Source organism: Oncorhynchus nerka, linkage group LG8, assembly GCF_034236695.1.
Source record: "Oncorhynchus nerka isolate Pitt River linkage group LG8, Oner_Uvic_2.0, whole genome shotgun sequence".
NCBI classification, from domain to species: domain Eukaryota; kingdom Metazoa; phylum Chordata; class Actinopteri; order Salmoniformes; family Salmonidae; genus Oncorhynchus; species Oncorhynchus nerka.
Window position 1 is genome coordinate 48648428 of NC_088403.1, and position 134167 is coordinate 48782594.

At 42.8% G+C, this 134167-nt stretch overlaps 5 protein-coding genes and 4 pseudogenes across 10 annotated transcripts; 5 read left to right on the forward strand and 4 right to left on the reverse strand.

The window, feature by feature from the left end:
* Window positions 1-1654: 1654 nt before the first annotated feature.
* LOC115133850 (UDP-glucuronosyltransferase 2A1-like) lies at window positions 1655-3158 on the reverse strand (annotated as a pseudogene).
* Window positions 3159-4912: 1754 nt separating this feature from the next.
* LOC115133851 (UDP-glucuronosyltransferase 1-2-like) lies at window positions 4913-6695 on the forward strand (annotated as a pseudogene).
* A 6904-nt stretch (window positions 6696-13599) lies between these two features.
* On the forward strand, window positions 13600-16612 carry si:dkey-165a24.9 (probable G-protein coupled receptor 132). Its single transcript, XM_029666742.2, has 3 exons — window positions 13600-13783; window positions 13998-14956; window positions 15294-16612. The coding sequence occupies exons 2-3, from the start codon at window positions 14370-14372 to the stop codon at window positions 15688-15690; spliced, it is 984 nt and encodes a 327-aa protein (XP_029522602.1). The 5' UTR covers window positions 13600-13783; window positions 13998-14369; the 3' UTR covers window positions 15691-16612.
* Window positions 16561-20153, reverse strand: LOC115133480 (prostaglandin D2 receptor 2-like). The gene is made up of 2 exons (XM_029666741.2): window positions 19774-20153; window positions 16561-17980 (listed from the first exon to the last, which is right to left on the reverse strand). Exon 2 carries the CDS (start codon window positions 17931-17933, stop codon window positions 16875-16877), a length of 1059 nt encoding a protein of 352 aa, XP_029522601.1. The 5' UTR covers window positions 17934-17980; window positions 19774-20153; the 3' UTR covers window positions 16561-16874.
* A 12370-nt stretch (window positions 20154-32523) lies between these two features.
* On the reverse strand, window positions 32524-65646 carry fxr2 (FMR1 autosomal homolog 2). 4 transcript variants are annotated; one of them, XM_065021866.1, is made up of 17 exons: window positions 64977-65646; window positions 62238-62290; window positions 59091-59184; window positions 58069-58140; window positions 55842-55990; window positions 55367-55460; window positions 55003-55119; window positions 54713-54883; window positions 54512-54590; window positions 54179-54288; window positions 53678-53764; window positions 41413-41641; window positions 36584-36763; window positions 35678-35878; window positions 35461-35565; window positions 35190-35275; window positions 32524-35104 (listed from the first exon to the last, which is right to left on the reverse strand). In XM_065021866.1, exons 1-17 carry the CDS (start codon window positions 65025-65027, stop codon window positions 35000-35002), a joined length of 1983 nt encoding a protein of 660 aa, XP_064877938.1. In that variant the 5' UTR covers window positions 65028-65646; the 3' UTR covers window positions 32524-34999. The 4 variants fall into 4 exon arrangements, with proteins under 4 accessions (XP_064877938.1, XP_064877936.1, XP_064877937.1 ...); XM_065021864.1 differs by having other exon boundaries at window positions 54131-54288; XM_065021865.1 differs by having other exon boundaries at window positions 58054-58140.
* A 10692-nt stretch (window positions 65647-76338) lies between these two features.
* Window positions 76339-79023, forward strand: ponzr6 (plac8 onzin related protein 6). Of its 2 annotated transcripts, none has more exons than XM_029666745.2 (4): window positions 76339-76593; window positions 77647-77775; window positions 77859-78016; window positions 78313-79023. In XM_029666745.2, exons 2-4 carry the CDS (start codon window positions 77649-77651, stop codon window positions 78526-78528), a joined length of 501 nt encoding a protein of 166 aa, XP_029522605.1. In that variant the 5' UTR covers window positions 76339-76593; window positions 77647-77648; the 3' UTR covers window positions 78529-79023. The 2 variants fall into 2 exon arrangements, with proteins under 2 accessions (XP_029522605.1, XP_029522604.1); XM_029666744.2 differs by having other exon boundaries at window positions 76348-76589.
* Window positions 79024-79448: 425 nt separating this feature from the next.
* LOC115133484 (RNA-binding protein 4B-like) lies at window positions 79449-84813 on the forward strand (annotated as a pseudogene).
* A 2027-nt stretch (window positions 84814-86840) lies between these two features.
* Window positions 86841-90280, reverse strand: LOC115133485 (TRAF-interacting protein with FHA domain-containing protein A-like). 2 transcript variants are annotated; one of them, XM_065021867.1, is made up of 3 exons: window positions 90013-90280; window positions 89012-89084; window positions 86841-87884 (listed from the first exon to the last, which is right to left on the reverse strand). In XM_065021867.1, exon 3 carries the CDS (start codon window positions 87823-87825, stop codon window positions 87229-87231), a length of 597 nt encoding a protein of 198 aa, XP_064877939.1. In that variant the 5' UTR covers window positions 87826-87884; window positions 89012-89084; window positions 90013-90280; the 3' UTR covers window positions 86841-87228. The 2 variants fall into 2 exon arrangements, with proteins under 2 accessions (XP_064877939.1, XP_029522608.1); XM_029666748.2 differs by lacking the exon at window positions 89012-89084.
* Window positions 90281-114493: 24213 nt separating this feature from the next.
* Window positions 114494-120517, forward strand: LOC115133852 (uncharacterized; annotated as a pseudogene).
* The last annotated feature ends 13650 nt before the right edge of the window (window positions 120518-134167 follow it).

Here is a 134167-nt window from a genome sequence, read left to right on the forward strand (position 1 = left end):
CACATTTTACATGTATTTTTCTATTTTTATTATTGAATGTAATGTTATCAGTCAATATGGGGTGGGACAAACCCTGTGTGCTCTGCACCAGGATCTGGAAACTCCTATTGTATACGGGACACCACACAGGAAGGTATGACCCCTCTGACATGTTTGCCAAGGTCGCCCCAATTCCACTAGACCAAATGCAGATAATCACAGTATCTGCATCGGCTGGGAAGGACAATGAAAGGTGCACATTGTTATATTAGCAGAACCCTGATTCTATGGTATTATGTGAAGGGCTGTTTATTTTACATGGACCTGTTCATTCATTTGAAAGTTATCAAAACATTAGTTTAGAATATCAGCAATTGCATTCTTCTCATATTACTCTGTAGGCTACGGAACTATTCAAAGGTGGCAGGTAGAGCGTTGGACTAGTAACCGAAAGGTTGCAAGATCGAATCACCGAGCAGACAAGGTAAAAATCTGTCATTCTGCCCCTAAACAAGGCAGTTAACCCACTGTTTCTAGGCCACCATTGAAAATAAGAATTTGATCTTAACTGACTTGCCTAGTTAAATAAAGGTACACTTTTTTTTTTTAAAGCGTACTCTGTCATCTCTCCATACTGTAGCCTGTAGTTATTGGGCAAGGATCTGACTATCATTAATGTGATGACTGCTATTTATCAAATAATTACCCACTACGTTTAATGATTACTCTATTAAATGAATCATGTAACAGTGAACTCATTAGGAATTTGGGGCACCAGGGGAAAAGTTATTTACTGAGTTACTATCTCCCAACTTAAACTCTAAAGATCATCTCTTACATCCATAACAGTCAATTATTATTTATCAGTCTAATTCTGAACGTCGTTGACTTCGTAAATCTGCATGAACCCTAAGTGATGAATCAGCAATACACAAATTGGCTTACTTATTTATTTACTAACTAAGTAAATAATCACACAGATATACATAAACACACACACACACGGTATAGGTTATGATTTTCTAACATAATGCAATGAAAACAGGTCCCTAGTGGACTGGCATGATATGACGGCTTGTTACACAATGAAAAGGGGATGGGGAAAGATAAAGAGCGGGAGAGACTTAGTGTGGACTTATCTTACATACATTTGGAAACTACGATCAACGTAAATATGAATATTTAGCACCCTAACAACCGCTCTTTCGGATACGAAATGCAACATATATTTATTTACATGTAGATAGATGTCTTTCTCTGTCGTCTCTCTGTTGAAACCACTCGATCCGTCTATGTAAGTCTCTAGTTGTCCACCAGAGGTCACAATGTCCTTCTTAGATGTAGGCTTCTTTGTCTTGGAGTGTTCTTAGAATGGATAACTCCAGGTGTACCACACTGTCGTGAGAGGGATCTGTTCTTCCCTCCCTTCTTTGGTCAATTGTCCTAGACTACTTTACATACCAAGCTGCAGACTTTGAATGTTTGGTCTAGTCTTCACCTTCTTCACTCGTCGAGAGTTTCAGAGGGTCTTACCATTTTCTGGTCTTGTAGTTTTAACCATTTCAACATGTGGACCACGTCCTCACATTCTTTGGTCAAATGTAAATTTCGTTACAAAGGGTTTTATACTCGGGTAGAAAGGGGGTGGTCTATCGCGCCAACACAATGTCTGTGCTCACTTGGGTGTGGCCACTGACTGAGCATAGGTTTACATGGAAAACAATTATCTAATTTTAGAAGGCTGGAATCACATTATCTTCACAAAAGTATTCTTATACTTAATCATTTATTTTATACAACATTTAGATGCAAACCTGATAACTAGGATGTGTACACTTTCAGAGTTACCGTTATGTTGTTATCCAATCCTTAATGACATCACTATTGTTTAGATCCCCAACAACCATTCCAAACATTTGGATTTCAAAACTAATGTTCCAATGTCCAATCTTTTGACATTAGAGTTCTCTACAAATTCCTTTGTTGGATACTGAGAGGCAGAAAGTTAGAAACCATTTATGACCGGTTAAGTCAAAACTGGGCCAACTCCCTCAGGAGACGGGGGTCTGGCTATCTTCAAACCTTTGCCTAGCCGGCACCTTTGATCCTCAGCAAGGAGAGAGACTCATGACAGCTCTGACAGATGGGTGTGTCCTGGTGGTGGCGCTCAAGAAACACCCACATCAAACCACACCCCCCAAGCCAACTCATGTTTGGCTTCTGTCATGGCTGCCAGCATTTTTTGAGGAGCAAGCCAATTAATGAGTCCAACTCAGCGGGTGCAGTTCCCCTTTAAGGCGATATAGAAGTTTTACAAGACATTACATTGTTAAACAATCAAAATCTACAGAGTATTTCATCATATGGAAAAGAAGTAGCACATGTCCTCCACGCGTTGCCTCGCGCACCTGCAGCCGCAGGACGTTGTCAAACTGGTCGAAGAAGAGCAGCAGGTCCAGCACAGGGACCCCGTGGTAGATGGCCTCATACAGGCCTTTGGTGCCTCCGTGAGCCACGAAAGCGCGGGTCTTCGGGTGGCCCAGGAGGTCTTTCTGGGGGAGCCAGTACAGCAGCAGGGTGTTGTTCTCCAGGGAAAATGGTTGTTCTCCCAGGAACCTCAACACCACCTTATGGGGCAGCTGGGCGAATACTTGGGCCACTACCTCCTTAGGCAGGGCAGACACTATTATTCCCAGAGACATGACCACCACCCCGTGCTTCCCAGAGCTCTGCAAGTAGGCCTCTATATCAGCAGGGAGCGGCCAAGCTGGACAGCACTGGAAGCCCCCCACATAGACCACGTTGGGCATGGTGGGCCGCAGGAACTCAAAGTCCACCCTCATTAGCCACACGTTCGCCAAGCGCGGCATGGAGTCCAGGTCAGCACCAGGGGAGAAGTGATGTTGGATAAGGCTTGTATACGCAGGGTTATTTATTATATATTGCTCCACTAAACATAGACATAATGCAACCCATTCCTGGTTCTCTAAAGGAAGTCCATGTGGTTGGAGAGCTCTGGGCCCGACGCGGGGAAAGGGTGAAGGTGAAGTGGCCCTCTCAAGCAACCATAGCAGGTTGAAGAACAGAGGCAGACCGAGCACATTGGCCAGAATGACCCCTATGGGCAGAACAGGGTCAGTCAGCACCAGGTCAAACCGGGCGTTCCAGAGCAAAGCCATGAACACCGATCATCAAATATGGTGGTGGCCGCTCTGGCGCAGATCTCGTGGGGCCGTTGGCTGCGTGGAAGTGATCCAGTACTGCTTGCGGAAGGAGTGCAGGCAGGGTGGCAGGGACAGGACTCCCAGAATCCTTTGCATTATCTTATCATAGTAGCTCTTGCCCACCTCGTCTTCCAACATGTGGACGGTGACGGAGGTGTACGGAGGGGAATTCTGGGGGATGTACCAGCTCTTGGCGGAGTGCAGCACGGTGAGGTTGGGACCTCTGGAGTGGAGCTTCCGTCTACCATCCAAGATTTACCCACCGCAGGCACTACCGTGGCAACTGTTGCCAGGCGATAGGAGCAGGAAGTAAAGGGCAGCCACAAAAGGAGTAGTCACTCCTTTTGGTGGAACCAGCCGGATCGCTGCGAATGGCTCCACCAGGCTGGGAGAATCATACAACAGATATGGAATTGATAAAGGAGGAGCAAACCCACAAAACAAATACAAAATGAGTGTAAGCCAGAGCCAGCTCTGGTGTGAGCTAATGTGATTTACAGGTAACTTCCAAGATAAAGGAAATACCAAGGTTTAGCTTTAGAGCATTTATTAGTCACACGCACAGGGTTGCAGATGTAAATGCAGGGTAGAGTGTACATCTTAAGCGTTGAGCTCCTACAGTGCTGGTCAAAGGGATGTAAATTGAACAGAAAGAATAATAATTTGAATGGATGGAATGAATGTGTCTTAATAGGGTGTTGAACCACCACGAGCCAGAACAGCTTCAACGCGCCTTCGCAAAGATTCTACAAGTGTCTGGAACTCAAACAACATTCTTCGACGCATAATGTAATAATTTGGTGTTTTGTTGATGGTGGTGGAAAACGCTGTTTAGGGCGCCGCTCCAGAATCCCCTTAAGTCTTCAATTGGGTTGAGATCTGGTGACTGAGACGGCCATGGCATCATTTTCATGTTCCTCAAACCAGTCAGTGACCACTCGTACCTTGTGGATGGGGGCATTGCCACGATAGTCAAAAAATAATGGCCTGCCAAGCATTTTATACATGACCCTAAGCATGATGGGATGTTCATTTCTAACTTAACTCAGAACCACACCTGTGTAGAAGCACCTGCTTTCAATATACTTTGTATCCCTCATTTACTCAAGGGTTTCTTTTTATTTTGGCAGTTAACTGTGTTACCATGATAATGTTATTAAGGTTAATTCAACTGAAGTTCACAATGGACACAATGAAGTTGGGCTGAGACAGTACCTCAGTTGCTTTTGTACATATTGTAGTTTAATCTAGAAGTACTATAGCAATCTACAGGTAAGGCGATTACGGTGGAAATCCCTACAGACGGGCTATTGTAACCTATTGGTTTGGTAGAGAGGCAGGGGACTGGAATAATAAGGCCCATTGGATGCTAAAATGTGACATGGAAGGCTATAGCATATATAGATTTGTAAAGTTAAACTAACAGGAGGAACTATAAATTGATCAATCACCACACATACTTATCACCAAACATACATAAGCTCTGTTCTTTGCAGAGTGCCAGTGTCGCATTGTTATATTTGCATTGACTGAGGTTCAGTTGATTTGAATATAGAGTAGCAGACGTTTGGGAAAGAACGGAACGTTTCACCTATGTCATGTTGGGTCGAACAAAGTAATTAGAGTGATTGCACATAGATTTCGGATGCTGTAGGTAACGTATCACTCTTCTGTCCCTGGCTGAAGTGTCTTTGTGCAAAAGGCCTGCTATGAGGTCTGTTGCTGTGCGCAACGTAGTCCGCTATGACAGAACTAGTAAAGGTCCCGTGCATAACTTTAGTGAAAAAAAAGTTTTAAAAACTATTAAAAAGTATATTTTTAATATTTTTCAGCGGGTGCTGCAGCGGCTATGCCCGAGCCGACAAGGTGCTAAAACATGTCGATGTGCCCTTGATCAAGACACAACACTAATTGCTCCTGTAAGTCGCTTTGGATAAGAGTGTCTGCAAAATAACTAAAATGTAAATATATAACCAGGCCAGTACAGCTTGGCTCAGCAGTATGAAAATGTTATTTTTTGTATGCAATACCTTAGACATCTTGCTATTCTTAGACATGGGTGTTGTTCCTTAGACATCTTTATCTTCCCCGAGGATGACAGCCAATGGCTTAACATGGAGGTCATCTTCCAAGAGCTCCGCTCCACTCACTGCTGCCCTCCGCCATGAGCTGGTACATTCCCCACAATTCCCCTTTCTACACCTCAGTGACCCTGAACCCTGCTCCTCCTCCGGCTGGGCGGGGGACCTCGGTCCTGACTTCAACACCGTCCTGATCCAGTGCTCTCTGTAACTCTGCAGGGTGTTACCTGTCCACCGCCTCCTGGAGTAGCAGAAGGACACGGCGGCCATGTTGATTATGTTTCATGGTGGGGCGCTCAACATGATCTATGCCATCTTGGATGACTCGGCCCTTGTCGCCAAACTGAGGGAGTCTAGATTCGACCTGATGCTTACCGATCCTGCCTTCCCTGCTAGGGGGCTCCTGGCCCAATACCTGGGCCTGCCCCTGGTTTATAACATCCACTGGCTCAACGCTGGTGAGGCCCCCATGATCGTCACCCCCACACCGCCGTCCTATGTCCCCATGTACAATTAACTGTTCAGTGACACAATGGACTTCCTGCAGAGGACAGAGAACTTCCTGCGGTACCTGGTCATGCTCTTCGAGGAGTGCCTGGTCATCCTGCCTCTCTATGTCGACCTCCAACATCACTTCCCCCCGATGCTGAACTGATCTCCATGCAGCGCTTGGCGGACGAGTGGCTGATGAGGGTGGACTTTGTCTTTGAGTTACCAAGTCCCACCATGCCAAACGTGGTCTATGTGGGGGGCTTGGAGGCCTGCATGCAGAGCTCTTGGGAGCACGGGGTCGTGGTCATGTCTCTGGGAACGCTGGTGTCTGCCCTGCCTAAGGAGGTAGTGACCAAGGTAGTGGCCCAAGCCTTCGCCCAGGTGCCTCACAAGGTGGTGTGGAGTTTCTTGGGAGAAAGACCCTCTTTCCTGTGAAACAACACCCTGCTGCTGGACTGGCTCCCTCCGAGCAATGTCCTGGGCCACCCTAACACCTGCTTCTTCGTGGCTCACGGAGGCACCAGCGGCCTGTATGAGGTCATATACCACTGGATCCCTGTGCTGGGCCTGCCACTCCTCTTTGATCAGTTTGACAATGCCCTGCGGCTGCAGGTGCGCGGGGCGACCCAGATGCGAAGTGGTAGGCCATATAAGCTCACAGAACAGGATCGCAGAGTGCTGAAGTGTGTAAATATCGCCTGTCCTCGGTTGCAACACTCACTACCAAGTTCCAAACTGCCTTTGTAGGCAATGTCAGCACAATAACTGTTTGTCAGGAGCTTCATGAAATGGGTTTCCATGGCCGAGCAGCCGCACACAAGCCTAAGATCACCATGCGCAATGCCAAGCGTTGGCTTGAGTGGTGTAAAGCTCACTGTCGTTGGACTCAGGAGCAGTGGAAATGCGTTCTCTGGAGTGATGAATCACGATTCACCATCTGGCAGTCCGACGAACGAATCTGAGTTTGCCAGGAGAATGCTACCTGCCCAACTACATAGTGCCAACAGTAAAGTTTGGTTGAGGAGGAATAATGGTCTAGGGCTGTTTTTCATGGTTCGGGCTCAGCCCTTAGTTCCAGTGAAGGGAAATCTTAACGGTGCAGCATAAAATGACATTCGAGACGATTCTGTGCTTACAAATTTGTGGCAACAGTTTGGGGAAGGGCCTTTCCTGTTTCAGCATGATAATTCCACTGTGCACAAAGCGAGGTCCATACAGAAATGGATTGTTGAGATCGGTGTGGAAGAACTTGACTGGCCTGCATAGAGCCCCGACCTCAACCCCATCGAACACCTTTGGGATTAATTGGAACGCCGACTGCGAGCCAGGCCTAATTGCCCAACATCAGTGCCAGACCTCACTGATGCTCTCGTAGCTGAATGGAAGCAAGTCCCTGCAGCAATGTTCCAACATTTAGTGAAAAGCCTTCCCAGAAGAGTGGAGGCTGTTATAGCATCAAAGGGGGGACCGACGCCATATTAATGCCCATGATTTTGGAATGAGATGTTCGACCAGCAGGTGTCCACATACTTTTGGTCATAGAGTGTACTTAAGATTTTGTACATATGACTATCAATTGCCAATTTGCTGTCAACAATGACACAAATGGCTGAAACAAATCATAATGAGAAAGGACTTGAACATTTCCCAGGACATAGACATATCTGATATGGGTAGAAAGTTTAAATTCTTGTTAATCTAACTGCACTGTCCAATTTACAGTAGCTATTACAGTGAAAGAATACCATGCTATTGTTTGAGGAGTGCACAATTAGGAATTTGAAAATGTATTAATTAAACAATTAGGCACATTTGGGCAGGCTTGATACAATATTTTGAACAGAAATGCAATGGTTCATTGGATCAGTCCAAAACTGTACACATACACGGATGCCACCTAGTGGCCAAAATCTAAATTGCACCTGGGCTGGAATAATCAATATGGTCTTTCTCTTGCATTTCAAAGATGATGGTACAAAAACAAAATGCATGTTTTTTTCTTTGTATTATCTTTTACCAGAGCTAATGTGTTATATTCTCCTACATTCATTTCACATTTCCACAAACTTCAAAGTGTTTCCTTTAAAATGGTATCAAGGTTATGGTATCAAGGGTATGTCATTTTAGGCGAAAACTGAACTAAAGGGGCAGATCCTTATGAGGGTTTAAGTTTATTTTTAATTTTTTTTAAATGTAACAAATAATTAAACAGCAGCAGTAAAATAACAATAGCGAGGCTCTATACAGGGGGGAGTCAGGGAGGCTATATACAGGGGGGTACAGAGTCAATGTGGAGGTTATATACAGGGGGACAGGGCTCTATACAGGGGGACAGGGCTATATACAGGGGGGTACAGGGTCAATATACAGGGGGGACAGGGCTATATACAGGGGGACAGGGAGGCTATATACAGGGGGACAGGGCAGAGTCAGGGGGAGGTTATATACAGGGGGGTACAGAGTCAATGTGGAGGCTATACAGGGGGGTACAGGTCAATGTGGAGGCTATATACAGGGGGGACAGGGCTAGAGTCAGGGTGGAGGCTATATACAGGGGGGTACAGAGTCAATGTGGAGGCTATATACAGGGGGGACAGGGCAGAGTCAATGGGGACAGGGCTATATACAGGGGGACAGGGCTACAGAGTCAATGGGGAGGGCTATATACAGGGGTACCGGTACAGAGTCAATGTGGAGGCTATATACAGGGGGACAGGGCAGAGTCAGGGGGACAGGGCTATATACAGGGGGGTACAGAGTCAATGCTATATACAGGGGGACAGGGCTATAGAGTCAGGGGGACAGGCTATATACAGGGGGTACCGGTACAGAGGCTATATACAGGGGGACAGGGCTATATACAGGGGGACAGGGCTATATCAGGGGGGACAGGGGGTACCGGTACAGAGTCAGGGGGACAGGCTATATACAGGGGGTACAGGGCTATAGAGTCAGGGGGACAGGCTATATACAGGGGGTACCGGTACAGAGTCAATGTGGAGGCTATATACAGGGGGTACCGGTACAGAGTCAATGTGGAGGCTATATACAGGGGGTACCGGTACAGAGTCAATGTGGAGACTATATACAGGGGGTACCGGTACAGAGTCAATGTGCGGTGGCACAGGTTAGTCGAGGTAATTGAGGTAATATGTACATGTAGGTAGAGTTAAAGTGACCAGTCATAAATAATAAACAGCGTAATAGAGGGGTCTGGGTAGCCCTTTGATTAGCTGTTCAGGAGTCTTATGGCTTATGGCTTGGGGGTAGAAGCTGTTAAGAAGCCTTTTGGACTTAGAAGGGCAGTGATTGGTAGATGGGTAACAATAACAAATCAGACATTGATTATCTCTTTAAGCATGGTCAAGAAAATAATTATGCTGCGGAGGATGAATTAATCCACCCAGACACATCAAAGATACGGTTGTCCTTCTAAACTGAGCTACAGGACAGGAAGGAAACTGCTTAGGGATGTCACCATGATAAAACAGCTAAAGAGTTCAATGGCTGTGATCAACAAAATTGTAACAACTGGGCACAGACCACGTCATTTCAACAGAAACATAACATAATTGGGTAATATTTAGTTGAGACTCAAAAAGACAGCCAAAAGTTTCCAATGTGTTATCACTCTGCTTTCAACCATCTAAAAGCACATCCATATTCCAATGGAAAAACAATGTCAGATTTTAGGTTTAGTTGTCACTCAAATGTCTATCACAGCGCTTGCAACTATTTAAAAGCACAGCAAAGTTCAAATGGGAATACAATGTTAGATATTTTTTTTTAAACTTATACAACAAATTAATGTATTATCACTGTGCTTCATCTAATAGCAGAACCATATGACCTGGATTTCAGTTGAAATTACATTAAAAGTATATGATGCAAGTGATCAATGCTGTTCAAGATTCTGACAGATTATTCTAGCAATTGTGAAGATCTCCACAGACGTGCAACGACCTATGCATGCTATCTTGAACATGCAAACTTTATATAATTACATAAGATGAAATGTATAGTTACAGTAACCTCAAAATGTGTCCTTGGTTGTGTTACCCATTTTGAGGTTGAATGTTACATTCGTTTGGTATTTACTGTATTTCAAAAGTTATATTGAATTGTGTTTGGTTGGCAACACAACCAAATATCAACATTTAAAGGAGATGTACAGTGTCGACTGCTTGGATATTTCCATCGGAGTCACTGGCTTAATTCTATTCTTTAACTTGTATTTTTGGTTGAGTTGGAGATGTGAATCCAACATATCATTTGTTAACCTGTCAACAAAAGTGATATTGAATTGTGTTTCATTGTCAACGCAACCAGATATCAACATTCGAAGGAGATTTATCTTCTGCTTGGATAGTTCCATCTGTGCCTCTGACTAAATCTGTCTAATAATGAACGTCTCCACCTCAACCAAAAATCCAAGTTAAAAGAATAGGACTAAATCAAATCAAACTTGAAATGCACTTTCAATAATGTTTTATTGCGTTGACAACCAAACACAATTCAAAATAATTACATTTGAAATCAGCCAGAGCTTGTAACCCTAGGCCTTTTTATTGTCCCCCCCAAAACTGTTTTAATGTAAACAATAGCTGTTGACTACAAATGTTATATAGGCCTAAATAGTATCATTGATATGAGTGATAAAGTATGGTCGCATTTAATTTGCTCTGTTAAACCTACCCCTGGGAATGACTTCAATAGCAACAGTGAATCTATCTCATTTTTAAGTGGAGATCTCTCAACAATCACTCTCACAATTGCACATTGGCAATAGTAGTTACAAATATCAAAGCTGGGTTTAGTTTAAAAAAAACCTGTATGGGAGACCAAAAGGTTGCTGAAGATAGATCAACTCTCCAGTAGGAGGTGCTGCCCAGCCTATAGTTATTTTTTCTGATAGTGGATATAACGTTGAAGATCTGAAGTTGTTTCTAAGGTACAAATTCGACATATTTTATACAAGGTTTTTCAATGTTGAAAATTGGTTAACATGATGAATTACGTTGAAACAACTAGTTTGTCCCCAGTGGGTAGTAACCAATGTTCCCTCTTTGTTTGCCGCACTGAGCAAATTTCAGGTCTTCAACTTCAACTTTGTGAAACTTCTGTGCAACTTCCAGCGCGTTTACTGTGAACACTGAGGCTGTACTCGCTTTAAGTAACAGTTGTAACAGTGGCCAAGTAGGCTTCTGTGGGTATTTGATCATAATATAGGCCTACCAGAGTGGCCTACCATCAAAAGCAATGGAGAAAATGCATCACATCACATGGAAATGGCTGTTCTATCATTCAGTCTACAGTAGCAGCCAATGTGTGGTGGTCAATGTAGGCCTACATTCCATGAGACTTTTGAAAAAAACATGCAGGGCTTGAGATTATTAACCTGTTTATCTACTTGTCCTTCAGGCCTACTGCAGCTTTGATTGATTATGCCACACTGGTCTGTGTAGAGTGTGGGCTGAGTCGTGCTCAACAGAATCCTACTCTGATGCATCCTGTCTACAACAAAATCTCTTTCATAGTTTGTTTTGTTTCGACATGTTGCATTGAAAGTGGCTAATATTGCATTGATTCGATCATAATTGCCACAGTAAAGGGAAACGTTGATAGTGTTAACTTACATGGAAAACTCTAGAAAGTTGAGTGAAGTTCAACTTGGTACTTCTCTCCGTGGGCTACTGCGCGCCGGCACGCAGTTTAGAGTGAACATTGGTAGCTCAGCTTCGAGCCTCATAGCAAAGGTTCTAAATACTTATGTAAATACGGTATTTCTGTTTCTAAAAACCTGTTTTCGCTTTGTCATTATGGGGTATTGTGTGTAGATTGATGATCATTTTTTTCAATCCATTTTAGAATAAGGCGGTAACGTAACGAAATGTGGAAAAAAGTCAAGGAGTCTGAATACAGTCAAATATATTGTATGAGTGTTTTATTTTTCATTGATCTTTAAAAGTTACATTATAGAGTATTTAGTATAGATCCTTGACAAAAAAATGAAATTAATGTCACGCCCTGACCTTAGAGATCCTTTTTATGTCTCTATTTGGTTTGGTCAGGGTGTGATTTGGGGTGGGTATTCTATGTTCTATTATTTGTATTTCTATGTTTTGGTAGGGTTCTCAATCAGGGACAGCTGTCTATCGTTGTCTCTGAGAACCATACTTAGGTAGCCCTTTTCCCACCTGTCTTTGTGGGAAGTTGACTTTGTTTATGGCACATATCCTTTAGCTTCACGGTTTGTTTTGTAGTGTTTATTGTTTTGTTCGGCGTCTTTTCATTCTAATAAAGAAAATGTACGCTCACCACGCTGCACCTTGGTCCAGTTCTTCCAACGGCTGTGACAATTCAGCCAATTGTAATTCCACTTTGTAACACAATAACATTTTAAGAAATCCAAGGTTGGTTGAATATTAATGATATCCACTGTACATGATTCAATAAAAACTGATGAAAAGCTCTTTCTATTCAAACTGTCCTTAGGGAAGATGGTATCTTGGAACTGTCAGCACCTATTGGATTTCAGTCTGGTGACATACAGTATTTGAAGGAAAATACAAGATGAGAAAGATTACACTATGATATCATGTGTTAAAAATACAGCCTAGCCACCATTGTCTCACACTCCCATTCTCCTCAAACAATTTCAATTGTGCAGTCGGTGGCTTTTTTCCTGTGACTGAGCTACAAAGTTAATTTAGGGTGGGGGGGTCAATGTAAATTGTATGAATTGTTCAGCAGTCTAATGGCTTGGGGGTAGAAGCTGTTAAGGAGCCTTTTGGTCCTAGACTTGGCGCTCCGGTACTGCTTGCCATGTGGTTGCAGGGAGAATAGTCTATAACTTGGGTGACTGGAGTCTTTGACAATTTTATGGGCCTTCCTTGGCCCCAGTGATGTATTGGGCCGTACGCCCTACCCATCAAAGCAAAGGGTGGCTACTTTGGAGAATCTCAAATATATTTTGATTTGTTTGGTTACTACATGATTCCATATGTGTTGTTTCATAGTTTTGATGTCTTCACTATTATTCTACATTGTAGAATAATTAGTCAAAGTAAAGAAAAACCCTGGAATGAGGTGTGTCCAAACCTTTGACTGGTACTGTATATATATTTTAAAACTCCATTTCTTTTCTTTTCCACCTAAATGCCATAAAATAACGTTTTAGTAAAGATGCCTGTCATCTGAAAGGAGTCCATTAACTTGTGTTGAATGTTGAGATTACACTGCCTCTTTGGTCCACAGACTAGTGTTGAATGTTGAGTGTTGAGTTTATATTGGTCTCTTTGTTAAGCTCTTATCTCAGCCTGTCAATCACTTCCACATCTTCCGATGCAGAGGCTGATCCTCTCATCACAGAGCCTCTGTGGCATGTTATCTCTGACCCGGAAATACACCTCATGCACACACACACCTCTGAGGAATGCATTGTTTTAGAGAAGACAAAAAGGGAAATATGTCATGTTATAGAATCTAACCAAAAAATCTCAGTTGTTTCTCCAACCAACAATAAACTCACAGATTGTTAGAAGAAGAGAATCCATAACTGTTCATCAAATGACTGATTTCAGTTACACCTTTATTATGTAAGGACAAAGGGAGCCTGAGAACTACTCAATGACACATCACCCAAATGACCACCCTTGGCCCCCATAGACCTAATTTCTTAATTTCCTTTCCTACACTCATAACAACCCTCTCCTTCTCACTCACTTCCTCCTCCTCTAATGGTCAGAGAACGAGGGAAGAGGGAGGAAGAGGGAGGAGAGGAGTGAGTGTTTTTGTTCAGGAGGAGAAAGGCGTTCTCCTGTGTTCTCAGGATGTGGCTGTTAAAGCCTGGAGAAGTGGGCTTCCTGTCTAGGGAAACGATCAGAGAACAGACAAGGCCCTGAGGTTAAGACGCTGTGTTCCCTCAGAGGACGCAGACACTTTGTGCTGCACAGATCACCAAGCAGATTGAGCGAAGAAGGGGTTCTGTGGAACGGTATGGGAGAGGTGAGTGAAAAGACTCTCAAAATGTTTTCTTGTGGTAAATCTCTTTTTCATGCTTTAGTTGAGTGCGTTTTACCCTGAATATCATGCACCATTGCACCTGTTGACATGGTTGCATTGTACAATGCATGCGTAATGTTCTGATTGAACGTTGTAGAAATGTTGTAGTAATGTTGAAAAATGATCCTTTCATCATCATTATCATCACTCTCCTCAGGTTTTCCACAAGGACTAGAGACACCCAATCAATAGATCCTAAGCAGAGCAATATATTGGTGCTGGACACCTGACTCTGGGAGCTAATAGAAACAATATGGACAGATCACAAGCATATGCATTTATGGATGACTTCGATTAGAGACAACTTCATTGGTCAAACACATCTATTTTCACCTTTTCTACCATTCTACCATTGCATATGTGAATTAATTTAATGGATATAAAATGCAGAGACTCTCACACCACCGTCTCTCTCTGGGAATATAGATCTGTATCAGAGGGTGATATAAGCACCTGTGTACTGTAGCACCTGGTTTCTTCTAAAAGGACTTTGAGGGTTCCGGCCCTCACCCAGAGACTGTCAGAGACCATGTCCAACAACAGTGACAGCTGCAACCTCCCCCTGAACACTGACACACTTGGTCTCACCTACATCTACAGCCTGGCCTTCTCACTGGGTCTCCCTTGCAACCTGCTGTCCCTCTGGGGACTGTACCAACTGGGCCGCTCCGGTGGGGGTGGCTGCCAGCTGGTCTACATCCTCAACCTGCTGCTTTCTGACCTCCTCCAGCTGCTCACCCTTCCCCTATGGATCCTGTACCTCCAGGGGGCTCACCGCTGGCCCTATGGCCGCCCCGCCTGCGAGTTTGTGGGCTATGTCTTCTATGTCAATGTCTACGCTAGCGTGGTGTTCCTCTGTTTGATAGCGTTGGACCGTTGCCTGGCTATAGTACACCCGTTGAGTAGTCGTGGCGTGCGGACGGTGCGGGTGGCGGCAGTGTCTGGAGTGGCGGTCTGGACGCTGACCTTCCTGTTCTGTTTAGGCGGGTTGCTTCCATCGGTGTTCGACGCAGAGAGGCTGCTGTGTCTGGAGCAGTACCCCGTCAGCCTCAGATATGCCCACTTTAAGATTGCTACAGTCATCATGGGGTTCCTTCTGCCCTGTGGTATACTGGGGTGAGTGTGAAACTGAGTATGAGGAATGATTGGCTGCCTGAATGTATGGTTTCATGAGGAAAAGGAGGAATGTTGCCTGTACTCCACAAAATGTATGTCCCTTTAATGTTTTTTAATAACAATTTGTCTATATTTGTTGATATTAGACACCCAACATTAAGTTGCTTTTATATACATGTAGTAACTATAGAAACTAGAAACACCACCATAATAACATTTTCTTGCATGGAAAAGTTTGTATGGCTATCAGAAAAGTCTTGTCAAATGGTCAACATCTAACATATTTATCTGATACGGACATGACCCTTGACCTTTGTATTTTTCTCACTTTCTTCAGTTACACCTCCGCCCGCATTGGGGTGACCCTCCAACAGTCGCCCTCCGTCTCCAACCAGGACCGCCACAAAATCACAGGCATCCTTGTCGTTATCACCGTCATCTTCATTGTCGTCTTCGGACCCTACCATCTGGTTGGGGGGTACCGTTTTGTCTCCCTCCTCCTCATAGACAACCCCTGCGAGTTGGAACGGTCCATTTTCCTGTGCTACCGGCTGTGCTACGGTCTGACCAGCCTCAACACTCTGCTGGACCCTCTGTTCTACATCTTCCTGTGTCACAACGCCCGCCTGGAGCTCCGCAGGTCCCTAACGCCCTGTCTGGGACGGGGGCACACAGCCCCCAAACAGGTCAGACTCAGTCTCAGAGGGAATCCTGATCCTAGGGACAATGTGTAAAAACACTGGATTGGACAAACTGTTTTTGAATGAAGAAAACCTGGATAATCTGTATTGTTTCCTGTTTCCTGTTCTTTGATGAGTTTGAATTCAGCAGGAGGACACATTGTGTAGCGAGACTGGACATACAGACAGTATATTACAGTGTTTTCTTGGACTTGCTCAAGGAACTGACTCCACTGGTTTGACTGCTGAGCATTAGTGATGGAAAAAAGCAGCAATTGTGCCACCCAGTGGGGAGAGCATGCATGTTGCTAGCTGAAATTGGAAATAGCGTTCCATCTACTTCACTTTTCTGCCGTGCCTGGTGCCCGTCCTCTCTACCTGCTGATGCACTGCCATAGCTGCCTCAGTTACTACTGTCATATGAATGCACTATAATAATAATAATGTCATAATGTCTTGACTGTTTGCTTGTCATGATTTTTATACTTTCATTTGCTTATCGCAGTAAATAACGTCAGTTGAAATACATGATTTATTCATTATAGATATATCTTTCAAAAAAAAAGAAAAAGAAAAGAGTATACCATCCTCAGCTGCTGAAATATATACCAACACACATGTACAGAATCAAACCATTCCTCACAGCTGTTCTCTCTTAATCAGTACAGTAAAGGTTGTCCAGCTTCAGAGCAGAGGTTTCAATAACGGGATGCCAGTGTATTCTCAGTTCACTGGTAGAGCTGAAACCGAGTGACCGTCATGCAGCTTTGTGGATCATTTTAATGCTCCTGATTGTCTGTCAAGGATGTACTACAAGACCATCGAAAATATAGCAGATGTATTTAGCCTATTCGGAATGAGTACCATAAAAAAACATATCAGCAAGCAAATATAAAAGCATACTAGAGTACAGCTGAGCCTATACTTCACAGTTCACATTGCTCTACATATCAGTAGATTAAACACGCTATGAGAAGCGTTGCAAAAACACACAAAATATGTCCCTCAGTACTTCTGGGTGTATGTTGTACATGATACTGATTCAAAATTCCATGACATATCAATCAATCATTATGTATCCCACAGATGCAGAACCTGGACCGGAACCAAATTTGACAGACCTCTCAGTCAGCAGGGTGTGTCTTCTCCTACTTCGGCTCCAGCTCCTCCTCCGCCCTGGAGTCTTCTCCTCTCAGGCAGGGGGCGTTGTTGTGGGACCTCATCCCCCTCAGCAGCAGCTATGAAGCACCGATAGAGGAGTGCTGGGTGCTGCGTTGCCGTGAGAACTCACCTAGGTCTTCCGCCAGCACGCTCTCAAGCACAGCTCCCAGAGACTGTCTGATCTTACCACACAAATCCGGGCAGCTGAACACATAGAGGATGGGGTTTAGCACACTGTTGAGGAAGGCTAGACTGGCGGCAGGGGGCAGGCCGTGGGCCACGAGGCCCTGGAGGGAGGGTTGGTACTGGGCTACAGCCTCCAGTACGCTGAAGATGTGGTACGGAGCCCAGCAGACCACAAAACTCACTACCACAGCTACCACTAGCCGCACAAAGCGGAAAGAGCGCCTTCTGCGGCCACGCCGCGTGATACCAATGTTCACCAACACGTAGCTCCCCACAATGACCACCAGGGGAAGTATGAAGGCCAGGAGGAGCTTAGAGAAGGCCAGGGCATCCTGGCGAGCCTCACACAGCTCTCTTAGGTCAAACTCCCTCACTCCCAGGTACTGGGCGTAGTTATAGTAACACATGACCCGCCCGTCATGTCGGCGAATAGTATCCCGGAACAGATAGTACGGTAGTGTACAGAGTATTGCCAGGGCCCAGATGACCCCACACACTCTTCCGACCAGGCGTACATTCCTCCGGTTCTGGGCCCAGACGGGCTTCAGCACCACCAGACAGCGGTCGAGGGAGATGGCTGCCAGCAGGAAGGCGCTGACGAACATGTTGAGGAAGAAGACGGAGGAGTGGATCTTGCAGAAGGTGGTACCCAGGGTCCAAGTGCCTCCACGGGCCAGGAAGATGGTGAAGAAGGGGAGGGAGGCTGTGGAAAGGAGATCAGAAGCAGCCAGGTTGAGGATCCAAACACTGATGACTGTGCGGCGGACGCGGAAGCCCACCACCCCCAGGATGAGGAGGTTCTCTAGGATACTGAAGGCGGAGACCAGGCCGTGGAGACACACCGTAACCACGCTCAAAGCCCCCACCCTGGCCGAGGAGTTGGATGGCATGCTTACGTTCACCATGGCCTGGATGAGAGGGCAGTAGACAGGGCTGCTGGAAGTGGTCATCTTTCAGATTTTGGTTCTGACACCTTGTCCACTTTGGCTCTGAATTCCTGTGCCCAACATTGCAAAGAAAACACAAAGAGGCATTAATGATTGTAATGTTGTTGGTAGTCATGGCGATCACGAACTTGGCAGGTGACACTGTTGTGCAACTGTTGAACATATTATTAGTCATTGTGGTTTCTGTACAAAAAGTTAGCTTGAAAACATTTCCCTGCCATCTCAAACTAATAAGAGAGAGAGAGATGTGGTTTATCTCTCCATCTCACCCTCTCCACATCCTCTGTTCTCATTGTAAACACTTTGTAGGCTGGCTTTGCCTGTAAAGGTGAAAGCCATCGTACAAAATCACATTCTATCTTTCATGTGTTGATGAAAATGTAGTCTATAGTAGACCTTTTTCAATCTTTAATATCAAATTGAGAGCTTTTGTGTAAGCCTACATTTCAAGTTAAATGGATCCAAATCCAAAAATGAGTCTTTATTCTGGAATTCAGCTACACTGAACATAAATATAAATGTAATATGTAACATTTTATAAGATTTTACTGAGTTACAGTTCATATAAGGAAATCAGTCAATTGAAATAAATAAATTAGGCCCTAATCTATGTATTTCACATGACTGGGAATACAGATATGGATCTGTTGGTCACAGATACCTTTAAAAAAAAAAGGCAAGGGTGAGGTTAGGAAACCAGTCCGTATCTGGTATGACCACCATTTGCCTCATGCAGCGTGACACATCTACTTCGCATAGCGTTGATCAGGCTTGTAGTGTCCTAACACTTAGTACTTATTTATGTAATAAGAAAGACTCTGAATACAAGCAATTGAACTGGAGCTTCACATTTACTCAAACGAGTTAGTACCAGAATAACATAGAACAACCTGCGGATGACCAAGGGTGCTCCCGCCTTAAAGGGGACATCAGTAATTAACAGAACATAACAAGGCTGTTGATTGTGGCCGTGGTATGTTGTCCCACACCTCTTCAATGGCTGTGCGAAGTTGACGGATATTGGCGGGAACTGGAACACGCTGTCCTACAAGTTGATCCAGAGCATCCCAAATGTACTCAATGGGTGAGTATGCAGGTCATGGAAGAACTTGTGACATGGGTTTGTGCATTATCACGCTAAAACATGAGGTGATAGTGGTGGATGAATGGCCGGCCATCTCACAGTATCTCTGTGCATTCAAATTGCCATCGATAAAATGAAACTATGTTTATTGTCTGCAGTTTATGCCTGGCCATACCATAACCCCACCGCCACCATGGGGTACTCTGTTCACAACGTTGACATCAACAAACCGTTCACCCACATGATGACATAAATACTTCCTGCCATCTTCCCGGTACAGTTGAAACCGGGATTCACCCATGAAGATTACACTTCTCCACCATGCCAGTGGCCATCGAAGGCGAGCATTTGCCCACTGAATTCGGTTTACGACCTCGAACTGCAGTCAGGTTAAGACCCTGCTAAGGACGACGTGCATGCCAATTGCACGGTCCCTCAAAGCTTGAGACATCTGTGGCATTGTGTTGAGTGACAAAACTGCACATTTTAGAGTGGCCTTTTTATTGTCCCCAGCATAAGCTTCTTGATATACCACACCTGTCAGGTGGACGGGATTAACTTGGCAACGGAGAAATGCTTACCATCAGGGATGTAAAACAAATTTGTGCACATTTGAGAGAAATATTTGTCCGTATCTAACATTTCTATGATCTTTTATTTCAGCTCATATATCACTTTACATGTTGCGTTTATTTTTTCCCCAGTACATTTGAATTAAACATTTAAAATGGATGGATTACAAATAAAAGCACATGTTACCTGAGAATTTTGTCTCCACTGTGAGATGCAACAGTGTTTCTTGTGCTGAGTCCACGTTGGGAGACTTGTTGCGCTGGTTGTGATGAGTGTAGTTATGATGGGTGTGCATTCAAACGCACTGACGCACCTACAGTCACACCTGCTAGTCAGTTGAACAAGGGGATGATAAGCTTTTGACAGATTGAAGACAAAAATCTTAATTTCCTCATTCCTCACTGTAACCTTGTCGTTCTGATGCGCTCTATGAATCTTTTGATGCATTCAATCTCTCTCTCTCTCTCTCTCTCTCTCTCTCTCAAACACAAACACACACTCTCTTGGAAATGTTGATGAAGAGATTGCTGAAGACCACAGCAAGACAATGTACTGCAATAATCATGTTTTTCTGCTGGCTTTGTTGGTCGCTATGTTTGGTGTGGAAACTTTAAATGCCTTTCAGCAAAGCTCCAAACCCAACAATCCAGTAATCAAAATCAGCGTAGCACTAAAAATAACATAAGATAGAACAACAAAAAACCTCCATAGACTCCTATGGACCCTGGTCAATGGAAGTGCACTATGTAGAGCAGGACTATCCTACCCTGTTCCTGGAGAGCAACGGTCCTGTTGTTTTTCACTCCAACCCTAATCTAGCGCACCTGACTCTAATAATTAGCTGGTTGATAAACGAAATTGGGTTAGTTACAACTGGGGTTGGATTGAAAACCTACAGGAGGGTAGCTCTCCAGGAACAGGGTTGGAGAGCCCTGATATAGAGAATTGGGTGTCATTTGGTATGTAAGCCCCACAATGCACACTGTGATCTGAGGGTTGCACCTGTGCTCTTCTTCAAATAATCCTGCCAATCAGATCCCGTGCCACCCATTTGTAGCACAAATATGTGTGTACTCTGTTTTCTTATACAATTTATACATGTAAAGGATAATTAAAGGACAACTACTATCAAAAACGGCAAATCCTATCCAAGCAGTCAATGTGTTGTTTTTGTTAATCTTCGAGGTATAGGAGTTGCAAAATGTATGTTCTGGCACTGTGGTATACATCCTCCCCCAGTTCCACTCTAATCTTGAGAGGCATTTCTTTAAAACATGTATCCAATCCCCTTGATCCCTCACATAACTAGACCAATCATATGCTTCAATGTGCCGCGGTTGAAACAGATGTGGCAAGACAGGACAGTGATAGAGGTTCTGCTCGTGATGTTATATTGCAGGCGCAGATCCTCCGATTTCAAAACGATTTGGATCCTAGTTGAAAAGTTAACGCGCTAATGGACTAATTAGATAAATAAATGCATTAGTTTACGATGCGTGAGATATAAGAGGTGCTCTGTGGGAATAGGGTCAGATGCGTGTGTCTCACGGCCAATGCGTGAGACAACTGAACTGTTGGCAGCTCTGCATTCAGATGTTCCGAACTCACTTCAATCGCGCTAAAGAGGCCTCGCTCGGCTGGTGCTAGCAGACGAGCAGATCAAATACACCGCAGGAACGCCTTTTCCTAATAATTCGAAATATTGCGCAGAAAACCCATGTATTTTAATCGGTGGGAATTTATTTCGATTGCTTTTACGCCGATTTAAGATCAACAGGTAAAGTGGTTATATGACTGTTGCATAATCTGCCTACTGGCACAATCAATAATAATATTGTGCATGTAAACGTACTCATTGTCAATAACACACAGCACACTTGAGTGAAAGGTACTTGTAAATAGGGATGATGGCAAAAAAACAAGACATGCTGATCATATAAGGCAGAATGGCAGTCTCTAGTCTCGCTAGAGTCAGTGGCATTTATGACAAATACACCCCAGGTAATTGCAGAATGTGTTTCAACAGTAGTTTTTCTGGGGCTCACTCATGGAATGGAGAGACAATGTTCTCTGCTGATTTGATAAAACTTTAAAAAGAACAGCATGGTAGCGGTGTTTTATGTAAAATGTCAACTAAATTTGGTTGCTGTTACTCCCTTCCATAAATCTATTGCAGAATGCAGCCTTTTGACAGCATGTAGTAAAGCATATTTAATCCACACATTCATTAAATCAAATCAAACTTTATTTGCCACATGCACTGAATAAAACAAGTGTAGACTTTACTGTGAAATGCTTACTTACAAGCCCTTAACCAACAGTGTAGACTTTACCGTGAAATGCTTACTTACAAGCCCTTAACCAACAGTGTAGACTTTACCATGAAATGCTTACTTACAAGCCCTTAACCAACAGTGCAGTTCAAGAAGAAGAAAATATTGACCAAGTATGCTAAAATAAAAAGTAATGATAAAAAGTAACACAAGAATAACAATAACGAGGCCATATACAGGGGGCACCAGTACGAGTCAGTGTGCAGGGGTACAAGCTAGTTGAGGTAATCTGTACATGTAGGTGGGGGGGGTCAATGTAAATTGTCCGGAGGCAATTTGTATGAATTGTTCAGCAGTCTAATGGCTTGGGGGTAGAAGCTGTTGAGGAGCCTATTGGTCCGAGACTTGGCGCTCCGGTACCACTTGCCGTGCAGTAGCAGAGAAAACAGTCTATAATTTGGGTGACTGTAGTCTCTGGATGGCAGGAAGTTTGGCCCCAGTGATGTACTGGTCCATTCGCACTACCCTCTGTAGCGCCTTACGGTCAGAGGCCGAGCAGTTGCCATACCAGGTGGTGATGCAACCGGTCACGATGCTCTCGATGGTGCAGCTATAGAATCTTTTGAGGATCTGGGGGCTCATGCCAAATCTTTTCAGTCTCCTGAGGGGGAAAGGTTTAATCCCCTCGTTAGATCTAATGAGGGGACTAAAAGGTTTAGTCCTCTCATTAGTCCACTCGTTTGGTGATTGGGATTTAGGCGGTGACAACAAAAATGCAACAGACAGACCTACAGTATGTTTTAGCATGGAAGTTTGGTACTGTAGAGTGACCTAATTTGTAACTATGAAAATCATTTTTTAAAACAGATTGGGAATCCCAAAAGTGTGTGTTTACATTTACATTTACATTTAAGTCATTTAGCAGACGCTCTTATCCAGAGCGACTTACAAATTGGTGCGTTCACCTTAAGACATCCAGTGGAACAGCCACTTTACAATAGTGCATCTAAATCTTTCAAGGGGGGTGAGAAGGATTACTTTATCCTATCCTAGGTATTCCTGAAAGAGGTGGGGTTTCAGGTGTCTCCGGAAGGTGGTGATTGACTCCGCTGTCCTGGCGTCGTGAGGGAGTTTGTTCCACCATTGGGGGGCCAGAGCAGAGTGTTTGATTCTAGAGTGGGAAAACAAATAGAAAAATAATTTTGTTAGGGTGTAGGGGCAGATTTATGTCATCATGTCTACAGGAGATGTTATTGTCTATTTACTTTATTTAGTCTGATCAGTAGAACAATTCTCATTCTTAACAATGGTTTAAAATAGGGTAATTACTGTGCTTGTCAGCAAGAATAGTACTGTTATTCCCCAAACTTTTTTATTATTACTCCCCAATTTTGCCAGTGTAATCACATATTTTAAATCTGATATGCCTACTCGTGTATTTGAAAATGAATGATAGGAGGCTATATATTTTTGCAGCCATACAAATAAGCATTGGATATTAAATACTCCAGGAATTAAATATAATTTTTGACATTTTAGTATTGTGCACATGCTAGGCAGAGATGGTGACTCACAACTCATAAACACATCATATTGTGTCTATGTAGAGTAAAATGATGGAAAGGATCTTCAACTAGTAGGCGTAAACCACATTAATATATTCATTAGATTGTTCTTGAAGTTTGGGTGATTTTGAGAAATGAATTGCTAAACAAGAACATTTTCAAACACCCAGCACTTGGGAAACATAGATCAGGGGGGGCCAACCGTCCTGGAGAGCAAACAGGATTTTCTTCCAGATCTATTTTAAAGAGATAGTTCACCCAAATGACAAAATGTTTGTGTCCTAACCTTGAAAGCAGTCTATGGACAAGGAGATTGTGGTCTATGATTTGGTTCCCCTCTGCCATCAACCATGAATATAAAACATTCTTGTGCAGAGCCTTGATGTAGTGGCAACACTCCATGGTACGAGTCACATAAACGTCCTCTCACTGTCAACTGCGTTTATTTTCAGCAAACTTAAAACCTCTTGCCGCTCAGATCCCTTTAGCGGGATCATTTTTGTCTACATTCGGTGAATTGCAGAGCTCCAAATTCAAATTAAATTACAAAAAATATTTCATTTTCATGAAATCACAAGTGCAATACACCAAAACACAGTTTAACCTGTTGTTAATCCAGCCGGCGTGTCATTTCAAAAAGGCTTTATGTGGCAAACCATGTGATTATGTGAGGACAGCTCTCAGCAGACAAAAAATTACAAACAGCTAGCAGCAAAGTAGATTGGTCACAAAAGTCAGAAAAGCAATAAAATGAATCACTTACCTTTGATCTTCGTATGTTTGCACTCACGAGACTCCCAGTTACACAAATGTTTTTGTTCAATAAAGATTCTCTTTATGTCTGTGTCCCTGAACAAAGGGGGGAGGGTCAAAATCAGAAGTAACAGTCCGTATCTGGTGTCTCCTTATCTCAGTGGGAAGTGTGCAAAGGGGGGCTACTTTGAAGAATCTCAAATATAAAATATATTTTGATTTGTTTAACCCTTTTTTGGTTACTACATGATTCCATATGTGATATTTCATACTTTTGATGTCTTCACTATTAATCTACAATGTAGAAAATAGTCCAAATAAAGAAAAACCCTGGAATGAGTAGGTGTGTCCAAACTTTTAGCTGGTAATGTGTATATTTTTGTTGTTGTTGCTTGTTTTGCATGTTATTTTGGCATTAATATGTGTCACATATCAGTTTGCAAACAATGTCAAAAATATAATGGAGTTAATAAAGCTGCATACAAACATGGTCTCTTTTTTGTTTTCTTGAGTAAGGCAGCTCCAAAATGCAGGTGTTTCAGCCTAGCTCAGTGCTTTCTGTGGTGGTGGGTTTGGTAATGTTCTCTAGTTGCACCGTGATTGGCTCAGTGTTCTGTCACTCATGGGGACACTACATTACCGCAAAATCTACAGTTAGAGCTTGAAAATTCAAACCCCTTGGGTGCTGCCATAGAGGTACATTAGAAGTGCTCATCCAAGGAGGCTCAAGGTCATTGGCCATAGATAAAATTATGTCAAATCACGATATACATCTACATTGGACTGATCATGTCAACATCATACTTTCAAAATCTTTTAAAAAAGCTAGCAGTCATCATCACGAATTATGTCGACAATCTACTGGCAAATCCTTTTCCATACTTGTCAAATTATAGATAAAACATATCAGTGTTAATTGGTGCTCATTGGACACATTACACAACAAGTTGCAAATTCAACACTGAGTAGTTTGAAATGAATCAGTGGCTAACTGCAAGCATTGCAAAGCAATCACTAGCCTGCTATTCAGTGAAGTGGGTGTGTGGTCCAAGTCTGGGTTTAAGGGTCTCTTTTTACAAGCTTAAAAGGATAAACATTCAACATTGGCCATGCTGTCAATCCAGCATGATTTATGCTGAGCTCAGCCAAGCTGAAAACACCTGGAAACTCAGAACTGGGAAATCTCAGACTTCAGTGAGTTAAAAAAAACTTGGAACTCTGAAAAAAAAAGCTCCGACTAGGAAAATACGTTTTTGTAAGTCGGGAACTCGGGCCTCTTTCTAGAGCTCCAACCTGAAAATGACTGACGTCATCATGATTCAACTTATTTTTTTCCCCAAGTTCCAAGGTGTCTTGAAACCACCATAAATCCAGGGAATGCCAGACTTTGATGACAAAGTTTAATGACAAAGGTCCACCACGCCACCTTCCTGTTCAAGTGAGCACAGCACAACAAGGTGAGACCAAAAATGTATTTTGTGCTGTTGCATAAATTGTGTAATATGCCAGGGAGACATGTATACTGTAGCTAAGAAAGTAATACTAAGTGTATGTTGTGTAGTAAGCTGTTAGTAGCCCATGTGCCTCATCCTAATAATTTTGTCAATTTTCCCCTCATAATTTAGCCTACTGTTCTGACTTGGTGGTGCACATGTAGCCTATAGCATCCTATAACATCCTATGGCGTTCTGCATTAGCATCGAACAGCCCCCGTGATATGCAACTTTTCAGGGAAGCTAGAAACCATTATACACAGGCAGTTAGAAAAGCCAAGGCTAGCTTTTTCAAGCAGAAATTTGCATCCTGCAACACAAACTCAAAAAAGTTCTGGGACACTAAAGTCCATGGAGAATAAGAACACCTCCTCCCAGCTGCCCACTGCACTGAGGATAGGAAACACTTTCACCACCGATAAATCCACTATAATTGAGAATTTCAATAAGCATTTTTCTACGACTGGCCATGCTTTCCACCTGGTTACCCCTACCCCGGTCAACAGCACTGCAGCCCCCACAGCAACTCACCCAAGCCTTCCCCATTTCTCCTTCTCCCAAATCCAGTCAGCTGATGTTCTAGAAGAGCTGAAAAATCTGGACCCCTACAAATCAGCGGGGCTAGACAATCTGGACCCTTTCAAAAATTATCTGCCGAAATTGTTGCAACCCCTATTACTTGCCTGTTCAACCTCTCTTTCGTGTCGTCTGAGAATCCCAAAGATTGGAAAGCAGCTGCGGTCATCCCCCTCTTCAAAGGGGGGGATACTCTTGACCCAAACTGCTACAGACCTATATCTATCCTACCCTGCCTTTCTAAGGTCTTTGAAAGCCAAGTCAACAAACAGATTACAGACCATTTCGAATCCCACCATACCTTCTCCGCTATGCAATCTGGTTTCAGAGCTGGTCATGGGTGCACCTCAGCCATGCTCAAGGTCCTAAACGATATCTTAACCGCCATCGATAAGAAACAATACTGTTCAGCCGTATTCATTGACCTGGCCAAGGCGTTCGACTCTGTCAATCACCACATCCTCATCGGCAGACTCGATAGCCTTGGTTTCTCAAATGATTGCCTCGCCTGGTTCACCAACTACTTCTCTGATAGAGTTCAGTGTGTCAAATCGGAGGGCCTGTTGTCTCTATGGGGGTGCCACAGGGTTCAATTCTTGGACCAACTCTCTTCTCTGTATACATCAATGATGTCGCTCTTGCTGCTGGTGAGTCTCTGATCCACCTCTTCGTAGACAACACCATTCTGTATACTTCTGGCCTTTCTTTGGACACTGTGTTAACAACCCGCCAGACGAGCTTCAATGCCGTACAACTCTCCTTCCGTAGCCTCCAACTGCTATTAAATACAAGTAAAACTAAATGCATGCTCTTCAACCAATCTCTGCTTACACCTGCCCGCCCGCCCAGCATCACTACTCTGGACGGTTCTGACTTAGAATATGTGGATAACTACAAATACCTAGGTGTCTGGTTAGACTGTAAACTCTCCTTCCAGCCTCACATCAAACATCTCCAATCCAAAGTTAAATCTAGAATTGTCTTCCTATTTCGCAACAAAGTATCCTTCACTCATGCTGCCAAACATACCCTTGTAAAACTGACCATCCTACCGATCCTCGACTTTGGCGATGTCATTTACAAAATAGCCTTCAATACACTACTCAATAAATTGGATGCAGTCTATCACAATGCCATCTGTTTTGTCACCAAAGCCCCATATACTACCCACCATTGCGATCTGTATGCTCTTGTTGGCTGGCCCTCGCTTCATACTCGTCGCCAAACCCACTGGCTCCAGGTAATCTACAAGACCCTGCTAGGTAAAGTCCCCCCTTATCTCAGCTCGCTGGTCACCATAGCCACACCCACCTGTAGCACGCGTGCCAGCAGGTATATCTTTCTGGTCACCCCCAAAACCAATTCTGCCTCTCCTTCCAGTTCTCTGCTGCCAATGACTGGAACAAACTACAAAAATCCCTTACTAGCTTTAAGCACCAGCTGTCAGAGCAACTCACAGATTACTGCACCTGTACATAGCCCATCTATAATTTCGCCCAAACAACTACCTCTCCCCCTACTGTATTTATTTATTTTGCTCCTTTGCACCCCATTATATCTATCTCTACTTTGCACATTCTTCCACTGCAAATCTACCATTCCAGTGTTTAACTTGCTATATTGTATTTACTTCGCCACCATGGCCTTTTTTTGCCTTTAGCTCGCTTATCTCACCTCATTTGCTCACATTGTATATAGACTTATTTTTCTACTGGATTATTGACTGTATGTTGTTTTACTCCATGTGTAACTCTGTGTTGTTGTATGCGTCAAACTGCTTTGCTTTATCTTGGCCAGGTCGCAATTGTAAATGAGAACTTGTTCTCAACTTGCCTACCTGGTTAAACAAAGGTGAAATAAAAAATAAATAAAATAGCCTGTTTTAGAGAAATGTAATCATTGAATATTATAAGAGCATTCATTGTCTGCTTATATGCTCCCTTTTCTTATCCTACGGTTCTGACTTGGTGTACAGGGAGAATAATGTAAGAAGGGGCCATGTTTTGAATTTTGTTGCTGTACATTTCAAAAGTGCTGAATAAATAGTTATATTGACTATGTCCGTCCTAGCTCGCTCATTTATGTCTTAATCGAAATTACGGATTCCCTCTCCTCCGCTCGTCGACACCTTATGCCATATTTTGTACATCTCAATTGTCAGTAGAAGCCACATTTGTTTAAGCAAGTTAGCCATATCAGTTTTTTTTAAAGGCAGTAAATGTAGCTGAATGAACTGTTTCAATACCAGACAAGGCTCCACTGATTGCCAGGTGTGGAAGTGGTAAGGTGTTGGGACTGCTGTTGGGACTCTGCTGTTGGGACAGCTTTATGTAGGCCCTAACAGTTTGTGGGCACAGTTTGTCACCGTTATAGTGCAATTAATGTATTGTTTCATGTTGTGTTATGTAGTGACTTTGCTGGCATGCATCCCCCCAAAAATGTGGGCTAGTTTGCCCCACTAAGATTTACATGATAAAATTCCAACTGGCCATAAACCATGGCAAAATACATAGAATTGCTGGAAATGAGCTTGAAAACAGTAACATTTTCCAAGTTCCCCTTCTAGGGATTGTGCAAGGGGGGCAATGAAATTCACATAGCAAATCTCACTCCAAGTTTCTTCAAAAGTTGCCAGCCCTGCTGAATGTATGTACCTTAGAAATTGTTCACAAACACACATTTTATAGGTCCGAACTAAAAAATAGTTTGTTTTTTTCCCCGAGATCCCAGTTGTCTAGAATTCACTGAAGTCTGGGATTTCCCAGTTTCCAGGTGTTTTGAATGGGCAGAAGTCATGCTGGATTGACAGCATGGCCAATGTATTTAACCTTTTCCAGCCCATGGTGTTGCATGTGAATGTTTAACTTTTACGTTTGGAAAAGAGACCCTTAAACTCTTGGAATTTCCAAACCACTCATTGTTGAATTTGCGATTTCCAACTTGTGTAATATTTATGTCCAATGGCCAATGAGCACGGTTACATTTTATCTATCATTTCTCTTCATATGAAGAATTGAAAAGGATTTGCCAGTAGATTGTAGTCTTAATTCGTGATGATGAAAGCCTGTCTAGTTTGCTAGCTAAGATTTTTAAAGTATGATGTTGACATGATCAGCCATTTGTATTTTTTATTGTAGTCATTTATTAGACGCTCTTATCCATAGCGACTTACAGTAGTGATGCATACATTTTTACACTATTCGTTTTTTTGTACAGCCCAATCAAAGCTATGGTAGATATAACGTGTTTTGACGTCATTTTATTTACATTTACATTTAAGTCATTTAGCAGACGCTCAATGACCTTGAGCCTTCTTGGATGTGAACTTCTGATGTAAATCTATGGCAGCACCCAAGGTGCTGCACCAATCACGGTGCGCTGCACCAATCACGGTGCTGCTGCACCAATCACGGTGCTGCTGCACCAATCACGGTGCTGCACCACCAATCACGGTGCTGCACCACCAATCACGGTGCTGCACCACCAATCACGGTGCTGCACCACCAATCACGGTGCTGCACCACCAATCACGGTGCTGCACCAATCACGGTGCTGCACCAATCACGGTGCTGCACCAATCACGGTGCTGCACCAATCACGGTGCTGCACCAATCACGGTGCATCTAGAGAACATTACCAACCCCTACACTCTGTATTTTCCGCTGGCTGCCCCACCACAGGAAGCATTGAGCTGGGCTGAAACACCTGCATTTTGGCACTTGCTCAAAAAAATAAGCAAAAAAGAGACCATGTTTGTATGCGGCTTTATTAACTTTTTTGTTTTGTTTTTTTTGGTTGCAAACTGATGTGACACGTATTAATTCCAAAATAACATGCAAAAAATAATCTAGAGCACCACCTGCCCTGAATGACAGGTCACCACTGTGTCAGTGTGACTCCCAATTGTTGACAATACAATACATGCTCTAATTGCATATTATATGCCCCGCCCGACGCAGCTGCAGGAGGCTACATCCAATACTACCACACAGCCGGGCCAGTGGTATTAGAACTCTGTCACATTCATTAGTCGGATTCCATTTCAAAACGTCTGTTGCAAAACGTTCTGCAACAGAAACCGTTTACTCCAAACGCTCTTCAACGTGACGTAAAAGCTGAAGTTGTAGTTTCCACACGTTGCCATTCCAATCCGAATAGTCTGCAATGTGTTTGGGACAAGCTCAGCTGCACATCTATACATTATCGATTCTTCCACGCTCTAAAGTGGAGTGAAGTCCACAGGGTTCCTTCCAACTTCTCCCAGACGTTTTATTTTTTGGAAGACTCAATTGAACTACAATTTAAGTTTAAGAACATTTGGAGTAAACAGCCAAAAGTCTTGCAACAGAATCCGACTAATGAATACACCACCGATTCCCTCTTGGGCAGGTGTACACTGCTGCCCCTTGTTGGACTAATTCGGATCTGCCACCTAACTGCTGTAAAAAACTTGAGGCAGCCTACACAATTTACTTTACTCAAATCTGGGACATGATTAACATTGGGGAGTGACTATCGCTGGGTTTATTTTTTCCACTACTTGGTATTGGCATCAGATCTTTTTCAGAGCTGATCTGATTGACCAAAAGACCAATTAGTGGAAAAATATAAATTGGGCTTCATGTCTAAACGGAGCCTGTACTGGTTTCATAGTCACCTGGCCATTTATAAAATTCATCCGTCCCATTGCTGGCAGTCTTCTGGCTACAGCATCACATCCCTCCTGGGTTCCTTCAGGCACAGAACAGGCTGTTTAGACATTCTGCATCCTTAATGGAACGCTTTTCCCTATATAAACACTGAACAAAATATAAATGTGACATGTAGTGTTGGTTTCATGAGCTGAAATAAAACATCCCAGAAATGTTCCATACACACAAATCTTATTTCTCTCAAATTTTGCACACTTTTTTTTACATCCCTGTTAGTGAGCATTTCTCCTTTGCCAAGATGATCCATCTACCTGACAGGTGTGGCATAGTAAGAAGCTGATTAAACAGCATGTTTACACAGGTGCACCTTGTGCTGGGGACAAGGCAACTAAAATGTGCAGTTCTGCACAACCCAATGCCACGGTTGAGGGAGAGTGCACTTGGCATGCTGACTGCAGGAATGTCCACCAGAGCGATTGCCAGAGAATTTAATGTTAATTATCTACCATAAGCCAATTGCATTGATTTAGAGAATATGTCAGGTTGTTCAACCGGCCTCACAACCAGAGTTGTGTGGGTGAGCTGTTTGACGTCAAAATTGTTAAGAGTGCCCTGTGGTGGTAGGGTTATGGTATGGTCAGGCATAAACAATGAACACAATTGCATTTTATCGATGGCAATTTGAGTGCATAGGTACCTGACAAGCTCCTGAGGCCCATTGTCGTGCCGTTCATCCGCCGCCATCACCTTATGTTTCAGCATGATAATGCACATCCCTATGTCGCAAGGATCTGTACACAATTTCTGGAAGCTGAAAATGTCCCAGTTCCTCCATGGCCTGCATACTCACCAGACATGTCCCCCATTGAGCATGTTTGGGATGCTCTGGATCGATGTGTGCTCCAGTTCCCTTCAATATCCAGTAACTTCACACAGCCATTGAAATGGGACAAGATTCCACAGACCACAAATGAACATCCTAATCAACTCTGAAGATGTTGCACTGCATGAGGCAAATGGTCACACCAGATACCGACTGGTGTTCTGATCCACGCCCCTAAGTTCTGTATTCCAGTCATGTGAAATCCATAGATTAGGACTTACATTTATTTCAATTGACATTTCCTTAACTCAGAAATTGTTGCATGCTGCGCTTATTTTTGTTAAGTGTATATATAATGCCATAAGACTAACAAGATCCAGGGTGACGTGCTGCCTCAGCGATAACGGACCAGATCTAAATGGTCAGCGACTGCTTTTCCCCCCTTATTAACATAAAGCCCCTTTCTGTATGTAGACATTATCAATGTAAGCTGCTGTACAACAGGGTTTCCTAGGGCCCCCCGGGAGCACATTTAGGTTTTTGCCCTAACACGAAACAGCTGACTCAAAACCAACTCATCAAACTTGAATTCTTTTCAATCAGCTGTGTAGGTGCTAGGGAAAAAACCAACCCAGGACAGAGTTTAGCGAAATTCTGCTGAAGGCTATCAATTGTAAAGGTTGTCATTAGACTAACCTATTCAATTTTACATGTCATCAGGTGAGTGACAACGGGGATTTCAGTTATCAGTCCCAAGGTTTGTGTGTCAAATGTTCTTGATTTAGCCAAAGGGACAAATGCTTATCAAACAATGAAGTCCTTTATTGCCATCAGAACATGTGTGAAGACCAGCCTACCTGACACTGAGGAGTTGACAGTACCTGAACAGTACTACTAGCATACACACACACAGAAAGGTCAACATTCTCTCCACCCAGAAAGACATGGGGATAGTGAGCCACAAGCGGCAGATAGTATTAAAGACAACGGAGCGAGGTACACATTTCACACTATAACAAGACAAAAGTGATCCATCTTTCTCAATCCTACATGCAGGCATGCACACATGAACCAAATATAGAAATACTCAGTGCGCTGCTGACGCATTAACACGCAGACAGTTGAAAAGAAAAAAGGGGTCAATCAATCTGGGTGATTGTAATTCAGTAAACACAATCCCTAACTAGCCTCAATACTTGTGTGAACATCTATCATGCTCAATGTTACACTGAGTATTACAATAAGTATTTAATGAGGGTAAGAAAACAATTACACTAAGGAAATGGGGTTTCTTTTATTCTTAGTCATCCTTGTAAAAAGGCAGCCATATTGGGGGTGAATTCGAGTGGTGGAAAGGTATTCCGAAGCCACAACAGTACTTAAGTGTCTACGGCATGGATTCTAAAACACATTCAAGGTGGACATTAGCAGCAGTTCTAGTAGCGGATAAAATGGTGAAACTGAAACGTGAACCCTCTGCCTCGTGCAAAGCTACTGCTGAATGATCATGCAGTTGGTTTGTTGATCGTTTTAGAAAAATAGTGCAAACTCAGAAGAAATCAACCAGTTCATCTCAAAAGACAGTTGATTTCATTTCCATTTTATTTCATATTTTCTATGTGGAAAGAACAAAACGCAGTTGAGAGAGGTAACCAAGACAGTAACATGAGCCACCAAGGGTTTCTGAGTCACACCCCCCCCCGCCTGTCGACCGCCACCTTTAGGAACCGGACAACCATCTCGCTTATAGTTCCATCTCAAAACACTGTAATTTCTCCTTTGACCACAACGCACAGTCGACCACACTGACTGAAGCCCTCCGCCCGTGACTGAATTGCAACAGTGTCGTGGTGCGGTCGTGCATCTGTGTAAGCCCATGTGTGTATGGCTCTACTCATCCCTTTTGAAGCTGTGAGCATCAGTCAGTCTAGACTGCCTGTCTCCTCCCACAGCCACGACCACATGGACCATTCTAGAAGGGTGAAACAACGTGTCTCGCCTTCAACCCGTCTACCTCCCTTCCCTCGTGGTCGTCGTGGCATGTGCGTTCAGACCGCGATTCTGCAGTTCACCCAGGCATTAGTAAGTGTGGCTGGAAGCTAGAGCGCCGTGATACCCTACCTCTCTATTCCACACTGCTAGTGGGCCATGAGAAAAAGAGGCACTAAAATTCTCATTTGTTTAAAGTCTAAATCGATCCATATATCATCAAGTCCTTAACCTCTCATTGTTTGTCGGTCAGTCGGTCTGTCAGGATGTATAGGGACAGCCCTGGATACTAGTGTCGAGCATGGGAGACGGGAAGTGATGCAACACTTCCTCCTACCCCGCCCGGCCAAAAGAGCGGCCTCGCCTGCCTTTGTGACCTCACCACCGACCCAGGGCTATGTTCCAAGAATTCTGTGTTCTCCCCCCCCCCCCGATTTTAATCCTGTGGTTGCCAGCTCTCTCAACTGTGCACACGTACGTACAAACACAATCTCTCACACACACACACAGCCCAAACGCTGTCCAGTCCACTCTCACTGAGGACAAGCGCCTTGAATTTTTTTGTTTGGCACCAGACTTTCTGGCCAGTCACCCGTTCCCTTGTTTTCTGTCCTACCACAGTTAACACCTCTACACTCTTAACTCCCATTCCCTCACTACTGGTATGTTCTCTGAGCAAAAATAAAATAAAAACCTCTTTCCTGTGACACAAAACTCAACAATGAACTTTTTCAAATTCAAGGCACAATGTCTATCAATAATCACATCGGTCTGTCCGTCATCACCAACCGACATTTAGGCCAGGGTACGTAGCACTCCTGACAACTTGTTCTTCACCGCTTGGACTCATCCGCCTATCCCTCCCTTTCTCCAGCTGGCATCTATTCTCCTCTCCTCTCAAGAGACGCTTCTGTTTGAATGGGAGAGCGACCACAAGTCCAAACCAGTAATAACATTAAAAAAAAAATTGTCTCGTCCTGTTTTCTGAGATTCAGTTCTCTTTTAAATCAAGTCATATCCACCAGCCCTTTTGGCAACCTAGTTGTTTTTTAAAATAAGCACTAAGTACTGATAGATAGGATAACATACACCGTTACGTGTGTTTAAGTAAGATGCGACTGTCGTTTTTTTGTACTTTTTCTCTCCCCCCTCTCACTCAAAGTATGAATCCGGTATTTTGTTGTTTTTCACTCATCTGTTTTAAGGTTTAAGTAAATGCAAGCAGGGACAGAGTTTGCCATGAAGTCTTGCTCTAGACCTGGGTTTTTAGGGGGTGGGACCTAGTCCTCTACGAGACGCCGTTGACCAGGGTCTCGCTGGGCATGGCCATGCCGTTGCTAGGGGAACGCTTGGAGGGCACCATGCGCTCGTCCTTGGCGCTGCTTCCGTTCTCCTGGGGGAACAGCAGAGGAGGGGAAACTGTCAGTTTAACAAGTTGCTATAAGCCGGTATTTTCTACTGTGTGTGTGTGTTTGTACTTTAGGCTCGGAAGCAGCAAGTGTCTCCAGGGGAAGGCTCTGTCGGCTCTGCGACTCGGCGCGGGATATGTAGTCTGCCACGGTCACTACAGACAAGAAGCCAGAGAACAGTGATTTAAACAGGATATACTGTTTAATGACAAATCCAGCACAACACAGTGACGAATGAGACTAAGGAAGGATACGGTAGACTAGATCAGACTACCATTTTCCTCTAAGGTCTAGACTGACAACAGGGAGGGAGGTTTGGGACGTCTGACACACTGCTCACCCTCGGCTGGCTGTCTGTCATGGCTGGGCGATCCTCCCTCGGGGTGGTTACCGCGGTTACGACGGCGGCGGCTCCTGTTGCGGCGCTGGGGTCGGCCCTCCTCATCTGATAAAGGAGACAAAAAAAAAGAGGAAGTATGAGAGACATAACTTTAACACTTCCAACTTCAAACTAGTCATACAGCATAACTAACACTGGTACTCTCCAGACTTCCTACCCAGTCCGTTCTCGTTGGGTCCGACCTGGCTGTCTGACTCTGTGGCGGCGGCGTCCATCACGCTTGGCTCCTGGTCATTACGGCGACGGCGGGAGCGTCTCCTGCGGTCTACTCCTCCCACTCCCTCGCTGGTGTCCGTGTCGCCCTGCTCACTCTCACCCTCCAGCAGGGAGAACGGGTTGCTGTCCGGGTCCCTCAGCACTGGCCAGGAGAGAGGAGAGAAAGAAAGAGGCCTAGCATATCAAACTGTACCACCTTCCAGTCGTAATGAAGGAAAACTTGGCCAATAGGTTTGACCCGAAACATCCCAGTATCACCAAGGACAAATTTGATTCATTAGAGCACACCGGAACAAAACATTGTTACAGAACACTCAAAAGAGCATTTCTCATTGGACAAGGTCACAAAGTCCCTCCCAATTTCAGTTTGTTTCCCTCTATATTTGGTGCACAATGAATACAACCCTGTACCTCATTTGGACTATTAATAGGCCTGCTGTATTGCACCATTAATATGCCTGCTGTATTGCACCATTAATAAGCCTGCTGTATTGCACCATTAATAAGCCTGCTGTATTGCACCATTAATAAGCCTGCTGTATTGCACCATTAATAAGCCTGCTGTATTGCACCATTAATAGGTCTGCTGTATTGCACCATTAATAAGCCTGCTGTATTGCGCCATTAATAAGCCTGCTGTATTGCGCCATTAATAAGCCTGCTGTATTGCGCCATTAATAAGCCTGCTGTATTGCGCCATTAATAAGCCTGCTGTATTGCACCATTAATAAGCCTGCTGTATTGCACCATTAATAAGCCTGCTGTATTGCACCATTAATAAGCCTGCTGTATTGCACCATTAATAAGCCTGCTCTATTGCACCATTAATAAGCCTGCTGTATTGCACCTGAGCTGATAGAGTTGGTAGTCCTTGAGGCGGGTCCTCCGCGACCCCGTCCGGTGTTGGATCCACGGCCCCTGCCACCCCGACGGGAACCCCTCTCATCTCCGCCCACGCCTCGGGGCCGCTGGTCGCGCTCGTTGAGGTCCTCTGACTCAGAAGCGTTGGACTGCTCAGAGTTAGTACCTGGAAAACAGAGTAAGGGGCAGCTAGAGACTAAACTTCAACTGACAATAGTAGTCGTCGTTGTATCAAAGATAATTGCGTAATTATCGTATTTCGTCGTCTCCTATCTGTCGTCTCCTATCTGTCCAACACGTTCACCGTCTACCGTAGCACTATCACACTCAACTGAACGTCTTGATTAGTGTAGTGTTAGCTAGCTACATAGCTAGCTACATAGTTGTCTTTGCTGTCTTCGTATCCAAGATAATTGTGTAGTTTAGAGTGTGTAGTCTTAGAGTGATTATCTTAATTCACCGAGGTTAGCTAGCCAGCTATTTTGTCGTCCTTAACGTAGGAGACACTCCTAGCTAGCCAATAGCCAGCCAACGTCTACTGAATAGAACTTTCGCATTCCGGTCGCATTCCGCGTCGCTCCACAGGTAGTATCACTTTTTCACTTCATTTCATTACAGTCCCAACGGTGTGATTTGTTTGATCGTAGCTAGCTACATAGCTAGCTACATAGCAGTCTTTGTTTCAAAGATAATTGTGTAGTCTAGAGCGATTTTCTAGGTTAGCTAGCCAGCTATTGTCGTTCTCCTAACGCAACGTAACCAACACTGCTAGCTAGCCAGCTAGCTCCCGATAAGCAGCATTGTAGAAACTTCACACTCAACGGTACGACTTGATTAGGGTAGTGTCAACAACGCAGCTAGCCTACCCCAGCAGTACTCTATCATTTTAATCATTTTAGTCAATTAGATTCTTGCTACGTAAGCTTAACTTTCTGAACATTCGAGACGTGTAGTCCACTTGTCATTCCAATCTCCTCTGCATTAGCGTAGCCTCTTCTCTAGCCTGTCAACTATGTGTCTGTCTATCCCTGTTCTCTCCTCTCTGCACAGACCATACAAACGCTCCACACCGCATGGCCGCAGCCACCCTAATCTGGTGGTCCCAGCGCGCACGACCCACGTGGAGTTCCAGGTCTCCGGTAGCCTCTGGAACTGCCGATCTGCGGCCAACAAGGCAGAGTTCATCTCAGCCTATGTCTCCCTCCAGTCCCTCGACTTCTTGGCTCTGACGGAAACATGGATCACCACAGACAACACCGCTACTCCTACTGCTCTCTCTTCGTCCGCCCACGTGCTCTCGCACACCCCGAGAGCTTCTGGTCAGCGGGGTGGTGGCACCGGGATCCTCATCTCTCCCAAGTGGTCATTCTCTCTTTCTCCCCTTACCCATCTGTCTATCGCCTCCTTTGAATTCCATGCTGTCACAGTTACCAGCCCTTTCAAGCTTAACATCCTTATCATTTATCGCCCTCCAGGTTCCTCGGAGAGTTCATCAATGAGCTTGATGCCTTGATAAGCTCCTTTCCTGAGGACGGCTCACCTCTCACAGTTCTGGGCGACTTTAACCTCCCCCACGTCTACCTTTGACTCATTCCTCTCTGCCTCCTTTCCACTCCTCTCCTCTTTTGACCTCACCCTCTCACCTTCCCCCTACTCACAAGGCAGGCAATACGCTCGACCTCATCTTTACTAGATGCTGTTCCTCCACTAACCTCATTGCAACTCCCCTCCAAGTCTCCGACCACTACCTTGTATCCTTTTCCCTCTCGCTCTCATCCAACACTTCCCACACTGCCCCTACTCGGATGGTATCGCGCCGTCCCAACCTTCGCTCTCTCTCCCCCCGCTACTCTCTCCTCTTCCATCCTATCATCTCTTCCCTCTGCTCAAACCTTCTCCAACCTATCTCCTGATTCTGCCTCCTCAACCCTCCTCTCCTCCCTTTCTGCATCCTTTGACTCTCTATGTCCCCTATCCTCCAGGCCGGCTCGGTCCTCCCCTCCCGCTCCGTGGCTCGACGACTCATTGCGAGCTCACAGAACAGGGCTCCGGGCAGCCGAGCGGAAATGGAGGAAAACTCGCCTCCCTGCGGACCTGGCATCCTTTCACTCCCTCCTCTCTACATTTTCCTCCTCTGTCTCTGCTGCTAAAGCCACTTTCTACCACTCTAAATTCCAAGCATCTGCCTCTAACCCTAGGAAGCTCTTTGCCACCTTCTCCTCCCTCTTGAATCCTCCTCCACCCCCTCCTCCCTCTCTGCAGATGACTTCGTCAACCATTTTGAAAAGAAGGTCGACGACATCCGATCCTCGTTTGCTAAGTCAAACGACACCGCTGGTTCTGCTCACACTGCCCTACCCTGTGCTCTGACCTCTTTCTCCCCTCTCTCTCCAGATGACATCTCGCGTCTTGTGACGGCCGGCCGCCCAACAACCTGCCCGCTTGACCCTATCCCCTCCTCTCTTCTCCAGACCATCTCCGGTGACCTTCTCCCTTACCTCACCTCGCTCATCAACTCATCCCTGACCGCTGGCTACGTCCCTCCCGTCTTCAAGAGAGCGAGAGTTGCACCCCTTCTGAAAAAACCTACACTCGATCCCTCCGATGTCAACAACTACAGACCAGTATCCCTTCTTTCTTTTCTCTCCAAAACTCTTGAACGTGCCGTCCTTGGCCAGCTCTCCCGCTATCTCTCTCAGAATGACCTTCTTGATCCAAATCAGTCAGGTTTCAAGACTAGTCATTCAACTGAGACTGCTCTTCTCTGTATCACGGAGCGCTCCGCACTGCTAAAGCTAACTCTCTCTCCTCTGCTCTCATCCTTCTAGACCTATCGGCTGCCTTCGATACTGTGAACCATCAGATCCTCCTCTCCACCCTCTCCGAGTTGGGCATCTCCGGCGCGGCCCACGCTTGGATTGCGTCCTACCTGACAGGTCGCTCCTACCAGGTGGCGTGGCGAGAATCCGTCTCCTCACCACGTGCTCTCACCACTGGTGTCCCCCAGGGCTCTGTTCTAGGCCCTCTCCTATTCTCGCTATACACGAAGTCACTTGGCTCTGTCATAACCTCACATGGTCTCTCCTATCATTGCTATGCAGACGACACACAATTAATCTTCTCCTTTCCCCCTTCTGACGACCAGGTGGCGAATCGCATCTCTGCATGTCTGGCAGACATATCAGTGTGGATGACGGATCATCACCTCAAGCTGAACCTCGGCAAGACTGAGCTGCTCTTCCTCCCGGGGAAGGACTGCCCGTTCCATGATCTCGCCATCACGGTTGACAACTCCATTGTGTCCTCGTCCCAGAGCGCTAAGAACCTTGGCGTGATCCTGGACAACACCCTGTCGTTCTCAAATAACATCAAGGCGGTGGCCCGTTCCTGTAGGTTCATGCTCTACAACATCCGCAGAGTACGACCCTGCCTCACACAGGAAGCGGCGCAGGTCCTAATCCAGGCACTTGTCATCTCCCGTCTGGATTACTGCAACTCGCTGTTGGCTGGGCTCCCTGCCTGTGCCATTAAACCCCTACAACTCATCCAGAACGCCGCAGCCCGTCTGGTGTTCAACCTTCCCAAGTTCTCTCCACGTCACCCCGCTCCTCCGCTCTCTCCACTGGCTTCCAGTTGAAGCTCGCATCCGCTACAAGACCATGGTGCTTGCCTACGGAGCTGTGAGGGGAACGGCACCTCACTACCTCCAGGCTCTGATCAGGCCCTACACCCAAACAAGGGCACTGCGTTCATCCACCTCTGGCCTGCTCGCCTCCCTACCACTGAGGAAGTACAGTTCCCGCTCAGCCCAGTCAAAACTGTTCGCTGCTCTGGCCCCCCAATGGTGGAACAAACTCCCTCACGACGCCAGGACAGCGGAGTCAATCACCACCTTCCGGAGACACCTGAAACCCCACCTCTTTAAGGAATACCTAGGATAGGATAAAGTAATCCTTCTCCCCCCCCCCCCTTAAAAGACCTAGATGCACTATTGTAAAGTGGCTGTTCCACTGGATGTCATAAGGTGAAAGCACCAATTTGTAAGTCGCTCTGGATAAGAGCGTCTGCTAAATGACTTAAATGTAAATGTAATGTAAATGTATAGATTACGATAGTAAGTTAGCAGCTGTTTTGTTCTGACAGAGAAATGGAGTGAAATGAACAAATGGCGAGAGGGGGATGAAGGCAGGAATGATGGAATGTGGAGTGTTTTGTACAAAACTGTAGTTTTTAGTCCCAAGTGTGTGTGGTGTACCAGTTGTCTCAGCAGAAAACCCATGAGAGAGAATACCAAATAAATAGTTAGACCAGTTGGTGTTCACTGCAGCAAAGCACGTTACCAAATCGTCATGTCCACTGACGGAGTGTAGCCTGCAAACACCAAGTTGACACAGAACCAAATTATCCACTTGTAGTCAAAATAATAATTTGCCGTTTTAGATGGAAGCGTGTGAGGATCGTTGGGTTGATTGTAAATGACTGTTTTATATCTTTACATTTTCTTAACATGAATAGATAGGCCTCTCCTGACTGATATGAAGAGTAGGTTGATATGGATGAAGGAGCATGGAGAAATTCTGAGTGATGGAGAACTACATCTTCGTGGAAGGGAGGGGGCGAGAGTTCAGGGTACAAGCAGACACTGTTAAAAGGTATGTACACAGCTGTACACCGTCGCTGAGTAAACATTTGAAACGCCACACAAAGTTTGGCCTCGTGTATGATAAATATGTTTGTATATTGAGATATTGGTCTTATCAGATGATAGAATGCAGTTAGCAGTAAGGGATCATGGGAGTTGTAATCTCGTCTCACCATATCCAGAGTACTGGCTGTTGGAGGGCCTGCGTCCTCGTCCGCGGCCTCCGTAGGTGCGGGAGGTGTGGAGGTTGGTGGAGTTGCTGCTCTCGTCTGTGAGGTAGCCCTTCTCCCTGTCCCCGGGGCCGGTGCCCCCGACCCGACTAGGGGGGGCACGGTACCCCACCCCGATCTGACGGAGCTGCTCGTCAATCTGCAGCCGCTCCAGACGCAGCTGCTCCACTTCCTGTTAGAGACGGACATGTTAGGACATATATCATTAGGTATATTCCTATAGGGCAGAGAGACAGCGATACATGTTAGGACATATATCATTAGGTATATTCCTATAGGGCAGAGAGACAGCGATACATGTTAGGACATATATCATTAGGTATATTCCTATAGGGCAGAGAGACAGCGATACATGTTAGGACATATATCATTAGGTATATTCCTATAGGGCAGAGAGACAGCGATACATGTTAGGTCATAGTGCCTATAAAAAGTCTACACCCCCTTAAACTTTCTACATTCTGTTGCGTCATGAAGTGGGAATTAAATAGATTTAAATCGTTATATCAGTCGCTAGGCTTCCATCCAATTTGGCAGATTTTCATGCGAATATTCTCAAATCTGCGTAAAACAAAGCACATTATCCCACCAGAGATGTTTCCATCAGAGTTTTTGCGGATAAAAGGCTGTGCGTAATGACAGTGCACACAAATAACTTTTGCCATTCAATTCCCATGTAGCGAATGAAAAATAAAAGTTAAATGGGTTTCCATCACATTTTCAACTCTGCCGGTTGCATTGCCAATGTGCCAACTCTGGTCTTGGCAAATGAACTCTAGCCAATAGCTTGCAGAAGCAGTGCGGGTAGGCTAACTACATTGAGATTATGGAGAAGATCGATATTATTTGCATTTGTCAAACAGCAGCCAAGCATCGATCATCATGTCACCAGAATAAGACCCTCGATATTTGTTGGAAAGGAGGATCAAGCTCATCAGGAATACAGTGTAGATGTTGTTAATGACCATTGTAGCTGGAAACAGCAGATTTAATATCTACATTAGGCCCATTATCAGCAACCATCACTCCTGTGTTCCAACGTTGTGTTAGCTAATCCAAGTTTATCATTTTAAAAGGCTAATTGATAATGGGCCTCGGTACGCCTATGTAGATATTCCATAAGAAAATCTGTTGTTTCCAGCTACAGTAGTCATTTACAACATTAATGTCTACACTGTATTTTGGATCAACTTGATCCATAATTTTTCTTTTTTATTAAAAAAAAAGTTTTTCTTTTAAAAACAAGGACATTTCTAAGTGACCCCAAACTTTTGAACGGTGTGAGTTATATATAAAAAAAATCACACACACACACCGTAAAATTCTTATGAGCCCATAACCAACAATGCAGTAATTAAGAAAGGTGCTAAATATTCTAAAAGGAAAAAGAGTAACAATAATGAGGATATATACAAGGGATACAGGTAGTCAATATGCAGGGAGACAGGTTAGTCAAGGTAATTAAGGTAATATGTAGGTAGGGGTAAAGTGGCTATGCATAGATAATAAAGAGGGTAGCAGCAGTGTATGTGAAGAGTGTGAAGGAATGAGAATGTATGAGTGTGTGGCGTCAATATGTGTGTGTGTGTGTGTGTGTGTGTGTGTTGGAGTGTCAGTGCATTTTGTGCGAGTGTGTGATTAGAGTTCAGTGAGTGTTCATTGAGCCTGTGCAAGAGTGTCAGTGCAAAAAACAAGGGGCTCAAGGCAAATAGTCCAGGTTGCCATTTGATTAACTGTTCAGTAGTCTTATGGCTTGGGGGGTATAAGCTGTTCAGGAGCCTTTTTGTCCCAGACGTGGCGGTCTGGTACCGCTTGCTGTGTGGAAACAGAGCAGTTTGACTTCAGTGGCTGGAGCCTGACTATTTTTAGGGCCTTCCTCTGACACCGCCTGGTATAGAGGTCCTGAATGGCAGGAAACTCTGCCCAAGGGCAGTGTGGAGTGTAGTAGAGATGGCATCATCTGTAGATCTGTTGGGGTGGTATGCAAATTGGAGTAGGTCCAGGATTTCTGGGATGCTGGTGTTGATGTGAGCCATGACCAGCCTTTCAAAGCATTTCACGGCTACAGATGTGAGCGCTACGGTCAGTAGTCATTTAGGCAGGTTACCTTTGTGTTCTTGGGCACAGGGACAATGGTGGTCTGCTTGAAACAAGTAGGGATTACAGATGGTAAGGGAGAGGTGGAAAATGTCAGTTGGTCAGCGCATGCTCTGAGTAAGCATCCTGGTAATCCGTCTGGCCCTACAGCCTTGTGAATGTTAACCTGTTTATAAAAAGGTCTTAAAGTGGTTGCTCCACTAAAAAAAGTGTTGCGATTATGCTGCGGTACATAGAGGTCATTTGTGGTTTAGTACGGTACCCTGCATCACAACTTGATTGCTCCAGACCAGCGCAAGCGGGAGTTAGAGAACTGATTATGCTTTTGGGTCCCAAGGCGCAACTGTGTCTCTGTAGTACTGTAGCCTACTCCTGACAGGTCACTTTGTACAGCGCCTTAATGGCGCGGCAGTCTAAGACACCGAATCGCAGTGCAAGCTGTGTTGCTACAGAAGCTGGTTCAATACCTGTGCTGGCCTCGACTGGGAGACCCATGAGATGACTGCAGGTTTTTGGTTTCTCGCCCTCAAAAGAAAACACAATTCTAAATAAAAGCTGGCTTTATTTACAAATTGAACAATGTCAAGAAATACCCCCCCCCAAGTTATATATTTTTTTAAAACAGTGATTATTATTCATTTTGAATGATATAAAAGCCCCTTGGATATTTTCACAGATCTATTATTACCCCTTTTATTAGCAGGACAATATATATATAAAATACTGGTAATGGCACCCAAATTGCGCAAAATGGGATTGCTTGGCAGATCTCCAGCCGTATCCACTGAAATAGCGGTGGGCGCGCGCAAGGTTCAAGGCATGGGGGCAGGGGATGGGCCGCAGAGCCACGCACAGAAGACAAACCTAGCCCATGAGGAAGGGGTGGGGGTAGACCCCCACTCCACCCCACTGGGTAGCACAGAGCAACACTTCCAGGGGCATTGCACTAATAATGGTGCTGACTAGGGAAACGTTCCTGCTGTTCTTAGTGCCAGTCTGCACGTTCAAACTAAAACAATGTAACTATTAATGGCGTGAAAAATGCCCCGTAGATATTTATTCAGAGGGCAGATATGGTTAAATATTAAAAGCATTAGACCTCTCACTAAAGGCATAAGACAAGTTATTTAAAAAAAATGACATGAAATGCACACATTTGTAAATCCCAAACTCTGAAAGTAATTGGAAAGGTAGATACAAATGATGTTGACATTGTGGTTAAAATAAAGAAAGCAAACAAAATGTAAACAAGATGCTGTGTTTTATTTACATTAGCGAGGGACAACTGGTGGCATTTTGAAAACAGGTTTTCAAACACTTGTAGCCAGATTAGCAGGACACTACTCTTTATAGCCCGGCTACTGTAGGTGTGAAAGTCACCTTTCCAGTACTCTTCACCCCGGCACAAACTGCACCCATAACAGTTACCATTCAAAAACTAGCTGTTTACCCCCCCAGAAAAGGACATTGTGACCAAAGAGAACAGACATCGTTTTCATCAAGCCAGCTTCTTTCTATGGTGCTACCCGTTCCAGGGTTAGGATTTTCAAGAGGACTTGAAAATTAGCCGGAACTGAGATGATCACCAGAACTAAAAAAGGTATTTTGGTTTAAAATCATTTTCTATACAAAAACAAACATGTATATTGCCTATCAATGTGGAGGCATACTGTGTAATAAAAATCTATTAAATAAAGGTTAAATAAAATAAAAAATGTGAATGTGTTTTTGCAGAGAATATAACCATGCCGACAACCATCCGTGGAGATCAGTGGACAAAGGGCTGGACAACAAGCCGCACCGAGACAAAACACAAGGTTGCCAAGAAAGCGGTTAGTTTTGCTAGATTCTTAAAATGTGTACGCAGCATTAGTGTTGGAGTCAATTAATTCTTCATTGATCTACCGTTTCTATCATAGGCCACTGTAAATTGATGGGGGCTCAGGGGTGGTACCATTCTGCTCATCTGATGAAGGTGCACATGGATCAGATTCAAACTTTGAAGATGAGATCAAGGCAGACCAGCAGAAAGAGAAACATTATCTGAGGGAAGAGATACGGGCGACAGCTGATGCATTGGTCCAGAGCGAGGCAGCATTGGTGGAGAATGACACGTTGAAGAGGGCGAGGAACGAGAAAGTTACAATCCATGCCAGGCACACCTGTGAGCTCTGGAACTCCACCTCCGACAGGCAGAGTCAACATACCTGGCGGGTTCATCAGGTCATCCTGATATTTCCATTCCTCTTCTGACAACAGAACTTGACCAACTGCTCACTGGGCAGAGCAAGGGCCATCCGGACCATTATGCTGTTCTGTTATGTTTACTTGTCAGACTGCACAGTAGCCTGATAAGATGTAAACCACCAGCATTTGTTTAAATACTTTATTATCCAAATGTAAAAGCATATACTGTACAATACTGTATTTCTTCATCAGCATCTTTATAATAAAATGAATGTAAAATGTTATTAATAATAATAAAATGTTTATTAGTTATGAATCCATAAAATTACTATGGGAATAAATATCACAGAACGACAGAAATATTGGAACAAAGTTGTCTAATGAAGGTAAACTAATTTCAGTTTACTGGAAAATACTCTTTCAAACACACACACGGTCACGTTGTACAGCGCCATTATGGCTATTGGCAGGTAGCTGGACAATAGACTTGCCTAGGAGGGTAAGGGTGAGAATTCTATCGTCAAATGTATTTCTTAGTTAGGTTGGCTGTGCTACAACTAGGCGTGATTGGATTAAACTGAAATTGCAACCACCAGAAAGGATCAAACAAAAAAAGTATTATGCATCACATCTGACCGTGATCGGGAGTCCCATAACGCAGTGCACAACTTGCCCAGCGTTTCTCTCCCTCTAAAAACAGAAATAAATGTTTTGGCCTTGAATCAGATTACGATCACTCACTTTAATCCCCCCCCCCAAACAAAATAACCTCCAAAGTATTGTTATATATTATTAAGTTGATGGCACAGTCCTATAGCCCAGCACCTACATAAAGCTGAGTGACTCACTCATTCATGGCTTTGGATCAAAATAAGTACCAACATTCTTTCTGGTAGTCTTTAATAAATAAATGTTTTGGTTATCCTGACCTGGACACCATGTACAGTATTATAATAGCCCATTATGGGTTATAAGCAGGACAATATACCTTTACCAACACCTCTCTGTATTTTGTTACTTTGTGGATGGGGCCTCCCGAGTGGCGCAGCGCAAAATGCGTTGCTACAGATGCAGGTTCGATACCCATGCCAGCCACCAACGGGAGACCCATGAGGCGGCTTTTGGTTTTAATTTAGAATCCTCGATATGTAATTATTGGCTGCGAGTCACGCCATATTTTCCAATATACTGTAGGCCTACCGTAGGTGACATGAGTCCCACTAGTGTTGAGTAATGTGCTGTTAAAAGTGGTGTACGTCTTATTTATTTAAAGAGCATATTGAAGTTCGAAGCAATAGGATTTGAAGCAATAGCCCACAACTATTTTAGCACAGTTTCACACTGCGCTGGGGCAAGCATGGGCACTGGTCTTGATAAATCAATGAGAGATTTTTATTTTCACTGAATCTCTGTTTGGGTATTGGTTAGACAAAAATGATGGTGTAGAAATGTTATGCTCTTAGTGTAACCTTTATTTAACTAGGCAAGTCAGTTAAGAACAAATTCTTATTTACAAGGACAGCCTACTCCTTCCTCCTAATTGGGGAATTGAACCCCGGTCTCCCGCGTGCCTGCACGACACAGCATTCTTTAGCTAAATAGCCCAGTACTGTATCCTACTCCCCACGCTGCAACTTTTAAAGAACGAACCACTGTACATCGGCTACGGAGAGTGTGATCACACAGTCATCCTGGACAGCTGGTGCTCTGATGCAAGGTTCAGTGTTGCTTTCCTTGAAGAAAGCATAGAAAGAAGTATGCCCGTCTGGTAGGCTCACATCACTGGACAGCTCGCAGCTGGGTTTCCCTTTGTAATCCGTAGAAGTTTGCAAGCCCTGCACATACGATGAACGTCTCAGCAAGTGTAGCAGGATTCAATATTAGTCCCATAGACGCTTTGCCTGTGATGGTTTGTCTGAGACGTTTTACATTTTTTTTGTAATTTAGCAGACGCTCTAATCCAGAGCGATTTAGTGTGCATACATTTTTGTACTGTCAAGTATTGGTCCCCCATGGGAATCGAACCCACAACCCTGGTGTTGCAAATGCAATATTCTACCAACTGAGCCACATGCGAGACATGCATATGTATGCAGCAACGCATGATTGTTGCCTGTGAAACACAGCAAAGGCCTACACTTTTTGGCCTAAATGCAAAGTCTTATGTTTGGGGCAAATCCAACATATCACTGAGTAAATACCTCCTTATTTTCCAGCACAGTGGTGGCTGCATCATTGTATGGGTATGCCTAATATCAGCAAAGACAGGACAGTTTATCAGGAAGAAAATAAGCAGGATGAAGCTTCGAACAGGCAAGATTCTAGAGGAAAACCTGCTTCAGTTTGCTTTACACCAGACACTGAAAGAGGAATTCACCTTTCAGCAGGACAATAACCTACAACAAAGCCAAATCTATACTGCAATTGCTTTACAAAACAATGAACGTTCCTGAGTGGTTGAGTTACAGTTTTGACCTAAATCAGACTGAAAATCTATTTCAAGACATGAAAATGGCTTTCTAGCCATGATCCAACAACATTAGAGCTCGAAGAATTTCACCCCAAAATTAAAATGGGCAAATATCGCACAATTACAGGTGTGCAAAGCTCAGACTAACTCAAGAAAACTCACGTCAAATCACTGCCAACTGTGTTAACACATGCATTGCCTCAGGGGTGAATATTTATCTACTAAAGGTATATTAGTTTTATTTTTCATTAATCCTTTAACACATTTGGAATTGTATTCCACTTGACATTACAGAGCATTGTGAAGATCGTTGCCAAAATTACAATGAAATCCATTTCAATTCCACTTTGTAACAATAAAATGTGAATAAATCCAGGGGGTGGGGGTGTAGTCTTTCTATAGGCATTGTGTGTAAAATTCCAATAGGGCAGAGGCCAAGGTACATGTTAAGTTAAAAAGCATATGTGTAGCTAGAAGTGGAGTCAGAAGTTTACATACACCGAGGTTGGAATCATTAAAACTTTTTTTCAACCACTCCACAAATTTCTTCTTAACAAACTATAGTGTTGGCAAGTCGGTCAGGACATCTACTTTGTGCATGACAAGTTATTTTTCCAACAATTGTTTACAGACAAATTATTTCTTTCAAACTTAGTGCCTCTTTTGCTTGACATCATGGGAAAATCTAAAGAATTCAGCCAAGACCTCAGAAAAAAAATTAGAGACCTCCACAAGTCTAGTTCATCCTTGGGAGCAATTTCCAAACGGCTGAACGTCCCACGTGCATCTGTACAAACAATAGCACGCAAGTATAAACACCATGGGACCACGCAGCCGTCATACCGCTCGGGAAGGAGACGAGTTCTGTCTCATAGAGATGAACGTACTTTGGTGCGAAAAGTGCATATCAATCCCAGAACAGCAAAGGACCTTGTGAAGATGCTGGGGGAAACAGGTACAAAAGTATCTACATCCACAGTAAAACGAGTCCTACATCGACAACCTGAGAGGCCGCTCAGCAAGGAAGAAGCCACGCTCCAAAACTGCCATAAAAAAGCCAGACTACAGTTTGCAATTGCACATGGGGACAAAGATTGTACTTTTTAGAGAAATGTCCTCTGGTCTGATGAAACAAAAACAGAACAGTTTGGACATAATGACCATAGTTATGTTTGGAGAAAATAGGGGGAGACTTGCAAGCCGAACAACACCATCCCAACTAGAGGTCGACCGAATCATCGGAATGGCAAATTGGGGCCGATTTCAAGTTTTCATAACAATCGGAAATCGGTATTTTTGGACACCGATTTTTATTTATATTAAAAAAATATATATTTAACTAGGCAAGTTAGTTAAGAACACTCTTATTTTCAATGACTGCCTAGGAACGGTGGGTTAAACTGCCTTGTTCGGGGGCAGAACGACAGAGTTTCACCTTGTCAGCTCGGGGGATCCAATCTTGCAACCTTACAGTTAACTAGTCCAATGCAATAACAACCTGCCTCTCTCTCGTTGCACTCCACAAGGAGACTGCCTGTTACGCGAATGCAGTAAGCCAAAGTAAGTTGCTAGCTAGCATTAAACTTATCTTATAAAAAACAATCATAATCACTAGTTAACTACACATGGTTGATGATATTACTTGATATTATCTAGCGTGTCCTGCGTTGCATATAATCTGACTGAGCATACAAGTATCTAAGTATCTGACTGAGCAGTGGTAGGCAGATGCAGGCAGATGCAGGCGCGTAAACATTCATTCAAACAGCACTTTCGTGAGTTTTGCCAGCAGCTCTTCGTTGTGCGTCAAGCATTGCTCTGTTTATTACTTCAAGCCTATCAACTCCCGAGATGAGGCTGGTGTAACCGAAGTGAAATGGCTAGCTAGTTAGCGCGCACTAATAGCGTTTCAAACGTCACCCGCTCTGAGCCTTGGGGTGGTTGTTTCCCTTGCTCTGCATGGGTAACGCTGCTTCGATGGTGGCTGTTGTCGTTGTGTTGCTGGTTTGAGCCCAGGGAGGAGCGAGGAAGGGACGGAAGCTATACTGTTACACTGGCAATACTAAAGTGCCTATAAGAACATCTAATAGTCAAAGGTATATGAAATACAAATGGAAAAGAGGGAAATAGTCCTATAATAACTACAACCTAAAACTTCTTACCTGGGAATATTAAAGACTCATGTTAAAAGGAACCACCAGCTTTCATATGTTCTCATGTTCTGAGCAAGGAACTTAAACGTTAGCTTTCTTACATAGCACATATGGCACTTCTACTTTCTTCTCCAACACTTTGTTTTTGCATTATTTAAACTAAATTGAACATGTTTCATTATTTACATGAGGCTAAATTGATTTTATTGATGCATTATATTAAGTTAAAATAAGTGACGGTCACAAGACGCAGGCCTCCTAATTGTCCCTAGAATTTCTAAGCAAACAGCTGGAGGCAGGGCTTTCTCCTATACAGCTCCATTTTTATGGAACGGTCTGCCTACCCATGTCAGAGACGCAAACTCGGTCTCAACCTTTAAGTCTTTACTGAAGACTCATCTCTTCAGTGGGTCATATGATTGAGTGTAGTCTGGCCCAGGAGCGGGAAGGTGAACGGAAAGGCTCTGGAGCAACGAACCGCCCTTGCTGTCTCTGCCTGGCCGGTTCCCCTCTTTCCACTGGGATTCTCTGCCTCTAACCCTATTACAGGGGCTGAGTCACTGGCTTACTGGGGCTCTCTCATGCCGTCCCTGGAAGGGGTGCGTCACCTGAGTGGGTTGATTCACTGATGTGGTCATCCTGTCTGGGTTGGCGCCCCCACCTTGGGTTGTGCCGTGGCGGAGATCTTTGTGGGCTATACTCAGCCTTGTCTCAGGATGGTAAGTTGGTGGTTGAAGATATCCCTCTAGTGGCGTGGGGGCTGTGCTTTGGCAAAGTGGGTGGGGTTATATCCTTCCTGTTTGGCCCTGTCCGGGGGTGTCCTCGGATGGGGCCACAGTGTCTCCTGACCCCTCCTGTCTCAGCCTCCAGTATTTATGCTGCAGTAGTTTGTGTCAGGGGGCTAGGGTCAGTTTGTTATATCTGGAGTACTTCTCCTGTCCTATTCGGTGTCCTGTGTGAATCTAATTCTCTCCTTCTCTCTTTCTTTCTCTCTCTTGGAGGACCTGAGCCCTAGGACCATGCCCCAGGACTACCTGACATGATGACTCCTTGCTGTCCCCAGTCCACCTGGCCGTGCTGCTGCTCCAGTTTCAACTGTTCTGCCTTATTATTTGACCATGCTGGTCATTTATGAACATTTTAACATCTTGGCCATGTTCTGTTATAATCTCCACCCGGCACAGCCAGAAGAGGACTGGCCACCCCACATAGCCTGGTTCCTCTCTAGGTTTCTTCCTAGGTTTTGGCCTTTCTAGGGAGTTTTTCCTAGCCACCGTGCTTCTACACCTGCAATGCTAGCTGTTTGGGGTTTTAGGCTGGGTTTCTGTACAGCACTTTGAGATATCAGCTGATGTACGAAGGGCTATATAAATAAATACATTTGACATTTGTGATCATTCAGTATTGTTGTAATTGTCATTTTTACAAATACATTTAAAAAATAAAATAAATCTGCCGATTAATCGGTATTGGCATTTTTGGTCCTTCAATAATCAGTATTGGTATCGGTGTTGAAAAATCATATTCGGTCGACCTTAAATCCCAACCGTGAAGCACGGGGGTGGCAGCATCATGTTGTGGGGGTGCTTTGCTGCAGGAGGGACTGGTGCACTTCACAAAATAGATGGCATCATGAGATATGAAAATTGTGGATATCAAGACATCAGTCAGAAAATTAAAGCTTGGTCGCAAATGGGTCTTCCAAATGGACAATGACCCCAAACATACTTCCAAAGTTGTGGCTAAATGGCTTAAGGACAACAAAGTCAAGGTATTGGAGTGGCCATCATAAAGCCCCGACTTCAATCCTATAGAACATTTGTTGGCAGAACTGAAAAAGTGTGTGCGAGCAAGGTCAACACTCCTGACTCAGTTACACCAGCTCTGTCAGGAGGAATGGGCCAAAATTCACCAAACTTATTGTGGGAAGCTTGTGGAAGGCTACCCGAAACCTTTGACCCAAGTTAAACAATTTAAAGGGAATGCTTCCAAATACTAATTGAGTGTATGTGTAAACTTCTGACCCACTGGAAATTAAATAAATAAAAGCTGAAATAAATCACAACTATTTTTCTGACATTTCACATTCTTAAAATAAGTGGTGATCCTAACTGACCTAAAACAGGGAACTTTAACTCGGATTAATTGTCAGGAATTGTGAAAAACTGAGTTTAAATGTATTTGGCTAAGGTGTATGTTAACTTCCGACTTCGACTATGTGGACTGGCAAACATTTATATGATTTGATTATTTATTTAGCAACATAATGGGACCCACCCATACTTATGGGCCCTGCTCAAAAGTAGTACACTATAAAAAGGGAATAGGGTGCCATTTGGGATGCACATTTAGTGGGGAAAACCCCATCACTGCAGAGTTGACACAGACTTAAGTCATGTGACTTTACCATGTGCAGCAGTTTGATGTGATTTCCCAGTGGTTTTGTGAAATAAGCCATGTAAGAGCCAAACACTACGTTCTGCAGTGTGTACAAGGGGGTGGTCAGTTTAGGCGTTTTAGGGATTGGGCTAAAGTACAGACGGCAGTTTACTGGGAACTTTTGGTTAGGTGAGGTGGTTGAGGGTGGAAGGGTTGGAGGGTGTCACTTCAGAATGCGACAGCTGTCGCCACTGAGCCTTATGTGAGGTGGCTGACGATGGGTGAGGGGGTGCAAGGATGAGTAGAGGGTGCGTTATTTTTGGAGGCTAGGGTCCAGATATCCTGTAATCTACACCCCTACCCCTCGTCCCAACCCTGAGTAGGGGGCTATTTTTAAAAGCACAGGGTAAGGGCAAAATGGAGCCGCTCTCAGCAGCTTTCACATGAGGTAGGTGGAGGAGGGCGGTACAGGTGACCAATTTGGAATGATCTGACACCACCTTCTACACACTACATCTACTCCCCTCTCCCCATACAGAAGTGGTGGTGTGTAGAATACACAGAAGAACACCAACCAGTGTAAAACAACGTCTTCCATGAATGTCCACACAAGAGTAGCTAGACTAGAACTTGCCCCGGATTCAGGGTCAGATATTTTTTCCATTCCCTTTAACGGTTATGGTGGTTGGGTAATCTGATCCTAAATCTGTGGGTAATGGGAACTCCTACCATGCGTCTATATTCTGGCCATTGGCCCACAGTACGTATGTAAGCATGTATAAAAAATACTTAGGCATATAGGGTCAATATATATCTTAACGTGTCGTAACAGAGAGGGGTCCAATGTTTAATTGACATGAGCAGAGGTCAGGCCTGAGAGTGGCAGTGATCTCTCCCCTCTGTGTGTGTGTGTGCGCCTCACCTGTAGGTAGGCCACATGGTACTCCAGTAGGGCCTGGGCGTTGCTGATGTTCTCTTTAGTTCCCACAAAGACAAAGGGGACCATGCCCTGGAGAGAAGGACAGTGTAAGAGAGTGGACTGGTAGACTGTTACGCTTCATTATACATTTGGAGGTGGACGAGTCCTGATGTTTAGTCATGGACATTTGGACACATTTGTGCATTTCCATAAGGGCCAAATAACTGGTGTCTTTAAATTGATGTAGAAATACATAGAGGTTTCTCTTTGAAGGGACATTTTTTTTAAATAAAGTGGGGGAAAGCACACTGAACAACAGTGATATACACCAACCGATGGAGCGGGCCCAAGCAACCCCTCCTAGAATGGGTACAGTACAGACATGCAGCGGAAACTGAAATGGAACAACTGACAGCGTCGACAGACCAAGCCTATGGATTGCAAAATTCCATTCACCTCTTCTTTAGGGGCAGTGTCTTCTCTGCCAGCCCCCTGCTTGCCTACCTCCTCACGGGGAAGCTTTTTGTCATTGTCCCCCTCGATCCGGACCCGCACCACCCCCGACTTGTCCACAATCTCCTGGATGACTTTGCCGTTCTTGCCGATCACTTTTCCTGGGAGAGGAGAGAGAGGAAGAAGAGGGGGCATTTGGAGACCAAGGATTAGCTGGATGAATCTGTAAACATGGGCACCCTCATAGATATCCTGACCAACTTGCCCTCTAGTTTATATCAAATTATAAAAGATGCCACAATTCAGACAATCTTTGTTTCTCAGTACATGTGTATGCAGGAACTTTCCTGTTTGACTAAATCATGGGGGTGGGGCGTCACTCACCTACGAGGTTCCTGGGCACCTGGAAGTAGTCTTCTTTGAACTCCAGGAAAACCCTGGCCAGCTTCACCGCTTCTGGGGTCTGCAACGCAAACACAACATAAATCCAACCTGCCATTAAACACATACAGAGAGAGATAAAGGCTGACAGCCTGCCACACACACACACCAAGACCCCACTCTCACCACAACATACCCACCCACCTCTCCGTAGATCCTGAAGGTGCAGCTCTCCTCCTCCAGTTCGATGGCGGTGACACCAGGCACCTTCCTGGCCTGCTGGATGTTGGCACCGTGGGAGCCAATGGCCAGACCCATCAGGTCTTCGCTTACCTTCACCTCTTCCTGGTACGCGGACGCCAGCTGCTTACTTGTCTGGGGGACAAGGACAATAGGGTGTCTGTCTACATGTTGATGGCCAGTCTCCAAGTTACATTCTCATGCGTGTTTGATTCTAACTGAATGAACATGGGGGGAGAAGTGTGTGTGTGTACCTCAAGGTGTTTAGTGGCTTCTTCGTTGCGGGACATGAGCATGAGCTTGGTACGGATGCTGCGGAAGTGCATGTCGCTCAGGAGAGCAGCACGCTTCACTGTTGTCTCATTTGTTGACTAGAGAAAGCAGAAGTGTTAGTCTGAGAAAGCTGGTTAAAGAAGAAGAAAAAGGGACATTAGTAAAAACGCTAGCCTTGTAGCACTGCTCTCAGAGTAGGAGAGCTGATCTAGGATCAGGTCCCCCCAGTCCATATAATTGCCTAATAATGAACTAAAAAAGGCAAACTGATCCTAGATCACTAAGCTTCTCAGAGTAGGAGTGCTGAATACAGGCCCTGAAAGCAGTAGTGGCTGTGATACTGACCAGCACGATGAGCTCGTGTGAGGCTGCACTGTAGAAGATGCAGTTGGCTCCAATGGCTTTCCTGAAGTCTTTATGGATGTTGTCGTTCGCACAGCTGTTGGTTAAAAAAAAGAAAAAATAACTTGGGTCAAACCACAGTTATTCACAACAGTGCACTATGTTGCTACTGTGAGAGGCTGATGGCCTGCCCAAAAGACAGCTCAAAGACAAAGCTCCAATGACAACATTTCGATGTGTATAACTGTCTAAACAAGAAACCCTTCACAAATAGCACCCTATTCCCTACATAGTGCACCACGTTACGGAAGTAGCCTTTCAATAAATAGGGAGCCATTTCAGGTGCAGCCAATGTACTCCAATGACTAGTGGAGTAACATGTTGCCTCTGGTTGTTCAATCTGAGTACAGTACTACAGTGCCGCCCCAGTGGTGAGGATGGTGTAGTGCACTGCCGGGGTCAGAGGTCAAACACTCACATGTTCCGTAGGTCTTCTGGGATGGTGATGGGGACCTTGTGGAAGGAGTTTCGGGAGGAAGGGCTGTTGGGGTTGACGGGCCGGATGCGTTCGTGCGTGACGATCTCGTTGTATGTGGCGTCGCACGCTGCGTACTCGATAACGTAGAACTAAAGGGTTCAAATAGAGAGACAAAGGTTCTCAGAGATGGCGAAATTGCAAGAGAAAGAAAATATTTAATGAATAGAAATAGACTCAGATTAATGTAAATATAGGTAAAATAACAAGGATCATTAAAAAAAACTATATTTTACACAGAGCTCCACCATAAACCTTTATTAATAAACAACGTTTCAATCCTGCAAGGATCTTCGTCAGATCATTTCAAATAACAAGGGTTTTCAGAGATTGAGAAATGGCAAGAGAAATAATGTGTGCCGAATAATAATAATGGGGACTATAGTGTGTTAGGCTAGATGAGGTACTTCTACCAAACTACCTAGGGAGCAAAAACAATCAAACAGCCCAAAAGACGTAAATTATTCATTCCACACAAGACAACTTACATTGAATATTCATTGCGCTTTGGGTCAAGGTTAATCAGAAATGGCACTTCTCTTTAAAAAAGTAATTCAGCTAAGGTTTTATTCATGTGATAAATTAACCAATAGTCATTTTCTTAGTCCCTTCTGACAGAGCGAGGAAAGAGCGAGAGAGATGGAACTCCACGCAAAGCACACAAAGCTGACATTCCAAACCTTTATCACTGATCAAAAGTGTGGTCAAATCCAGCATCAAGCCTCACTAACGCCGTCCCGCATGCTTCCCATTCGAAACCGTTTGTGCATATATTATGACGACAATGTGGCGTTTCTGTTCGTTTTGGTCACCGGCAAGGTTTTTTGGGGAACTGCTAATAATACTAGGTAAATTTCATATTCACAAATGCAAATGGTCTAATTCAAAACCAAACTTTATTCACTTTATAAACGAACTTAAACAATATGGCACTACTTTAACTAAAATGAAAAACAGAAACATTTTTCTCAAGCCAAGCGGAAGTTCGGAGCCAAAGTCCACACTCCATTGGTCATTAGTAAGGGATTCTTCAATTAAGTGTTTGTTGTCATTCAACGATACTCGTTTTCATGCACATTGACAAATAGGCTACAGCGCCAAACATCTTGGACGCAAAATTGCACGACTTAGATCCCCTCTGCAAAATTATAAAAATGTACAACAGATTTCTTAAATCATCTAAGATCAATTCTGAAAACTTTGAAGAAGCATAGACTGGCTACGGCTTCTTAAGACGAACAAACAGTTTAATTGCCGCCTTCTCGTTTTCCAAGCAAAGGTTGTTTTTTTTTTAAAGAATGCGAGTGCACTCGTTCTGTTGGCCTAGCCGAGTTCGGTACAGCGTCAGCCAAACTGAAGCATGCGGAAGCCTTAACACCCCCTCAGTCACATTCTACTGACCCAGGATCAGTCTGCCTGTCTGGAAGACAAAGTGGTTGCATCCCAATTTTATTTATTTATATATATATATATATTTTTTACATTTAAAAAAAATAAAAAATGTAAGTGTCTTTTGGGACTCTTTTGGGAATTTAGCGACTAACATTAAACACTATTCCCTAAATCAACCCTTGGCCGCTACTCAATAGCCAAGCCAGAAGATCTTAGAGGATAGGTATATAATAATATAAAACATTTTTTTTAAGGTAGTTGCTTCAGTTTTCCTTCTCAAAGACTAAGTGGGATCTACAGAAGTGCTAGGGGTCAATAAGGAATGTAGAATCTGTGTGTAGTCTAGGTGACCCTACAGTACGTGACTGCCTGCTTTAAACAAGCTATGTGCTTCCTGCTGCATTAGTTATCCCAATTAGCCTACATTAGAGTGCTGTGTGTGGGTCTATACAAGGGATGACTGAGGGGTATCCCGTAGTGGACGGAGCGTGTGTGTAAAACGCTGATGCACCACACAACATGCACATGACATTGCACAAATGACTACTTGGACTGATCAAGAAAATTAAAAAAGGGGACTATTTAGCAACAATACACCAAAGTCTTGGTTGAGATACGGGGATGTTCATCACCTCTTCACACAAGAGAGTGAGACCCGACCATGTTGCATGCAAGCACACAGAATTGTTTTTAAAATCACACGCACAGTGCCCCCCCCTACCGACCCCATGCCGGCCCCAACGTGCACCCGACCCTAACTCACCAGTCCCTGACTCACCTCTCCCTTCATCATTCTCACCCGGGCCAGCCACCAGCCACATGGCTCCTGCTCATTGGCCCTCGAGTACACCTGTTGGAGGGGTAGACAGGACATGATTATAAAGGGACATACAGGTGTTTATACCTGCTCGGGTTGCAAAATTCCAGTAACTCGCAGGTTTTACTGAAATTCTGGATTCCCTGATCATTTCATCCTGCTTAGGGATGCCCCAGAGCAATGATACCAGAACAATTACAAGAAGAGGGGAAACTTTCTGAAATCTACCATGTAACATTAACCAAACAGGTCAGGCAAAATATTTAGTAAAGTGATTTTGTAATGATATGATAAACAGTGAGATTGAGTGTCTCTCCATGGCGATGATGATTAGAGTGCTGCTGTGCTGAAGAATGGAATCCTAGCTGGCTAATCATGTCTAAATTGGACTGTGGTTAATCCGTCTCCACATCGCTCTGCCGCAGTGAACAGGACTCTGGGTAATCTCTGGACTGGCTGGGACCCGGGCTCATGGGTAGTAATCTCCAGCTATGAATGGAATCACGACGGAGGAAGCAAACTAAACCACTGATAGCGATATGGATTAATGTGTGGTATGGAATGCTTTATGACATCACATGTGGGTAGGGTCAGTGCTATCCGGGATCCTTGAGACATCCCTACCCTTACTTAAACTTAACCATTTTAAAAATGTTAACTGTAATGCGGTAGGGACATCCCAAGTATCCGAATAGCACGGAACGTGTGGGCAATGGACTAAACAGGAGGTAGAAACCAACCAAGGAAGGAGTTTCCACTGTTTTTCTGGTCAGGTCACACAGTGAGGAAAAACTCCTTGCCCTCAAAAAATAATGAGGGGAATTAAGTTGCAAAATTCCAGAAACATTCCCAAAATTCCCAGGTATTCTCAGAAATCCCAGGTGGAAGATTCCTGGAATGTTTCTGGAATCTGTTTTGCAACCCTAGTGGGAGATAGTGGGATCTGGAGAATTTGGGGACATAACATGAGCGGGCAGACGTACCTCCACCTCCTCTCCCTCACCGATGTCCTTGTGGTAGTCGGCTGGGGGCGGCAGCCGAACGTCACTGAAGGGCAGCTGTCTCTCTGGTTGCCAGCTTTTTTTTTGGGGGGGGAGAGATGGCAGCGAGGTGGAGAGAGCGAGGGAGACAGATGGGGAAAGGGGAAACAAACACCTTTCAGTTACAACAGTGGGAGGAACATCAGCTGACCCCCCCTCTTCCGGTCATGTGATTTATGAAAGTTCACCTCCTGTCCAACACTTTATATTACATTGACAGACATCGCCACACCAGTTCGTTCCAGAATAAAGTCTGGGTGTGTGATAGATCAGGCTGATGGAGGAGCTATAGGACGAGCTCATCGCAATGGCTGGAATGATACCAAACAAACACATGGAAACAATGTGTTTGTTCCATTGATTCCATTCCAGCCATTACAATGAGCAAGTCCTCCTATAGCTCCTTCCACCAGCCGCCTCTGGTGTGTGCGCATGTGTAGCAGAAACTTCCCGGGAACACAGACCCTAATGAAAGTACCATAAAGAAACAGGAGCGAGACCCAAAAGCGTGTCAACCCCGAACATAACTAAAACTTAATATTCATTCTGCCTGAAGCAGTGTTCTCTAGCTGACAGACAAATCACTTGGTGACAGGCAGTCAGTGGGGGCCAGGAAGTGAGATGAATGAGTGTTTACAAGGGGAAAGCCATAAACCTAATAGAGTTACTGGATTACATATGGTAATGATCCTAAGACACCACCTATAATGTACATTAGATCATTTATCTACAGGAAGACTGTGGGTGAGAATCAAGCATCATATAAAACTAGGATATCCGGTAGGTAGTAGCGTGTCCTTTTACATAACACACTCCAAATGAGAGCTCAGTCGAAAAACAGTTCAACCTACTGGCTTCAGATTCACAGAAAGATATTTATGTCAAATGTGAGGGGGTTCATCATAGTTGTATTTAGGGATGAAACGGTTACCGTTTTCACAACAAAAAAAATCCTGACGGTCAGCATTACCGTTTCAATTTTTAATCATTAAAACCATGTTTGATTAGCGAGGTTTGAAAAACTCACGGTAAAAACGGTCCAGCATCAACCAAAGTTAGCAACAGTCCGCCATGTTTTGTGTGAAAACATGGAGGAAGGCAGTGACAGGACCAAATCTGAAGTGTGGTCGTATTGTGGGTTTTATAAGCGTGCTGAGGGAAACTGAAATCGAAGATGGTTCCCAGTCTACAGAACATGCTAAATAAATACGTTTTTATTAATAAAATAAATAGCTGCGAAAAGGGGGCAACACTTCAAATCTCTTGAGTCATTTTCATGACCACCACCTAATACTTTATAGCGAATGCAAGGTAATTGAACTTTTAGCTCAATGCATGATGTGGGGACTTTGGAAAGGGGGAAAATGTTATGGTTTGTCTGTAACTTACTAATAGCTTGTCTATAATGTAAATTGAAGCTTTCAGTGTTACCTACTCCTGTAAAAACACTACACGTTCTGCTGCTGTATGTGTGTCTGCAGACTATTTGCCCATTGCACACGATAACACGTTATGTAGTTCGGTCACCCTACCTAACATATTTTGTTCATTTAATATCTGGCAGACGTCGACTTGGTTTTAAAGTGTTCCAACAGGAAAAACACTAGACTCCTGTATTTATGTCAATTGTTGGGCTCATTGCAATTTGGTGTTGTTATTTTAAATGTCAACACTGCACATTGGATGTGTTTACATATGGTTGTAATGTTCTCACATGCACATTGGATGTGTTTACATATGGTTGTAATGTTCTCACATGCACATTGGATGTGTTTACATATGGTTGTAATGTTCTCACATGCACATTGGATGTGTTTACATATGGTTGTAATGTTCTCACATGCACATTGGATGTGTTTACATATGGTTGTAATGTTCTCACATGCACATTGGATGTGTTTACATATGGTTGTAATGTTCTCACATGCACATTGGATGTGTTTACATATGGTTGTAATGTTCTCACATGCACATTGGATGTGTTTACATATGGTTGTAATGTTCTCACATGCACATTGCTATACCTGTGTTGTTTTTATATGCACATTTGATTTGCTTACTTTTTTATTTTACCTTTATTTAACCAGACAAGTCAGTTAAGAACAACTTCTTATTTTCAATGGCGGCCTAGGAACAGTGGGTTAACTGCCTTGTTCAGGGGCAGAACGACATTTTTACCTTGTCAGCTCTGGGATTTGATCTTGCAACCTTCCGGTTACTTGTCCTACGCTCTAAACACTAGGCTACCCTGCCGCCCCAACTTAAGGTTGTGTTCATTAAAAATCTGCACTTGGGAAACGTCTACCTCTCATGGCCACATGGTGCCATCTTTAAAGTTATTATTTTAATGTTTACGCACAAAAAAAGTGCATAGTGATTCTAATTTGAATGGATGTCTTTCAATATTGTCACTATAATCGTGATATGAAATTGAAACACCGTTTCATCTCTAGTTGTAATATAGGCTAGCTAGCCAATATAATGTAAAGGTCAACCCTATTTTGAAATCAGTGGTTCAAATATGAAGGAGAATGGTGTCAAGGAGCAGTAGCCAGCAGTCTCATAGAAAGCATGGCTTTTCATTCATTCGCGTAGTATCTCACAACCAGCTACTCCTACACTTCCACAAGGCAAGAGGACAGGAGGGAGGGAGGTTGTTGGAACGGCAGAGCCATCCCAAGAATGGCAGGGGCCACTGTCCAGCCCCCCTGCCTGCATACCATAGGGAACTATATTTAGCAGGGGACTATATTTATTTACAGAGTCAACTAGAGAAAGAGGAACAGGGGGTAGGAGGAAGGTGGCTAGTGAGATGGGATGGAACAGGACAGGGGGATATGAGTTCCAGAAAGAAGGGGGGGGGGGACTATAAAGGTTTTGTGGACAGCTGTGTCCGGACCACAGGTGGTTCTGAAACGGGGATTTCAGGACAGTAAAACTAGGCCAAAGAACTGGGGGAGAGTGATGACTTGAGCAGAGTGGCTAGACTGGTGATAGTGTGCAACTCGGACAGATCTTCCATGAGTCAGTAACCACACAAGCAGAGGGTCAACTCTACACGTTATGTCACGAGAGAGAATGAAAACTTACTTGTTTTCGAATACTATTGTGAGAGAGTCTTCGTGGACATCTTTGATGAACCCCTGAAAAAGAAGAGAGAAACCCCAACGTTATGTTAGGCAAACGTCTACGCCACTGACTGGTGGGAGGGCAGAGGGACTAATGGGTAGACTCATAACCCATGAAAGAACTATGACTGTTACTGAAAAGACTGTGTAGCCATCTTGGGGACAGGGAAATATAACTGAAACTCTCTGGATGTGTGAGAGCTCTGGGGAAGTGGCAAAAAAACAGAATTATCTTGACAGCAGTAGACAGTCCTGCTGTGCTGGACATCTCTTATTTCAATGTAATAAATGTGGCTTTGCGTGTTGTCAGAGGGTAAAAACAGGTCTGACTACATGGGTATCAAAAGCGCACACGACCGTGCCCACTGGAGAAAGTAATGCGATACCATATCCTTGATCAACAACCATTACGAGACCCCCTCGCCCAAATCTGTTCCTCATCCATCAGTCAGCCATTAACAGATCTATCACAGTGGCATAAACTCTCCATCAGGGTGGGAGTAGAGCGGAGACATGGGGGGGGTTGCCACGGTGCTCAGTGTTACACTGCCTTATATGGAGCCGATGTCGCTGGCAGTGGCACTAGGGCCTGAGAGGGAGTGTCAGAGCTGAGGTGAGGGAGTTTCACCTGCTGGAAATGAAAGAGCCGGCACTTCCCAAGAAAACCTGCTTAGATTTCAGGAGGCAGTCTGAGCGAGCATTAGGCTATGTATGAAAGCCCTTAGCATTAGATTCCCTCATATTACACAATCTCACAGTAACTTCACAGCTCTGCTGCCACTTTCTCAGGCCCCAGAGAGATGGCAAAATAGCCAGATGGAAGCCAGATTGAACTGCAATGTCACAACACAAACAGCCACCATTTGTGTCGCTGTCATGCAAAACTGCAGGCATGGGCACAGACTGGATAGGTAGTACCTACCACAGAGGAAAAACACTGTCCTGATAGCTGCTGTGTTGGAAGAAAGGAGGTAGGCCTAATAGCTATATTCCATTACAGGGCCTACTGAAGTAGCCACGTGTTGTGTGATGTAGTGAACAGTGTTCCATTCTACTATCAGGTCAAGCGAGCCATTTGGCATGGCAGTCGTGGTCACATGACCCCGGGAGAGCACAGAGGTTAGAGTGGTCATTCACGGCCGTACAGTGATGTCACTCCTTCTCCGGCCATGTGCTGTTCCAGGAGGACTAGAACTCCCCACATGCCCAAAGAGGGTCTCCTCTGGGGGTGCCAGGTCTGCGTAGAGTGGGGGTGCCAGGTCTACACCCCTGACATTACTGGTACAGCAGGATATTCCTTTTGGCATCTGTGTATGGGTTACTGTAACTGTGCAGAAAGGGCAGCGCTGAAGGGGATTGTAGTTTGTGTGTGTTACGCGTGTGCAAGACATCAGGCATGTCGTCTTCACCTAAATTATCCAACCAATCTGGTTCCTCTGGAAATCATAATCACACCTTTAGAATACACATGGAGAACTTGTTCTCAACTAGCTTACCTGGTTAAAAAGGTGAAATATAAATAAATAAAATCTGAACAAGAGTGAGGAGAGAAATAAGTGTGAATGGCCAGAGTGCAAAACTGTCAGCCAGTAAACAGAACAGGTGAGAGGGAGAGGAGTGTAAAAATAGTCTAAACCACGAGTCAATGAGAGGGGAGAGTGGAGCTAGAGAAGAGACCGGAAAAAGTGAGGAAACAAATGAGACGGGGCTAAACGAAAGAGGTAGTGAATGACATAATGGAAAGAGGGATAGGAAGAGAGCATGGAAAGGGGGAGGACTATGGTGTTGACTGACTGGCGGAGTGTTGAGATTAGGATAATCTGTTCTACCAACACCTGATTCAGTCCCTCAGTCATTGTCAGCCCTGGGCCATTCAACCCATAGCAAATCACTAGGGCCTATTCAACTGTCTGCCAGTACACACACACACTCTTACACTACAGCAACCATTTGGCACAGACATTGAATGAAGTAATTTGACTCAATTTGAGGAGTCACTAAATAAAATGACTGAAATCGTTGATTTCCCCTTGTTGTGTCACGTATGGTTATTAAGCCATTGTGGTGTGATGATTTTTTTGGAAACAGTCATGTGACTGACTGCCTGACAAACTAAGTAAGTCATTTGATTCACTGAAATAATGAAGGCTGACTCAGCCCACTCCTTGGAAAGAGAATTGAAGGGGGGGGGGTTATTGCTCGGGATAAACCGGGAGAGCAAACAAACAGATCGATATTTCATTAGGTATCACCATTTCAGATGTGGCATCATTCTCCAACCCACATTCTCGCCCATTTGAGAGGTTAGTTAGCAACTCCAACCAAAGAAAGGAGTGCCCGGGAAGATAGGTTAGGTGATGCCAGACTAGGTAGCTAACTGGCTAACGTTAGCTAACTGAACAGCCCAAACAAAAAACATACTTAAGACATTTGGAATTTAGCTAACAAAAACAGGCCACGACAAGCGTTCACCACTATGGCAAACCCTGACGAAGTAGAAATCTATGAATAGCGACCTTATCATTTGATGTTGGGCCTACTCAATGAATGATGCGACCAGAATCTGCCAACTAACAACTAAGATGAACTCACTACCTAGCTAGCTACTCTAGTTAAAACAAAACAATGTCGACTGATTCATATTTGTGGTTGTTTAACGTTAACGCATGACTAACCTAATTACACCGGTCATTTCCTTTACCTTGTAGAAGGCCCCGTTCGAGCCGCGAACCTCCACCGCCAACCCGTCCATAGTAGTCGGTAGGTCCCCACGGCTAGTCTTTTCTGAAGCCGCTACGACTCCGTGCGGTTCCGGTACCACCCCCAGCTTCCCTGCCGCTGGCCCGTCGCCGCTCTCCAACCGTTTGTGGATTTCCAGTGTTTCGGGTGGTGGAGGGAGAGGGGTGAAGGGGCTAGGGAGTTGGGTGTTGATGGGATCAACAGATACCGTTAGGTAGATACCGTCTCCAGCGGTCAACTTGACGTTTGCTCACACTAGTTAGCAAACTATCGATAGCTTTGTTAGTTGGCGTGCAACGGCACAATCAAGGTGCTGTCCTGCGTTGAGACGGGGACCGCCGCGGTCAAATTGCAATGTGCTTCAAAGCTAGTAAACTAATGATGTTAGCTATCGCTAATTACCTAAGTTAGCTATCACCAACACCTTGATTCCGTCACTTGCGGGGATGTTAAAACAGGCATACAAAGGCAGCAGTCGATGTAATGTTTTTGTATAAAGTCGTCAAAGGGATTCCTTTATTTTATATTGAAGTACAATTTTGCTAGGAAGACTCCTCCCGATAAAAACGTATGTGGTGCACTATCGCCCGGCAACTCCTTTTACTCCAACCGCCCGTCCCCTCAAACGCACGCCGAGTTACGGATTGACCTCGAAAATCCCACCCCTCTTGAAAGATCCACCCAAAACGACATCCTGAATGATCATTGGTCAAAATAATCGTCAATCAACTCTAGGTGTGTTTTTATTGGTTCAATAGTTAGAGGTTGGTCAGTGTATTATCCAATAAATGAACCAAATATCATTTTTTGTCATATCCATTGGAGATGATTCCTATCAATTATGTTGGCCAAATTAACTTGCTCTTATGCTGCGTTCGTAACCAAGTGGGAATTTACCACATAAACTGAGAACTCCACTTGAACTGGCCTCCAACTCATAATAACCACTAGGCTACCTGCGGCCCCAGTTAGATGCATTTACGTGCTTTGAACTCATTGAGAAACACTGATTGGCTAATAGCAAACAAACGGTGTCAACCATACACTAAAAGTACAGCAATCATGCTAGGAAACAAATTATAGTGTTCAAAAACCATATTAAGAGATTGCTTTTTATAAATAATGTTTTGTTGTTGCATTTAACTGCTGATAATGCTGTCATCGTGGTAATTTCCTTAGTAGGTGGCGTCAGAGGACAGAATGTGGGAGAAGTGGGAGCTCAGGATGATACATTTGTTTCCTACTGGTTAGAGCGTTGGGCCAGTAACCGAAAGGTTGCTGGATTGAATCCCCGAGTTGACAAGGTAAAGATCTGTCCCTCTGCCCCGGAACAAGGCAGTTAACCCACTGTTCCCCAATAGGCTGTCGTTGTAAATAAAATAAAATGTCTTAACTGATTTGCTTAGTTAAATAAAGGTATAAAAATAAAAAATACATTCAGATTTACTACTTCACAATTGGAAATTACCACCTACCTACGTGGTTATGAACATAGCATTATGGCTAGCCAATTTTGTGGACAACTACATGCCACCATTAGTCTATGGGTGGTCTGCAGTTTCTCAGTGAAATGTTATTGAATGAAATATGCAATAAATCGGTATGACACTTCTTACTGCTCTAAAATCTATTTGGTGGAAAAACAAAATTTTGACTGATTTCACTTTTCTATGCATTATTAGAATATCAGGTATAATTCAGTTAGGAAATGCAGGTATTTATATACATTTTGTAACATGTAAAATCATTTAAATTTCTAGTCCTAGTTGAAGAAATAAAAACAAAAGCTTGTAACCACAGATTCCTCCTATTCTACCCTGGTTGGTCGTTATGAAAGGACCAACCTTACAAAAACCCTATCTGAGGGACCATGGATGGCCATGACAAGAATAAGGGTTTCTTAAGCACAATGTTATGGTGTGTCTGTGATAAAGTGCTGCTTTGCTTTCTTGACATCATAATAGACCAAACAAGTCCTACAGGCCCTAGTTTTATCATACCTGGACTAGTGCCCAGTTATATGGTCAAGTGCTGCAAAGAGGGACATAGGCAAATTACAGTTGGCCCAGAACAAAGCAGCAACATCTGGCCCTTATATGTACTCGGAGTGCTAATATCAATAACATGCATATCAATCTCTCCTGGCTCAAAGTAGAGGAAAGATTGACTGCATCACTACTGGTCTTTGTGAGAGGTATTGACGTGTTAAAAGTACATAACTGTCTGTTCAATCGGCTAACACACCTCAGACACTCATACATACCACACAAGACATGCCACCAGAGGTCTCTTCACAGTCCCCAAGTCCAGAACAGATGCTAGATTACACACAGTACTATACAGAGCCATGACTACATGGATCTCTCTTCCACCTCAAGTAACTCAAGCTAGCATTAAAATCAGATTAAAAAACCCCAGATAAAACAACACCTCATTGCACGACGCAGACTTTGAAGAGACACACACTCTAAAACTCACACTCTACACACACCCACGCACTATTCTTAGTAATGAAATGTAGTATTGTAATATTGTAATGTAACAATGGAGCAATGTCAATTTGTATAATGCGCAATGTTTTGTATGATCTAATGTTGTATCTCTGTTTGGACCCCAGGAAGAGTACCTGCTGCCTTGGCAACAGCTAAAAATACAAAATACTAATTATGGACCAGGGCCTGTATTCAAAAAGCATCTCACTGTAGTAGTGCTGATCTAGGATCAGGTCCCCCTCTGCCCATATTATATTATTCATTATAATCTCAAAGATCAGCACTCCTAGTCTGAGTTACTTAAGATGACATTAAGGGATAGGAAGTACTAGGGGGAAGGCTCGTCCGGCCTGAGGGGCAAGCTGTGGTAACCGAACATGAGGGGTCACAGGTCAAAAAGAGTGACAGCTATAACAACTTTGTCACATGGGTCTGACAGACCTATGATTAAATACATCCTTTGGTTGAAAAAGAGCAAGTATGGAGATGTCATTGCATTTGCTTTGCTCCATGCAGGAGGAAGACAGGTCCCACTGGGCACATGTCATTTTACCATGTAAATGTGGGTAATATTTGGCGAGAGATTTCAACCTTTATTCACCCACTCAAAAAGACAGTCTGAAGTTTATTGAATTCTCAATGTGTTATTACTATGGAAAAACAATGTGTGCTTTTTGGTTAAGTTGCCATCTAAATGTGTTATCACTGTGCTTTCAACCATTTAAAAGCTTAAAATCACAACAAAGTTCAAATGGGAATAGCATGTCAGATATTTTATATTTATACAACAACTTAATGTGTTATCACTGTGCTTCATCTAATATCACAACTAAATGACCTGGATTATAGTTGAGATTACATTAAAAGTACACAGCGCAAGTGATCAATGCTGTTCAAGATTCTGATGGATTATTATAGCAATTGTGAACATCTCCACAGACCTGCGACCTTTGTATGCTATCTTGAACATGCATGCTTTCTATGATTACATAAGAAGACATTTATAGTTACAGTAAACAAACCTCAAAATATGGCTATGGACATGTTACTAATTTCAAGGTTGAATAAATACAGTTACATTCGTTTGTAAGGTAGCCTTAACTTTAGGCTATTTACTGTTTTACAAAAGCATTAATGAATTGTGCTTGGTTGACAACGCAGACAAACATCAACATTTAAAGGATATCTAATACTTGAATAGTTTCATCTGAGCCACTGGCTTAATTCTATTCTTGAACTTTTATTTTTGGTTTAGATGGAGACGTGAAGCCAACATATAATTTGTGAACTTGTCAACACTTTAGTAGGCTATTTACTGTAAAAGTGTAATTGAATTGTGTTTGGTTTTCAACGTTTGAAGAAGATGTATCTTTTGTGCCACTGATTTAGTCTGGCTTTAATTCCAGTTTGTCTGCAATTTAATAATTGATATGTTGGATTCACGTCTCCATCTCAACCAAGAATCAAAGTTAAAGAACACGACTAAATAAAATTAAACTTTACTTAAAGTGCATTTAACGTTTGATTAGATTCAATTATTTGTTTATTTAGATTTTTGGTTGAGATGGAGACATGAATCCAACATATAAATAATTCATTTGTAGACAAACTAAAGCCAGACTAAATCTGTCACGTTCTGACCATAGGTCTTGTGTGTTTTCCTTGTTTTAGTGTTGGTCAGGACGTGAGCTGGGTGGGCATTCTATGTTGTGTGTCTAGTTTGTCTATTTCTATGTTTGGCCTGATATGGTTCTCAATCAGAGGCAGGTGTTAGTCATTGTCCCTGATTGGGAACCATATATAGGTAGCCTGTTTTGTGTTGGGTTTTGGGGGGGGTGGATGTTTCCTGTCTTTGTGTTCTCTGCACAAAATAGGACTATTTTGGGGTTTGCCATGTTTATTGTTTTGTAGTGTGTTCATGGTTGATTTCCTCTTATTAAAGAGCCAATGACACTTACCACGCTGCGCATTGGTCCTCCGATCCTTCTCTCCTCTCCTCTTCAGACGAGGGGGAGGAGAACCCTTACAAAGTCAGTGGCACAGATGGAATTACCCAAGCAGAAGATCACCTATAAATGTTGACATTTGGTTGCATTGAAAAGCAAACACTTAAAAATCCAGTCGGGTTATAAATTAATAATTGATATGTTGGTGTCATGCCCTGACCTGAGTATTCTTTGTTTTCTTTATATATTTTGGTTAGGTCAGGGTGCGACGAGGGTGGTATGTGTTTTTGTCTCATCTAGGGTTTTGTACTGTCTAGGGTTTTTGTAGGTTTATGGGGTTAACCATCTAGGTGTTTATGTAGGTCTGTGGTTGCCTAGATTGGTTCTCAATTAGAGGCAGGTGTTTATCGTTGTCTCTGATTGGGAACCATATTTAGGCAGCCATCTTCTTTGGGTATTTTGTGGGTTATTGTCTATGTTATACGTTAGTGCAGTGGTTCGTTAGCAGTCATGGTCGTCTTATCGTTTTGTTTAAGTGTTCTTTGTTCTTCCATAAAGAATGTATTCACACCGCTGTGCTTTGGTCCCCTCCATATGACGACTGTGACAGTTGGATTCATGTCTCCATTTCATACAAAAATAAGCATATTTTATTCACGGTTTGTCTACGTTGAAAATTTGTTACAATGATCAAATCGTATTTGTCACACGTGCCGAAAACAACAGTGAAATGCTTACTTACAAGCCCTTAACCAACAATGCAGTTTTAAGAAAATACCCCCCAAAAAGTAAGAGATCAGAATAACAAATAAAGTGCAGCAGTAAATAACAATAGCAGTTGAAATGTCACCCTCAAAACAAAACAGATAACTTGATCAAATTCAATGTATTTCCTACATAGATTCCTCATCACGACATTGATTCAACCATTTTGTGTCCAGTGGTGTACTGCATGTCAAGTTCAGCCATTTCAGACATCAGCTCAGTCAACTAAAGGGGTCTGCTCTCAGATTTCCTCAATGCTTCTCCATGGTTGGTTGAGCAAGCTCAACAAGCATCCAATGATAGATTTGGGCCCATTTTACTCTTACAGTATGTAAGAGTATATTCCCATAGTATGATTGATAATTTAGTCATTCACATATAGGCTTAGAGAAAGCTTTTCTTAAACCCAAACACTTCATATAGCATGGGGCAAACTCCCCCTTCCCCCACCAATAGTCTCCACCCACAACCACATAAGGCATAATACCATATTGCTGATATTTGCTCAATCTCAGGGCGTAGGCTTGCTGCCATGGCTTTCAGACTCAGTAAATATTAGCAAATACATTAGTAAAGGGTGACATACACAGACAATAGTAAATGGGCTGCCCTTAATAGTAACGTAGTATGTAACAAGGCACTTTTGATCCCTCGCAATCACCTCCATATTAACACCTGACAGTCACCAAGTCAAGACCAGCACCGACCTCTCAATAGGTGGGTCATTTTTCCTTGTTAACTCTCTGATGTTGTTACATGGACTGTTCTTGCCATATACATATGACAGCAAAGACATTACTGTGTTACACACAATTGACACCGTGTGCTAGAAATCAAGATTGATTAACGATTCTGTGTTTGGTTTATGCCAAGGTGCCATTTCAGTTCATATAAATCTAGCACTTTGTGACATCTGCTGATGTAAAAAGGGCCTTATAAATACATTTGAATTCAATTGATTGATGTACAATAGTGTTTTGGCTGTTACAAGTTAATGTACAGTGTACAACAATGTCATGATTATGGTATTGGATCATAACCAGTGGAGGCTGCTGAGGGGAGGATGGCTCGTAATCATGTCTGGGACGGAGCAAATGGAATGGCATCAAACACATGGAAACCTTGTGTTGATGTACAGTATTTGATACCATTCCACTAATTCCGCTCCAGCCTTTACCACAAGCCGCCCTCCCCAATTAAGGTGCCACCAACCTCCTGTGATCACAACATCAAATCTAATAGCCTGCATGACACTCAAAAAGTGGTATTTTCCTTCTAGACATTTTGTGGTCTTAGCAGAGATGGCAGACGTTGGAGCAGTGGTCTCTTTGCCTGCTGTGAAGACATGGGCAGCTGTAAGAGCACAAACCTGTCTGTCTGTCTGTCTGCCTGCCTGCCTGCCTGCCTGTCTGTCTGTCTGTCTGTCTGTCTGTCTGTCTGTCTGTCTGTCTGTCTGTCTGTCTGTCTGTCTGTCTGTCTGTCTGTCTGTCTGTCATCTGTCTCTCTGAGGGACAGTCCTATCTCAATTCCATATTGAAATTAACTCAAATTATGATCATATAAGAAGCCTTCATCAGCACTATTTACTCTGTTGAACTATATATAACCTCATAAACACCCAATCCCTCCTACGGGATGCTGTGGCTCCTGGTGCTCCTGTTGTCTGTGGTGTCTCACGGACAGTGAGCTTGGCCAGTGTGCGTGTCTCCCCCTGCTGGACGTGTTCTACTGTGCCCCAGTCCCATCTGTTGCTCTATCTGTGAGTAGCTCAATGAGGGAGAGTTACCACATCCAGATATATACAACAGGTGTCATGACACCTACAGTCAAGTGTTTTTCATGACCAAGTCACCTGACCGGGAAAACCTCTAGTTAGCTCTAGTCCTAGTTTTAAATTCTGTCTCTGTATGACCGGCAGACAATTTTTAAAATTGGCCTACCCCGGCCAAACACTAACCCGGACGACGCTGGGCCAATTCTGCGCTGCCCTATTGGGTGGGTAGTGGACTGAATGTCATCACAACTGTCCATTACAGACAGGTCCCTGACCTGTTCCTGAATTTCTCTCTCTCTTCCCTATAGGGGTCAATGTGTGATAACTGCCTAGTGGTCACATTCTGCAGGCTCTGTGCCTCGTGTCAGACGTCTCGGGAGCTGAAGACACGTCGGAGTTTCACAAAGTCAAATTAATTTGGGTTATATGATTCATGGTGATTGTATTTAAACCAAAGTAGATTGTTTTGTACATCAGTTGGGGTCTCTATAAGTTACAATATCAGGTCCTAAACCTAATATGAAAGTACAGTACATCCTTGTAGCGGTGTTGGCTAATAGAGTCAAAATGTTTGCCTTGGGTTAAATTGAGCCAATGGCCGCCATACCCAATACAAATTATGATTACATTTTGTCAGTTTTATGCATAATATGCATAGTGTTTTTGCAATGTCATGCGTATAAACTCAAGTGCATTTTTATTCTTTCAGAGCAGACATCGTCATGCATCTCCCGTGTATACAAACACAAAACAACAAGGGGTCTGGCCCCTCTTGAGGTTATTGAGAGAGCAACCACGGTAGTGAGAGAAGGGAAGAAGTCCATTCTAGCAGCAGCAAGGGATGAAAAATAGACCGTGATGCTGAAGAGGTACATTGACAAAAAAAAAATGTACTGGTGCGAAAGATAGGCTATGATAGAGTAGCAGAGGCACTCAAGGTCTTATCTGATGACATTGGGTCTGAGTTCGCAAAATATATCAAGAATCTCACTGACCAGTTTCATGGTACTTTTTAAAATCTTTACTAAACGACAATGTTACTACTGTTTTTTAGTAAAGCCAGTGTGTCTGTGCATATGGATGACTCAGCAATATACACGTCAGCTACTACAGCAACTGAAATGACTGCAACACTTAACAAAGAGCTGCAGTTAGTTTCAGAATGGGTGGCAAGGAATAAGTGAGTCCTAAATATTTCAAAACTAAAAGCATTGTATTTGGGACAAATCATTCACTAAACTTCAACCAAACCCTGTAATGAATAATGTGAAAATTGAGCAAGTTGAGGTGACTAAACTGCTTGGAGTAACCCTGGAGTGTAAACGGTCATGGTCAAGACATATTGATTCAACAGTAACTAAGATGGGGATCTCTCCTGGCTCAAAGTATAGGAGAGATTGACTTCATCACTACTTGTATTTGTGAGAGGTATTGACATGTTGAATGCGCCGAGCTGTCTGTTTGAACTACTGGCACACAGCTCGGTGACCCATACATACACCACAAGACATGCAACAAGTGTCACGTTTTATAATGCTAGGAGACAAGTGCCGGAATACGTAATAGGGGGTTTTATTTTCCCTACCCAAACAAAAGAGCGAGGTGTAAACCTCTAAATAATGCACAGGACGAGACCTATAAATAAATGCACAATAACACGTTGCATGGAAGCCAGTACACCAGCACAGGTGCTCACAAGACCAACGGACATGGTAACAATAACCGACAAGGACAATGGGGAACAGAGGGCACATATATCCACATACTAATCAGTGGCAATGGGAACCAGGAGCTGGTGAATGGAATGAGCAGTAGTACCAGGGCGATCCGTGACAACAAGAGGTTTCTTCACAGTCCCCAAGTCCAGAACAGACTATGGGAGGCGCACAGTACTACATAGAGCCATGACTACATGGAACTCTATTCCACATCAAGTAACTCAAGCAAGCAGTAAAATATGATAAAAAAAAACAGATAAAAATACACCTTATGGAACAGCGGGGAATGGGAAGAGACCTCTGGTGGCATGTCTTGTGGGGTATGCATGGGTGTCCGAACTGTGTGCCAGTAGTTCAAACAGACAGCTCGGTGCACTCAACGTGTCGTGAAATCAGTTGTGAATGTATTGTAATGTTTTTACAATTTTATAAATGCCTTAATTTTGCTGGACCCCAGGAAGAGTAGCTGCTGCCTTGGCAGGAACTAATGGGGATCCATAATAAATACAAAAAATACAAAATATCAATCAGTTTAGTACCCTAGAATGCTGAGAACTTGCCTATGAATTGGCATATCGAAACAACATCCCTGTCCCAAACAACTGGTCAAGAAATGTAAGGGTAAGTGATATTGAACAGAGAGATCGACACTGAGTATACCAAACATTAGGAACACCTTAATTTGGAACACGTTGCTAATATTTTGTCCTCGGAACAGCTTCAATTTGTATGGGTATGGACTAACTCTACAAGGTGTCAAAGGCATTCCACAGGGATGCTGGCCCATGTTGACTCCAATGCTTCCCACAGTTGTGTCAAATTGGCCGGATGTTCTTTTGATGGTGGAGCATTCTTGATACACATGGGAAAATGTGGAGCATGAAAAATAAAGCAGCGTTGCAGTTCTTGACACAAACCAATGTGCCTTGCACCTACTATCATACCCCGTTCAAAGGCACTTCAATCTTTTGTCTGCCCATTCACACTCTGAATGGCACACATACACAATGCTTATTTCAATTGTCTCAAGGCTTATCTGGTCAGTCTATGTCATCAAAAGAGCAGGTGTCCTTATTGTTTTGTGCCAAGAGACCACTTTTTTTTGGACAAGCTATATTTTCAAAAGTGTTGTGTTTACATGAATTCTGATTTTTTTTCCCCCAGATGTACACAACATTCTGAAATATATATGAAAACTGAACAAAAATATTAACTCAACATGTAAAGTGTTGGTCCCATGTTTCATGAGCTGAAATAAAATACATTTTCCATACGCACAAAAAGGTTATTTCTCTCAAATTTTGTGCACAAATTTGTTTACATCCCTCTTCGTGAGCATTTCTCCTTTGTCAAGATAATCCATCCACCTGACAGGTGTGGCATATCAAGAAGCTGATTAAAACAGCATGATCATTAAACAAAGTGAACCTTGTGCTGGGGAAAATAAGGAGCTACTCTAAAAATGTGCAGTTTTGTCACATAACACAGTGCCACAGAGGTCTAAAGTTTTGAGGGAGTGTGCCATTGGCATGCTGACTGCAGGAATGTTCACCAGAGCTGTTGCCAGAGAATTTAATGTTAATTTCCCTATCATAATCCACCTCCATCATTTTACAGAATTTGGCATTACGTCCAACTGGCCTCACAACCCCAGGACACGTGTACCCACTCCAGCCCAGGACCTCCACATCCGATTTCTTCACCTGCAGGATCGTCTGAGACCAGTCGTCCTCACCAGGGTCTTGACCAGTTTGGCGTCGTAACCGAACTTCAGTGGGCAAATGCTCACCTTCGATGGACTGGAGAATTGGATGAATCCTGGTTTCAACTGTACCGGGCAGATGACAGACAGCGTGCATGGCATCGTGTGGGTGAGTGGTTTGCTGATGTCAACCTTGTGAACAGAGTGCCCCATGGTGGCGGTGGGGTTATGGTATGGGCAGGCATAAGCTGCATTTCATTAATGGCAATTTTAATGGACATAGATGCCATGACGAGATCCTGAAACCCATTGTTGTGTCATTCATCCACTGCCATCACCTCATATTTCAGTATGATAATGCACGGCCCCATGTTGCAAGAATCTGTACACAATTCCTGGAAGCTGAAAACGTCCCAGTTCTTCCATGGCCTGCATACTCATCAGACATGTCACCCATTGAACGTGGGTGGGATGCTTCGGATTGATGTGTACGACAGCGTGTTCCAGTTCTCGCCGATATCCAGCAACTTTGCACAGCCATTGAAGAGGATTGGGAAAGGATTCTACAGACCCCAATCAACAGCCTGATCAACTCTAAGTGAAGGAGATGCGTTGTGCTGCATAAGGCAAATGATGGTCACACCAGATACTGACTGGTTTTCAGATCCACCTTTTTTTTAAAGATACAGATGCGTATCTGTTTTCCCAGTCATTCATGTGCAAGCCTTAGATTATGACCTAATTTATTTATTTGAATTGACTGATATCCATATATGAACTGTAACTCAGTAAAATCTTTGAAATTGTTGCATGTTGCGTTTATATTGTTGTTCAATGTAGACATCTTTGTTAGAAAGAATACTGTATTTCCCTTGATGTAGCGATTCTAAATGTAAAATATGAACTCTTACCCCACTCTCCCCTATGACAATGCAAATTTCACAAGTGATAGTGACACACACACACACACACACACAGGTTCCACCCACCACACCGATACATTTGGTTGCCAGAGAGAACCTCAGGTATACACTAACCTGTGCTCACCTGAGATATCATTAGCTGTGTGTCGACCCATCCGTCCATGTGAATTTGATTCTGTGCATCCAGCCTTGTTTTCTGCATCTCCACCCCTCCGAGACACGCCGTAGACCTGACCATCACCATCACCTCCAGAAGTAGGTAGGCTGAGATGTATTTTGTGGTCCTTCGATGATAAGTCAACTTTTATTTTTATGTCATAACTGAAAACAGACAATATTAATGTTGATGTGCAATGTGAGGTATCTTTCAAGCAATTTGGAAAGAAAAATTGTTTACAGAAATATAATGGGTTAAACACAATATCATTACCATTAATGTGGTTATATCATAATCAATATAGTATATCCGGTAATTTGTATGTGAAATAAATGATGGATGGTGTTTTTGCTTTTGAAATAATAACTTTATATTCCGCTGTAGAGCTGTTGATAAGTTATTAATAAGAGACGGAACGCTGTCATTGCATATAGTAATACACCAAAGTAAATGCTAAAGTTATCATAGCAGAAAATCTGTGACATTTACAATAGCTCAGAACATTAACTGCACACAAAGTTGACCCATGCTGTGAGTACCTAAACCAGTTGATAACCACACCACAATTGAACCACAACTTCAATTGTTTTGAGTGCTCTGAGAGACCAGTTCCGTAGTCTCTAAAATCCCAGACCTAGAGCAACACATAGGCAACAGCACTAGTGAATGCTGGAACATTGTTAATGTGGAAGGCAACCCGGCAACTGACTAACAAGACTACCAGTTCCCTAGAGATGAATTGAAGGGGAGGAGACGTGCTTCTGTTCTTCTGTTTACTGTGAAAAGACCAGGCCCGCCCCTCTGAGCCGAGTATACACATACTTCCTGACAACCAGCCTGCTACTACAGTTTTTGCTCGTCATACCAACCAATAAACACTGTTGTATTAGCTACTGACCTGCTCCCTCTGGCAATAGTGAAAGGAGATGTATTCTTTGTGACCTCAAGTGTTTAAATTCCAGGAGTATCTTAGCTGAATAGCAGAACAACCTGATAGCAAAAATACAACTTAATAATTGTGTATTGAATCAGCATGACTCATGATATATATATTAATGTATATTATTTTCAGGTCCTCATATAACTCAACTCCATATTACCTGGGCAGATCTCTGGCAGTGCTTTTGATTTGCATTGTCCTCTGTATATCCATAGTGATGGCAGTCCAGCCCCAGCCGATGCCTGTAGTGAACATACAGCCAGGCATTTTTCGGTCCCCTGCTGACATAAAGACTGAGGTGTGGAGCAGCAGCATCTGTGACTGTTGTGATGACATGAAGATCTGTGAGTGTATTTAATGTGTGTGTGTGTGTGTCCGTGTGTGTGCATGTGTGTGTGAGTAACTTGGTCTGTCTGTCTCCTGTCAGGTTGCTTTGGGTTCTGGTGCCCATGCTGTCTGAGATGTCAGACGAGTACAGACTTTGGGGAGTGTTTCTGTCTCCCCCTGTTGGACATTTCCACCAGCTGGCTCCCAGCTGCTTCTCTGGCTCTCCGGAGCACCATGAGGGAGAGATACCGCATCCAGGTAGAGTGAAACACCCTTGACATTACTCTTTGCTGATATCGTAACATCTCCTATTATACAATTAACTAGTGCCTCATACACACAGAGCTGTCAGGTGATGCTAGACAAGATCAATAAATACATAATCATAATGACTGCAATAATAGGGCCAATGGCGTATATTATATAATGGAATAGGGTCAGTAGAAGAGATGTGATCATGGGAATGAAAGCTACTGTATTAACATGATCTGACAACCCATCTGTCTAATTAATATCTGTCTCATATCCTCCCCACCTACCACCACCGCCTGTAGGGGTCCATGTGCGACGACTGCCTCCTGGTCACCTGCTGCACCCCCTGTGCCTGGTGCCAGATGGCCCGAGAGCTGAAGTTTCGTCAGCGCCCTCTCCTCCTCGTCAATGTCCCATCCCCTGTCCAGATCAACATGCATCCCCCTCAAGCCTTTTCTAACCCCTCTATGCATCTACAGCCTATGCCTGTAGGACTCTACCCCTCCGCGCCACAATAGAGCCAGCATAAGCAAGAGACAAATTAGGGGGTTGTGGATGAGTGCCATTCTAGAATGTGAAACAGGCAGCACAGCCAGCCAACAATGCATCACATAGATACTGTTTTTTTTAATTGTAGGAAAGCAAACACTTTTAGAGAAATAATAACATGATCAGGAAATCATAACACTATCAGAATGACATTGATTGCAATGAATGAATTAAACAAATAAACGTCCTTAGTGTTTTATATAGCTTGTTAAAAAAATTATAGGAAAGCAAACACTTTTAGAGAAATCATAACATGATCAGGAAATCATAACACTATCAGAATGACATTGATTGCAATTAATTAATAAAAAAACTTCCTTAGTGTTTTATATAGCTTGTTAGACGCTAACACTTAAATTGACACGATTAACACAACCATGCAACTACGGTATCTGATTCATGTAACATATCAATTTTGTACTTTAGAGAATATTAATGTAATTAATAAAATATTGTAACTTTAATTGTCTGAAAATGAATTATTTGGGTGTAGGTATACTGAGATATGTGATCACCTATTTACATTGGTTAGCACTGAGCAGCACATGGGTTGAAAAAAGAAGTCCAAAGTTGAGTCGATTTACCGGAAGATTAATTTGAAAATCACTTTGTTGTGATTGGGCAATTCGTTTCATATGGGTCGGTTCCCCGGTTTAAGTGGAGATTTCACTAAAGGGCCAATGGAATGGTCTAAAAAAAGCATACCCGGAGCACCGGGCCTTACAAAACGAATTGATCCCTTTTTGTCCTCCGTAAAACATTTTTTTGCCAGTTTGTCCAATCACGCTGCGTATATGACAATGAAGAGTTTACTGGTAAGGCCATTCACCAATCAAACTTGTTAGTGGGCGGGACTTGTTGCATTGTTAAAAAAAAAACGGACGTGAGGTGTTATATCGGCTTCATGCACCTCAAACGTTTGTTTGTGGACCGCCATTATACGCACAGAAGAAGGGTTGGTGTAACGTTAACGTGTGTCGTCGTCCTAGTAGCAGTGAGGTGAGTGGAATCTTACTACGGCAATAATGTATTCTTTATTTATATATTTTTATGCCGAATTAACTGTCTGAACTTGCTTTACGATAATTGTATTGCATGAATTTGACATTTTTATTTTGGTCGTTATATTGAGCTAGCTAGTTAACTATCATAGCTAACGTCCTTAGCTAGCTAGCTAACATTAGCTAAGTTGGCTTGCTAACGTTGTTAGCCACCCATTCGACGCTGTGATGGAGGAAGTCTTGCCTACTTTCGATATTCCACAGCTAACTCCGCTTTCCAACTTTGCTTACCAGACAACAGCTTGCCAGACTTTAGAAATGTGAACTTAGACATTGAAGATGTCTAACTAGTATTCAGCAATTGTTCGGCCAGTTTGAATTCAATTGCACTAGTTCGCTAGCTAACATAACGTTAACCATTGCACTTCCTGTCCATGCCGCCCACTCACTTGACATCACGGTTTTATTTGCAGCCTAACTGGTATATTGACATGCCTCTCCTATCTCACAGGCTCTGCGTTAACATAAAGATGGTGAAGATCTTTATTGGAAACCTCCCTAACGAGGTCGAAAAGGATGAGATTGAGGCCCTGTTTACTGAACATGGCACAGTGACAGAATGTGCAAAGTTCAAAAACTATGCCTTTGTCCACATGGATGACCGCAAGTCTGCAACCAAAGCCATCCGCAGCCTGCACCTCTTCAAGCTTCATGGCAGGCCAATCAATGTGGAGCCGAGCAGGGGGAAGAACCAGGGTCCAGTGAAACTTCATGTGGCCAATGTGGAGAAGGGCAACGGTGATGAGCTCCGCACTCTGTTCGAGGAGTATGGAACAGTGACAGAATGTGCCATCATAAAAAATTTCGCATTCATTCACATGTCCAACTCAGATGAGGCCAAGGATGCCATAAAGGGATTAGACAACACTGACTTCCAAGGTAAGAAAATTACCCTCATTAAGATTTACGATTGAACTGTTGGAAAGTCCTGACGTTAAATATGGACTAGCGTGTCACTGTTAACCATGGGTTTCCTCTTTAGGCAAACGGATTCACGTTCAGATGTCAAAAAGCCGTCCCAGAGGGGAGGAAGAGGATTACGGCCCCCCACCAGATAGGGGTGGATACTGGCCACCACCCCGTGGCTACCCTGGGGACAGGGGTCTGCGTGAGCCCCCTCATTACAGAGGTCGCATGTCAGGGGGTTACCCTGGCCCACCACCACCTCCCCCTAGACGAGTCCCTTACCCCCCAGAGCGTGCTTATGAGCGTGAGAGGGAAAGCTACGGGGTGGTCGATTACTATGAGAAGTACAGGGCGCGCCCTGCCCCTTACGGTGGCCTTTCAGGCTATGGAGATGAAAGGCGTGTTGGCTCCATACCCCCTCCACCACCGCCCCCTTCTGCCATGGTTAGGGAGCGCCTTGGGGCCTCCTCCCTCAACCCGTACGAGCGCCGCCCCCTCCCTCCTCCGTCCTCCTACTATGCCCGTGATCGCAGTCCCATCAGAAGACCCCCTCCCCCATGCCCCCCGCAGGTAACGGCTACTCCTATGAGCGCTCTCGGCTCTCTCCTCTGTCCAGGCCAGCGATGTACAGCGTACCACGTACCAGAGACCCCTATGCTGAGAGGGTGCCTCTGCCCCCTCCTGCCCGCTACTCGTATTGAAAGCACACTGGTGCTTGACTCAAGGTGAGATATCAGAAACAGGATAGTACACTATGCAATTACACTCCATATCTAGCTCACTTAAAACAATGGGGAGTGGAAGGATTGAATTAGGGGTGACTCTTCGCATTGACGTTCAGTGTCTCGCTTAAAATACCAGACTAGAAAAGCTCCAAATGCATTGTTTCACCATATCCTTAGCTTTTTACAAACTCTCCAAATCTGCTTCAACTGAACAATGTAAAATCGTAATATGCCTTTTAAAGAATGCTGGAAGTTTTACTGAACCTCAGCGCGTTCCTCCATGAGTAAAATGCGCTTGACTTGTGTGGTTTGCTCTCTTTCCAGGGTTAAATTATCCGACAAGATCGTCGTCTCCTGATGCACGTGGCACTATACCCCCCCCCCCCCTTCGTCTGTGGCGTTGCGTTCACCTGCGACTTACTGGAAGATACTCTATTGCTTGCGGCCACCCATACAAAAAAATACGCTTTTGTCTACGGTTTCGTCCTCTTTCTTGAACTGTTTTACATTTGTTCTGCTTGATTTTATTGTTCGAGGTTCATAAGCTGTTTTGGGGCAAAGGATAAAGGCAGAGGGGGTTACTGTATTTGAGGTGTTATTCTATTTTGAAATGACGCAGTACTCCTAAGGGCTCTATGTTGGCCTAAGACCTAACATAACATTTCTTCCTTCATAAAATAATTTTCATGGATACAAACCCTCTAAACTGTGATATTCATGAAGGGACTATTTGAATGTTAATTAAATAGCAATCCATGTAATTTTGGTAAACATGAATGTTACGAAGATTCTGCAGATGTCTTTTTCAGAGCTGTACCTAGCTTCAGTTTGATTAATAAACCACACTCATTTGCATAATTAGTCCAACAACGTGTTAGTGTAATATCGCTTTAACTTGTGTGATCTTGGTTTTGGGTGGTACTTACCAGTATTCAAGACGTTTTGCGACGCAACTGTTAGCGTAGTGATTTATCTACCTATGCAAATTTGATTTGTTAGACATTTTGTGTTCAATTATATGCCGATTTACATACCTAGATACCCCAAAGCTGCGTTTTATGTATGGTTTTCTTTTCTTTACAGATGCCATTTTTGATTTCAAAGCTTTTTAATAAACAGATTTGAACTATCGTCACTGAACTTCCCCATCTTTCCTCGTTATTATAGGCGCTTCATGACGATGCTCATTGCAGTCAGTGAAAGCCAATATGCAGCAGCACTAACTTAATCTATGGCATTTCGGTCCATTCTGAAAAATACGCTTTTCAATGTTTAATTTATATTCAAAGTAGTGGGGATATTACCCTCTTACCATCTTTTTCTTTGCGATGGCAAATGTATTATCTCTTGCGATCTCTGAAGGTGCTTAATTTTACAATGTCAGTTTCCATCTTTCAACCACTGCATACCCTACCATGTTCTTCACCATCATTCTCTTAAATAAATGTAATATTTTGGCTTAGTGATCTAACTAATGCCCTCTCCCATGATACATAGGACAATAAGCCCTGGTATGCTTAGCACTTCTGCTTTTTGTAGGTTGTTAGAACCATGATCTGTGGATAGGTGTTGTGGACACAATATAGGAGACGGTCGTGCTGTCTTTTGCTGTATCCTACGATATGGACATGTGGAGGTAATGTTCAATTAAGGTCATTTATACAGAACTAAGATTTATTGTACTTTAAAGGTGCTACAAAGGATTTTTTTTTTGCATTGTAAATTTCAGGTTTTCATTATCTGCAGTAATAGTTGAATGATTGTTTCACAGTATTACATACCCACCAGTGTGATTTGCTGTGCTATTCATCTGTTGGTTTCCCCGCTGAAGCGGAACTTGTCAAAATGGGAAAGCTGTTCTGACTTTGGCTGTTTACCTAGTGGAAATCGCTCTGTCATTTCCTGGTTGGTAAAATTCTACACTGTTCGCTCAATTTCAGTTTGTGAAAATAAGCCCTGAATAGTGAAGCGACTCATTGTACAATCTAAATCGCTGTGAAATCTTTTCAGTGAAACGAAGGTTCAGCTTCAAACAGCTGTACAAACTAATTTTGTTTTTGAAAATATATTTTGCAGCGATTTAGATGGTCAAAGTCAAACAGCTTTCCCAAATGATTATCACAGCGACTATCACAGCCACTATTAGCGGCATATATATTATGGAAATTCTGAAATGACAATGCAACAAAAAAATCCTATGTTTAGTACCTTTTTAATTCCCATTTAATGACACTTTGCCCATGCTTAGTATCCTTTTCTATCCAACTGATTCTCCCATCTTATTGCTCCAATCCCCGTATCTCGGCCTCTTGTTCTTTCCTTGCACAAGAGGTTGGTACGGAAGTGGAATTCTGCTAGGGAAGGTATTGTGAAATTAATTTAGCAGAATACTGTAACCATGTAGGTATCAGTAATGAAATGTTGGAGTAAGTGTCATGTTGGATGTACTAAATTTATTTTTGTAATTGTATGGATTAACAGACTTCCCCAATGCTTAGTATGTCCTTTTTAATGATACTTGCCTTCCATCCTATCTCTTCCTCTCTAGGCCATGGTCTTCTTTCCAGTGGTTGGTACAGAAGTGGACTTCTGGTACAGAAGTGGACTTCAGCTCCTCTTGATATTCTGACACTGCTCTTCAGGGTTATGTATGCTGTGAATGGGTGCCACCACTACCAGATCGGTCCTTATGCAGGAAGTGCAATGGCCCATCATGGTCAGACATCTCTGTGCCATTTTGTGCCTTATGTTTAATATTTCAGTGAGGTAAAAAATGCATCTCTTCAGGCCTCCTGAGTGGCGCAGCGGTCTATCGCATCGCAGTGTTGCGGCGTCACTACAGCTTGGGCTCGAATCCCAGGCTGTGTCACAACCGGCCGGAAGTCCCATATGACGGCGCACAATTGGCCCAGCGTTGTCTGGCTTAGGGGAGGGTTTGGGGGCGAGGCTTTACTTGGTTCATTGCGCTCTAGCAACTCCTTGTGGTGGGCCAGGCGCCTGCAAGCTGACTTCGGTCGTCAGTTGAACGGTGTTTCCTCCGACACATTGGTGCAGCTGGCTTCCGGGTTAAGCAAGCAGGTGTTGAGAAGTGTGGCTTGGCAGGTCATGTTTCTGAGTACTCGACTTTTGTCTCTCCCAAGTCCGTTGGGGATTTGCAGCAACGAGACTAGATCGCAATTGGATATCATGAAATTGGGGAGAAAAAGGGGTTAAAATTACACCAATTTTTATTTTATTTTAAATAATCTCTTCTTTCTTCAGGAGGGACTTGGGCAGGACCAGCTTGAAGAAAGAATACTGTCTGACTGTTGCCTAATCATTTGCTGACCAGATGAGACTCCTTAAGTTGAAGTGGCATCAGCATACTGTTGTCCTTGATGCTCACCATTTCTATGTACTGTCGCCATTAAAGTCATAAATTGTGAACAATTTTTACTGTTGCCATCAGTGTTGCTTTTGCTTGCATGCTCAACTGCAGAAATATTACTTGAAAGCACTGATTTTCAAATGTATTTCATTTACCAATCTAACTACCAAAAATGAATAAATTATTTATGTATAATTGATTACTTTATTTCTTGAGTATGGACAAAAATATCCTGTATTTTTGAGGCACCGTTCACATTATCACAGCTGTTTGATGAGATCACAGAATGGTAAAGGACTTCCTAATATAACTCTGGGGAAGTACAGAGGCATTGAAATGCAACACTCAACTGTAAAGAACTGCAAATGATCCCTGAGTAGGTGCTTTCCAGACATAAAAATACTCTAGGCTAGTCCTGGAGGACAATGGATTTTGATACTGTGAGCTTATTGGTCATGCTCCTGTCTGGGGTGTGGCTTACTGTTTTGCTGAAGCCCCATTGGTTGAGTGTGGCATTGGCAATACCTGCACTGTGGCTCTAAGCCCTCAAACCTGCCACTGGTTTGCCCTGGTTCCTCACTACATCATTTGAGACCTGGGTTCATGACTGGAGTCTTATTTATTCCTGTCAGTCAGGTGATGTAACACTGGCTTGTTTGGAGCTGGGGTGCAGGGAGAACTTGACAGTGAGGCTAGGGGAGGTGGAGGTGTTTACATCAGGTGTGCCTGGCAGGGTTGCAATCGCTGTGGGGAACTTTGAGAGAGGGTTGAGTGATTCAGTGTGTAGTTGCATAAATGCTGTTAAGAAAGAAGATACTATGATATTAATAATACATTGATACCACTTTGTTTCGATTTTGCTACTCCCTGTGACAGAAAGAGTTGTAGTGTCATGTTACACCCTCTTGAGAAGTGCTATTTCCTAGTTTCCTCTATCCTTTACCTAGGTTGTGCTATACACATGTGAGCACAGGAGAGGGGAAGCCCGGGGAAGCTCTCCATGTGGGATGGTTCAGAGACATCTAGAGAGGAGGTTGCAAGTTTTCTCCATTGTCCGGGGCCCAGAGCTCATAGTGACATGTCGGCAGGACTGCCCGACCTCTCGTCAGCATGACGACCATGACGTTCCCACTCTACAACGGATGCTCCACCTGTCACTCCTGAAACCTGTTGAAATCACCACCTTGTACATTGCTCACGTGTCCCTCCGTCTCTGTGTACAGGTGAGCTGATGGACCCTTTCCACTTCAGGGGCTCTTTAGTAAGGTCATATTAAGGGAGCGCCGTCAACATACCAATCAACATATCTATAATGGCTTATTCGTGAACATTAAAATGTATAACTGGATATTTCCGAGCCCACTAGCCACTTGTTATAACTCACTCTTTTTTACATTTCTGTCCACATCCCTGTATACGCATAGCCTCTAACCCAGTTGGACCTTCTCCAAAAGAACAGAACCCACTCCCTGGATCACTCACATGGGGGAAACGGCTACCTCATCCACCGGTCCTCTCCGTCCGACTCTGGGGTTTATCGCTGTTTCCTTGGTGGGTCCGAACTTCTTCCATTTAAGAATGATGGAGGCCACTGTGTTCTTGGGGACCTTCAATGCTGCAGACATTTTGTGGTACCCTTCCCCAGATCTGTGCCTCGACACAATCTTGTCTCGGAGCTCTACGGACAATTCCTTCGAACTCATGGCTTGGTTTTTGTTCTGACATGCACTGTCAACTGTGGGACCTTTATATAGACAGGTGTGTGCCTTTCCAAAACATGTCCGATCAATTTAATTTACCACAGGTGGACTCCATTCAAGTTGTAGAAACATCTCAAGGATGATAAATAGAAACAGGATGCACCTGAGCTCAATTTCAAGTCTCATAGCAATGGGTCTGAATACTTATGTTATGTATCTCTTTATTATTTGTAATAGTGAGCAAAACAAAAATACCTGTTTTTTCTTTGTCATTATGGGGTATTGTGTGTAGATTAAATAAATAACAATTCTCAGCAATCAATTTTAGAATAAGGCTGTAATTTAACAAAATGTGGGAAAAGTCAAGGGGTCTGAATACCACTGTATGTACCTCCCTGACCCTTCACCAAATGCAAACACATTCAGGGCCGTCTGATTGGTTCAGAAACCTTGGCGCCTTGCAAATAAAAGTTGAATTACTTGTTAAAGGCTTTGTTAAGTATACGACGTGTAACACAATAATCAAATAAAAACGGTTTTATTATTATAGTCAACATTTACAAAACAGTTACAAAACCATATGATCCTTCCCCATCTTTCATTTAACACTGATACTTGAACTACATGAAAAAGGTCAATATTCAGAAGCTTTAGTTTCACATTTTATTTAATAACGTAACAGTCTTAGTAACACTTGCGGAGTGATAAGAAAAACTACACTTGAGGTCCCAATGGCTTGGCCCTACATTCAGTCAACAGTATGATTAAGTTTACAGAATGTTTAATCTCGGTTACCCAGAAGTAAAATTATTGTTAAGGTTTGTCACTTCCTGTCCACAAGAGATTATACAATGTTTAACATCAATATTGTTTAAAGACAACTGCTACTAGGTAAAGAGAAAATCATTGTCTATGAGAGAAACATACTGCATGATTGGTACATGATTGTCTCATCCATCTCTATCGGCCCATGGCTCATGAGTGGTGGGATGCCATTGTTTGAATGGTCTGAGCCTGTATCCATGACGGGAACAATACTTGGCACGCCCACCTCTCTGGAAGGAGGCACTGCCAGCACCCCAAACTCCACCTCGAAGCTCCCCTTTGCCTCTCCATTCTCACGACGTATCAGCAGCTCATACTCCCCGAACCGGACCAGGGCCTTATTCGGCAGCTCTGCCCTCTCCAGGTACCCCAACTCTGACCCGTTGACCGTCACGTGTCCCTTCTGGCTCAGGTTCTGCACAGAGAACAGCATGTCAGGGCTGTTGGTGGTGAGGTAGGCCTGCAAGGCCAGCTGCTTGCGGGAGACCCGTGGGTCGGCCAGGGCAAAGGTGCATCCGTGGGCGTCCCGGCCCAGCCTCAGGGGGTCCTCGGCTGGGTGCTTGTGCCTGGCGTCCAGGGGCAGCAGGCGGTAAAGAGCCTTAGAGGCCTGCTGGGGGTGGTAGAGCTGGATCTGGAGGTAGGTCATCAGCTCCTCTGTTTCCATGGTGTGAGGCAGCTCCATGATGTGTGTTATGATAGCTTTTGCAATTGAGAGGATGCCGACTTTCAGTTTCAATTGGTCTGAAAGAAAAACAGAGATAATTATTAAATTGACTATTTTTTGTTATTCTGGCACTAAACAAGTCTTATTACTAGAAATAGAATAACAGCTCAGACAGAGGGTACTGAAATGATAAACATTTCATTCTATTGCACAATTCCATAAAGCAGTAGAAAATATCTTGTTTTGTTAACACTTTTAGTTCTCATTTTAAGGAAGACTTGTCAGAATTGCATCATTCCACACACCCAGCCTCATTCAGCATTTCCTCTAAAACTTTCACTTGATGAAAGTAATTTCACTGTGCTATGAATGTAGCATGGGTCGTTATATGGGTCGTTCCATGAAATGAGTGCCTTTTGCCTCAGATATTTTAAGTAGAATTTGTGCACCAATGTTGAATTTTAAAAGCCTGTTATATTTAAATGAAGTGCTCTTTACTATAGACCACATGGAAAATGCAATACATCAAAAACAAATGTATGAATAAAGACTTGCTAAAGTGTCAATATTCAGCATTTTGACATGTTCCACTGCATCCTCTATATAGATCCTAAAAATGGTTATTTGGCTGTCCCCACAGGAGAACCCTTTGTAGACCCCTTTTTGGTTCCAGGTAAAAACCCATTTGGTTCCAGGTAGAACCCATTTGAGTTCCAGGTAGACCCCTTTACACAGAGTTCTACATGGAACCCAAAATAGTTATACCTGGAACCAAAAAGGCTTCTTCCAGGAACCAAAAAGGGTTATTTTATGGGGACAGCCGAAGAACCCTTTTGGAACCCACTCAACCCCAACATTTATCCATGTTTTCACCATCATTGGCTAGGTTTCCATCCAATTGACGACATATTTTAATGCAAATATTCTAAAATCTGCATAAAGACAATATTGTTTGTGAATTTTCCCACTAGTGGTGTGCTTCCACCAAAAAGACGTTCTGCAGATAAAAATTACTGCTTGATGACAGTGTAACAGTGTTGCTTTTACGTCCCTCTCCGGTTACAATTAGCACACACAAAATATACTTTTTAGCTAATTTTCATGTACCGAATAATAATCTAAAGTTCAATGTGGTTCCATCACATTTTCAACTCTATCGATAGTTTTGTCACAAAAACTGTTATGTTAATTGCAATGTGCTTACTCTGGTCTTGGCATGTACTCTCTAGCCAACAGCTCGCAGATACAGTGCAGGTTGGCTGTGCGGGTTGTCTAGTCTACATGATGAGATTATTTTGGATGAGAGAGAGAATATTAGTATTTGTCAAGCAACAGTCAAGCATTGATCATCATGTCACCAGAGTAAGACCCTCGATATTTATTGGAAATGGAAAGGAGCAACAAGCTCATGACCGTGCACATTCACCACTCTGTGCAATTCATCCTAATTTATTTAATCGGTAGTTCAATAAACTGCATGGTTTTCCGAATAGTAATGGGAGGACCACACAACATATCATCCCGTGACTCCCAAATTTACGTCGATATGATGGTTATTAAATCAATATTTGCTCATAAAGGCGTTTCCACGGTCATTTCTCGAATAATAATTGTTACTGTCACAAAAAGTTCCCTCGTGGGGATTTATGGGTGATTTAATAGGCACTCATGGTTGTCGAATTATGGGCGATATCAGGTCCGTCGTGTGCATTATTTCTCCCAAAAATAGTTGTCCGAAATCGGGCAAATTGGTCCGTTCATTTTAGTAGAAGTTCAGTCTACCATATTATAGTCATTCTAACAACATGACAATACAATTCGTTGAAATAAAACGTTATTTCACATATGTATATATATCGGTAGTTCAATATGTATAAAACGTTATTTCACATATGTATATATATATTGAACTACCGATATATATATATATATATATATATATAGAAGTTACACTACTCAAAATACACCTAATTGGTGGAACAACCCATACTCCGCCAGTTTAGGAAACAACAGCCAGTCTACTATATTGTCAGAAGTGAAGAACATGTTCGATCTGCAACATTCTTGCACACATGTTTTTCTATAGCTCTAATAACATGACTAGACTTGTCGAAGATTTGACTGATATTGAAATGTCATGACATTCAATCAAACTACAAAACCATTCTGAATGTTCACTACCAAACTTGCTAGGCTATATCTTACCTGTAAAATTAGGTAGTTGTAGCAATTGTACACGCAGCGTCTGCAAAGATCAGGCTACATACAGTAAGTATGCGTCTCCGACTGTTGACTTGCTTACTTGAAAGGGTACAACAACTATTGCCTGCCTACTGGCGCACCAACCTTTGTGCGAACTATAATGGGTGTCGGAGGATAGTAACAAAGATATGTTCTATCTATGATAGTACAACAGAGTTTCTAAACCATACTGTACTGTGATAGTACTGCCGAGAGCAAAACAACAGGAAGGGGATAACCGTTGAGTCAGCAAGCACGCGCTCCACCATTCATGGTTATGACTAGATGGGATACAGTTTTTGTCAGATTTGACTTTTTTAACAGGTTAGGAGAATCTGAAGGCTATGAGAATTTATGCAACAGTTTATGAGAGTTAACGTAGCAGGTTAGAATAATTAGGTTAAGGTTAGGAAAATGGTTAGTGTTAGCTAAAATACACAAAAGGTCAACATTTTGACGTTCATTTGACAAAAGCCGTATACCTTCTAGCATTGACCATATTACATCGCACCACCGTAGACAGTGAATTGCTGCTTGCCTTGGGAAATTCCAGAATTCCCCAATAGCTCTATCTCTTTAGGGAATGTCTGTTTATGATTTCAATTTTGCAGGCTCCACGCAACTTCCTTACAAATTTCAGTAACCCCATCTGGAAAAGTAATATATGGCCTTTATATATCAGCAAGGGAAGATTCTGAAAACTCTCAATGGGAAGAAAATCACAGGTCATGTCCGTAGAGCTTTGGCTAGCCTTAGGATGGTCGTTTCTGGGGTTCCACCATAGATGATATAAAATAAAATGTAGAGGGGTCATAGTGGTTGAAGCCAAAAGGCTGTTCAGTAAGAAAGAGAGGCAGAGAAGTGAAAGCCTGTCAATTAATGTCTTAAATGCCAAAGAATGGGACATGTAGCGGCTCTGTGCAAAGGAAAGAAAATATGTGCCAAGTGTGTAGGGGAACATGATTATGTTGAATGTGGAAACAATGTCAAGGTGAAATGGTGTAAATGGGGAGGGGGGGGGGGGGGGCACACAGTAACAGCAGTTGGTGGATGCCAGAAAGAGGCTAGAGATGCCCAAAGATATAAAATCACTCATAATGTCTCTTATGCAGAGGCATCAAGGCAGATTGGTTTAACTATTAGGCAGAATGATGGAGATAATAGGTCCTATTGCTGGAATTAGTGGACCTACTGTAAGAAATGTCACTTATGTTGGTCCAGACACGGATAGGATACCTGTTCAGAAATATTGCGCTCACAAATGTGTTGTTTCAAAGGACACCTTAATAGTTAATCAGATTGACTTTTTTAGCCTTCATTGGAAAGGTTATCAACCTGCCCGCGTTTGTGGAAAGAAGAACTGCCAAGTTGAAGATTGTGGAAGCAGCTACAGAGTTTTTAGGGGTAACAGATGTTACTGTCGCCATGATTGTTGATATGTTGACTCCTAATAATCCTAATGATGGAATGTCTCAGTATGATTATAATTAGTGTTATTGTTTTTGTTATCCATCGGTGTAATGCTAGGAGCCTTATTGCTAACGGTCAGGAGTTTAACAAATATGTCATTGATTTAGAGATCAAACCTAAAGTGATATGTGTTCTAGAAACATGGCTTTTACATCTTGATTGGATTATTTCTGGTTATTGCTCAATCAGACCTGATAGATCAACTGGTGGGTGTGTTAAGTTCATAAGAGAAGGTCTTGTATATCGTCATTTAACTGTGCCATCTGAATATGAATGTGTGATTGTGGAAATCTACATTGCAGGTAGTAATATTAAGTGACACAATTTTTACAACCCTTGTCGTCAACTATCTGTAGTGATGTTTCATGAAATATCAGGAAAATTGGGCACTAGAGAGATGTGGTTCGCCGACTTTAATGCACATAGTAGTTTATTGGAAAGCACACATACAGATGCTAATGGTACTATTGTGGAAGATATGAGCATTAGTATGTCTTAACGGTGGATGTGGTACAAGAGTTGATGTTGTTAGAGGGGTTACATCCTGCCTGGACCTCACAATGGCTTCCAACTCTATTGCATTTATCTATGAATGGAATATAATGTATGTGTCACGCCCTGATCTGCTTCACCTGTCCTTGTGCTTGTCTCTATCCCCCTCCAGGTGTGGCCCATCTTCCCCATTATCCCCTGGGTACTTATACCTGGGTTCTCTGTTTGTCTGTTGCCAGTTCGTCTTGTTTGTTCAAGTCAACCAGCGTTTTGTCTCAGCTCCTGCTTTTCCCCAGTCTCTCTTTTTCTCGCCCTCCTGGTTTTGACCCTTGCCTTTCCTGACTGAGCCTGCCTGCTGTCCTGTGCCTTTGCCCCTACTATGGATTACCGACCTCTGCCTGACCTGACCCTGGGCCTGCCTGCCGCCCTGTACCTCGGGCCCCACTACTCTGGATTATCGATCCCTGCCTGCCTTGACCTGTCGTTTGCCTGCCCCTGTTTTTGCAATAAACATTGTTACTTCAACACAGTCTGCACTTGGGTCTTACCTGAAACCTGATAAAATGATTCTACTGTTGGAAGTGATCATTTCCTGATTTCATGCACCATGAACTTGGATGTTACTATTCCAGCTGGGGTAACAGTCAGAAGATGGTGCTTTCAAAAAGCAGACTGGGAAAAGTTTGGTGATCATTGCTTAAAGTCTGTTGGACAGTTGATGTATGTGCTGCCTCTGTGACCTCTCTGATTTTGAGTGCTGCAAATGTATATGTGCCAGTGAGTGAAGTGGGTGAGAAAAGGAAGGTGGCTCCTAGGTGGACTGAAGAGGGCACTGTGGCTATTTGAGAAACAAATAGGGCTTACAGAGTGTTGCGTAGGAATATGACTCCTGAGAATCTAGTAGATTTCCAAAGGAAGAGAGCTTTAGTACATAGGGTCATTAAGTCTGTCAATAAATGTATGGAGACAGAGCTGCTCTACAATAGGCAGGATTACTGAGCTGGGGGATGTATGGTCTATGTTGAAGAAGATGACTGGAAGAAGCAAGCATCTCGAATTCCATTTTGGTTGTGGGTCAGAAAATGGACGTAACTGATAAAGAAAAAGCTGATTTGTTGGGGAAGACATTTTCTAGGGTACATAGTGGGGTTACTTTGGATGAAGTATATAAGCAACGCGGGTGTGCGATTTTAAATGCTCATGTTAATGTGTATAAGAACAGGGATACAGTTGAATTTTCTTTGGATGCTGTTTTTACCATACATGACATGCATTCAGCCTTGATAGGCTGTGGATTTCCAGCCCCAGGTCATGATCAGTTGTGCCATGTAATGTTTAAGCATCTACCCGATGAGGTCATACATGTTTTCCTGGGATTATGTAATACAATTTGGAGTGAGGGAGTTATACCTTCTGGTTTGAAACGTGCAGTAATGTTAACTTTTGTAAAGCCTGGTAAGAACCCTTCATGTGCTGATTAGTTATAGACCAATAGCACTGACCTCTAACTTGTGTAAGCTGTTGGAAAAGATCATAGTCAATAAATTGTCATATTTCCTGGAACATAGAGGTTTATAGAGTCAATGTCAAAGTGGATTGCGTAAAGGTAGATCAACTTTGGATGCATTAATAAAGGTGAGCAATGAAGTAAAAAAATATATATATACTCTGGTCATGAAAGAAGTAATGGCTACTGTCTTTTTTTTTACATTGAAAAGGCTTATGACACTATGTGGAGAGAAGGCCTACTGATTAAGATGGTTAAGATGGCCTTATTTATTCGCTCTTTTAGGCCGCTCAGCAAGGAAGAAGCCACTGCTCCAAAACCGCCATAAATAAGCCAGACTACGGTTTGCAACTGCACATGGGGACAAAAATCGTACTTTTTGGAGAAGTGTCCTCTGGTCTGATGAAACAACAAGAGAACTGTTTGGCCATAATGGCCATTGTTATGTTTGGAGAAAAAGGGGGAGGCTTGCAAGCCGAAGAACACCATCCCAACCGTGAAGCAGGGGGGTGGCAGCATCTTGTTGTGGGGGTGCTTTGCTGCAGGACGGACTGGTACACTTCACATATAGATGGCATCACGAGGGAGGGAAGTTATGTGGATATATTGAAGCAACATCTCAAGACATCAGTCAGGAAGTTGAAGTTTGGTCGCAAATGGGTCTTCCAAATGGACAATGACCACAAGCATACTTCCAAAGTTGTGGCAAAATGGCTTAAGGACAACAAAGTCAAGGTATTGGAGTGGCCATCACAAAGCCCTGACCTCAATCCTACAGAAAATTTGTGGGCAGAACTGAAAAAGCGTATGCGAGCAAGGAGGCCTACATTCCTGACTCAGTTACACCAGCTCTGTCAGGAGGAATGGGCCAAAATTCACCCAACTTATCGTGGGAAGCTTGTGGAAGGCTACCTGAAACACTTGACCCAAGTTAAACAATTTAAAGGCAATGCTACCAAATACTAATTGAGTGTGTGTAAACTTCTGACCCACTGGGAAAGTGATGAAAGACATAGCTGAAAATAAATCACTCTACTATTATTCAGACATTTCACATTCTTAAAATAAGTGGTGATCCTAACTGACCTAAGACAGGGAATTTGTACTAGGATTCAAATGTCAGGAATGGTTTAAAACTGAGATTAAATGTATTTGGCTAAGGTGTATGTAAACTTCCGACTTCAACTGTATACTGTAGCCTATACTGTGAATAGTTGTAGTGGTTTTTATAGCTGTACTACTTGAATACTTGGATTTAAAAGTATATAGTCCTAATAAACTTTTTTCCCTGATATGTCATGCACTCATAATAAAATAATTAAAACCATAATCTTGTTTCTTCACTCTGGTTTGATAGTGTCCTTTCCAAACAACGGCACTGTACATAATGTTGGAAGGCTAGCCAGGCCAAACTACAGATAATCTATCCTTTTCTATAAACCAACATATGGCCATCATCATATGACTGGTAACGAAAAAGTATGAACATGTAATGCACTCACTACTGTAAGTCGCTCTGGATAAGAGTATGCTAAATTACTAAAATGTCGTGAATGATGAGATCCTTCCTTTGCCTGTAGTCTGTTCCCTTTGTGGAAGTTTACTGCCCTCTGCTGGATAGGTGGTGTACACACAGATCAGGGAAGTCAAGACATCGCCGAAGAGCAGGGTTTTCCAAACTCGGTCCTGGCTAGCCCAGATTCCCAATCACCGAACCTCATAACTAGCTACCAAGAAGCCATTTCAGGCTCTCAATCATATTAGAGTAGCTAGCTTGTCTTACGATCTTAGCTGGCATGCCTGCTGACAAGGTTGGTAGACTTTAGAAAAGAAAGCAATAACTAAATGTACTGAATAAGACTCACATTCCCTTCAATCTTTTACCCAGATTTTAACAGAGATGCAGAGAAGTATGCTTAGACATGCAGAAAAATAAAAAAAATAGACCGTTTTTTAGATATATATTTTTATATATAGAATTAAGCACAATGATTATGGCTCTAGATTGCAGGAAAAACGTTTTAATGTGTTTGAAAAAATTAATGTACGGACGGGGCCTAGCCCCCCTACGGACCACCACTCAGACATTCTCACGTACTTTGTGCTCCCTCAGATTTTTTGGGTGCATGACGCCCCTGGTCACATGTGAATGACCACACAAAATGGAAGGAGCCATTTAAGTAGAACCACAAATCACTAGTAAAAGAGTTTTATCCTGTAAGGACAACGATGGCGATCAAACTCAAGATGTTGGACACAATTAAAGCTAAGAGTTTGGGGTTTAAAGGAAGTTGTTGATATTCTTTCTTAGAAACACAGGAATACATGTCAAATTTTGTAAGCTTCGTCTTCGACCCTTTTACAATTCAGAGTTGCATCAGCAAATTGATTTTAGAGTTTGATTTGTCTTGAATTGTTACAGATCAGAGATGAATTATTACAGAATAAAATCTAAATTTAGAGGTTCAAAGCAAAATACCTTCAATGTCCAGCTTTGTCCCGTTTCCAAACAGGATCTCCCCACAAAGCCACAGCACAGTACTAAGTTCCAGCATCAGACAGGCTGAGGTTCCTCTTGGGGAGGTTGTAGACACATTGATCACTCCTATTTTCGTGTGGGTAAATTATTCTGGATGGGATTCTCCTGTGCCATGTCTGAACCAATAGACACCGTGTTCTCCTGCACAGATCTCAGTGTGTATTATACAGTTCAGAATCACAGAGTCTCCTGGCTGGACTGACTAAGACATAGGCTGCTGAGTTAGATGCTGGTTCCTGGAATCTGCATCCTTTATAACACAGTAAAACCAAGGTTCTCATAATTGTTTTTGTTTTAATATAACCGCTTAAAAGAGCCTGATAGGCACATGATAATACATATATTTGTTACTTACCCTAATGCAAAAGAAACACACCCTTTCCGAAGATCATGGCATCAATCTCGTGTGGCACTGTAACACATCCCCTTATCTGATGGTCTGGCGTCTTCAATAGTAAGCACAAAACTAGCTCCACTTTCCTTGCTACAAACCAGGTGCTGTTGTTAAACTCCCCATAGAATGTTGGAGTGAATGTAAAGTGATAGCATGCAGACTGAAGCTTGTCCCACTGTCATCTTGAACCATTTGAAGTAACTTCCTTCAGTTTCTGAGATGAAACATCTCAAACCAACTGTGTATCCAGAGATGAATGTATTTAGGACATTAGACTGTCTGGTGGTAGTAGACCACCCTTTAGAAAGGACAAAAACAAAGATTTACATGACTTGAATATCTTCACATGTTTTTAGTCTCTTCTCATCCCTCTATTCTGTCAGCATTTTCTAATGCATTTAGTTTTCATACATATGGATTCCTTAAACCTACCTGTACTAAATGTCAGCAAAGAAAATAAACGTAGTTGGGTCATTGTATAATTCCACCTCCGATGACGGCATCTTCTCATGCGTAGACTAGTCGTCCTGTGTTACAGATGGGAGTGAGAGTCAAGAGGTTATGGGTGTCTTTTTATACACTACTGGAGTGTGGGTCCACAGGCCTGATTGGCTGCTGTGACATCAGTAAACAGACAGAACAGGACAGCCGTACCCTCCCCTCTGACCTTTTTCTGTCCTCATGCTACATGGCTTCAAAAAGCTATCGAGAGAGAAGCACACCCTATGGAACATATGCAAATATGCTTGCCCTCATTTTAGATCTTGAATTTGAATGTTTATGGTAATACGGCGTGATTATTATTGGAAAGCTCCAATTTACACACTCAAACAGTGGTGGAAAAAGAACCCGATTGTCATACTTGAGTAAAAGTAACGATACCTTAATAGAAAATGCCTCAAGTAAAAGTGAAAGTCACCCAGTAAAATACTACTTGAGTAAAAGTATTTGGTTTGAAATATACTTATGTATCAAAACGTGCCGTCCTTGGCCAGCTCTCCCGCTATCTCTCTCAGAATGACCTTCTTGATCCAAATCAGTCAGGTTTCAAGACTAGTCATTCAACTGAGACTGCTCTTCTCTGTATCACGGAGGCGCTCCGCACTGCTAAAGCTAACTCTCTCTCCTCTGCTCTCATCCTTCTAGACCTATCGGCTGCCTTCGATACTGTGAACCATCAGATCCTCCTCTCCACCCTCTCCGAGTTGGGCATCTCCGGCGCGGCCCACGCTTGGATTGCGTCCTACCTGACAGGTCGCTCCTATCAGGTGGCGTGGCGAGAATCTGTCTCCTCACCACGCGCTCTCACCACTGGCGTCCCCCAGGGCTCTGTTCTAGGCCCTCTCCTATTCTCGCTATACACCAAGTCACTTGGCTCTGTCATAACCTCTCACATGGTCTCTCCTATCATTGCTATGCAGACGACACACAATTAATCTTCTCCTTTCCCCTTCTGATGACCAGGTGGCGAATCACATCTCTGCATGTCTGGCAGACATATCAGTGTGGATGACGGATCACCACCTCAAGCTGAACCTCGGCAAGACGGAGCTGCTCTTCCTCCCGGGAAGGACTGCCCGTTCCATGATCTCGCCATCACGGTTGACAACTCCATTGTGTCCTCCTCCCAGAGTGCTAAGAACCTTGGCGTGATCCTGGACAACACCCTGTCGTTCTCAACTAACATCAAGGCGGTGGCCCGTTCCTGTAGGTTCATGCTCTACAACATCCGCAGAGTACGACCCTGCCTCACACAGGAAGCGGCGCAGGTCCTAATCCAGGCACTTGTCATCTCCCGTCTGGATTACTGCAACTCGCTGTTGGCTGGGCTCCCTACCTGTGCCATTAAACCCCTACAACTCATCCAGAACGCCGCAGCCCGTCTGGTGTTCAACCTTCCCAAGTTCTCTCACGTCACCCCGCTCCTCCACTGGCTTCCAGTTGAAGCTCGCATCCGCTACAAGACCATGGTGCTTGCCTACGGAGCTGTGAGGGGAACGGCACCTCAGTACCTCCAGGCTCTGATCAGGCCCTACACCCAAACAAGGGCACTGCGTTCATCCACCTCTGGCCTGCTCGCCTCCCTACCACTGAGGAAGTACAGTTCCCGCTCAGCCCAGTCAAAACTGTTCGCTGCTCTGGCCCCCCAATGGTGGAACAAACTCCCTCACGACGCCAGGACAGCGGAGTCAATCACCACCTTCCGGAGACACCTGAAACCCCACCTCTTTAAGGAATACCTAGGATAGGATAAAGTAATCCTTCTCACCCCCTTAAAAGATTTAGATGCACTATTGTAAAGTGGCTGTTCCACTGGATGTCATAAGGTGAACGCACCAATTTGTAAGTCGCTCTGGATAAGAGCGTCTGCTAAATGACTTAAATGTAAAATGTAAAAATAAATTTAAATGCTAAACTATAGTCAAGTATCAAAAGTGAAAAAAATAATTTCAAATTCCTTATACTAAGCAAACCAGACAGCACCCTTTTTCTTTTTTAAATGTACAGATAGCCAGGAGCACACTCCAACACTCAGACATCATTTACAGATAGCCAGGAGCACACTCCAACATCATTTACAGATAGCCAGGAGCACACTCCGACATCATTTACAGATAGCCAGGAGCACACTCCAACACTCAGACATCATTTACAGATAGCCAGGAGCACACTCCAACACTCAGACATCATTTACAGATAGCCAGGAGCACACTCCAACACTCAGACATCATTTACAGATAGCCAGGACCACACTCCAACACTCAGACATCATTTACAGATAGCCAGGAGCACACTCCAACACTCAGGCCTCAGGCATGGTCAAGGATAGCATGGTTTGGTACACGAATCGGGTTCTCAGTCGGTCCAGGTTCAAATACCAACAGGTAAATCCAAACAGTCCAGGTCATATACAGTAAATCCAGATTATATATATTGTCTCTTTTCCCCCATCCCCTTCTTCTCTCTCTTCCTGGTTTGTCTTGACCCGTTATCTGTGAGTCGGCCCCACCTTCCGAGCACCCTTGCTTCTGGAGATTGTAGTTTTTGGAGGCTGGCCATTTTGTGATCTGTAGTTCTGGCCGGGGTGGCCATTTGAGTGAGAGGGCAGAGCCTGTTTATTAGTTCTGCCGTCACATATCTGCCATTTATCACTCTGCCCCCTTCTTTGCCACAGTGTGTTTTTGTCAGCTAAAAGTAAACCAAGCCTTGATGAGTGCACGGCCCACCCTCCTGCCTCCCTGAAAATAACAACATGAAAACTATGGGCTGAAAGTGTTGGACCTGAGGGCAGGTTATCAACCTCCTCAGAATCCCTCAGTGCAGCATAAATAGTGAAATCGAGTGCATGTTGAACAAAGACATCACAAGGCTTTTCAAAGGCATTATCAACATCATTATTTGCATGCAAATCAAACTGCCTTGGTAACAAACCATAACAAATCTCAGAAAGAGCTCACACCTAAAAAGATACTCCTTGATATTTGAATACTCCCCAAACGTTCTCAAGTCATTGAAAGCTTTTATGTTATGTCCTTTATGTGTTATGCCATTTATAACACACTATTTCCTCTGCAAGATGAACATCGTGACAACAACAGGTTGTGGTCTGCATAAATGTGGTACGAGTGTGGTTCGGAGAGACAGAGAGTTTGAAGAAGGTGGGGGTGGTTTCATCCAAAAGGGCACCCTGTATTCCTTACATAGTGTACTACTTTTTGCAAGGGTCCATAGGGCTCTGGTCAACAATGGGTCCTGCATGGTCAAACGTAGTACACACCCCAGAAAGTATTCACACCCCTTGACTTTTCCACATTTTTTTGTGTTACAGCCTTAATAAAACATTTATTACGTTTAGATTTCTTGTCACTGGCCTACACATAATACCCCATAATGTCAAAGTGGAATTTTTACAAATGAATTAAAAATTAAAAATTAAAAGCTGAAATGTCTTAATTAAGTATTCATTATGTTTTCAATCCCTTTGTTATGGCAAGCCTAAATGAGTTCAGGAGCAAAACTTTGCTTAACAAGTCATAATAATAATGTTATTGGTAGATGGGTAAAAAAAAGCAGACATTGAATATCCGTTTGAGCATGGTGAAGTGGCACAGTCGTCTAACACACTGCAGTAGCTGGTTCGAATCCAGGCTGCACCTCCTCCATAGGGAGGCGCACAATTATAAGCGTCATTCTAAATAAGCATTTGTACTGACTTGCCTAGTTAAATAAAGGTTAATTAAAAAAAAATATTGGTACACAACCTTCACCACAGTGTTCTCCACTCAAATATAATATATGTTTATAGATGTGTTGTTGTATATTTGATGTATTTCTAAAATAAAGGTTCAATATAATAAGTAATAAACTTGAGTTCTTACTGATTTTTCTAGTGGTAAAGACTGACTTCAAAGAGACCTCATTCAAGCTTTCCATCCCCCACTCAGCCTAACTTCTGCTCCCTCTGGCTCCACAACAAACCCCCGCCTGGCCACCTAGAGGTGTGAATACCTAGCCAGCCTACAAGTAGAGGATGGTAAGTGCTTTACAGCTGAAAGGGACTTGGGACCAGCAGCATAATCTTGTGTAGAGGGCGTGTTGTAGGTACAGTCATTGTAAATAACGTGTACATTAATTTATTCATTTATTTATATATTTTTTTACTTTGTGTTTGTAGTGTCTTCACTTATGACATTAGATCAGTGTTGGCTGCTAACTTGGCCCTTGTCTTAAATATTTCACCTCTGTGTTTGGAGACATTGTATCAGCATTTTTGTTGGGTCTCCTGTTAGTACATTTTATGTAGGGAAGCTAATGATCCATAATGTTTGACATTCCTGGGAGTGTGTAAACTTGTATTTGTTATTAGCATAGAATTTTTGTATGTTTTCTATGTAGTTATGTTCTTGAAAATGTATCAATTTACCAATTTGGCTACTTGGTTACATTTGGGCAAATTGTGAAGGACACCTGGGTGACTTCATACTAAATGTCATGTAGCTTGCTCATTCTTCAAGTTATCAGTACAACAAAAATACAAAAAAATGTTGTTTTTTTTCTTTGTATTTTCTTCTACCAGAGCTATTGTGTTATATTCTCCTACATTCATTTCACATTTTCACAAACTTCAAAGTGTTTCCTTTCAAATGGTACCAAGAATATGCATATCCTTGCTTCAGGGCCTAAGCTACAGGCAGTTAGATTTGGGTATGCCATTTTAGGCGAAAATTGAAAAAATGATGCTGATCCCTAAGAAGTTTTAAAACAGTTACAGAATTGAATGCCTGAAATAGGAGAAAACTGAGAATGGATCAACAACATTGTAGTTACTCCACAATACTAACCTAATTGACAGAGTGAAAAGAGGAAGCCTGTACAGAATAAAAATATACCAGAACATGCATCCTGTTTGCAGCAAGGCACTAAAGTAATATCGCAAAAAATGTGGCAAAGCAATTCACTTTTTTTCCTGAATACAAAGGGTAAATGGAATGGAGCTAAGCACAGGTAAAATCCTAGAGGAAAACCTGGTTCAGTCTGCTTTACACCAGACACTGGGAGATTAATTCACCTTTCAGCAGGACAATAACCTAAAACACAAGGTCAAATCTACACTGGAGTTGTTGAACAAGAAGAGAGTGAATGTTCCTGTTTTGACTTAAATCGGCTTGAATATCTATGGCAAGACCTGAAAATGGGTGTCTAGCAATGATCAACAACCAATTTGACAGAGTTTGAAGAATTTCGAAAAGAATAATGGGCAAATCTTGCACAATCCAGGTGTGGAAAGCTCTTAGAGACTTACCCAGAAAGACTTACAGTTGTAATTGCTGCCAAAGGTGATTCTAACATGTTTTGATTCAGGGGTTGAATACTTATCTCATCAAGTTATGTTAGTGTTTCGTTTTTCATGAATGTTTTACACATTAGAATGTGTCTTCAACTTTGACATGAAAGTAGTATCTTGTGTCAATCGTTGACAAAAAAAAGACAATTAAATCAATTTGAATCCCAATTTGTAACACAACAAAATGTTTAAAAAATCTAGGGGTGTGAATACTTTCTGAAGGCACTGTATAAGGAATAGTGTGCCATTTCGGATGCAGACCTTGTTTGATTGATGTTATAGGTAGATATTTTTGTCCGTTTGTCAGGTAAGTGTAAACAAGGCTTTGATTGGCGGCAATATGAAACTATGAACAGAAAGTGTTGGAGGTCAAATAAGGTCAAAAGTATTGTTTGTGGGTTATCAGAATCCCTGTGTCCAGAAGAAATACAGATTTCCTAAAAGTGCATGTTGACCAAAGTTACCACACGGCTTATCACAGGCCCTAGGAGCACAATTAGCAACATCATTATCTAGTATGCAAATCAAACTGCCTTGGTAACTAACCATAACAAATATAACTCAATGTCTCAGAAAAGATGAGGTGTGATCTCAAAAGCACTGAAGAAAAAAATGTTGATGCCAAATTTGTGATGGCTTGATGTCTGATTGTTTTATTGTTCCGTGGAAACTTCTGACCACAAAGATGTATGTGTTTTTTCTTCCATCGAGGTTCACACCAGCAAGGTGACACTGACCACAGTTTGAAGATGCTGAGTCTGCAGCGAATGCATGAGATGAGTCTGCTGAGAGTATTGACATCTGCCTCGGCACATTCAACATTAGTGCAGTAGGCCTAATGGTAATGGATCCATTCCCCATGCATTCAAACACGTCATGGATGCACTATGGTTGAAGTAGGCCTACAAGTGTTAAAGATGTGGAATAAAACACATTAAATGTGTGGTTATTTTACTAAGCAGCAGATGGCGGTGTACAGGTGTCCCAAACCCCAGGTGTCCACCATACATACCATTGTACATCATGCGTTCATATAAATTAAACCATAAAAATTGTGATAACAGCAGATAATGTTTTGAAATATCATAGTGTCTGTCTGTCTGTCTGTCTGTCTGTCTGTCTGTCTGTCTGTCTGTCTGTCTGTCTCTGTCTTCCAGCGGTTCAGGTTGCTTGTCTTTCTTCAGCAGAGAAAGCGTGTTTACCACAGTGTATATTAACGTGGCCTAACAGTGTCACCATTATACAAACAACATAAAATAAAATAATTTTATACAAACAATTTGTATTTTATTGTTTATTTCACCTTCAAGATACATTACAGGTATTATGAGTTTGGTCAAAAGGGACCCAGTTTTGTTGCAGTTCGCATCCTAAAGCTTATTTATACCAAATTAGAGATATTCACCCATGTCAAAGTCATCTTTAATTTAAAAAAAAGTTAAAGTTAAAAGTTTTAGAATAAATTCAAAATAATAGTTTTTAAGATTGATTGCTATCTTTCTGTCAAGACTAGAAGAGACCCAGTGATGTTCACCTCATCAGGTCTCGCTCTACACTGAGCTGCTACTTTCTGTCATTCACAGCACAGGAAGTGATGCTCCCCTCCTCTATTTAAAAAAAATATAGATATATATTTAACCTTTATTTAACTAGGCAAGTCAGGATGGGGGGCAGTATTGAGTAGCTTGGATGAATAAGGTGCCCAGAGTAAACTGCGTGCTACTCAGGCCCAAAAGCTAAGATATGCATATTATTAGTACATTTGGATAGAAAACACTCTGAAGTTTCTAAAACTCTTTGAATGATGTCTGTGAGTATAACTGAACTCATATGGCAGGCAAAAACCTGAGAAAAAATTCAACCAGGAAGTGGGAAATCTGAGGTTTGTAGGTTTTCAAGTCTTTGCCTATCCAAGATACAGTGTAAATTTAGTCCGATTGCACTTCCTAAGACTTCCACTAGTTGTCAACAGTCTTTAGAACCTTGTTTCAGGCTTCTACTGTGAACGGGTAGCGAATAAGAGCTGTTTGACTAAGGGGTCTGGCAGAATGCCAATCTCTAAGTCGCGCGCGGCCGTGAGAGCGAGCTGCATTCCCTTTCCTTTCTAAAGACAAAGGAATTGTCCGGTTGGAATATTATTGGAAGATTTATGATAAAAACATCCTAAAGATTGATTCTATACAACGTTTGACATGTTTCTATGAACTGTAATGGAACTGTTTTGACTTTTCTTCTGGACCTAGTGCTCGCGCCTTGTGAATTTGGATTTGTGAACTAAACGTGTGAACAAAAAGGAGGTATTTGGACATAAATTATGAACTTTATTGAACAAAACAAACATTTATTGTGGAACTGGGATTCCTGGGAGTGCATTCCGATAAAGATCATCAAAGGTAAGTGAATATTTATAATGCTATTTCTGACTTCTGTTGACTCCATAACATGGCGGGTATCTGTATGGCTTGTTTTGGTCTCTGAGCGCTGTACTCAGATTAGTCCATGTTGTGCTTTCACTGTAAAGCTTTTTTGAAATCTGACACAGCGGTTGCATTAACCTGTTACTCCTACCCTCTACTTTTTCGAACATTCTGTTAAAAATCGCGCAACATTTCAGCGCCCTGCTACTCATGCCAGGAATATAGTATATGCATATGATTAGTATGTGTGGATAGAAAACACTCAGACGTTTATAAAACTGGTTAAATCACGGCTGTGGCTTTACCAGAACGGGAGTTTCATCGAAAAGCGCAGGAAAACCTGATCACTGAAAATGGAAAAATATATTGCTGCGCGACTTGAACCCATTGATAAAGGTGAACCACAATTAATGAGGCTGAGGTTGCAGTACCTACAGCTTCCACACGGTGTCTAGAGTCTTGTCATTTGCCTACGATTTGTTTCTTGGTCAAACAGATACAAGGCAGCACAGTTCTTCAGGTCTAGGACCGGATATTTTGGTTGAGTTTCTAGCCGGACAGTTTTCCAGACGGACAGCTATAGAATATACTTCGTCTTGTGATTAATTTGATCGCTTTTTAACGTTTACTAATACCTAAAGTTGCATTACAAAAGTATTTCGAAGTGTTTTGTGAAAGTTTATCGTCGACTTTTTGAATTTAAAAAAATGACGTTACGTTATGAAACGCTGTTTTTTTCCGTTGATCACACAGTCTACATATAACGATATCTAGGCTATATATGGACCGATTTAATCGAAAAAAAGACCCAATAGTGATTATGGGACATCTAGGACATCTACCAAAAATTCAGAGATTTCCATACCCAACTATAACATCTTCCGTCAAGATGGAACTACCAAAGGGGGCGGAGTTGCAGTCTACTGCAGAGATAGCCTGCAAAGTAATGTCATACTTTCCAGGTCCATACCCAAACAGTTCGAACTACTAATTTTGAAAATTACCCTCTCCAGAAATAAGTCTCTCACTGTTGCCGCCTGCTACCGGCCACCCTCAGCTCCCAGCTGTGCCCTGGACACCATTTGTGAATTGATCGCCCCCCATCTAGCTTCAGAGTTTGTTCTGTTAGGTGACCTAAACTGGGATATGCTTAACACCCCGGCAGTCCTACAATGTAAGCTAGATGCCCTCAATCTCACTCAAATCATCAAGGAACCCACCAGGTACAACCCTAACTCTGTAAACAAGGGCACCCTCATAGACGTCATCCTGACCAACTGGCCCTCCAAATACACCTCCGCTGTCTTCAACCAGGATCTCAGCGATCACTGCCTCATTGCCTGTATCCGCCACGGAGCCGCAGTCAAACGACCACCCCTCATCACTGTCAAACGCTCCCTAAAACACTTCTGTGAGCAGGCCTTTCTAATCGACCTGGCCCGGGTATCCTGGAAGGACATTGACCTCATCCCGTCAGTTGAGGATGCCTGGTCATTCTTTAAAAGTAACTTCCTCACCATTTTAGATAAGCATGCTCCGTTCAAAAAATGCAGAACCAAGAACAGATACAGCCCTTGGTTCACTCCAGACCTGACTGCCCTCGACCAGCACAAAAACATCCTGTGGCGGACTGCAATAGCATCGAATAGCCCCCGTGATATGGAACTGTTCAGGGAAGTCAGGAACCAATACACGCAGTCAGTCAGGAAAGCTAAGGCCAGCTTCTTCAGGCAGAAGTTTGCATCCTGTAGCTCCAACTCCAAAAAGTTCTGGGACACTGTGAAGTCCATGGAGAACAAGAGCACCTCCTCACCTCCACCGATAAATCCACGATTATTGAAAGCTTCAATAAGCACTTCTCAACGGCTGGCCATGCCTTCCGCCTGGCTACTCCAACCTCGGCCAACAGCTCCGCCCCCCCCGCAGCTCCTCGCCCAAGCCTCTCCAGGTTCTCCTTTACCCAAATCCAGATAGCAGATGTTCTGAAAGAGCTGCAAAACCTAGACCCGTACAAATCAGCTGGGCTTGACAATCTGGACTCTATTTCTGAAACTATCTGCCGCCATTGTCGCAACCCCTATTACCAGCCTGTTCAACCTCTCTTTCATATCGTCTGAGATCCCCAAGGATTGGAAAGCTGCCGCAGTCATCCCCCTTCAAAGGGGGAGACACCCTGGACCCAAACTGCTATAGACCTATATCCATCCTGCCCTGCCTATCTAAGGTCTTCGAAAGCCAAGTCAACAAACAGGTCACTGACCATCTCGAATCCCACCGTACCTTCTCCCCTGTGCAATCTGGTTTCCGAGCCGGTCACGGGTGCACCTCAGCCACGCTCAAGGTACTAAACGATATCATAACCGCCATTGATAAAAGACAGTACTGTGCAGCCGTCTTCATCGACCTCGCCAAGGCTTTCGACTCTGTCAATCATCATATTCTTATCGGCAGACTCAATAGCCTCGGTTTCTCGGATGACTGCCTTGCCTGGTTCACCAATTACTTTGCAGACAGAGTTCAGTGTGTCAAATCGGAGGGCATGCTGTCCGGTCCTCTGGCAGTCTCTATGGGGGTGCCACAGGGTTCAATTCTCGGGCCGACTCTTTTCACTGTATATATCAATGATGTTGCTCTTGCTGCGGGCGATTCCCTGATCCACCTCTACGCAGACGACACCATTCTATATACTTTCGGCCCGTCATTGGACACTGTGCTATCTAACCTCCAAACGAGCTTCAATGCCATACAGCACTCCTTCCGTGGCCTCCAACTGCTCTTAAACGCGAGTAAAACCAAATGCATGCTTTTCAACCGATCGCTGCCTGCACCCGCATGCCCGACTAGCATCACCACCCTGGACGGTTCCGACCTTGAATATGTGGACATCTATAAGTACCTAGGTGTCTGGCTAGACTGCAAACTCTCCTTCCAGACTCACATCAAACATCTCCAATCGAAAATCAAATCAAGAGTCGGCTTTCTATTCCGCAACAAAGCCTCCTTCACTCACGCCGCCAAGCTTACCCTAGTAAAACTGACTATCCTACCGATCCTCGATTTCGGCGATGTCATCTACAAAATGGCTTCCAACACTCTACTCAGCAAACTGGATGCAGTCTATCATAGTGCCATCCGTTTTGTCACCAAAGCACCTTATACCACCCACCACTGCGACTTGTATGCTCTAGTCGGCTGGCCCTCGCTACATATTCGTCGCCAGACCCACTGGCTCCAGGTCATCTACAAGTCCATGCTAGGTAAAGCTCCGCCTTATCTCAGTTCACTGGTCACGATGGCAACACCCATCCGTAGCACACGCTCCAGCAGGTGTATCTCACTGATCATCCCTAATGCCAACACCTCATTTGGCCGCCTTTCGTTCCAGTTCTCTGCTGCCTGTGACTGGAACGAACTGCAAAAATCGCTGAAGTTGGAGACTTTTATCTCCCTCACCAACTTCAAACATCAGCTATCCGAGCAGCTAACCGATCGCTGCAGCTGTACATAGTCTATTGGTAAATAGCCCACCCATTTTCACCTACCTCATTCCCATACTGTTTTTATACCTTTTTTTTTATTTTTATTTATTTACTTTTCTGCTCTTTTGCACACCAATATCTCTACCTGTACATGATTACATCATTTATCACCCCAGTGTTAATCTGCAAAATTGTATTATTCGCCTACCTCCTCATGCCTTTTGCACACATTGTATATAGACTGCCCATTTTTTTTCTACTGTGTTATTGACTTGTTAATTGTTTACTCCATGTGTAACTCTGTGTTGTCTGTTCACACTGCTATGCTTTATCTTGGCCAGGTCGCAGTTGCAAATGAGAACTTGTTCTCAACTAGCCTACCTGGTTAAATAAAGGTGAAATAAAATAAAAAAAATAAAATAGGAGTGCCAACAAAGAAGATGGTCAAAGGTAATGAATGTTTTCTATTTTATTGTGCGGTTTGTGTAGCGCCGAATATGCTAATTATTTTGTTTACGTCCCCTGCGGGTCTTTTGTGGTGTTACATGCTATCAGATAATAGCTTCTCATGCTTTCGCCGAAAAGCATTTTAAAAATCTGACTTGTTGCCTGGATTCACAACGAGTGTAGCTTTAATTCAATACCCTGCATGTGTATTTTAATGAACGTTTGAGTTTTAACTAATACTATTAGCATTTAGCGTAGCGCATTTGCATTTCCAGAGCTCTAGATGGGACGCAAGCGTCCCGAGTAGAAGCAAAGAGGTTAAGGAGAAGTATATCTTTAATTCCATGCATAACACTTGTATTTTCATCAACATTTATGATGAGTATTTCTGTAAATTGATGTGGCTCTCTGCAAAATTACCAGATGTTTTGGAAGCAAAACATTACTGAACCTAACGCGTCAATGTAAACTGAGATTTTTGGATAATAAATATGAACTTTATCGAACAAAACATACATGTATTGTGTAACATGAAGTCCTATGAGTGTCATCTGATGAAGATCATCAAAGGTTAGTGATTCATTTTATCTCTATTTCTGCTTTTTGTGACCTCTCTTCGGCTGGAAAAAATGGCTGTGTTTTTCTGTGACTAGGCACTGACCTAACATAATCGCATGGTATGCTTTTGTTGTAAAGCCTTTTTGAAGTCGGACACTGTGGTGGGATTAACAAGATGTTTATCTTTAAAATGGTGTATAATACTTGTATGTTTGAGGAATTTTAATTAAGAGATTTCTGTTGTTTGAATTTGGCGCCCTGTACTTTCACTGGCTGTTGTCAAATCGATCCCGTTAAAACTTCTTGGCGCACCCATCCCGTTAGCAGGATCATTTTCGTCAACATCCGCTAAATTACAGAGCTCCAAATTCAAATGAAATTACAAAAAAGATTTAATTTTCATGAAATCACAAGTGCAATATAGCAAAACACAGCTTAGCTTGTTGTTAATCCACCTGGTGTGTCAGATTTCAAAAAAGCTTTACAGCGAAAGCAAACCAAGAGTTTATGTAAGGACATCTCTCTCAGCAGACAAAATATTACAAACAGCTAGCAGCAAAGCAGATTGGTCACGAAAGTCAGAAAAGTAATAAAATGAATCGCTTACCTTTGAGGATCTTTGGATGTTTGCACTCACGAGACTCCCAGTTACACAATAAATGTTCCTTTTGTTCGATAAAGATCCAAAATACCTCTATTTGGTTGGTGCGTTTTGTTCAGAAATCCACAGGCTCGAGCAGTCACGACGGGGCAGACGAAAATTCCAAATAGTATCCGTAAAGTTCGTAGAAACATGTCAAACGTTTTTTTGTATTCAATCCTCAGGTTGTTTTTACAATAAATAATCGATAATATTTCAACCAACAGCTTTTTCAATAGGAGAGAGAGAGAAAATGTCTGCTCTAAGCTGTTGAGCATGCAAAACTCTGGTGACACCAAGCCACCCACTGATAGAATGTGATCATTCTCGCTAATTTTTCCAAATAAAAGGCTGAAACTATGTCTAAAGACTGTTCACTCCATGTGTAAGCCATAGGGAAAGGAATCTGGTTGATATCCCTTTAAATGGAAGGAAGGCATGCAATGGAACAGGGAGATTCGTTTCTCTTAGGCACTTCCTTGTTGGATTTTCCTCAGGTTTTCGCCTGCAATATCAGTTCTGTTATACCCACAGACAATATTTTGACCGTTTTGGAAACGTTAGAGTGTTTTCTATCCTAATCTGACAATTATATGCATATTCTAGCTTCTGGGCCTGAGAAATAGGCAGTTTCATTTGGGTACGTTTTTCATCCAAACATCAAAATACCACCCCCTACACTCAACAGGTTAATGGGATTTCAGCCGTAAGAAGTTTTAATTAAGAACAAATTCTTATTTACAATGACGGCTTACCTAGAGGAAAAAGGCCTCCTGCGGGGACGAGGGCTGGGATTAAAAATAAATGTTGGACAAAACACACATCATGACAAGAGAGACACCACAACACTACATAAAGATACATGAAGACAACAACACAGCATGATAGCAACACAACATGACGACAACATGGTAGCGAAAGAACATGGCAGCAGCACAACACGGTAGTAGCACCTCTAGCCCCAACCATAGCTGCTGTCTCAAGAGGATCAAAGTTTATGGGGAAATAAATGGGGTTTGGTAAGTGTTTTGGATAAACGCTGCAAATAAGGTCTGTGGATAACACAGGTTTAGGAAATCTTATATGATTGTGTTCTGTGAGATCATCGTCATTAGCTTACGTCACTTTAAGAATTTTTAAGCATTTATGTAACCAAAAAAGCACATAAAAGCTTCATAATTCATAAAGGTCATGTTAACTGACTAAACAAAATGTATCAGATCTCCTAAGCCTGTGTTAACCTCAGACCTTATTTCTGTTGTTTATCCAAAAACTCTCCAAAAACCCCATTAATCTTCCCATAGTCTTTGACCAACGGCTAACTAATTTCTGTTTTTTTAGGACTAAAAGCTGGCGAGCTCTATTGGGTTACAGAGCACCACAACAACAATCAGTAAATTCTATATTACAAGGGGAAAAATATTCTAAAGATTATATTCGTTCTTCATCAGTGCTACACTGATATCAACACCACCTTCCGGAGACACCTGAAACCCCACCTCTTTAAGGAATACCTAGGATAGGATAAAGTAATCCCTCTCACCCCCCCTCCCCCTGAAAAGATTTAGATGCACTACTGTTCCACTGGAGGTCATAAGGTGAATGCACCAATTTGTAAGTCGCTCTGGATAAGAGCGTCTGCTAAATGACTTAAATGTAAATGTAAATGTAAACATTAAAACATTTGACATTATCTTGTCGCAGCATAAACAACATTTGACTCCATCTCCATCATTTGACCTTTAGGTGTCTTCTTATTTCTGGACCTCTTCTGACAGAAACTCAGTGCTGTGTAGTTCAGAGAATCCGGGTCCTGATCCGGAACCTGTAGAAAACATATAATAAGACGACACATATCAAACAAATCTCAACAAAACACACAACTCTAATCAAGTACTGTTAATGTACGAAAACAAGTAAATATAACAGTTTCTATTACCTGGCTATTTTGTGGCTGCAGTTGAGCCCCGATATCTGAATAAGAACATCATTATTTGGGTCAGGACACAAACAGTTGTTTAAACATACATTTTACTCTGTGTTACCGTACAGACATTTGGTCAGAGATAAATATCCTGTGCATGTGGTTTTTTCACAATTTAGAATCTAAAATATGACACATGCGCCTTGCTGAAAACGTTTATGGTCCTCCATTGTACCTGTGTTGTGTGTTTTTGAGTCTCGTCTGATCTTGAGGACCAGGATGAGAATGACTATCAGTAGAACAGCAGTCACAACACCCAGGATCACAACCAGGGGAAGGAGGCACATGGTTCCATCATCATCCTCTGCTATGTCATCACCCTCTGCTACAGGACTGATAGTTCCATTACACTCTCCTAATACATGAAATGGAATCAAATCATTCTGTGACAGAGCAAAAACATGTTTGTGTTTTTTGATTCCTTTTTGAAACATGGCTTTGAATCTGCATGAGAAAGAAAAAGAAACTCACCATCTTTAGATGACTCTGGGTTTTCCTCACCACCATTGTGCCCTGTAACATTGAGATGTGTAAGAATAGAGAAGTCTTTTTTTCTAAATAGAATTCTACAAAATATGTCCATCAATGGTCTGCCTTTGTTTCATGATAACTCATGATTAGCTTGCTAAACATTTTCTAATGTATCAAAAGCCAGATAAATAATTGAAAACGTACCTTTGATTTTTAGATATGTTGCGTTGACAAAGAACATGTGGCTCTGTGGAAACAATCCACAGAAATACAGACCACAGTCAGCTATTTCCACTTTTGTGATTTTGAGAAAGACAGTGGTGTGGTTGCTGAACATTTCCAAATGGCTCCTTTGAAAACCATTGTGGAGATAAGGTGTTGAATTAAAGCCGTACATAGACGAGATGCACACAGGCTCTGATCCGTTGACTTGCTTGAACCATGCTGTGTGTCCCACAACTGTTGTAACATTGGAGCACTGCAAGGAGATGGTATCCCCAATACGGACCACCATAGTCTGAGACTGAGAATCCAAAACAGAGACCAAAGCTGAAATACAAAGAACAAAGTCCTACGTTATTGACTATAATCGGTGATATCACATGTACATGTTAGAAAAAAGTGGTGCACTAAACGTTATCATGCAATGCACTCATCTTTGGTTCTAGGACAGATGATACAATAAATTTTAGTCTCGATGTTAATTAGCAGTAGCTTACTTACTCAATCCATAGAGCAGTAAAGCTTGTAGGAAGGTTCTGGCCATTCTGTTTGTAGATATATTCTGCGCTGTCTGCCTGAGAATCAGAAAACATCTCTTAATTCACCCTGAGAACACAGTGAGGTCAAAATGTAGGGGAAGTAGTAGGGGGCGTAGTAGTTGGTATTGGACCACAATGTCGATTTACAGGAAGCAGAAGTGACACTTACATAAAGTGCATTAACAAAGTATTAAGACCCTTTCCCTTTTCCCACATTTTATTATTCTAAAATGGATTATTCATTCTTTCCCCTCATCAATCTACACACAATACCCGAGAATGACAAAGCAAAAACAGTTTTTTGCAAATGTATTACAAATTTAAAACAGAAATACCTAATTTACAGAAGTATTCAGACTACTTGCTATGAGACTTGAAATTGAGCTCAGGTGCATCCTGTTTCCACTGATCATCCTTGAGATGTTTCTACAACTTGATTGGAGTCCACCTTCAAATCAAATTAATCAAATTCTATTGGTCACATACACATGGTCAGCAGATGTTAATGCGAGTGTAGCGAAATGCTTGTGCTTCTAGTTCTGACAGTGCAGTAATATCTAACAATTCCCCAACAACAACCTAATACACACAAATCTAAAGGGGTGAATGAGAATATGTACATATGGATGAGCGATGGCCGAGTGGCATAGGCTAGGTGCAATAGATGGTGTAAAATACAGTATATACATGTGATATGAGTAATGTAAGATATGTAAACATTATTAACGTGCCATTATTTAACTTCACTAGGGTAGGGGGCAGTATTCGGAATTTTGGATGAAAAGCGTGCCCATATTAAACTGCATGCTACTCAGGCCCAGATGATAGGACATGCATATAATTAGTATATTTGGATAGACAACACTCTATAACTTCCAGAACTGTTAGAATAATGTCTGTGAGTATAACAGAACTGATATGGCAGGCGAAAACCCGAGGACAATCCAACCAGGAAGTACTATTATTTTGAAAGGCTGTTTTTCCATAGAAAGCCTATCCACCATACAAAGACTTAGGACCCAGTTCACAAGCTCTGTGGCTTCCTCTACATGTGGCCAGTCTTTAGTCATTGTTTCAGGCTTTTACTCTGAAAAATGAGGGAGTTACAGCACTTTCAATCAGTGGCCAGTGGAAATTTCCATTCATCAGCCATGCGCCTGATCGGGAACACGGCTTTCTTGTTTCTCTTTTCCTACTGACAAAGCTTTTGTCCGGTTGAAATATGATTTATTATTTATGACAAAAACAACCGGAGGATTGATTTTAAACATCGTTTGGCATGTTTCTACTAACTTTTATTGTACTTTTTAAAAACGTTTTGTCTGGACTTAGTACACGCGCCTTAAGCATTCGGATTACTGGACAAAACGCGTGAACAAAAAGGAAGTATTTGGTCATAAAGAGGGACATTATCGAACAAAACGAACATTTATTGTCTAACATGGAGACCTGGGAGTGCCATCAGATGAAGATCATCAAAGGTAAGTGATTAATTTTAGTGCTATTTCTGACTTTTGTGACACACAAATGGCTGTATGGGTCTCTGTGGCTAGGTGCAGACCTAACATAATCGCAAAGTGTGCTTTCTCCGTAAAGCCTTTTTGAAATCTGACACAGCGGTTGCATTAAGGAGACGTTTATCTTTATTCGTTTGTTTAACACTTCTATCATTTATCAATGTTTATGATGAGTATTTCTGTAATTTGATGTGGCTCTCGGCACTTTCACCGGATGTTTGTTTGAGACAATGCATTTCTGACCATAACGCGCCAATGTAAACTGAGATTTTTGGATATAAATGTGAACTTTATCGAACAAAACATACATGTATTGTGTAACATGAAGTCCTATGAGTGCCATCTGATGAAGATCATCAAAGGGTAGTGATTTATTTAATCTCTATTTCTGCTTTTTGTGACTCCTCTCTTTGGCTGGAAAAATGGCTGTATGGTTTTCTCTGACTAGGTGCTGACCTAACATAATCATTTGGTGTGCTTTCGTAGTAAAGCCTTTTTGAAATTGGACACTGTGGTTGGATTTACAAGAAGTTTTAAAAAAATGGTGGATAATAATTGTATGTTTGAGGAATTTTAATTATGGGATTTCTGTTGTTTTGAATTTGGCACCCTGCAATTTCATTGTCTGTTGTCGAGGTGGGACACTAGCGTCCCACTTGTACCAGAGAGGTTAAAGTGGCATTGTTTAAACTGACTAATGATGCATTTATCCAGTGATTGGGTCTCAATGTAGGCAGCAGCCTCTCCGAGTTAGTGATTGCTGTTTAGCAGTCTGATGGCCTTGATATAGAATTTTATTAACCATGTGATTATTCATGTCTTTATTCATGACTATTTATTATTCATAACTTCAGAGTTCACTGTTTGAAGTAGGACTATGATAGAGTAGGCTGTCCTCATCCTTCTCTGTTGGTCTCAAAATAGCCAATCAGTCCTGGCCTGGGCCCAACACTCCAGCCATGTAAGACAGTCACTGTAATCTGACAGACAGAACGACTAGTCTACACATGAAGAAGATAATGACGAAACTGTCTTTCCAGCCCTCTGTTATTTCCAGCAGGTAAGGCCAGGTACACTATATATACAAAAGTATGTAGGAAAAAAAGTATATTCAGATTACCTTCACAGTACAAAACATGTCCTAACATTGTTTTCAAAACCTCCACACAATGACTCTCCATACAACAAATCATATTTAACTTCTGAGAGTCCATTGCTTGCTCAAAGCCTTGAGTGGGCCGGTGGCTGTGACATTTAGCCTCCTTCTAAGGCTGTTCGGAAGACTCTGGCTGTAGTGTCTATTTTTTCATTTTGAGTGTTAATAACAATAACCTGGGTGTCCTCTTTAGCCTTATCTACAAGGCTTGCTGCCACCAAATGCGCCTTGGTTTGGGCAAATCTTTTTTTCCGAGGGGTATTTGTTTTGTTTTTTAAAATTGTATGTTTTACTTCTGAGGCGTAGGATGTTAACCTACTGTACATTCCACCCACTCTTTTGCTAGTTTAATCCCTCCAGTCGTTTCGAGACCCAAGCTCCCTACCTTTGCATGTTGTACAGCCCAACTTTGAAATTATGAATGACAAGCCAGGGGTTATACATTTGCTTGTACTTGAACTGCAAATTACACCTGCTCCGAGCACTTCGCCAGGGGATGCATTGACCCCCTCCCCCAGATCTCCATCTCCCGCTGAGTCTGACTCGCTAGCAGCCCTACTAGCTAGTGGAGGTGCCAGTGGTGATGCTGAACTGGCAAGATTAGCAGTGATGCTAGCTAAGGCATCACCATCAGGAACAGTTTGCCCCTCACTCCTCTCCTCCGGCATTAACAGTTCTCTGGCTCATTCTAGGTTCGATTCACCATCTTTCTCTGGATTTTTCGACTTGAAAATTGTCATCAAACTCGATTGTCTTTTCTTACCCATTTTTTGGGGGGGTTTTCCCACGATTCAAATTCAGTAGTGAGACGACTAAGCCTACGCTAAATGATGTGATTATGTAGGGACCTCTTCACTAGCTGACCACCACTACCAAGACCTGTGTCAAGATCAGTTACTTATAACACCGGCCCTCCCCATAACTTATGTACAAAGAAGAGAGCAGGTCTGGAATCAGTGTGACAGGATAGGATGATTACACAGAATATTTACAGCACTTTTACATTATGGTCTTTCTGGGGGGCAATTTGATTTAACGCAGATTGCTTTTATTAGAACGTCTACAGTGCGAATAGTGAAACAATTAATAATTAATGCCGCGAGAGGTATCCGGGCAAATAGGTGCCGGAACAAACAAAGTCAAATCTGAGAGGTGCCGGATCCTGTTCCGGCAGGATACAGCTCAAATTAAGATCTGACAATGCCCCTGTGCACAAAACGAGGTCCATACCAAAATGGTTTCTCAAGATCGGTGTGGAAGAACTTGACTGGCCTGCACAGAGCTTTGACCACAATCCCATCGAACACCTTTGGGATGAATTGGTGCAACGACCGATTCCGGTGAGAGTTATCTGGCCCAAATGTATATATTACTAGGGGCTCGGGCCGATTCCGGTGAGAGTTATCTGGCCCAAATTTATATATTACTTGGGGCTCGGGCCGATTGGGGCTACTCTCTGGCAGATGATTACACAGACTGTTTTATATATTTAACATTTCATTATTTATTTTTCCATATTTTCCTCATTGTTTCTGTGATCAAAAAATAGAATTAACATTTAAATGAAATTCTTTGAGTCATATGTAGTATTTTTAGTATTTTTATACTTTGTTCAAGGCAATTGATAAGCATTACAACTTTGTGGATGGAACCTCCCAAGGGGCCCAGCGGTCTAAGACACTGCCTCACAGTGCAAACTGCGTTGCTACAGATCCTGGTTCAAGGCTCTTGCTGGCTGTGACCGGGAGACCCATGAGGTGACGCACAATTGTCCTTGTCCCATCGCGCTGTAGCGACTCCTGTGGCAGGCTAGGCGCATGCACGGTCACCAGGTGTATGGTGTTTCCTCCGACACAACATTTTTTGTGGATGGGTATAATTTGTATGTATAATAGTAATATTTAAAATGACTGAATCGGGTAATTTTGTATACATTTATTTAAAAGTCGGCTGAATTCTGGTAGACAGAAACGGTCCGATGCACTTGGGCCGATTCTGGGCAGTCGTTCATTTTGATTCCGGGCTGAGTTGACACCCGATGCCGCTTCTGGGCCGATACATACTTTTGGTCATGTTGTTTATATTGTGTGTTCATGGTGTTCACCGTGTAACTATTATGGACTTGTTACAGTACATGCTTGAACTATGATATGTGTATACTTTATTACAGTTTTTTTCTGAATGCTTTAAACACTAACAGTGATTCTTGAAGCACTATCCCTGAAACCATTAACACTTGTAGCCAATGCATTCGTTCTCTGCTTTACACTCAGTTTGCAATTCTATAACACACTTTTTGCAAGACTGTAAACACAACTGATTGCTTTACACCCAGTGTGCAGTTTAATAACACACTTCTAGCAAAACTGTAAACATTGATCTCTACATTGCTACACTATTTCGCCAATTGCCTTTCCACGTTGACGTGAAAACACTTTTAGATTATGAATTCACTTACAAATCAGAGCTTGACCACTATAAATAGGCCACATGTAAACATTTGGTTTGGACAACAATGGTGGCCAATGTTGGACAGCGAGTCAGAGGGGTGAGAACTAGAGGAGGACGAGGAGGAGGAAGAGGAGGAGGAGAAGAAAGAGTTGAAATAGGACGGGGGAGAAGGAGAGGATGGGGAAACAGTCAGAAAAAACAGTAATACTGCTGTCACTGAGACTGATGTTTGGAAGACCTTCATCCCTGGAACAGTTCATTTAGATCGCTTCATTTCTGACGTGCTTACCACAGTCTACCGCTAATGGTGTAAGCTCACAGTTGAACACGCTCCAATGTTAATGCTAAGTCTTTATGCTTCCTCCAACACAGTTACATTCAATTGGGAGTTTAATAACCTCGGTTTGCTGCGGGGAGGAGCAAGAGCCTTTTTGTGAGGACTATTTCAGATGCCATGGTGTCAGACGTGGGGATATATTACTGTCGTGAACGCGATTATGACCCCACGAATTTCGGGACTGGTATATTTCTGATTCATGAGGATAAGTATTTCAGAAGTTCAATTACGTGGCCTTGTCAGAATCTTTGTTTATTATAATCTTATAATGAATATTTAATTCAATATTTTTATTCAGTAGAACCTTTCTGTTTTTATGTGCAATGAACGGTGCACATACCAAGACCCAGCATGTTGTTCAGGAGGCTGTGTTTGAGACAGTCCAGCCAGGAGACTCTGTGACTCTGAACTGTACAATACACACTGAGACCTGTGCAGGAGAACACAGTGTCTATTGGATCAGACATGGCTCAGGTGTATCACATCCAGGAATCATTTACACCCATGGAGGCAGGAGTGATCAGTGTGAGAAGAGCCCTGAGGCTGGGTCTCATATACAGAGCTGTGTCTACAACCTCCCCAAGAGGAACCTCAGCCTCTCTGATGCTGGGACTTACTACTAGGCAGTGACCTCATGTGGGGAGATACTGTTTGGGAACGGGATCACGTTGGACTTTGATGGTGGTGACTTTGCATCCCAGATAGGAATCCTGTTCCCTCTCTCCATCATAAGAAATGGAGTTCTCCTATGCTGCCTCATCATTTACATCCTCCTCTATAACACAAATAAATAGATAAAGCAAAGGACAGTCACTGGAGGGGAATATGTCTTCCTAGCATATATTACCTAGCATATTGCTTGTACGTTTTTTGTATATGCTTTTGCCAAATCCCTGTGTTTGCACCTATTGTAAGCATGAATAAATAGCATTGTAAACTGAAGTCATTATGTATTGAGTTCGTGAGTCAGAGCTGGGCTTTGTACACTTGCTGAATGCTTGAGAATGAAAATGGCCTTGTTTGTTTTCTTTACACACTAATCTTATTGAGCAGCGGGGTCTGGTGTTTCGACCAGATGAACAGATGAAGAGAGGTGTGAAAAGCAAATGTGTGGTTTTGATGCACTGAGTGGTGTGGTGAGAGCTGAATGCCAGACATCCTGTGGCCCAGGTTGCTCATTTTCAATAGGGAGATAATGACGCACAGTGGAAAGTTACTGGTGGTGTCCCTCAGCCCAAACCCCACAAGTGCTTCACCATCCATAGCATCTGTTGGCAGGAACATTACGACTGGTGAAACATACTATTACTGGGACAAGACTAATCATTACTGAAAAAGAGAAAACAATAAGTAAATTGATAGTAAATATAAATGCATAGGTGCTAAGCATTCATTTATTTTATGGCACTTCTATAAGAGAGCGTAACATACAAAGGCCATTTCATCCCAGCGTGATAGTCATCGAGAGCCATGTAATTTTCACCTCAGCAGGTCTCACTCAACACTGAGCCGCTCCTTCCTGTCACAACAGGAAGTGATGTGTTTCTTACTGGCCACTCCTCTACACAAGGTCCCAATATGTTTGAAATGACACGACATCTCAGAAAATGTGCCTAAGGTCAGACAATATTAACAACAACAGGAAATGGAACATTAGATTTATTGTGTATATTACATTTTTTACATTTAATTTAAATTGAATAGTGATAAAAACCTCTTCTGACATTGGCCTTAGCTTTATCTATTTCCTACTGCAAGATCAAAATGGTCTATGTTCTAAACATTTATGAAAACAAAACGGAGCCTTTTGGTCTTCATTTAAAGTTTTCAAATTTGATTTTCGAAGATAAATTGGAGAACTAGGCGGGTCTTTTGACTTTGCAACTTGGCCAGATAGTGACTACTCTATGTCCTGGTGGTGTAGATGATGATGAATATGGTCAGACAGCAGAGGAGAACTGCAATTCTTATGATGGAGAGAAGGACCAGGATTCTGATCTGTGAAGAAAAGTCACACCCACCTTCTCCATGATGCTTAGTGACCTTCTGTTCACCATACTCAACAGAATTTGGACATACATTATGTTCCCCTTTTCTCTCACAGTAACTTTCCATACACAAAGCTCATCCTCCCCATTAATTGACACATAACAAATACATTCATTATGCAGATAACAAATCAATGTAAATAGGTCGGTGGCCATTTGATTAATTGTTCAGGATGTTAAGGACCCTTTTGGTCTTAGACTTGGCGTTTTGGTACCGCTTGCCATGCGGTAGCAGAGAAACCGTCCATGACTTGGGTGATTAGAGTCTTTGACCATTTTGTGGGCTTTCCTCTGACACCGCCTAGTATAGAGTCCCAGTGATGTACTGGGCCGTACGCACTACCCTCTGTAGCGCCTTACGGTCAGATGCCGAGCAGTTGCCATACCAGGCGGTGATGCAACTGGTCAGTATGTTCTCGATGGTGCAGCTGTAGAACTTTTTGAGGATCTGGGGACCCATGCCAAATCTTTTCAGTCTCCTGAGGGGTAAAAGGTGTTGTCGTGCCCTCTTCACAACTGTCTTGGTGTGTTTGGACCATGATAGTTCGTTGGTGATGTGGACACCAAGGAACTTGAAACTCTCGACCCGCTCCACTACAGCCCCGTCGATATTAATGGGGGCCTGTTCGGCCCACCTTTTCCTGTAGTCCACGATCAGCTCCTTTGTCTTGCTCACATTGAGGGCGAGGTTGTTGTCCTGGCACCACGCTGCCAGGTCTCTGACCTCCTCCCAATTGGCTGTCTCATAATTGTCGGTGATCAGGCTTACACTGTTGTGTCATCGGAAAATGTAATGATGGTGTTGGAGTCGTGCCTGGCCGTGCTGTCATGAGTAAACAGGGAGTACAGGAGGGGGCTAAGCACGCATCCCTGAGGGGCCCCTGTGTTGAGGATCAGCGTGGCAGACGTGTTGTTACCTACCTTTACCACCTGGGGGCAGCCATCAGGAAGTACAGGATCCAGTTGCAGAGGGAGGTGTTTAGTCCCAGAGTCCTTAGCTTGGTGATGAGCTTTGAGGGCACTATGGTGTTGAATGCTGAGCTGTAGTCAATGAAGAGTATTCTCACATATGTGTTCCTTTTGTCAAGGTGGGAAAGGGCAGTGTGGAGTGCAATAGATCTTGCATAATCTGTGGATCTGTTGGTGCGGTATGCAAATTGGAGTGGGTCTAGGGTTTCTGGGATAATTGTGTTGACGTGAGCCATGACCAGCCTTTCAAAGCACTTCATGGCTACAGACGTGAGTGCTATGGGTCGGTAGTCATTTAGGCAGGTTACCGTAGTGTTCTTGGGCACAGGGACTAAGGTGGTCTGCTTGAAACATGTTGGTATTACAGACTCATTCAGAGACAGGTTGAAAATGTTAGTGAAGACACTTGCCAGTTGGTCAGCGCATGCTTCGAGTACTAGTCCTGGAAATCTGTCTGGCTCTACAGCCTTGTAAATGTTGACCTGTTTAAAGGTCTTACTCACATCTGCTTTATCTGACAACTTTTTTATTTACCGAGTCACTTGTGCTTTCTGCTTTAGTTTTTGTTTGTATGCTGGAATCAGGAGGATAGAGTTATGGTCAGATTTGCCAAATGGAGTGCGAGGGAGAGTTTTGTACGCGTCTCTGTTTGTGGAGTAAAGGTGGTCTAGAGTTTTTTCCCTCTGGTTGCACATTTAACATACTGGTAGAAATGAGGTAAAACGGATTTAAGTTTCCAGGCATTAAAGTCCCCAACCACCAGGTGCGCAACCTTTGGATGAGCATCTTCTTGTTTGCTAATGGATGTTTCCAGCTCATTGAGTGAGGTCTTAGTGCCAGCATCAGTTTGTGGTGGTAATTAGACAGCTATGATGAATGTAGATGAAAGCTAACTTGGTAAAATAGTGTGGTCTACAGCTTATCATGAGATACTATACCTCAGGCGAGAAAAATCTTGAGACTTCCTTAGATTTCGCGCACCAGCTGTTGTTTACAAATATACATAGACCGCCACCCCTTGTCTTACCAGAGGCGGCTGTTCTATCCTGCCGAAAAGGTGTAAAACCCACCAGCTGTATGTTTTTCATCTCGTCATTCAGCTACGACTCGGTGAAACATAAGATATTACATATTTGTAGGATTATACATGCTTGTAGTTCGTCTACTTTATTATCCAATGATTGTACATTGGCTAACCCGGCAATTCAGTTAATAACACCATTTTATTTACAATGACGGCCTACCAAAAGGCAAAAGAACTCCGGCAGGGAAGGGAACTGGGATTAAACATATAGGACAAATCACACATCACGACAAGAGAGACACCACAGCACTACATCAAGAGAGCCCTAAGACAACAACATAGCATGGCAGCAACACATGACAACACAGCATGGTAGCAACACCACATGACAACAACATGGTAGCAACACAACATGGTAGCAGCACAAAGCATGGTACAAACATTATTGTGCACGGACAACAGCACCAAGGCAAGAAGGCAGAGCTAACAATACATCACACAAATCAGCCACAACTGTCAGTAAAGTTCACGATTGAGTCTTTGAATGAAGAGCTGGAGATAAAACTGACCAGTTTGAGTGTTTTTTGCAACTCGTTCCAGTCGCTATCTGCAGTGAACTGAAAAGAGGAGCGACCCAGGGATGTGTGTGGTTTGGGGACCTTTAACAGAATGTGATTGGTAGAATGGGTGTTGTATGTGGAGGATCAGGGCTGCAGTAGGTATCTCAGATTGGAGGGAGTAAGGCTTAAGAGAGTTTTATAAATAAGCAGTGGGTCTTGTGACGGGTATACAGAGATGACCAGCTTACAGAGGAGTATAGAGTGCAGTGATGTCTCCTATAAGGAGCATTAGTGGAAAATCTGATGGCCGAATGGTAAAGAACATCTAGCCGCTCGAGAGCACCCTCACCTGACGATCTATAAACTACATCTCCATAATCTAGTATGGGTAGGATGGTCATCTGAATCACGGTTAGTTTGGCATCTGGTAGAGGAAACCAAGCCTAGATTCAACCTTAGCCTGCAGCTTTGATATGTGCTGAGAGAAGGACAGTGTACCATCTAGCCATACTCCCAAGTACTTGTATGAGGTGACTACTATTTCTAAACCCTCAGAGTCAATAAAAAGTCAATAAAAATAGTTGCACATCATTGCTTAGAATCAAGGGAAATGGTAATAAAATTGGGGACCTTTGAAACCTGTTCGTGATCCCTTCCCGCGCCAAGTGAAATTGCAGAGCACCAAATTCAAACTACAGAAAAATCCATATTCAAGATTCACTAAAATATAAGTGTAATACAACAAAACATAGCTTAAATTCTTGTTAATCCAGCCGCAGTGTCAGATTTCAAAAAGGCTTTACGGCGAAAGCAGACCATGTGATTATCTGAGGATAGCACAAACACATGAAAATCCTTTTCAACCAGGAAGGTGGAGACACAAAAGTCAGAAATAACGATATAATAAATGCCTTACATTTGAAGATCTTCTTCTGTTGGCACTCCAAAATGTCCCAGAAACATCACAAATGGTCCTTTTGTTCGATAATGTCCTTCTTTATATCCCCAAAATGTCAATTTTTTTGGCGCGTTTAATTCAGAAATACACTGGTTTCAACTCGCCCAACATGCCTACAAAGTATCTAATAAGTTACCTGTAAACTTGGTCCAAACATTTCAAACAGCGTTCATAATCCAACCTTAGGTACCCTAAACGTAAATAATCGATAAACTTTAAGAGGGGATAAACTGTTTTCAATACCGGATAAAAACAACGCGAAGCGCATTCCAGGTCGCGCGCACCAAAAGAGTCCATCTGAGTGACACATGGAAAGAACAGGACAACTTCTTCATTTCTCAAAAGAAAAACATCAACCAATTTCTAAAGCAATAGGAACTGCAACCAGATTCCTATTAAAAAGGGCTTCCCATAGAAACCTAATGGAAAACACATTGACCTCAAAAAATGTTTTCCCTGGATGGATTGTGCTCGGGTGTCGCCTGCCAAATCAGTTATGTTATACTGACAGACATTATTCAAACAGTTTTAGAAACTTCAGAGTTTGTTCTATCCAAATCTACTAATAATATGCATATCCTAGCTTCTGGGTCTGAGTAGCAGGCCGTTTACTTTGGGCACGCTTTTCATCCGGACGTGAAAATAGTGCACCCTATCCCTAAGAGGTTTTTAAGGTTGCAGTCCATAACCAGAGTGGAAACCAGATTGCATACCAGAGAGAATACTATAGGCATCAAGAAAGCCAGTTAGTTGATTATTAACAAGATTTTCCAACACTTTTGATAAACAGGGCAAAATAGAAATTGGCCTATAACAGTTAGAATCATCTCGATCTCCCCCTTTAAATAAAGGACGAACCGTGGCTGCCATGAAACCGAGAAAGGATCTAAACCTGACCCAGATGTTTTTTTCATGTCAAGTTTAAGGAGCTCCTTTAGCACCTCAGACTCAGTGACTGCCTGCAGGGAGAAACCTTGTAGCGGGGCACAGGAAAAAGAGGGAGGAGCATCGGGGATAGTCGCGTTAGAAGGGATGTGAAATTTGAATGTGCATCACATGGCAACAAGATCATATGGTACAGAAATTTAATCAGGAAACATGAATACAAAGCCAGTGAGAGGTGGTTAGAAAAGGATGGAAGGCCAAGAGTCCTTGTAACCAATAAAGAGTCAGAGTCCCGAGTGTGGGAACAAACATAGTCTGTCCCACGGTTGGATAAACAAGCAAGTTAGTCAACAAAGCATGAGGCAAATAGCATAAAGCACAAGAAAAAAATATAATGACTTGGGGCTAGCCATTGTAAGTTCAAAGAGTCACTCGCGACAACAAGATCCCTGTTTATAAAAAAAATACCTCTATTTAACTAGGCAAGTCAGTTAAGAACAAATTCTTATTTTCAATGATGGCCTAGGAACAGTGGGTTAATTGCCTTGTTCAGGGGCAGAATGACAACCTTTCGGTTACAAGTCCAATGCTCTAACCACTAGGCTACCTGCCGACTCTATGAGTCCAGTAGGCTATAAAAGTACAAGATAAAATACATAAATAGTAGGCCTATACTGGCCATTCTGTGTGTAGATCTATTCTGATCTGTCTGGTTGTGAATCAGAGAACACCTCTTCATTCACTCTGAGATCACAGTGAGGGATTTCATTGGTAGGGGGCGTGGTTCTTGTTATTGGACAGCAATGTAAATTTACAGAAAGCTGAACTGACACATTTAAAGGCATTTTATGTGGAATATCAAAAGATAAGTGTTTAAATATATGTGCACATCAAAGTAAGTGACCTACAGCTAAACACACCACAAGGTTTAACATGTTTGAGGAAGCGTTTGGGTTCGGTTGAGTTCATAGGAGACCACAAGGCTACAGCCTATCAGAGTTAGTGCTGGTTATGCATTATTTAGATAGTCCCCTACAGATGGTTTATAGATGTTCAACTAGCTATCCACTTACCCTAAAGCGATTCCATAACCCCTAACCCCAGCCCCAACCAAAGACCTAGCCTAACCTTAACCCTAACCCTTGCCTGGCTGTAGCTACAGCTACAAAAGTAGACTGATTTTTTCAGAAACAGGGCTTTTGGCTCATGATCAGAGCCTTCAGTCAGATAAGTCTGGGTGTCATGGCTACTAACCAATAATATCAGGCCATCACTGGCTCCAGCCTTCACGTTCCTGTCACCTCACGCTGTGGTTGAGGCACTGTAAACTTTTATATTGTCAATTAGACCACGAAGAACAAACTGCAGGATATGGGCGTTAACTGACACTTATAGAGGACCCCAATCAGGCCTGTGGATCATCACTCCATTCATGTAAGACCGCCAACCCCTTGACTCTCACTCTCATCTGACAGACCAGTATACACGACCAGTATACACATCATGGGGCTCTATCTACAGAGGAGGGTAATGACATAACTCTGCCTGGCCAACTCTCAGTTATTTGCAGCAGTAGAGCCAGCTGTATTAATGCAAACGTACTATTCAAACGAAAGGGAGGATCATGCCTATGTATTTAAAATTTAAACATATTCTTTCTGACAATACACTTTGTATCTACTGTATTTTACAGTATAGTACCTGAACTAGATTGAGATTGAGGTCTTGAATTAACATTTTATTGCTCTGGAAAAGGTGCAGATTCCAGGACCCAGCATCTTATTCAACAGCCTGTGACTGAGTATGTATTGAGCGCATTGGTCAGAGGTGCCAGAGGTTATCATGAAGGAAAATAGTTTTTTATTTCACGAAAAGTGAGAGAGAATCTGTATGTTGTAGTCTTGTTGAATGCTTAGGGTATGAGAAATCATTTTAGCTTGTTTATATTCTTCACATACTTTTCACATCTAACTGAGGGGCATTGGTCTGGTATTTATCGTCCAGATGAACAGATGAAGAGAAGTGTAGTGCTGGGTGCTCGTCTTAAGCAGAGAAAGAGAATGATGCATTAGGCCTAATGCAGTGGAAAGTTACAAGTTACAGCTGATCAGTGTCTCTGTCTCACATCACCGTTATTGTCAAATGCCTCTCAAACCACCCACACATTTACACTTGGTGGAAAAGTGACCAGGGTCCGGTTTCCCTAAAGCATCTTAAGGCTAAATGCATTATTAGAAACACAGGATCCTATGGTTCTAACTATTAACTTTGCCTTAAGATGCCTTTGGGAACCCGGACACTGGTTCGTTTGGATCTGTGTTGAGCAGGCAGAGTAAAGTAGAGGCGGACAACAGTTTCAACAAACAACACTTTTTAATAGGGAATAGCGGTGGTCACACGTTCCCTTTCATCGTTGTTTTCTAAATGTCCAAATCACAAACAAAACACAAAATTGAAAAAACAAAACAAATAGAAAATGACACAGGAAGTGGTGAAGCCCTGAAAACATATTCTCTCTTTAGTACCATTGCTTCAACTGAAAGTCCTCTGTATGATCTCAACAAACACATGCGCTCTCAGCCAACAAAGGGATCCACCATGCCCCTGGACTGCCTCAATTCCTGTGGGCGGCCGTACCTCAAACAAACAGAAACAGGGGTTAAAAGGGATATTTAGTGAGGCAATCAGTCACACCTGTGACACACACCTAAATATTTTGCCCATTTTTTAAAAAGATTCAAAGATTAGATGCTTCACCAACAACACTCGGTTGGCAGGTGGACAGTAAATCTGGCAAAACATACTCAGATAGAGAGAGAGAGAGAGCGACAGAGAAAGAGACATAATAGGCATCTCATCGCTCAGTCTATGAGAGGCCCAGTGATGTTCACCTCAGCAGGTTTCACTCTACACTGAACTACTTCTTCCTCTCACTCAAACTACAGGAAGTGATGTGTTCCTCCCTTGCCCCTCCTCTAACTCAGACCCCAACCATATTCTCCTTAAAAGGTGCTTCTCGAAATAGGGGGCTGTGATCAGTGCAAAGCCAAGGGAGGAAATACTAATTGACGAATAACATCATGACAAAGGCTATTTTGGTTTAACTCTTTATTTGTCTTTAGAAGTGATCAGTATAATACAGTTGTCTACTGCTGGGTACTTTGACCCTCAGGGTCACCCTAAAAAAATAACCAAATCACTAACACACACAACAGAGATCGAAGTTAAGAGAGACCAAAAAGGCAACTACTCTGTGGCTCTTAAACAGTTGTGTTTTTACTTCTAACTCCTCCTCTCTAACCACACTCTATACCACTGACCTAACTGAGTTGGAGAGGGCTACAGTCGCCCTGAGGTACAATTCACAATTAGAAACTGGGTGGTTCGCGCCCTGGATGCTGATTGGCTGACAGCCGTGGCATATCAGACAGTACACCACGGGTATGACAAAACATTCATTTTTACTGCTCTAATTACATTGTTAACCAGTTTATAACAGCAAAAAGACACCTCTGGGGATTGTGGTATATGGCCAATTTACCACAGCTAAGGGCTGTATCCAAGCACTCCGCGTTGCGTCGTGCTAAGAACAGCCCTGAGCTGGGGTATATTGGCCATATCACACACCCCCTCAGGCATTATAGCTTAATCATACACTTCAGAGATTCATTTAGATTTCAATACATTTAATTTAACTATACAAATACAATATAGCAAGATTTGAACTTATATTCAAAGATATGGCCAACCAATTGTCCTCCTCTTTCATCCTCCTCCACTTTATCATCTTGTAGCAGCATACACTACATGGGGGTCCAGCTCCTTCTCTCTTCTCCTCTCCATCTTCTTCTTCTTGGAGGTGAAATTCAGGGTGGCATAATTCAATGTATCTGGATCTTGTATCTGTAGATTTATAAATATCATCACATACAATTATAATTTACAGTGTTTCTGAATAGTATTTCTGAATTGTATTTCAAAAAATTTGGCTGAACATACAGTATTTAATCATACAGTGTTTACCTGATCAAATTGTGGTTGTCGTTGAGAATCAGTTCCTGAATAGGATATGAAAGAGAGATGGGATGAGAGAAGAGGTGAACAGATCATTTCATTCTAGTTCACAGGCCCCATATTATCATGAAATGGGCTTCTACCTGTGTTGTGTCTTTTTGTGTCTCGTCTGATCTTGAGGACCAGGATGAGGAAGACTACAGGTAGTGTCGCAGTTACAACACCTAGGATCACAACCAATGGAATGAGGTATATTCCTACAAAATCGATTTCAATCAGAATCAGAACTATTTAAAACATTACCCTGTTTGCTACCAATGGAAGATTCTCAGTCTGGATTGCTTTAAGATGCCGTTGCACTTTATTTATATTCTGCTGTACTTTAATGGTAGATAATATTAATTAATTTATGAAAGATTCTCACTTAACATAACAGAATAAACATACCTTCTTCACAGTTCTCTGTAAGGTCCTTTTCTGAAATGTTGTGACCTTTTGGACGATTAGGAGAGTTAAACATTCCTGCAGTTATTTCCACTGTAGTACGATAGAGTTACATCTCCAACATCTTCTCAATAATATCTCTGATACATCAGATACATGTTAGTGCAGTTGGAGTCACAGCAGACAAGTTGTTGAAAAGATTACCTTGGACCTTCAGAACAGTCGCATTGGTGAAGATGATGTATTTATCAAACATCCCACAGCAGTAAACACCAGAATCAGCTACATCCACCTCTCTGATTTTGAGGAAGATTATTCTATGGCTGATGAACATTTCCATATGGCTGGGCTGAAAACCATTGTGATGTTGGACAGTTGGCTCAGAGCTGTACATAGACGCGATGCATAGAGGCTCTGAGCCGTTGTCTTGCTTGAACCAGCCAACGTGTCCTGGAGCACCAGTGACATCCGTGCAGTGAAAAGTGACATTATCTCCAGGTTGCGCTACCACTGAGGGAGGAGGAGAGGCAGACACAACAGGGGTCAGACCTGAAAGAGAGAAGACAAAGGTTTAGAAACAATTCCAAACATAGAACTTTCTATTCACTCATGCACTACTATACCTAAACCTAGTCTCAACTATGAATCACAAAATCATAATGGCTTAGATAACTTACACAAGCCGTAGATGACAAGAGCTGATAAATATATGTGTACCATTCTGTGTTTAGATACACACTGCCAGTCCATGAAGGAAGAACTATGTCTTTAGATGAGGGTAATTTGTGATTAGGGGCGGGACATGGTGTGAGAACTATAGCTGCATAAAATGACAAAAGATCAATTTTTTCTTACCACCAACCACTGATTTTCCACTCTTACATTTGGTTTGAGAGAGAGAATGATAAGATATTAGTCTGTAGGCTGTAGTTTATCATTATAGAAGTTCCCAGAATTTACCATTTTAAGTTTGTTAAACATAGTGTATATTGTCAATTATAACACTTAAACAAATGTTCTGGGTTACAGTAAACATAAAAAAAATTCACAGTGATGACACCAATTAAGGTTGCGTCTAATCATTATTTTGGGCATTCTATCCACCCCCTGGGGTAGATAACTATTGGCTAGAATTGGTGGTTGTTAACCAATAGGTGGTGCTCCTCTGACTGCACCAAGTAGATCACTGAACTGAAGAACTCATGCAGTTAGCAGGAGCCTTGGCTTTTAGTCCACCTATACCTTAAAGGTATTCGCTGCATTACATTTGATAATAGAAGATAAACATGGTAGTGTCAGCCCAACAGGACGCTCAGCTCTGTCTATCCGGCCTCTTGTAATCTGGGTTGTAATTCTGCTTGTGAATATGTTAGTTGCAATCAAGATGATGATGATGATGATAACAACCAAAACAAATGTTATGTAGTTCAGCAATCAGGTTTGATTCTCTTGAGAAGGAGAAATATATATATATATATATATGTTTCAAATGAAGGAATTGGTAAGGTTGCTGACCAAAACAAACGGTGTAGTTAATAATACTTGTACTTATTTTGGTGCTTCGTGTGAGGAGAAAATGATATTATCCCATTTTCTTGCATTTTATGTAGACTTTTATTTAGAGATCAGGTCTCTGATCGCTAAAATATAATAATGTATCTACTAATATTAGTAGTCTAATAATTTCTATGGGGGGAGATTATATGCTAAAGGTTACCTGATGGACTGGTGCAGTTGGTAATCTATCAGTTCAGATAAAAAAATAGGTAGTAAAAAAATGACATTAAGTACAGTATACAAGCAATCTTACTGAAGCAGTATATTTTCCTCTTACATGGACACATCGAACATTACTGTGAAACATACATAACAGTAAGTCAATTAGAAGCTATTAATATGCACATTAGATGCAAATGATGAGTCTTTCTATACCTCTAAGTCCTTTGTTCCTTTCCTTGCATATTCCCCATGACAGTAGAATGACAGTAGAATCACAATGACAATGTTTGATGTGGCCAGACAAGAGCGGTAAGAGTCAGGGGAAAATGATACTCTGAAATCAAAGGGTTTTATTATTTGAATCTGCTCATTTTCAATAAATGTTTTATTGGAGGAATATCAGGTAATATTACATTTTATCTTACAATACAGGTTACAAATATGCCTGCTATAAAACTCTGTAAATGGTAAATTGGTGAAATAAGTGAATTACCTTGACTCTCCTGGCTGGACTGACTCAGACGCAAGATGCCAAATGAGATGCTGGATCCTGGAATCTGCACCTTTTTTTGTAATAAAACCAAGGCTCCATATGAATCCATATGAAAGGTATAATTTCCACATACAAAAGCCAGACAGTTATGTATTATTAAACTTCTGTGTTACTTACTATCATAAATCAAAAACACACCATTCCTGAAGGTCACAATTTCACAATCCTGTGCAGCAAAGTAATGCATCCCTATATCTGACTGCCTTGCATCTCTGAAATGGTCAGGGTTCAGGGTCAAAATACATTATACCTCATTCTCTCCTTCAGGTCACTCAATATAACATACTATAAGGACACACATTCATGCCCCAAGCCAACTCAGAGGGCACCAAACTTGGTGCAGCCCAAGCACACAGAGGTTCCACCAGCTCCAAAAGGGGACTTACAGAAGGTACCTTTTCCCCTAATACTTACCCGAGAAGCCTGAACTATCAGACCCGCAAGAAGCCTGAGCTGTCAGAGCCCCATATAGGGAACCAGAAACCTGCTGCAACTTGACTATGCGTACTGACATGCTGCAGCCCAAGTCCATAGACACCACCGTTCCAAGAAACTTCCCACACATAGCACAATACTTACCTTACAAGCCTGAAATGTCAGAACTCATACAAGGAACCGGAAGACCACAACAACAGAACAACTGCTGTAACTTGGCAGCGCATACTAGCATACTCGCTCTGCATAGCATTGACCAGAGTCGATGAACCACGGTAGCTAAATGCTCAAACCCACACAGAACTGTGGTAACCCTGATAAAATGGTGTCTAACTTCAACTATGACGAAGTCCATAGACCTGAACGGTTCCAAAAAGTCTCACACATGTACCTGAGGAGTCTGGAATGCCTGAAATCACACTAGGAACTGCTAGTCCAAAAAAACAGAGCACCTGCTGTGACTTGATAATGTGCATTCACACGCTTCCTCATCGACGAACCATGGCAGACCAAAGCTCAATCCTACAGGGGAACTGTGGTAACCCGGATAAATGTGCAATCTGTGCACTGCTGGACACCAAGGCAGCCAAAGGCTCAATCCCACAAGGGAACTGTGGTAACCCGGATAAATGCGCAACCAGCGTGCTGCCTAACACCCTCTCCCAGACCCAGCCATAAGAACACTATGAGCCAGACTGGGAGCAGTTACGTCCAAGCGATAAAACCTCACAAAGGCATGTGGGAACCTATCACCAATTGTCATGCCCCTGAACAATGCCAAAGAAGCTGCCACACCCCTAGTGGAGTAAGCATGCACACCGCTATGCAAACCTTGCCCTTTGCTGGCATACGCCAAGGAGAAAGATGCTGTTTAGAAAGTGCCTTACCCCAAGATGGATTAGCAAAACAGACAAAAACCTGGTCCAAACGGGGAAATCCCTGGGCCGGTCAATATATGTGCACAGAGCAAGCAATGGTCACAGGCCACTCAACTTTCGTTGCTCACTAGAAACAAATGGAGGACATGAAAGGGGAACAGTTCGAAAGCTAGAGAGCTGTAAGATATAGGCATGACCTTCGAAGCAAAGGCTGCATTAGGACGTAACCTCACCTTGGAGTTGCAAGTCGCAAACTCCAAAGAGGGAGGGTGTACTGATAGCGCGTAGAGATGTCCACAACTGCCATGAGCAGGGCCGTCTTGTAGAAAAGGACCTCCAGGTCCACAGACTTCAATGGTTCAAAATGACTCTGTATTAACAGAGTGGCCAGGACCAAAGCCAGATCCCAGGTCGGTGCCGTAGGCTTAGACACTGGTCTAAACCGATGCTCGCCTTTCAAGAACTGCACCACCAGGTGCATGAGACCCCAGGGTTGAGCCATCAATCCTTACGTGACCTGCTGAGATGGCTGCCACATAAATGTTCAATGTAGAAAAAGAAAAGCCCTGTTCAAAAAGCTCTTACCAGAACATCAAAATGTCAACCAAACTCCCTTAATCTGACACCAATCCTAAAATGCGCACCACTCATATGTTTACAACTCTCGCCGACTGTAGAGTCTGTGGTGGTTCATTTCTGTATTACCAAATGAGGAGAGATAAACTTAACAGAGTTATACTTAAACTACATCTTTAATAATAGCTTTGCAATAGCAATGACTTTCAATGATTCCCTATTTCTAATGAACCGCCGAGAGTGACAACACAATGGCTACTGAGATCTTTTATAGCAAAGATACACCCTCCCCCCCTAGTCGACATAACAAACCACAGATATTAGGAACAGTTCACAAAGGAAAACTTTGTAAATGGAAAGGAGTATCCCGTAGCCAGATAGCATTCGCTATAAATTATCGTTCAGTTTGGTCCCTACAACAAGGTTCTAATCTTGTTTCTGGTACTTCATAGCACAAAAACACCAACTCATCCAATGCCATTCAATTGTCAACTCGAGATACTCCCATCTCAAGTAAAACCCCTTCTTGACCCCACTCCTAGACAAGCTCACTGAGGAGATTCCCCTCATTGAGGAGAACAGGAGACAATG

What these genes read in the sequence shown, in the direction of transcription:
- si:dkey-165a24.9 (XM_029666742.2), top strand. Translation starts at nt 14,370, where the DNA reads ATGTCCAACAACAGTGACAGCTGCAACCTCCCCCTGAACACTGACACA. An exon ending in CTGCCCTGTGGTATACTGGG is followed by an intron (nt 14,957 to 15,293) that starts GTGAGTGTGAAA and finishes CACTTTCTTCAG; the next exon opens with TTACACCTCCGCCCGCATTG.
- LOC115133480 (XM_029666741.2), bottom strand. Translation starts at nt 17,933, where the DNA reads ATGACCACTTCCAGCAGCCCTGTCTACTGCCCTCTCATCCAGGCCATG.
- fxr2 (XM_065021863.1), bottom strand. Translation starts at nt 65,027, where the DNA reads ATGGACGGGTTGGCGGTGGAGGTTCGCGGCTCGAACGGGGCCTTCTAC. An exon ending in GAGAGGTGAGTCAGGGACTG is followed by an intron (nt 55,991 to 58,053) that starts GTGAGTTAGGGT and finishes TGAACCCTTTAG; the next exon opens with TTCTACGTTATCGAGTACGC. An exon ending in ACCCAACGAGAACGGACTGG is followed by an intron (nt 35,566 to 35,677) that starts GTAGGAAGTCTG and finishes CTCCTTTATCAG; the next exon opens with ATGAGGAGGGCCGACCCCAG.
- ponzr6 (XM_029666744.2), top strand. An exon ending in TTGTGATGACATGAAGATCT is followed by an intron (nt 77,776 to 77,858) that starts GTGAGTGTATTT and finishes GTCTCCTGTCAG; the next exon opens with GTTGCTTTGGGTTCTGGTGC. An exon ending in GGGAGAGATACCGCATCCAG is followed by an intron (nt 78,017 to 78,312) that starts GTAGAGTGAAAC and finishes CACCGCCTGTAG; the next exon opens with GGGTCCATGTGCGACGACTG.
- LOC115133485 (XM_029666748.2), bottom strand. Translation starts at nt 87,825, where the DNA reads ATGGAGCTGCCTCACACCATGGAAACAGAGGAGCTGATGACCTACCTC.